Source organism: Budorcas taxicolor, chromosome 2, assembly GCF_023091745.1.
Source record: "Budorcas taxicolor isolate Tak-1 chromosome 2, Takin1.1, whole genome shotgun sequence".
In the NCBI taxonomy this organism is placed as follows: Eukaryota; Metazoa; Chordata; class Mammalia; order Artiodactyla; family Bovidae; genus Budorcas; species Budorcas taxicolor.
The window spans coordinates 5,208,146-5,351,743 of record NC_068911.1 but is presented as its reverse complement, the minus strand read 5'-3'; the positions used below and the strand labels follow the sequence as shown (position 1 = coordinate 5,351,743).

At 48.3% G+C, this 143,598-nt stretch overlaps 1 protein-coding gene across 1 annotated transcript; it reads left to right on the top strand.

The window, feature by feature from the left end:
• Positions 1-79,373: 79,373 nt before the first annotated feature.
• On the top strand, positions 79,374-143,306 carry BAIAP2L1 (BAR/IMD domain containing adaptor protein 2 like 1). Its single transcript, XM_052635802.1, has 14 exons — positions 79,374-79,481; positions 95,788-95,863; positions 101,336-101,422; positions 124,271-124,332; positions 124,425-124,496; positions 125,015-125,152; positions 125,794-125,946; positions 128,091-128,258; positions 129,166-129,313; positions 132,355-132,562; positions 133,287-133,361; positions 134,709-134,889; positions 142,526-142,563; positions 143,093-143,306. Exons 1-14 carry the CDS (start codon positions 79,374-79,376, stop codon positions 143,166-143,168), a joined length of 1,590 nt encoding a protein of 529 aa, XP_052491762.1. The 3' UTR covers positions 143,169-143,306.
• Positions 143,307-143,598: the final 292 nt, after the last annotated feature.

The following is a 143,598-nucleotide window of genomic DNA, read 5'->3' as shown; positions in this document are numbered from 1 at the left end:
CAACAGATACATCTAGGGAGATGGGACACAATAAAGCGCATGGCGGTCAGATCTCTCCAGTCCCTCTGGCAGATCCCCCAGGCACACGGGTCCCACTCTGGGCACAGTTCCAGGGGCAGGGGAGGGCAGCACCCCCAGAACCACACAGGCAGTGTGGAGGGGCGGCCACGCCACACCCACCTCCACTCCCTGGCCCCCACCCTGGAAAGGGTTAACGCAGGCAAGTAGATCCATCCGTAGGCCAGCCTCACCCTGGGAGCCTAGGAAGGGCCATGGTGGGGGCCAGGAGCAACGCAGAAGACGGGAGGGGCTGGAGGGAAGGAGGCCACAGGCCGGGGAGCCGGACAGGGGGCCTCTCTCTCCAGGAAGCTGCGCATTGAGCAAGCATCCAAGGCACACGTCTGTTCACGAGGGCCGCGAAGCACTGGTGCTCACCCACGAGGCCAGCCAGCACTGCGTGCTCGAGGCCGGCCCTGGCCAGGAGAACGTTATACAACAACGGAAACGCTCTGTATCTGTGCTGCCCGATACTGCGGCTGCTGAGGACTCAAATGTGGTTGATTTGACTGCATTTTGACATTGATTTTAATATAATGAGCCGCTTGTGGCTGGTGACCGGCATTGTAGCACTAGCCCCCTGGCTCCTCCATCCCCTCTCGTGCTGTGTACAAACTACAGCCTAGCATTATAAAGGATTTTTTTGGCTGCTCTGGGTCTTCCTCGCGGCACGCGGGCCTCCTCTCGCTGCAGGGATCAGGGGCCACTCTCTGGCTGTGTACGGGCTCCTCACTGTGGTGGCGTCTCACAGGCTCACAGGCTCTAGGAAGCGTGGACGTAAGGAGTTGTGGCGCACAGGCTTAGTTGTCCCTTGGCACGTGAGTTTTTTTCAGATTGGAGATTGAACCAGTGTCCCCTGCATTGCAAGGCGGATTCTTAACCATCAGATCTCCAGGGAAGCCTACAGCCTAGCATTTTAATCTCAGCCTTCAACACCCAGACGCAGAGCAGTGACCTGGACCCAGCGGGCCACGGGACCTTCGGATGGGGGCAGAGAGGTGTGGGCACTCACTGAAATCCACCTCCCTCCCCAACCATCAGGATGGATGGAGACAAGGAGCCTTCCCTGAGGAGCCATCCAAAGTACAACAGGCCATCAGCTTTGCTGACTGAGGCTCCAGGATCCAAAGATCCAGGAACACAGGCCTCCCCTTCTAGGGCTACAGCGCTGGGTCCCTGCTACTCTGAAACCAGACTAGAATTCACAGCCAAGTGCAGCGGCTGCACAGAGGGCAGCCCAGGGCTGCATCAGTAATGGGTGAGCCGCACTGCGTGCTCTGAGAGGCCTCTCCCCACTCCAGGGTCCTGGAATGCTGAGGGAGGCTCCCCTCCTCAGCCAGGGCAGAGTTGGGCCAGGGCAGAAGCGAGAGGGCTGATCGGGGGAGGCTTACTCCCAGCCCTGGCATAGGCCTCTGTTTTCCAGGGGCGGCCAGCAGAAGGGCCTCCCCTACCTTCCCTATCGGCTGCATCAGGGGTGTGGGATTCAAGAGCCCTATGACTGACCCCGATGATGGCTTCCTGCCCCCTGGAAGGTACAGGCCAGTCAGAGCCATCCAAATCCCTGATGGGGACAGCAGAGAGTCCAGGAATGTGGGATTGCGGGTTGGGCGGGGCGGGGGGATGGTGCCCAGGCTGGGGGCCAGGAGGGAGAGAGTCCTTGGTGGGAGCTGAGACTCACCACTCCGCCACTCACCTTTACTAGGAGTGGTGGTGGGAGGAGGCTTGTACCGTCTTCGGTTAGAGAGCCTGTGGTCCAGAGAGGACAGTCTGAGAAGCACCAGAACATTTCAGCTGCATCTCAGAGCAGACCTGAGCCCCCAGATCCAGGAAGCACCCACCTGGGGATAGCAGTGAGGCAGGGCAGGCATTTTGCCCCCTCAAAATTCCCACATGGAAGCCCTAGCCCCCAGTGTGACTGTGTTTGGAGACAGGGCCTTTGGGGGGGTGATTCGGGTGAAGTGAAGTCACAAGGTGAGTCCCTGGCCCGACAGGAATGGTGTCTTTATGTGACGGAGTCCAAGCACACACGGCTCACCCACACGGAAGGCCAGTAGATGGAGAGATGAGTGGTTGAGGCAAGGAGAATGGCTTTATTCAGAAGGCCAGCAGGCTGAGAAGATGATGGACTAGTGTCCCAAAGGACCATCTCATTCAAGTTAGGACTCAGGCTTCTTCTATACTAAAAGGAGAAGGGGTGTGACTGGTTGTTGCAAAGTTCTTGGTGTTGGAATTTTTGTTCTTACAGCTGCCCGTGTAGGTCAGGTCACAATGTCTTATAAACCTCCAGCAAGACAAATGTTCTATTCTGCAACTGTGACAAAATTTATTTGGCAGCCTCAGGTCTTAGTTGTGGCACGTGGGATCCTTCAGTTGGAGCACTCGGGCTTAGCTGCATCTTGGCATGCGGGATCTTAGTTCCCTGAACCCACATCCTCTTCATCGAAGGGCAGATTCTCAACCGCTCGACCACAGGGAAGTCCCATGTGTTCTTCATCTTTTTATCTCTGTATGAATGGGAAAGTGTTCTAGCGTTAAATGTCAGAGTCTTGAGAATGAACTATCCTATATATTTCAGGCCACAGGCAGCATTCCCAGCTTGTAGCAAAAGGTTAACGTGAAAGAAACAGATCCGATGTGGAGTCTGATTTGTTCTTCCCTGTTACACACTTATAGGGCTTTCCCAGTGACTCAGCAGGTAAAGAATCTGCCTGCAGTGCGGGAGATACAAGTTCGATCCCTGGTCCGGGAAGATCCCCTGGAGGAGGGCATGGAAACCCACTCCAGTATTCTTGCCTGGAGAATCCCCATGGACAGAGGAGCCTGGCAGGCTACAGTCCATAGGGTCACACAGAATCGGACATGACTGAGGCAACTTAGCACACGCACATGTTACAATTATAAATAGTCTCTCTCTCTCTCAGCACAGAGAACAGGCTGTGTGAGGCCACGGCAAGAAGGCTGCTGTCTGCAAGCTCTAAAGAGAGGCCTCAACAGGAACCCACCCTGCAGACAACATGCTCTCAGACTCCCAGACTCCAGGACGGTGAGTAAATACGTTTCTGTCGCTTCCACCTCATCTGCGGTGTTGTTGTCAAATCCAGCCCTTTTGTGGGTGAAAGGGGTAGACCTGCTGGAGAATTCTGAGAGGGCAGGGGGGCTTGGGTGCATAACCTCCCACTCCTGCAGTTGCCAGGTGAGGGTGGCTCTCGGGAGGCGACAGTGCCCTACCTGTGGACAGCTTTGGGGAAAGCCGTCAGGCAGGGAGGTGCGGATGCTGGCAGCTGGCTCTCAGGCCGGAGTCCATTGAGAAGTACGTCCTGGGGGGTCTGCGCAGACTCCAGGAAAACGTGCCGCTGGCAGCCTCGTGGACTTGGGAGTCAGGAGAGAATCGTACCATACCAACAGCCCGGCTGAGAGAGTCTGTGAGGGAGCTGAGCAGGGTTACTGGGTGGTGATGCGTAGCATCTGCCAATTCCTATGACAGATGTGCTTCCACTAAGGACCATTAGAAGCTGCCAAAAGGCTGGAGCAAACCGTTGTCCAAGTTTTCTTAGATTTTGTACATGTCTGTTTGACATCTATTAATCATGGGCCCAGATTAACTGATTGGTTACAACTTGGTCTAGCTTCTGCATGCAGGCAAAAATCATATGACAAATTTTCTAACAATCCCAAGTCCAGACCCCCAACATTTCTCTAACTCTTACCCACGGAGCCAATACTTTCTCTGCCTTAAATCACCAGACCACCCGATAGCTCAGACCCTAGAATGCCACTCTTATTCCAACCAGCCAGTCCTGGGCTGTTCCCTTGCCCCGCCTCTTCCCCCCCACCCCCATCCCTGACCCCAGGATTGCAGATAAAGGAGTCAGTCTGGGCTGTCCCCCGCCTCCTGACTCTGGTGCTTCCCCTCCCGGCCCTGTGTGGCCGTGTGCCTGTTTCCAGGGGAACCGTGAGCAACAATAAAGTTCCTTCAATGGCATTCTCCTCTCCCTGCGGTCACTCAGTCACCTTTATAATTTAAGAGCCGGACACAAGTCACAGACCCCGGGGGAAGGCGAGGTCCCAGAAGCCAAAAAAGAAAAGGCCGTTCAGAAAGGCGGTCACGGCCGTGCGTGCTGGCTGCTGCCAGGAGCCCAGCGAGGTGACCAGCGGCGCCATTCGTTCTGGACACCCAGCGCTCAGAGGTGACTCCGTCGTGCACGATCTCACGGGGGCAGCCGACGGCGGCTGTGCAGAGGGACAGATACGGCGAGGGCAGCAAGCTGATTGACAGTCTGTGCTCTGACCTGGAGCCCAGAGACGGGGCAAAGCTGGGAGGAGAAGGGAGGTCAGGGCAGGCTTGTGTAAGCTGGGAGCTGCTCTCGCACCTTTGCTGGCTGGCAGGAAGGGCCTGCGGGGGCGGGGTGGGGGCGCGGTGAGCTTGCAGGTGCCCGTCGGCGTCTTCCCACGCTGGCGAGCCTATGATCCCCTGAAGACCATGAATAAATTATTAAAGACCCACATCGATCCACAGAGCTGAGGCCCATTTTATTTCTGACTTGTGGCTTTTCCAGTGGTTGCTCTGAATGGATATTAAGAAGGCAACCCCTCAGTTCAGTTCAGTTCAGTTGCTCAGTCGTGTCCGACTCTTTACAACCCCATGAATCACAGCACGCCAGGACTCCCTGTCCATCACCAACTCCCGGAGTTCACTCAGACTCACGTCCATCAAATCAGTGATGCCATCCAGCCATCTCATCCTCGGTCGTCCCCTTCTCCTCCTGTCCCCAATCCCTCCCAGCATCAGAGTCTTTTCCAATGGTCAACTCTTCGCATGAGGTGGCCAAAGTACTGGAGTTTCAGCTTTAGCATCATTCCTTCCAAAGAAATCCCAGGGTTGATCTCCTTCAGAATGGACTGGTTGGATCTCCTTGCAGTCCAAGGGACTCTCAAGAGTCTTCTCCAACACCACAGTTCAAAAGCATCAGTTCTTCGGTGCTCAGCCTTCTTCACAGTCCAACTCTCACATCCATCCTCTGGACCCTAGTAAAAAAAATAGCAGCCTCCCTGCACTCGTGAAACTCTTGAAACCCATCTCCCAAAGTCCTTTTCCAGCTGATGGCTCTCCTCACCCTGACTGTGGCCTATGTGCAGAGAAGGGTGGGGCGGCAGCCTGTGCCCACCGCTGCCCTAATTCTGGGGGCGGGGGGTGGAAGGGGACCTCGTTGGGGGAGGGCAGAGGGACAGTCTGTAACAGCCGGAGACCCTTTGTCTTGAGGAAATTCAGATGCTTTTGACAAGAGGCTTTTTTCTCTTTTCTCCTGGAGTGTGTCTTCAAGAAGGCTTCTTTTCAAAAGACCAAGGCACGTCTGAGGCATTCTCTTTCCCTCAGCACTACAAGGCCATAAATTTCCCTCTCTCCGCTGCTCTCCTGCTCTGTAAATTACAGCAGCTCCTCGGCCATTTATTATTCATCATTATTACAGTGACACATCCAGCCGTCTAATTCATTGTCTCCCAGCGCTGACTTCACCTCCTTCCTTAAACGCCCACCCGGCTGGAACTTCTTCCGACAAACTCGCGGCCCCACTCGGGCGTTATCTTCCCCCAAACAGGCATAATCGTTTCAGAACTTTATCAGCGATCTCATAAAAGAGCCCTTCAGAAATTATCAGAGCCTCGATGGATCACCGATCACTTAACACTTAGGGAGGACAAATGAGGACTCGGTGTAACTGCCTGTTCTTGCCATACCGCTGAGGAAATTCAAGGCGCTGCCTCCGCAGTCACGCGGGGACCAGCGGAGGCGTGGAACACGTGCCCAGCCTTCTGAGTGACCCCACTCACTGCCACACCCTCAGGCTGTCTGGGAGGGTGGAGGATGAAGCCTGCATCCTGGATCCCACGGGCAGGCTGGGGAGGGCTGTGTGTTCTCCGACCCTCTCATCATTGGTTCCCACCCACGTGATGCCTCCTACTCAACACCCAGAGGGACCCCTCCTGTGGACCCCAAACTTCACCCCCTTTAAAGCCTGCCTACCCTACTTCTGTTCCTTTTAGGCACCTGCCTCTGCTCACTGATCTAAACAACACTGTCCTGTCGAATATTCTGCAGGGATGGAGGGTGATATTCTCTCTTTGCACCATCCAATATGGCAGCCACTGGCCACGTGAGGCTCCGGAGCACTGGCCATGTGTCTTGTGCAATCAAGAACTGCATATATTTTTAATCTTATTTAATTTTAAGTTAACGTTAAAGAGCCACAAGCGGGCAGGGATGACCAGTTGGAGAGGCAGATCTGGGGAGGGGTTGGGGGAAGGGTTGGGCTTATCTACTCATCCAGCGTATCCCTTCCTGGAAAACAGTCCTGTTAACACTTGCCAAGTTCCTGTCCACGTGTGGGTGCTGTGCTGGGCATGTTCTACGTGTTGTCTCACTTCACTGTCATGACAACCAGGTGAGGTAAGGACCATTACTGTCCATCCCATTTTACAGACTGTAAGACTGAAGCACAGGGAAGGTAAATCAAGTGGCTAAGAAGGGATTCGGAGGTTGGCAGTCCAGGAGAGAGTCTAAGGGGCCGTGGGCAGGCTTTCCCGACCGCACAGGGCCCGTATGATAGGCTGGGCTCCCGGGCTGTCCCGTCTCGCCACGTCTCCTGAAGGTGTTGCCAGGCTGCCCAGTGACCTTCCTGGTTAGGGGCGCTGCTGCCGGCCCTCCCTCTGGGTAACGAAGCCGGACACCCCTCCCCCCTAGGACAGCACAGTCAGCCTCAGCTGGAGCTCCTGCCTCACGCCCTCTCATCTGAGCCTCGAACAAGAGGAAATGTTGTCTCGGAAGGGATTTAGGTTGGACCTGAAGGCTGCTTTCCCAAGTGCTAGAATGAGCTCCAAGACAGACTGCAGAAGCACCATCTCTGAAGAATCTCAAAAGCAGGTCTGGGATCATTAGGACATGGCTCTGTCCAGAGGCAAGAGCAGTGGCCCCTTGGCGCCCATAACTTTTCCTGTGGAAATTGTTATCCTTCATTAAAATCACTCTGTGTATTACTTGGGGGAAAGGCAGTATAACACTTAGGAAGATTGAAAGAAATAAATCCAGGACTAATGTGGTGCCTTCTGTTATAGACTGCTCCTCCCAGGATTCCCCTCTTCTTTGCTGAACCTTGGTTTCCAGTTGTCTTCTCAGGAACATCTGTTCCTTCCTCCCAATACTACCTTTGTCTTCCCTGAGCTGGTACCAGCCTCTCTGAGGCTTACAGGAAGAAGCCTTTCCAGCAAATGGAACTGTTTGGACAGAACTAATGGTCTGTCCTTCCTGCGTCAGCCAGAACGTTCTGTTCCTGGGTCCTGGACTCCCCTCCCCTCCCTTTCCTGATAAGCTGCTCCATCACTAAACAGAAGAAAACTTCCATCGCCTTCATCATCTCTTCCAACTTACTGAGGGGATGCAGGGTGTCCCTAGGCAACCAGGTGTTCAGCTCTCTCTCTCCCCAGCCCAGGAGGTCACCAGCACACCAGTCTAGAGGCATCTTTCTTTTTCTTATCAGTTCCTTTCCCTTTTTGCTGTTTAACCACTGCTTCTTTTTTCATTTTTTAAACTTTTTATTAAAGTATAATAATTATACTCTGGTAATCAGTGCCTAGGTCAAGAAATAGAACATCTCCAGCACCCCGAAAAGTTTCTTGCATTTCCCTTCCCGGTCCCTACTCTTTGGAGGACCCAAGGGTGTTTCTGACTTCTGAATAGCTTTGCGCTTCGTCTGAGCGGAATCATACTTAGTACTCTTCTGTGTCTGGCTTCTTCCCTCAGCATTACATCTGTGAGATTTATCCATGCTCGTCGTGTGCTGGTAGATTTCTCATATTGCCATACAGTATTTCCTTGTGTGAATCTACCACAATTTTCCATTCTGCTGCTGCTGGCCAAGTGGGTAGTTTCCAGTTTGAGGCTTTATGAAAAGTGCTGCTGGGAGCACTAAAATGCATGTCTTTTGGTGGACCTCAGGACACTTTTGCACCTACCTAAATGACTGCCACTTTCATTCCTCTAAGATAGGGTTATTGTAGCTTCTTCCTTGATCTTGCCAACTGGATGAAAAGCAGAGATCCATCATTTGTGGCCAGATCACACAGATTCCCACTCTGTACGGATGTACCAAGTGTATCCTCTGTGTTTCTCTATAAATATTGTCTATAAACTCATCTGAACTTCCTCTCAGGCCCGCTTGTAGCTGGAGGAAGGGGAAGGGAGAGGAAAAAAAACAAAATTTAGTCCAGCAAACACAGCATCCTTCCATAATCTAAATAGTCCCTTTAATCTCTTCAGGGTTTCCCTGCCCGCCAGTCCCTCCAAAAGTCCCCCGAGTCCTTCCAGGTTGCTAACGTGGCCAGCAGGTGGTTTCATGACCTTGTAGCACTAGCAGGAGGGGGCCCTGGCCTCCATCTCATCCTCGGATGAACATTGGCTGGTCTCCTGAAAACCGGCTACATAATTCTCAGGGCTCAGAGCCTCTTCCCTGGCGGTGCAGAGGTTAAAGTGTCTGCCTGCAATGTGGGAGACCTGGGTTCTATCCCTGGGTCGGGAAGATCCCCTGGAGAAGGAAATGGCAACCCACTCCACTATTCTTGCCTGGAGAATCCCATGGACGGAGGAGCTTGGTGGCTACAGTCCACGGGTCACAAAGAGTCGAACACGACTGAGCGACTTCACTTTCACTTTCTTTCAGAGCCAAAGGAAAATTTTGTTTTGTTCAAAAATTGCTAAGAATTTCAAGACGGTGGCAGCAGAGCATTACACCAAGCACGTGTCCTTCTGTGTGCAGGCCCGGTGGACTGCACAGGCCACACGCCTACAAGCTGACCCTGCCCCCAGGGTCTGTGTGCAGACCTGCCTCTTGCTAGAGGCTATCGCTAGGTGAAGGGGTGGGGGAGCTCTGCACAGGCCACACTCCCACAAGCTGGCCTTGCCCCAGGGTCTGTGTGCAGACTTGCCTCTTGCTAGAGGCTATCTCTGGGTGGAGGGGTCAGGGAGCTCTGTTCTCCTGGAGTCTGTTCAGAACTGCAGTTGACCTGACCGTTCTTGCTTCTGGGAGGGGTGCTGGACCCCACCCCCCACCAGGGCAGAGGAGGTTGGTCCTACCACGTCCACCTATCCCTGCCCACAGGTCCCAACCCCAGGTCAAACCAGAAGTCCAGCTTTCTCATCCCTCTCAAAAGGATGTATTTCTGGTCCCACCCACGTCATGTGGAAACAGGGGCACCTGGAAGAGGGGGACTCAGGGCTTCCCTCTTCTACCAGCTGGGGCAGGGTGGTCTGACAGGCCACTCCCCCAACTCAGGTCCTGAAAAGAAACTGAAACAGAAGCCTCTGTGTAATGCCCTACCCGTGTGCACTTCCAGCCCAGGTAGAGGCATGTGTGACACAGCTCAGCTCCCTGTGCCCACATCCCTCCTCCTGCACAAGACACGGAGCCGGGAGGGCAGGTTTCCCTGATCCGGGCCACCAGGCCTGCTTCTGACCTACTGAAAGGGGAGCTGCAGTAACTTCCAGAATGCTTACCTCTCTCAACCTAATCTGTATCTCGCTGCAGACTTGAAAATCCTATTTCCTACATCAAAAACTAATATGAACTGTCTTCCTGCTTGCAGGGCCGCTGTAATCAGCTCCCAAGAGACTGAAATGGCTTTGTGCTTGCATCCCAGGAGTCCCGAAAGGTCAGCAGACTGATCTCACCAAGTCAAGGGCCAGAAGGAGAGAGGGCGTGGCTCCGTGGCACACACACGATATGGAGACGGCCCTGCCTATACGGGGTCCCTGCGCTGGAGGAAGGATGGGAGATGCAGAAGCTTCCCCTTTTCAGGTCGGATCTGGGAGAGAAACGGGTGTGAATTTAGCAAAGATGAGTGGAGAAGAGCAGGTGCAAGAAAAGGAGGGACCCTCACAGGGTGAGGTGTGGGCAGGCACCCACCCTGTCTTAAAGAGGCAGCCACCGGCTCCAGCTCACTTCTGTTGCATGGGAGATGCCTGCCCATGAAGGTTTTTATGGATTTTTATGTTTTTAATGTTGACAAGTTATTCCAATTTTTTTTTAATCATAAAACTGTGTGGGTACATCAGGTAGGAACCAAGCAAAGCATGTTTTCTGGTTGAATTTAGCCATGAAAAGAACAGAAAGGCAGCTTCCCTGTGGCTCAGTGGTAAAGAATCTGCCTGCCAATTCAGGAGACACAGGTTCGATCCCTGGCCTGGGAGGATCCCACAGGCTGCACAGCAACTGAGCCTGCGCGCTGCAACTCCTGAGCCTGTGCTCAGAGCCCGGGCGCTGCAGCCACTGAGCCTGTGCCCCTGGAGCCTGTGCTCTGCAACAAGGGGGGCCACTGCAACTAGGGAGTCGCCCCCACTTGCTGCAGCTACAGAAAAAGCCCGAGCAGCAAGTAAGACCCAGCACAGCCAAAATAAATAGATATTTTAAAAATTAAATTGAAAAAGAACAGAAGGAAGACTGGATTCTGGCAATTGGGGCCTGGGGTGAGCCAGCAGGGCAGGTCTTGAAGGATCATAATTGTATTCCGGGAGAGGTGTATTCTCACACTGGGAAACCATGCCTTGGTCTTAAACAAGGCATGTGCACCTTCAGCTCTTCTCTTGAAGAGACCTTGCAGGCTGATACATGGAGCTTGGGTTGGCAGGAGAGAGAGCCCTGGAGAAGGCCAGCTAGGAGGAGCAGTGAGCAAGAAGAGGTAGAAGGCAGCACTGAAGGGACTCTGACAGTCATTAAATAAGCCCGAGGTGTATTCCCTGGCAGAGGGCAAAACTATACAGTAAAATCAATGCCAGAATTGACAGGGATGTGGCTCAATGAGAACTCTCACTCATGGCCAGTGGGAATGTACAATGTATGCCTACCTTAGAGAACAATCGGACCGTTTCCTTAGAAAGTTAAGGATATACCTGCCATATAACCCAAAAGAAATGAAATCATGTCCACACAAAGACTCATACACCTGTCCACAGCAGCTTTATTCAAACTAGCCAAAAGCTGGAAACGATGAAAATGTCTATCAACGGGTGAATGGATAAGGAAATTTTGGTATATCCATTCAATGGAATACTACTCAGCAAGAAAAAAGGAACAGACTATTGATACAGAACAGTGTGAATGAGTCTCAAATCACTAAACTAAGGTGGAAAAAATTCATACTGTATGACCTTATATAAAATTCTTTAAAAATGCAAAGTAATCAAAAGATGGATAAGTGATTGCCTGCGGATAGGGAAGGGAGAGGATGAATTACAGAAGAGCAGGAGGAAATCTTGAGGAGAGCAGGACAGAAATTTTTATCTTTTTATTTTTAAAGATTTTTTTATGTGGACAATTTTTTTAAGCCTTTATTGAGTTTGTTGCAATATTGCTTCTGTTTTATATTTTTGGTTTTTTGGCCCTAAGACATGTGGGATCTTAGCTCCCCAATCAGGGAATGAACCTGAACACCCTGCATTGGAAGATGATGTCTTAACCACTGGACCACCAGGGAAGTCCCCCCGGAAATTTTTATCTTGATGGGGATATATATACCTATGTCAAAACAGATCAAAACGCCTGCTTTAATTATGTGGGCTTTTGCATACTTGTGGCTCAGCTGGTAAAGAATCTGCCTGCAATGCGGGAGACCTGGGTTTGATCCCTGGGTTGGGAAGATCCTCTGGAGAAGGAAAAGGCTGCCCACTGTAGTATTCTGGCCTGGAGAATTCCATGGACTGTATAGCCCATGGGGTCGCAAAGAGTCGGACACGACTGAGCAACTTTCATTTTACGTACTTCCAGTTATACCCAAATAAAATTGAAAAAACATCAACTCAAGGAACTGGAACGAAACCTTCCTAGAGGGGCTTCCTGATGGTAAAGAACCCACGCCTCCCAATGCAAGTGCAGTCCCTGGCCTGGGAAGATCCCACATGCCTCAAAGCAACTGCGTCTACGCACCACAGCTACTGGGCCTGTGCTTTAGAGCCAGCGAACCACAACTGCTGCAGCCCACGTGCCCTAAAGCCCACGCTCTGCAACAAGAGAGGCCACCACAATGAGGAGCCTGCCCGCCGCAACTGCAGGATAGCCCCTTCTCGCCATGAGAGGAAAGCCCATGCGCAACAAAGCCCAAGCGCAACCAAAAATAAAACTAACAAAAAGAGCCATTCCTAGAAGGAGAGCCCCACCTCCACAGCTCTTCATTTCCATATCTGTTAACCCAACTCTAATTTTAGATAGAAACAAGGAGGGGGGGCAAAAAAGACACCCAAGTGAGACATCACTTTATAAGGTGTTGAAAATACATTGAACACTGAGATGTTACCATAATAAATGAATAATTTCAGGTCTGTCTTGCCACATATTTTAAAATATTTAAAATTAGCAAGTGCAAAGAAAACTAACATGAAGGCAATAATCTTAATGAACATATCCTATTAGGGTCTAATGAGCCGCTTTTTTTAATTGGATTTTATTTCGGTAACTTTTGTTTCCAAGTCTTCTTAGAGGAGCTTTCACATTGCATATTTTTAAGTACAATTTGAAGAGAATAAGTTAGTTTCAAACTTTCTATGACGATATGACCATCAATACTGACTCGACCTTGGGTAAATTGCTCTCTATACTTCAGTTTTCATATTGTTCTTCAGGAATTCTGGGGTATTTTATCCTTTGTTTTCTTTCTCTTGGGTGTTTTTTCTTTGACAGAGGCAGTGCAGAGTCCAGGAATGACAGGTGACTGGTCTTCCAATCTGAAGCCAGGCATTTGTCACGCTCTCCCTGGTTCTCTTTCCCTGGCTCTCCTGGAGCAGGGAACAGAGAGTGGTGTCTGCTCGCGGGTCCCTACTGCTTCCCCCGGCTGATCGGTGCACACAAGTCCTCTCACTGCCTCAGATGTGGGCTTATCTTCTGCGAGAACTCCAAAATTACAATTCACTGCTGAACAACCATCAGCAGGAGAATGTTGGATCCCACCATCCCATGTCCAAGGGCAAAGGAGAAGCCACAGCAAGACGGTAGGAGGGGCGAAATCATGTTTAGAATCAAACCCCATACCCGCCATAGACGCTTGGCAGGCTCAAACAAACCTTGTGTGCACCAGGAGACCCTACCGAGGCTGAGCCAGACCTGCCTGTGAGTATCTGAGTGCCTCCTGCAGAGGCACGGATCAGCAGCGGGCTGCTGCAGGGGCAGGCGTTCTGGGCACAGCAGACCCGGGTGTGGCAGAAGCCCTCTTGGAGGAGGTCACCATCAGCCCCACCACAGAGCCACCAGAACCTCCACAGGACTGGGGAAACAGACTCTTGGCGGGCACAAACAAAGCCTTGTGTGCACCAGGACCCAGGAGAAAGGAGCAGTGACCCCACAGGAGACCCACCCAGACTTGCCTGTGAGTGTCCAGGAGTCTCCGGCAGAGGCGCAGGTCGGCGGTGGCCTGCGGCTGGGTCAGGGGCACTGAGTGTGCCAGTGCGTGCACAGGGCCTTTTGAAGGAGGCCCCCATTGTCTTCATCACCTCCACCACAGTTTGGTCTCAGGTCAAACAACAGGGAGGGCACACAGCCCCACCCATCAGCAGAAAATTGGATTAAAGATTTACTGAGCATGGCCCCGCCCATCAGAACAAGACCCAGTTTCCGTCTCAGTCAGTCTCTCCCATCAGGAAGCTTCCATTAGCATCTTATCCTTAGCCACCAAAGGGCAGACAGAATGAAAACCACAACGACAGAAAACTAATCAGACTGAGCACAAAGACCAAACCTGGTCTAACTCAATGAAACTATGAGCCATGCCGTGTGGGGCCACCCAAGATGGACGTGTCATGGTGGAGACTTCTGACAAAACATGGTCCACTGGAGAAGGGAATAGCAAACCACTTCAGTATCCTTGCCTTGAGAACCCCCATGAACAGTATCAGTTCAGTTCAGTCGCTCAGTCGTGTCCGACTCTTTGCGACCCCATGAATTGCAGCACGCCAGGCCTCCCTGTCCAGCACCAACTCCCGGAGTTCACTCAGACTCACGTCCATCAAGTACGTGATGCCATCCAGCCATCTCATCCTCAGTCATCCCCTTCTCCTCCTGCCCCCAATCCCTCCCAGCATCAGAGTCTTTTCCAATGAGTCAACTCTTCGCATGAGGTGGTCAAAGTACTGGAGTTTCAGCTTTAGCATCATTCCTTCCAAAGAAATCCCAGGGCTGATCTTCAGAATGGACTGGTTGGATCTCCTTGCAGTCCAAGGGACTCTCAAGAGTCTTCTCCAACACCACAGTTCAAAAGCATCAATTCTTTGGCACTCAGCCTTCTTCACAGTCCAACTCTCACGTCCATACATGACCACAGGAAAAACCATAGCCTTGACTAGACGGACCTTAGTCGGCAGAGTAATGTCTCTTCTTTTGAATATGCTATCTAGGTTGGTCATAACTTTTCTTCCAAGGAGTAAGCATCTTTTAATTTCATGGCTGCAATCACCATCTGCAGTGATTTTGGAGCCCCAAAAAATAAAGTCTGACACTGTTTCCAGTGTTTCCCCATCTATTTCCCATGAAGTGATGGGACCCGATGCTATGATCTTTGTTTTCTGAATGTTGAGCTTTAGGCCAACTTTTTCACTCTCCTCTTTCACTTTCATCAAGAAGCTTTTTAGTTCCTCTTCACTTTCTGCCATAAGGGTGGTGTCATCCGCATATCTGAGGTTATTGATATTTCTCCCGGCAATCTTGATTCCAGCTTGTGTTTCTTCCAGTCCAGCATTTCTCATGATGTACTCTGCATATAAGTTAAATTAGCAGGGTGACAATATACAGCCTTGACGTACTCCTTTTCCTATTTGGAACCAGTCTGTTGTTCCATGTCCAGTTCTAACTGCTGCTTCCTGACCTGCATACAGATTTCTCAAGAGCAGGTCAAGTGGTCTGGTATTCCCATCTCTTTCGGAATTTTCCAAGTTTCTTGTGATCCATACAGTCAAAGGATTTGGCATAGTCCATAAAGCAGAAATAGATGTTTTTCTGGAACTCTCTTGCTTTTTCCATGATCTAGCGGATGTTGGGAATTTGATCTCTGGTTCCTCTGCCTTTTCTAAAACCAGCTTGAACATCAGGAAGTTCACGGTTCACGTATTGCTGAAGCCTGGCTTGGAGAATTTTGAGCATTACTTTACTAGCGTGTGAGATGAGTGCAATTGTGCGTTAGTTTGAGCATTCTTTGGCATCGCCTTTCTTTGGGATTGGAATGAAAACTGACCTTTTCCAGTCCTGTGGCCACTACTGAGTTTTCCATATTTGCTGGCATATTGAGTGCAGCACTTTCACAGCATCATCTTTCAGGATTTGAAAGAGCTCAACTGGAATTCCATCACCTCCACTAGATTTGTTCATAGCGATGCTTTCCAAGGCCCACTTGACTTCACTTTCCAGGATGTCTGGCTCTAGATTAGTGATCACACCATCATGATTATCTGGGTCGTGGAGATCTTTTTTGTACAGTTCTTCCATGTATTCTTGCCACCTCTTCTTACTATCTTCTGCTTCTGTTAGGTCCATACCATTTCTGTCCTTTATCGAGCCCATCTTTGCATGACATGTTCCCTTGGTATCTCTAATTTTCTTGAAGAGATCTCTAGTCTTTCCCATTCTGTTCTTTTCCTCTATTTCTTTGCATTGATCGCTGAAGAAGGCTTTCTTATCTCTTCTTGCTATTCTCTGGAACTCTGCATTCAGATGCTTATATCTTTCCTTTTCTCCTTTGCTTTTTGCCTCTCTTCTTTTCACAGCTATTTGTAAGGCCTCCCCAGACAGCCGTTTTGCTTTTTTTGCATTTCTTTTCCATGGGGATGGTCTTGATCCCTGTCTCCTGTACAATGTCATGAACCTCATTCCATAGTTCATCAGGCACTCTATCTATCAGATCTAGGCCCTTAAATCTATTTCTCACTTCCACTGTATAATCATAAGGGATTTGATTTAGGTCATACCTGAATGCTCTAGCGGTTTTCCCTACTTTCTTCAATTTGAGTCTGAATTTGGTAATAAGGAGTTCATGACCTGAGCCACAGTCAGCTCCTGGTCTTGTTTTTGCTGACTGTATAGAGCTTCTCCATCTCTGGCTGCAAAGAATATAATCAATCTGATTTCGGTGTTGACCATCTGGTGATGTCCATGTGTAGAGTCTTCTCTTGTGTTGTTGGAAGAGGGTGTTTGCTATGACCAGTGCATTTTCTTGGCAAAACTCTATTAGCCTTTGCCCTGCTTCATTCCGTATTCCAAGGCCAAATTTGCCTGTTACTCCAGGTGTTTCTTGACTTCCTACTTTTGCATTGCAGTCCCCTATAATGGAAAGGACATCTTTTTTGGGTGTTAGTTCTAGAAGCTTTTATAGGTCTTCATAGAACCGTTCAACTTCAGCTTCTTCAGCGTTACTGGTTGGGGCATAGACTTGGATAACTGTGATATTGAATGGTTTGCCTTGGAAATGAACAGAGATCATTCTGTCATTTTTGAGATTGCATCCAAGTACTGCATTTTGGACTCTTTTGTTGACCATGATGGCTACTCCATTTCTTCTGAGGGATTCCTGCCTGCAGTAGTAGATATAATGGTCATCTGAGTTAAATTCACCCATTCCAGTCCATTTTAGTTCGCTGATTCCTAGAATGTCGACGTTCACTCTTGCCATCTCTTGTTTGACCACTTCCAATTTGCTTTGATTCATGGACCTGACATTCCAGGTTCCTATGCAATATTGCTCTTTACAGGATCAGACCTTGCTTCTATCACCAGTCACATCCACAGCTGGGTATTGTTTTTGCTTTGGCTCCATCCCTTCATTCTTTCTGGAGTTATTTCTCCACTGATCTCCAGTAGCATATTGGGCACCTACTGACCTGGGGAGTTCCTCTTTCAGTATCCTATCATTTTGCCTTTTCCTACTGTTGATGGGATTCTCAAGGCAAGAATACTGAAGTGGTTTGCCATTCCCTTCTCCAGTGGACCACATTCTGTCAGACCTCTCCACCATGACCCATCCATCTTGGGTTGCCCCGCAGGCATGGCTTGGTTTCATTGATTTAGACAAGGCTGTGGTCCTAGTGTGATTAGACTGACTAGTTTTCTGTGAGTATGGTTTCATTGTGTCTGCCCTCTGATGCCCTCTTGCAACACCTACCATCTTACTTGGGTTTTTCTTACCTTGGGCATGGGGTATCTCTTCACGGCTGCTCCAGCAAAGCACAGCCACTGTTCCTTACCTTAGACGAGGGGTATCTCCTTACCACTGCCCTTCCTGACCTTCAATGTGGGATAGCTCCTCTAGGCCCTCCTACGCCCGTGCAGCCACCGCTCCTCGTATGAAGAGGCAAAAAGATATGACACTGAAAGATGAACTCCCCAGGTTAGTAGGTGCCCAATATGTTACTGGAGAAGAATGGAGAAATAACTCCAGAAAGTATGAAAAGAGAGCCAAAGCAAAAACACGCCCAGTTGTGGATGTAACTAGTGATGGAAATAAAGTCTGATGCTGTAAAGAACAATATTGCATAGGAACCTGGAATGCTAAGTCCATGAACTGCAAATTGGAAGTGGTCAAACAGGAGACGGCAAGAGTGAACATCGACATTTTAGGAATCAGTGAACTAAAATGGATTAGAATGGGTGAATTTAATTCAGATGACCATTATATCTACTCTGTGGGCAAGAATCCCTTAGAAGAAATGGAGTAGCCCTCATAGTCAACAAAAGAGTCTGAAATGCAGTTCTTGGGTGCAGTCTCAAAAATGACAGAATGATCTCTGTTCATTTCCAAGGCAAACCATTCAATATCACAGTAATCCAAGTCTATGCCCCAACCAGTAATGCTGAAGAAGCTGAAGTTGAACGGTTCTATGAAGACCTATAAAAGCTTCTAGAACTAACACCCAAAAAAGATGTCCTTTTCATTATAGGGGACTGGAATGCAAAAGTAGGAAGTCAAGAGATACCTGGAGTAACAGGCAAATTTGGCCTTGGAGTACAAAATGAAGCGGGGTAAAGGCTAATAGGGTTCTGCCAAGAGAACACGCTGGTCATAGCTAACACCCTCTTCCAGCAACACGAGAGAAGACTCTACACATGAACATCACCAATGGTCAATACCAAAATCAGACTGATTATATTCTTTGCAGTCAAAGATGGAGAAGCTCTATATAGTCAGCAAGACTAGGAACTGACTGCAGCTCAGATCATGAACTCTGTAAGCCATGATCTTTCCAGTAGTCATGTATGGATGTGAACTGGAGCATAAAGGAAGCTGAGCGCCGAAGAATTGATGCTTTTGAACTGTGGTGTTGGAGAAGACTCTTGAGAGTCCCTTGGACTGCAAGGAGATCCAAACAGTCCATCCTAAAGGAAATCAGTCCTGAATATTCATTGGAAGGACTGATGCTGAAGCTGAAACTCCAATACTTTGGCCACCTGATGTGAAGAACTGACTCATTGGAAAAGATCCTGATGCTGGGAAAGATTGAAGGCGGAAGGAGAAGGGGACAACAGAGGGTGAGATGGTTGGATGGCATCACCAACTCGATGGACATGAGTTTGAACAACCTCCAGGGCTTGGTGATGGACAGGGAGGCCTGGCATGCTGCAGTTCATGGGGTCACAAAGAATCGGACACGACTGAGTGACTGACCTGAACTGATGACGATGTGACCACAGGACAGGGACTTGGAAGTTTGCCAAGTCTTAGGAAGATTCCCAGTCCTGTTTCTTGTTTATTCTGAGGCCTTCGGCGGTCCCTGCCCCTGTCAGAGCCTCAGTTTCCCCATTTGTAACACAGAGGTAATGATCGCTCCCCACAAGGTGGCACAGCACGCTATCGAGTCTGAACATGGATACCCTCCCCATAGAGGGTAACTGGTAACCATTAGACTTTATGTGCATGCTCAGTCGTTCAGTTGTGACCAACTCTTTGGGATTTCCTAAGCAAGAATACCAGAGTGGGTTGCCATTTTCGCCTCCAGGGTATCTTTCCAACCCAGGGATCAAACCCATGCATCCATTGCCTTCTGCATTGCAAGAGGATTCTTTACCCACTGAGTCATCAGGGAAGCCCCAGATACTCTCCTAAAACTGCTGTCTCCCAAAAGGATATTTAAAGAGAGAAAACTGTAACGCTCATGCCCTTCATTGCAGTCTGAACTCTGATCCTACAATGAATGAGCTGGACACTTCTGGATGCATCATAAACCGTTCTCGAAATAATCCCCCTTTTCCTTCCTCACCTGCCAGACAGCCGAGCTGCAACCTCATGAAATACGGGGGAAGTTCTCTTTTATGGCCATCCATTCATCTGCAGGCTCCTTGGCGTGCCAGTCCCTCCAAGTTATTTTATTATTTCCAGGAAACTGTAACAGAGCCTTTTTATACACCTTCTGTTGTCATAGGAGGCATCGCACATAAAGCATGCCAACCGAATATGACGAAGTCATCTTTCATTTGGTTTACTGTTTCCTTGAGACAGCCGCTCCCTGGGTCTGGTCAGCTGGCTGCTTTGATGGTGTTACTAGAAACAGCTTTTCAAATAAAGGAGACCTGGAGAATATGGGAGCTCTATTTTTGGTCAGTACAGCCCAGGGTCTGGGGTGGAACGGAGCTCCTCTCCGTGGGGGTCTGGTGGGCCCCCCCACAGGCCAGCAGCTGTTCCCGGGTGCGGTCAGGGCGCCTGACTTGGCCTGGGAGCTAATAAGCACAGAGGCATCTGTGCTGGTCTCTGCCCCCTTCCCTCTGTGTGCCTTCCCTTACTGAGGTCTCAGTCCAGGACCCCAATTCTCTGTTCAAGCCCAAGGCCGCCTCCCTGCTTTCCCTTTACATCTCCTGGTTCCAAAGAGGCGGACCTCAGTTTCCCAGTCTTTAAAACGGGGATAGCGACAATGCCAGCGTGATTCTCTCTTTTTTTTTTTTTTTGCCTTTTGTCTTTTAGTAAGGATGCAATCAGCCGGTGGCCGGAACACGGTTGGCAGATTACCGAGAGGGGAGCGGCTGTCATTAACATTCCTCCTGCCCCCAGCCGGGGGGGAGCGCGGGGGGGGGGGGGGCGGGGGGGGGCTTGACATCAGCAGGAGGCGTCTGCAGACTGCCTCCCGCAGAAGCGCTCCTCCGGGGAGCCGCCTGGGCCCCAGAACGCTGAGAAAAGCCTCCACCAACTCAGGAGTGCCTGGCTTCCCCGAGGCATCTCCTGCTTCCTGAAGAGACGCCCCCGAACCCCACAAAGTTCTGAAAAGTGATTTCGGTCTCATTAATTCTGGAAACAAACAGCAGAGGGAGGAGGAAGATGAGCAGAATTAAAGGACAAGACGGAGGGGAACCCGAGGTACCTGAGGTTTTGGGGGAGGCGCTGCGACTCCACAGTCCCGCAGTCTGGGCCAGCCTGGTAGAGGGTGCGAAAGAGGCGGGGCCCCGGGCGTGGTCCAGGCGGGCAGGGGCGGGGCAGGACCCACGGGGGCGTGCGCGGGTCAGCGGTAAGGGGAGGATGCAGAGGGCACAGGGGCGGGACAGGGTCCAGCTGGGACTAGATCTTCTAGGATGACTGAGCTGTCCAGAAAAAGAACATGTCAGATGGAGGCAACAGCATATCCAAGGGGAAAGGGTTTAACTGTGTCCGCAAATGTCATACTTTGCAGTCCTGACCCCCAGCACCTCAGAATGTGCCCATAGGTGGAAACAGGGTCCTTGCGTATGTAATTAGTTAAGATGAGGTCATCATGACCTGTGTCCTCATATGGGGACAATGAGGAGCCAGGGGCAGTCACTCCAAGAGATGCCACGTGCAGGCACCAGAAGAAGATGGCCATCCACAAGCCCAGGAGAGAGGCCTGGAGCAGATCCTCGCTGCGCTGGGATGGAACCAACCCTGCGCACACCTTGATCTTGGTCTTTGGCCTCCAGATCTGGGAGACAATAAATGAATATTGTTTAACCCCCCCCCCCACCCTCCCATCTGTGGTACTTTGTTACAGAGACCTGAAAGTGTGGGGCCTGGGGGGAGAGCAGACAATTTGCAGCAAAAGAGGAAGCAGGAATGGGGGCAGACGAGGAGGGAGCAGGAATGGGGGCAGATGAGGCTAGGGAGAAGGAGGGGGCCTCAGAGTTCCACGTTCGAGAGTTTGGGGCTTATCTTTGGTCGGTGGGGAGGCATGGGGGTCTTCAAGCTGGGAAGGAAGGTGGTCAGTTTAGAAAAGCACCCTGGCGGCTTCCCTAGCAGCCCAGTGGTTAGCACTCTGCACTGCCGCTCCAGGGGACACAGCTTTGATCCCCGTCAGGGAATTAAGAGCCCACATGCCGCGTGCTGCAGCCAAAAAGTAAAAGAAAGGACATCTATGCTGGCTGCAGAGTGGAAAAGGCTGTCTTGGCCATGTGGGAAAGAGATGGAGTTCACGGGCAAGGGGTGGAGAGAAGGGAGCAGCTCCAGAATTCAGGCATCCTTGTCAACAGGACTCCGCGGGGCCCAGCAGGGGGTGAGAGATGTGTCGCTTTGCTCTGGCTGACTTAACAAAGACCACAGACTGGGCAGTTTCAATAACAGACATAATTTTCTCCCAGGTCCCGGAGGCTGAAAGTCCAAGATCAAGGTGTCAACAGGGTCGGTTTCTTCCGAGGCCTCTCTCCTCCGCTTGTAGACAGCCACCATCCCCCTGTGCCTACACGTGGTCTTCCCTCTCTGTGTATCTGTGTCCTAATCTCCTCTTCTTAATAGGACATGAGTCCTGTTGGGCTAGGACGCACCCATATGACTTCATCTTAATATTTTTTCAACTCACGCGCACATTTATCGAGCTCACATGAAATGGGACACAGTTAAGAAATGACCCTCCCCTCATCTGTGTACAACTCCCCGCTCTTTCTCCCTAGCGGTTACATCCTGTTGCACTAGCTTTCCACAAACATGCAATCTTCTAGAATGGAGATGTCTGGGCAGTAGCTCAGAACTTTCTCAGAAGCAGCGGGCAGCAAAGTGGTGTCAGGACCAGCGGAGAGTTTGCTTCATTTGAAGTGTACCCAGAGACAGACCCGTGGCTTCCTGTGCAGGGCCTGGCCTGGGCCAGGCTGGCACTCTGGTCATGGGCTCCCTGGAATAAACAACACTGATATCTGCATGACCTCCACTCACAAAGTGTAAATGGGATGGTAGTCCCTAGCAGCTTCTTCCCCTAAACCGGGGGTGGCTAACATCACATCGGTAGAGAATTCGAAATCCTCTGTGTGCTCTCCAAACATGCAGGTACGGGTGCCTCTGGGTGTGGCATGAGGTGGCACAGCCAGGACAAACAGGGCAGAGAAGACCAGGGTCTCCCTGAGTGGGCATGGTGCCAGCGGAAAGCACAGACGGCTCTGGAAGGTGGACAGGGAGGCCAGCCCTGGGGTGTGCTGGGTGAGCCTCCTGCGGGGCACGCACAGAACCCTCAGCTCCGGGACCCCAGAAGCAGCATTCCCAGGTGGCCATCAACCTCACTGTAACATGGCCGCCTCTTGAAAGGCACTGTCTCCAAACAGAGCCTCAGTATGAGGTGCTGGGGTGGGGCCTCCCACAAATGAATGGGGGGGAAGGTACACAGTTCAGCCTGTAACTGAGGGGTGCCCACGTTTCTGAGGCAGTTTTCACTTTCACCCACGACTCATACACACTACCATCTATAAAACAGATAGGCAATAAGAACCTGCTGTATAGCACAGGGGCCTCTACTTAAAACTGTCACGGCCTATATGGGAAAAGAATCTAGAGAAGAGTGGCTGTGTGTGTGAGTGGTTCACTTTGCGGCACACCTGGAACTAACACAGCATTATAATAAATCAACTACAGTACACTCCAATACAAAATTTAGGAAGGTACAGTGCACAGGAACCCACCTGCCAGTGCAGCAGACCCAGGCTCGCTCCCAGGTCTGGGAAGATTCCACTTGCCGTGCAGCAGCTCAGCCTGTGCACCATGACCACTCAGCCCACCCGCTGCAACTACCGAAGCCCCTGCGCCCAGGGCCGGTGCTCCGCAGCGAGAGAGACCACGGCTCTAAAGAGCCAGGCATCGCCATGAAGAGCAGCCCCCGCTCACTGCACCTGGAGGAAGCCCGCGGGGAGCAACATAGGCCCCAGCACAATCAAAACCAAAATGAATAAATAAATACATTGTTTTAAAAAGAAAAAAACCCACGCTTCAGTATGACAAATCAGAGAGAGAGCCCAGACCCAGCCAGCTGCTCCCCAAGTTTGTCCCTCGCAAGGTGGCCATTTCCTTTGGGAATTCATTCCTGTCTGGGTGCACAGCCTTCTCCAGCAGGCTCAAAGTCTAATTTCCATTCCTTTGAGTGATATTTATGGCTCTGCACCAGACGTGATTCTGTGAGCACTGTGAAATGGCCCCATCTCTCTTGGGGGTGAGCTGGCATGAACCAAGTTCAAAGAAAGTGATAAATAAAAGCCACAATGTCAATTTAGTGAATTGCTTTGAGAAATACAGCTGTGGGCTATGTGGGTTGACAGACCAGTGCCCTCTCTCTCTCTCGGGCAGGAAAGCCAGGCGACCATCAGCCGGACACTCTGGATGGACAGACTTTTTCCACACCCTACACTCTCCTGTCTAGCAGGCAGACCTCTGGGAGGCTGACTGTGATGTCACAGATTCTCTGGATTAGTCCAGAACACAGAGAGTGAGGTAAGCCTGGGGGTTAGTTGGGACTCTGGGTCTAGGCCACCGGAGGCTCCGTCTCCCAGGCCAGGGGTCAGCCTTGGCAGACAACCCGGATGCCGGAGCCAAGACGCCCCCTGCCTGGCCCCAGCCAGACAGCTCTGCCCTCCTCCAGGCCCCAGCTCACCAGCCCCTGCTCTTTACGTGATCTTTCTCTGAGTAGGATGTGATTCAATTGGTCAGATTTCCATCGACTGAAATTGCAAACCCGAGAACCTGGCCGCCTCTGGGCAACCGCTCCCAAATCCCAGAGCACAGTTCTAGGTCTTTCCAAACCCTCCTGCCCCTCGTTTCCTTACAGACCTTGGATCCCATCACAGGCATATACCAGCCAAGGCAGAGAGCTGACTTTTCTAGGCAGCCTCATTTCCAGGGGCAGATGAAGCCCCAGATGTCAAGACCTCTCCTTTGCTTGGGCCCCTGGGAGAGCTGAAGATGCTGGGAGTCACAGAGTATCCTGAGTGGGGAGAGAAGTCAGCTTGGAACCAGCAAGCATGTCTCTGAAATCACTAAAGGCCCTGCAGGAAGAGACCTGGATTCCCAGGGCCCCGGCTCCTTGTGTGATTTCCTTTCTCGCTCTAAACCAACATTTACTTTCATACCTCAATACATGGTGTGCTTCTCCTTCCTGAGAATCCCTCAGTGGTCTGAGCTTCAGGCCTCCCAGACCTTAGGTCCACTCCTGCTGGTTTCTCTCTTGAGTCCTCATCTACAGGGGGCGGGGGCGGGGGCGCCCCCTGAGACAGGTAGCTCCATGCCTTCCAGGAAGTGGGTTGTGATGAGTCAGAGAAAGAGCCGGGGTCTTGCAGCCTAGGAGCCTGCAGTGTGTAAAGGATGCTGGATCTGAGCCCTGCTCCCACCCCAGGCCCTCCCCCAGGGGACCCACAGCAGGTGGGAATACCCACTTGGCTGGTCTAGCCTCCTGCTTCCTTCACTTCATGGAAGGGAGAGACTAAATCTCTCAGTAACATGTTTTCATGTTCCTTTCCAGGGACACATTTTTCAGCTTTGGTTAGAAAAAAAAAAACAAGGAAACTTTGAAAATTCCCTTAGAAGTTAAATCATGCACTTTGGTGCCTCCCCCTCTGAATCAAAAACGTATTTTTGCAACCGACAGAAGCATCAGACATCTTCCCTCCATCATCTGTCTGTCTGGCTCACACGATTTTCAGGACAGGCGCTCACAGGGCGGAATTTATGTCTCTGTGTGTTTTAACGAGCCCCATGCGCCGGGTTTGATCCGGGAGTTGCCGCGCGGCTCCGCATCTGTCATTAGCCTGGCCGCTCGTCCTCTCCTCACCTGTGGCGCGTCCGCCCCCTCCCTGCCGCTTTGTTTTGCCACCCGTAGGTTCCCTCCCCGCCAGCCAGTCCATCTGGGACTGTTCAAGCGCCAAGTCCTCCGTCCACTAAAGTCTGTCCACGCAGACGACCGCTGCGGGAGGGGCGGGAGCCAGCTCTGGACGCTGCCCGCTTCACCTCCCCCGACCCCCGGCCTCCAGCGTTCCCCCTTTCGGGTCCGCACCACCCCCTCCCCCACAGCTGGAGTCCCTGACCCGAATGCACGCCGCCCAGCCCTCTCTGTGAAGAGCTGCCGCCTGCGCATGCAGACACCAGCTCTCATGCGTGATTCGCGGGGGGCACTTGGCCTGGAAGTGGGCGCCCAGGGAGCAGATCATGAGCCCACAGAAGCGCTTTGGTTCAGGGAACGTTCTTTCCCTGACGCACATCTGTGCTGCCTGGAAGTGCATTAAAGAGAATCCGATGAGCTGCTGCTTCTAAAATAGGTTCTGAATGTGTAAAGTGCCCAGGGAGGGTGGAGAGTGATGCCAGCTGATGAGGTGCTGGGGCTTCTTTCCGGCTTTGTCCTTCAGGCACAAAGCATTGTGTGCCAAGAGTGGCCCTCCTGGGTGACTGTGGGGGGGGGGGGGGCGGGTGGGTGGGAGCTGGGGAGAGGCAGGCCTGTCTCAGCAAGGGCGGGGCCCCCAAGGCCTGAGAGCCTCAGCGTTCCCATCTCTCACCAACCAATGCTCCTCCGGCTCTGTGGCTGTTTTGGGAACAGGAATGGGGTCTCTTATCCTGGCCTAACTAGGAGAGCCTTCGCCTACAGCCTTCACGAGAGACCCAGGCTGGGCAAAGCAGCCAAGAGACCCGACAACCTGGCTGGTCCTAGCTCCACCACCCAGCCGCTGGGGGCCCTGGGCAAATCACCCAACCTGGAATTGGGAAAAGTGTGCCCTCCTGACTGGAAACCACCCCCCAGGTGGTATCCCACTGATTTCTGATCTGCTTTTCTCTGTGCAAACCACATACTACAGGGTATTCAGAGAGACTGCTTGTCCTGGGGACCAGGCCTACAGAGCTGCTAGCCGAGGAGCTCTGAATCAAGAAGGCATGTAAGGCCAGGACTTGGGCCCAAGGCACATGCATTAATCACATGGTACGTGGCTTCCAGTGGTAAGTGACTGAAATCCCAAGCCAAGCTGTCTTGCAAACAGAGGGGACATACAGGTGAGAGAAGGCTTCAGGTGTAGCTGAATCCAGGTATAGAAACCATGTCGTCAAAGCTCACTGCTGTGGCAGCCCGTGACTATACTTTCCTCTCTGCTGGCTTCATTCTCAGGCAGGCCTGGTCCACACAGTACCTTCGTGGCCTTGCCAGCCGGGTGGAAGATGGTCCCTCTTGTCCACCGGCTCAGCTGAAGTCTCAGGGCTAGTCACTGTGACCAGGAAGATGGACTGTATTATAAGCTTGGGGATGAAGGCTGTCATCATTATCCAAGCCACGGGAAATAGGGGTAGGGGGAGGACCCCTAGAGGAAACTTGGGGTCGTCGGAGGTCTAGGGACAGCATCCTGGGAAGGAAAATACACCACCAGGCCCGTCCCGCCTCTGTTCTTTGCTGTTTAGACAGATGGAGCCAACAGTTCATGGTTTGGGGTTGGTTCTTCCTGGTGGTCAGGTTAGACGAGTTGGAGTTTGAGCCTGAGCTGCCAAGAGTGTAAGTTTGCCCAGTGGGCGAGGAGGGAAGAGGATTGCAAGCCGCAGTGTAAATATGATCATTTGTGTGAAGTATCTAAAGTAAGGGGGGTTGTGGAGGGCTGAGACACTGATGCTGTTTAACGGGGACAGTTTAGTTGTGCAAGAAGAAAAGGGCCAGGAGATGGATGGGGTGACGGTTGCACCACAGTGTAGACGTACTTAATGCCTCTGAACTGTACCCTTAAAGATGGTCAAGATGGTAGATTCTATGTTATGTGTATTTTACCCAAATTTTTAAAAACTGGGATGAAGGATGAAAGAAGCCAGGGTCTGTCCCCGCCCCCCGCACGCCTCCTTTTCCGCCACCTCTCTGGCTCCGGATGCTCAGTTCCCTCCTCCTGGCCCTGGCCACGACTCCACCTTCCACCGCACAGCTCCAGATGTGGGCTCCAGTAAAGCCGCTTCCTCCCCAGCCTCTCCAGCCCCGGGGCTGCTCGCAGCTTCCTGTGTTGTTAATCCCTGAGTCGCCTTATTTTACCTTTTAGCTTCTGTACTCTCTTGTCAACTGAGTAACTAACAAGTTCACTCTTTGTTAAAAAAAAAAAATACCCAGGAGGTTTCTCTTTTCCTCACTGGGGTTGTCTGTGACACCCCCTAGAGAATGGCTCACGTGCCTGGGGGGGCCGGGTTGGAGGGGGGCATGGGGCATCCCAGTGGCAACTCCAGCAATCCCGACTGGCTGGGGTGCACTGGGGGCCCAGGAAGTCTGGATGTTTTCTGCCTCTGGGGCAGCCTGCTCAACCAAGAATCAAACTCTAGGCCAGTCTGGAGTCTCAAGTCCCCAGCAAGTGGGAACACACGAGGCAGACACTCCATGGGTGCAAAGGAGAAATCAAAGAGAATTCACAAGCACCCTTCGGACAGTGGTTCTGTAAGTAGCTGCAGTGTTTCATTATTTAATCCTTCTTGCGGCAGACGCTCTTCAAGGCTGAACTGGGCCCTCCACCCTCGCCCCCACCCTGGCCCTCTTGTGCCCTGGGCTGGCTGTGGGGACTCCATGGGAGATTGTCCATGACCCCTCAAACCCTCCGACTTCTCCTCAGATTGGCCCTGGTTCAAGATCTGCAATCCTGAGTTCCTCTCCCTCCTGTCTCCAGGGTCACCTACACTGTCCTCCAGGGAACAGCCCTTCTGCAAAGCCAGGAGAGCAGGGGGAAAAAAACCTGCCCCACTCACCAGGTGAGCCATGGCCTGGCTGAATCCTGATGCTTCTTGTTGACAGTCACCAGCCTGCCTCCCGGACACAGACAGACAGCCGGCAAATAGGGGACCTGCAGGCCGGACCAATCAGAGAGGCAGAGAGCAAAGGTAAGAACCCCCACCCCACCCTTCCCCTGCAAGGGGAGTGAGGCAAGTGAAGCACTGAGAGGGAGCCATATCCAGGGTCAGGGCAGGGCAGACCCGAGTTCCGCTCTGGCTCTGCCCGTGTGTTGGTACAGACCAGACTCCCCACACAGGCCCAGCTGGCATCAATAGCGGGGTCGTCAGAGAAAGTTAGGCAGAGAGCCGGGAACCCCCTCTGATTTCAGAACTCTTAGAGTCCTGATACCCCTCTCTGGTCTCCAACTGTGCTTTTATTCTTTGAACAAAAGAATTACAAGTTGCCTGGAGACAGAAACCATTTGCCCTTGGAAATACAATACCCTAACCTCGCTTATGCAGCAGCACTGTTCTCTGCTTGGGGCTCTAGCTGGTTTTAGGGTGGGACGGACGGTGGAGGGGCAAGCCTGCCCTGGGCCCCGTCCAGCCCTCTGCTCCAGCCCAGAGCATCCTGGTCTCTACTTAGAGCCTTTGCTGGGACTGAGAAGGCAGAAGAGAACTGTCATCTTGTCCCTGGGCTTAACCCATTAGTCCTTGCTCAGGTCATCTCTTTAGACCGTAAATAAAGGATTCGGCTTCTTCCTGAAGAGCTGAGGACAACAGAAAGAGAGAAGGATGTCCAGCAGATCCTTCAGAGTAGAGGGGGCAGTGGCCTTGGAGCTCCTGTGCTTGGGGACAGTCTCAGGAGTTTATAAATGTTCTGTCTTCCCGTTGAGATAACCTCACTCCCAGCCCAGCTCTGCTGTGATAACGCAGACAGTGGGCCTCTTCTGATTCCCTTGATCTGTCTACCGATTGATAGACATTTAGAGGATGTAATGGGTCGGCTGGTGTCCCCACAAAGTTCATCTCCACCAAGCACCTGAGAAGGCGACCTCATTTGGAAGCAGGGTCTTTGCAGATGTCATTATTGGGCTTCCCTGGTGGCTCAGCTGGTAAAGAATCTGCCTGCAAGGTGGGAGACCTGGGTTCAATCCCTGGGTTGGAAAGATCCCCTGGAGAAGGGAAAGGCTACCCAGTCCAGTGTTCTGGCCTGGAGAACTCATGTATAGTCCATGGGGTCACAAAGAGCCAGACACGACTGAGCGACTTTCACTTTGCTTATTAAGGTTAGAGTTGAGATCAGCTGAATCACAGGAGGCGCCAGTCCAGGGAGAGTGTCCTTACAAGAGTGACTGTCCACCCTGCAGACAGGCGGCCTCGCTTCCAGGCCAGGAGCACGTCAACGTTGGACCACACAGGCCTTCGTCCACCTGTTCCCTTCTGGGCCCGTGAGGACCAGGATATCCCTAAGCCCATCCTCCTGCTCTTGGTAGACTGTGCCCCGAGCGCACCCCAAGTGGCAGCCAACAGTGTACCCCGGCCTAGCAGTCAGCAAACTGACACATCCCAGAAGACCTCAGGATAGGGCAAGGTTGTCAGCCGCCAGCATCCTTTCCAAGTCTTCACCAACTGAATACCTCTTAAAGCAAGGCTGAGAATTACTCTGCAGCCCTTCACTTCACGAAGCATTTAGACTTCCTTGTTTTAATGAATTTATATGAAAATCTGGTCCTCCAAATCTGTGCACCCGCCTAAAAATAGTAATTCCGATCTCAGTGTGTTTTTCACAGTGTCGCCCCTTTGACACTAGCGATATTCTAAGCTTCACGAATCCCTTTAGTAACATGACATTCAACAGTTAGGTGGGATGTGTGGAACCCACCGCCTCGCCTGACACAAAATCAGCTCGTGAGAGATTTTTCTTGTTAAGAGAGGTGCAGTAAGGTGTGGTGTTCTCTTGTCTCTGCAGTTAGCACAGCACATTTCTGACTCTAACCGCCTGGAGCTAGCAGAGACTTCACAGGTTCAAGGGCAGGGTCCCCAGCAAGACTGCCCCCACTTCAGACACCAGCCACACCCACAATTCTGCCCACAAATCTGGAAGGTTTTCCCAACCCCCATCAGTCTCAACAGTTTGCTAGTAAGGGCTGTCCTTCTGGTTTTTGTTGTTGGTTAGTTGCTAAGTGACCCCATGAACAGTAGCCCTCTAGGCTCCTCTGTCCATGGGATTTCCCAGGCAAGAGTACTGGAGTGGGCTGCCACTTCCTTCTTCAGGGGATCTTCCCAACCCAGGGATCAAACCCATGTCTCCTGCATTGCCAGGCAGATTCTTTTACCGCCAGGGATGCCCATCCTTCTGGTTACAGTTTTATTATACAGGGTGCAGGTCAAGACCAGCCAAATGAAGAGGCCCCGGGGCGAGGTTCTGGGAGGGTCTTCTGCACCCTCTCGCCATAAAATCTGAATGTGTCAGCCTCTTGCATACCCATGGATTCAATTAGGAAGCTCCACCAAGGTCAGGGGCCAGAGCTTTTATCGGAGTTTCATTGTAAGTATGACTAGTTGAGTCACTGGCCACGTGATTGAACTCACTCTCCAACCCTCCTCCCAAAGTGCGGGCTGTGCCTGGCTCCATTCTTGCTACTGAAACAAAATACAGACTATATATATAAACTGTAAGTCTACATTTTGTTATAGACTGGGTGGCTGCAACAACAGTCTATAACACCATACACTGGGTGGCTCAGAAACAACAAACATTTACTTCTCACAGTTCTGGAGACTAGAAAGTGTGGGATCATGTCACCAGGCGATTCAGTGTCTGCTGAAAGCTCACTTCCTGGTTCACAGATGGCCATCTTTTCACGGTGTCCTCATGTGGCCAGGGAGCCAAGGACGCTCCCTGGGGCCTCTTTTATAAGGGTGCAGTTCCATTCACGAGACCTCTACCCTCCTGATCTGATCACCTCCCAAAGGGCCCATCTCCTAATACCATCAGGTTAGGGGTTAGAATTTCAACATGTGAATTTGAGGGAAACACAAACATTCAGATCGAAACATGTTGACATCACCTGGCTCAAGGACCCAGCCTGCTAGTCATAGGGTTGGTCTCTGTGGCGTGGCCACCCCCATCGTAAACCTAGGTGTGACCCTAGGAGCCCCTGAGAAATAACAGGCACTTCTATCATTCAGGAAGTTCCCAAGGTTTCCAAGCTCCCTGCCAGGAACCAGTCATATCCTTTATTACACAGAGCTCAGATCTTGAGTGATTATTTTAATAGGAGGTACAATTGAACACAACACCTGAGTTCTCAAATTCTGATGGCCACTCTCCAAATGCATCCAAATGAAGGACTTCCCTGGCCGTCAGGTGGTTAAGGCTCTGCCTTCCAGTGCAGGGGCTACATTTCTATGGTTGGTTGGGGAGCTAATCCCGCACGCCTCTCAGCCAGAACAGCAAAACATAACACAAAAGCAATGTAACAAATTTGATAAAGACTTTAAAAAATGGTCCGCAGCAAAAAAAAAAAAAAAAAACCTTTTTAAAACTTAAAAAAAGTATCTAAATTAATCCCATCATCCTACCTCGCAGCACATTCCAAGAAACAAACTATCAAAAGATATTCTGACCTTTGCTTGTGACCCTCAAAGAATGTCACACACGAATGCATCTTCATTTACCCTTTCCTGTGTTTCGACTTCAATCCCTTATCCCCAAGAGCTGTCCTGGCTCCTCTGAAAGTGTGGAAAGTGTTAGTCGCTCAGTCGTGTCTGTCTCTTTGCAACCGGGTTCCTTTGTCCATGGGATTCTCCAGGCAAGAATACTGAAGTGGGCTGCCATTTCCTCCTCCAGGGGATCTTCCTGACCCTGGGATCGAACCTGGGTCTCCTGCATCGGAGGCGGATTTTTTTTTTTTTTTTTTTTTTTACCATCCAAGCCACCAGGGAAGCTCCTCTGTCCACGCCTTACTCCAAGAATTCCACCCTAGCCTAGGCCCCAGTAGCTCTGTGTTTCCTCCCCTCCCCCAGGAAATAAACGAGCTATCAAAGACCATGCCTCTAATTTCATGAATGAAAGGAAGAAAGCAGCCGTGGTTATCTAATGTGTCCACTTGAGTGGCTGAGGAGATCCCCAGATTAAACACTCCTCCTGGGTGTTCCTGGATGAGATAGCACTTGGATTCCGTCCAGCCGATGGTCCTCCCCAGCACAGACGGGCCTCATCCAGTCCATTGAGGCCTGAACAGAACAAAAGACGGAGGGAGGAGGGAGCCCCCCTTTTCAGTATGAATTTCCAAGGTTGAACCAAAAGGGCTGCTGCTGAGCTCTTGACTCCTAAGAACCAGACATCCCCTCCTCCCACACCGCCTCCCCAGGCCCTCTGGATTTCAGGAGCAATTTGTCCAAATTCCTGTTTCTAACCACCTCTGTTTCCTGAATGTCTCAGCAACCCTGTCGCCCACTACTTGGAATGGAGAGGAGAGTACGTGTGTCTGCCAGGCCTGATCATGACCCATAGTCTTCAGATGGAAGGTGATGCTTCTAGACGTTCCCAGGTCACTCTCAACTGACCTCACCTGCGGACAGGTGCAGTGAAGGGCACCCCACCCTGCCCAGGGACCTCCTCACTGACATGCCCAATCCTTGGTTTTCCAGCAATGTTTGCCTTGGGAAGAGGTCGACACACAGAGCCCCTGTCTGGGAAGCCGTGGTACGGAGGAAGAATGGTAAGTTCCAGTCCGGCCTCCAGGACACACTGGGTGATCTTGGATGTGTTCCTGGACTTGCGGAGCCATCTCTCTGCCCACACACTGGGGGCAAGAGGGACTCCTTTGCTCAGGCGCCACGCAAGCTACGTGAGAACCCCAGACATCACCCGCGCAGCAGAGGGGACGCCACTGGGCGCCCTTCCCTGCTCTGGCCTTTTAAAATTCCTTTATTTATTAACTTATCTTTGGCTGTGCTGGGCCCTTGCTGCTGCTTTCGGGCTCTCCTCTAGCTACGGCGAGCGGGGGCTCCCCTCGGCTGCTGGGGACAGGCTTCTCACTGCAGGAGCTCCGCTGGTTGCAGGGCAGAGGGTCGAGGGCACGCGGGCTGCAATACTGTGGCACATGGGCTCAGCTGCCCCAAGGCATGTGGGATCTTTCCGGACCACGGGTTGATCCTGTGTCCCCTGCATTGGCAGGTGGATTCCTAACTGCTGGACCACCAGGAAAGTCCTCTACCTCTTGCTTTTTCTTCAAGAAGTCTTTCTCAAGGCAGACTCCACGCCCCGCCCCCCACCAGAGTGTCAGCTTGTAGAGCCACGGACAGCCCTCCAAGCCCAGGGTCCCAGTGGGGTGAGCCCAGCCCTCTGTCAATGGTGACCATGTTCCCACCCACAGCTCAGGCCAAGGCAGCAGAGATAAACCCCTACACCTGTCTTTAGGGGGTGAAGGGAGCATGGTGAAAGGGTCCCCAGTCCCCCTGGTTTCCTGGATCTTACAAGCCATCCTTGTTGCTTAACTGCCAAACAAGGGAGGAGAAACAAAGAATGCTTCTTCTCTTATCCCCAGCTTCTCAGAGCCTCGTGCTGGGCAGTCTGTGTGGAAACAGACCCTGTGGCCCACCCTGCCAGGATCAATTTGACAGAGCCCCATGGAGTGTGAGAAACCAGTAAGACCCGTTCAACTTGAAAGCTAGTCTTGTTCAACTGTGTCCATTTTTTCCCCAAGAAATTTCACACCTTGACACAAATGAGAAGATCTTAAGAAAGAATAATTTAACGTTAGGTAGCATTTCCAACCACGATCAGGTTGAGGAAATGTTCCCTCTTCTCTGTGGCCAGTGGCCTCCTGAGATACACGAAAGAAAGCCCACTCCCCCAGAAGGGTGTCCCTCCCACGACAGTAAAGCCCCAGCCTGGCTCATCTCGCAACAGCCTCGTACATCTGATGGTGAAGGCAGGTCAACAAGAACGATACCTGAGCTGCAATCTAGCTGGTATCACCTGGGTGGCTCAGAAGGTAAAGAATCTGCCTGTGATACAGGAGACCCAGCTTCAATCCCTGGGTTGAGAAGATCCTCTGCAGAAGGGAATGGCAACCCACTCCAGTATTCTTGGAGAATTCCGTGGACAGAGGAGCCTGGCGGGCTACCTTCCATGGGGTCTCAAAGAGTCAGACATGACTGAGCAACTGACACACACTTGGCATACAGTGGATGCCTAATAAATGTTGGATGGGTGGATGGATGGATAAACAAATGAGTTATTCAACAGTCCCATCACAAGCCAACATTCATTAAAACCTTGCCATAACTATCTAGACACGGAAGAGTTGTTTATGGAAAAGCAAGAACTGAATTTGCAAACCCTCCTGTTGGCTTCACAATAATTCATGCTCATCTGCGTCTAATAAAATATGGAAGCAATTTTACAGGAACATTTTGTGGTTTAGCGATTCATTTAACTATTTCCTCCGGGGGCAAGTCGTATATTCTCATCCAGATGTGTGGGGAATTCCGTGAATAAATCTGCAAATATCAAGATGAGGTGCTCACCACCCCCACCTCAAGCAGCCCGAACCTGGCTAAAGGGGGCATAAAAGTGGGGACTGACTGAAGTCGTTCTGGCCCCTGCTCCCAGTCATGGTCCCCAGACTCCCCATGTCTGACCCCCTGCTGCGGGGACCTGAACCAGCTAAAGGGACTGAGCGCCTGAGTCACTTTCTTCATGGAACTTTCCTCCACCAACTCCATGCCTGGCGCTTGGCAGGGCCTCGGAGAGATGAGATCTTCTCCACTCCATGAGCCCCACCTCGAGAACAGCAAGAGGGACACTCAGGAACCACAGCTGTCACCACTGTCCCCACGGACCCCCCCTTCAGCTGCACCCCAGCTCCTTGCAGATTTAAGAGCAGATGAATACGAATGAGCAGCACCTGCCCGGAGCTGCCTGGCGTTCCCTCCTCCTCCTGATTTTCTGGGTCACTGATTTTTAATTAAACTTCTAATTTTGAGGTAGTTGTAGATTCTTGCACAGTTAAGAAATGTTACAGAAAGATCCCTAAGTCCCCTATATTCAGTGCTTTCTCCCCTGCCCCCCATCCCCCATGGTAATAGCTTGCAAAACGGCAGTACAGTATTGAGTCACCTTTTTTTTTCAAGTGTTATCTTTCTTTTTTTCCCCCAAATTGCCATTCCGATACTCGTATTTTGATGTTTTATCTGTTTACTTGTCTCTGGCTGTGCCGGGCTGCGGCGTGGGGGCTTTTCTCGAGTTGCGGTGAATGGGGCTGCTCCCCATGTGCAGGGCTCGGGCCGCTCGTGGCGGTGGCTTCCCTCGCTGCGGAGCACGGGCTCCAGGGCACGCGGGCTGCGGTAGCTGTGGCTCACGAGCTCTAGAGCGCAGGCTCAGTGGTTGCGGTGCATGGGCTTTGCTGTCCTGAGGCATGTCTGTTTCCTAATGTGTGGTAAGAAGTGTGAAAGTGAAAGTCACTCAGTCGTGTCCGACTCTTTGCGACCCCACGGACTATACAGTCCATGGAATTCTCCAGGCCAGAATACTGGAGTGGGTAGCCTTTCCCTTCTCCAGGGGATCTTCCCAACCCAGAGATCGAACCCAGGTCTCCCACCTCGCAGGCAGATTCTTTACCACCTCAGCCACCAGGGAAGCCTGATAAGAAGTATATTTTCACCAAATGGAGACTCTTGGCCCCCCTTTCCCGCTCCCAAACCTGCTGGACCTCACCAACCAATGTCTTCCCTTTTGATAAAGGGCACAGTGTACACAGCCCCAAACTCAAGGTTTCTCTCCCTCTTCCTTAAAATTTTCCACTTTTTCTTTTTTGGCCAGGGAAGTCCTGAACCCACCCACTTTTCACTCTCCACCCGAGTGACCCTGCCATCAGCCACCGTCAGTACTCTTCAGCAGAACCAGCTACAGAATTTTCAGGGCCCAGTGAAAAATGAACGTACAGAGCCCCGCGTTCAAAACCAATTAAGAATTTCAATAAGGCGGCAGCACAGCATCACACCCAGCTCAGGGCGCTGAGCCCACACCCGCAGGGCACCCCCTGCCCTTCAGCCAGAGACCACCAGAAGCACTGCTGTGGACGAACCAGGTTGGCCTGGTTCCTGATTCGACGCGGCAAGGCTGAACACAGCCTGGGAACATGGGGCATCTCAGTCAGGGCCCATCACGCCACAGGACTTGGGCTTCTGGTGTGTCATCTGGGGGAGGGTCCGGGGAAGCAAGGCTTCACCCTGGATTGGGCGCTGTCAGGAGTCAGGGTGATGCTCTGATTGGGCATCTCAATAATTCTTATCTAGACTGTGAGACGGATGGGGAGAAGCTGGACGTGTGATTGCTTAAAACAGAGATAGAGTCACATTAGCTGGGATGGGGGGTGTTTGATTGATTTTGCAGTTTGGATGGTGTCCATGTTTTGTCTGTTTCGGACGTGATTTTGGAAGGGTCTGGCTGCCGTCTCGACCCATCATGGTCACAGAGGGGCCTCATCTGAGGTTGGTGATCCATGAGATTGTTTATGTCCAACAGGAAAATGCTTTCTCTCCTGCTCACCCATCACCCCTGGTCATGCTGCCTGCAAGAGCCACCCCCCTCCCCCCCAATAACTTGTCTCCCCAACTTTGTGCTCTTTTCCACACAGCAGCCAGCACGACCCTGTTAAATCAGAAGTCAGGTCGTATAGCTCCCCTCTGCATAGACGTCCAGTGGCCTCTGAGTGAATTGAATTGTGTCCAAGTCCTTCCCAGGTGGCTCAGTGGTAAAGAATCTGCCTGACAAATGCAGAAGACGCAGGTTCAAACCCTGGGTCGGAAAATCCCCTGGAGGAGGAGATGGCTACCCACTCCAGTATTCTTGCCAGGATAATTCCATGGACAGAGGAGCCTGGTGGGTTGCAGTCCACAGGGCTGCAAAGAGTTAGACATGCCTGAGCACACACACACACCCCCAACCCTGGGCATCTGTGAACGTTAACTTAGTTGGAAATAGGGTCTTGCAAATGTACTTAAGTTAAAGACCTCAAGACCCTATCACATTGGATTTAGATTGTAACTCCAATGATTAGTGCCCTTATACAAAGAAGACACAGAGACACACACACACAGACCAGGTGAAGATGGGGACTGGAAGGAGGCACCCACAGCCAAGGAACACCTGGGCCCATCTTCAGAAGCTAGAATAGGCAGAGGAAGACCCCCTACTGGATTCTGCAGAGACTGTGGCCAATATCCTGATTTGGGACTTCTGGCCTCCACAACTATGAGAGAACACGTTCCTGTCTTAAATCACCAAGTTTGTGCTACTTTGTGGCTACAGCCCGAAGAAATGAATTGTCGTTGTTTAGTCTAAATCGTGTCCGACTCTTTTGCGACCCCATAGACTGTAGCCCGCCAGGCTCCTCTGTCCGTGGGATTTCCCAGGCAAGAATACTGGAGTGGGTTGCCATTTCCTTCTCCAGGGGATCTTCCCGACCCAGAGGACTGACCTCAAGTCACCTGCATTGACAGGGGGAGTCTTTCCTGCTGAACCACCAGCGAAGCCAAGGAAGTGAGTCCAGTCTCCTATTGCAGTTAGAAAAAACCCCGATCCCTTCCAAGGAGCAACAGCCCCCGCGGAACCTGCTTCTCTCAACCTCTTTCACACATAACTCCCCCCAGTGCCCGCTGGGCCTCAGCCATATCTGCCTGACTTTTCCCCGTCGCACCAGCTCTTGGAATGTGCTGTGCCCACTGCCTGGAATCCAACGCCCTGAGCTTTGCGCAGCTGGTCACGCTCATCATTTTGGTCTCCATGCAGATGCCCCCTCCTCTGGAAGGCCTCCCTTCCTCCTTGGTTAAAATAATGCTCCACCACCTGCTACTTGCCCTCTGCCCTCTTGCTGATTTCATCTCCTCCTGCCGCTGCGGTCCTGTCGCTTATCGGCTCACCTGCCTATCGTCGGTCCCCATCCCCGACGTGAAGGCTGCATGGGGTCAGGGACATCCCTGGTCTCCCAGCTTCTTTACTGAGCAAACACACAGACCGTGTTTACTGTATGCCAGGCAGTCAGCCAAATGCTTTACAAACATTACCTCATTTAACCATTACCAGATGAGGAAACTGAGGCACAAAGAGTTTAACTAACTTGCCCAGGGTCACACAGCTTGTCAGTGGTGGAGGCGCCCAGAGTCGGTGAGCCTAAACCCTCTGCTCGACCCCGAAGGCTTCAGACAGCATCTGCCGGGCGAGTGGGTGTCCCGTGAAGTGAGCACCAGCGGCATCCCAGGTGGGAGGGGGGATCCATGTCAGGACCTCATCCACCGCTCCCACCAGGGGTCAGGGGTGAGTGTGGGAGAGAAGCACAGCTATGAGGGGGGTTCTGGAGCAGCTCCGAGCCCCCGGCACCCTGGATGTGGGCTGCCCCCAGGGCGTCAGTCTCCCTCTGTCCCCACGGCCCCTTCACCCCGATCTCTGCTAAGTGCCCTCTGCCCACCTCTCTGCCCACCTGGGCCCTGCGCTCCTGGGGGAGGAGGGTCTGGTGGTCACCAGCAGGTCCTGCCTCGGGCTGCTCTGAACCCTCTGACCCCCGCTGCCGGTGACCCAGCCCAGTGCTCCCTGGAGCTGCCCCAACCCCCAGGCCCCTGTGGGTCATCCAGACCCGGAGCTGCAGCCCACCTTCCTTCAGCCACAGCGCCTGGGGTTGCCAGTCTGGGGGCGGGGGTGTCGGCTTCTCTGTGCTCAGGCACTTTCTGGCATGTTTTCTGTGATATTATCACTTCGGTGCATCGGTCAACACTCTTAGGAAGCAGAAAGGAAGTGGGCGGATGGAGAAACACATTTCGTCAAAAAGGAAAGGGAGCCGTCGAGGGAAGCATTGTCAGAAAGGAGGACGCGAGACCCTCCGGAAAGAAGGTGGAGGTGGGCACGGCTGGACGTGGGTGAGACAGGAAGCTCCGCGTGCACCCCAAGCAAGCCGGGGTCCTGGCGAGAAGAGAAACTGCCCCCCCAGGCCCCGGCCGGTGCCTGCAGGCCCTCAGCAACCCTTCCGGCTGGAGGCCTTGAGGTCAGCCCGTTTATGATTCAGTGGTGAGTTTTTATTTTCAGGTAAAAAAAAAAAAAAGAAGAACTCTCTGGTTCTTTCAGCAACTCATTTTTCTCAGCATTTCTCTTGGGCCCTCGAAGGCTGTAAACAGAGTTTATGGCTGCCGTGGTTTCCTTTAAGGTCTTAGGAGCTTCTGTTTCCTGCTGGTGTGAGGTGGAGTGGAAAGCAAGCTCTCGGCCGAGCTGTCTCTGTCTCCAGGGGCACCAGAGGAGGCAATTCCACTGTAACCGGAGGCCTTTTCAGATAAAGGACTCTACCCGCCTGGTCTAGGAAAACCGCGACAGAAATCCCAACCTGCTTCTACTAGATTGAAAGAAGTATTCTCCACATCTCCTAAGCAGCATCCTCCACAGTCAGGATCCAAGCGAGAGAGATCTGATTCCGGAAACTTCCCTGGATTTAAGCCACAGTTCTCTACCTCTCTTAAAATTATATCCTTTGAATATGTTGCACTTCATGATTTATATAACAGGGTTTTTTTTGTTTGTTTTTTAAAGATTTTTTTTTCTTTGATGTGGACCGTTTTCAAAGTCTTCATTGAATTTGTTACAATCTTGTTGACAATCTAGACAGAATATTAAAAAGCAGACATCACTTGGCTGACAAACGTCTGTCTAGTCAAAGCTATGGTTTTTGCAGTAGTCATGTACAGATGTGAGAGCTGGACCATAAAAAAGGCTGAGCCCCGAAGGATTGATGCTTTCTAATTGTAGTGCTGGAGAACTCTTGGACTGCAGGGAGATCAAACCAGTCAATCCGAAAGGAAATCAACCCTGAATACTCATTGGAAGGATTGACGCTGAAGCTGAAGCTCCAGTACTTTGATCACCTGATGCAAAGAGCCGACACAGTGGAAAAGATCCTGATGCTGGGAGAGATTGAGGACGGGAGAAGAGGGTGACAGAGGATGAGATGGTGAGATACTCAATGGACATGAATTTGAGCAAACTCTGGAAGTTAGGGAAGGACAGAGGAGCCTGGCACGCTGTAGCCCATGGGGTTGCCAAGAGTCAGACCTGACTTAGCAACTGAACAACAGCAATCTTGTTTCTGTTTTATGTTCTGGTTTTATGATGCCTCTGGCCTTGAGGCATCTTAGCTCCCTGACCAGGGATTGAACCTGCACCACCTGTCTTGGAAGGCAAAGTCCTTATTAAGCAGTTTTGCAAACATATTTTCACCTGGCTTTTTCGTGTCTTCTGGGGCGAAAGCTCACTCAGGAAGCTCTCCTGACTTGACCCCAGCCCCCATCTGTGAGCCAGGGAGGAGGGGTCAGAGTCCAGGGCCAGTTTGGAGCCCTTTCGCTAGTGGGAAGGTCACTGTCATCTAAGGGCTCACACGTCCCCAGGACTTGCCTCTCTCCTTTGCCCTGTGATGCCGATGAACCTAGGGAGCATTGAGACTCAGCGATGGGACCCAGCCAACACTCCTCCTTGGCCCCGTCCTCCTCCTCCCACTTGGATGTAACAGGCAGAGCACAGGGCCAGCCACTCCCTCTTCTCTCATGAGGCAGCCAGGCACTCAGTCGGGCCCGCTGGCTCTCAGGCTCAGGGATCGACGTGGTCTGTCTTGCTTCCTGGCTGTCTCCGGTTGCATCTTCTGGGGCTGGGGGGATGTGGACAATTGGTCTTTTGTCCCAAATCCTTGCAAAGCAGCCCACCACTTGGGTCATTAGGCCCAGAGGGGATGGCCAGGTCCTGCCATAGCACCTGTGAGGCCTGGAACCCAGGGTGGAGGTGAGTTTGACCCCAGCCTCAGAAGCAGTTTCTTCCATGGGGTCTGTGTAGGCAGCATTTGGCCTCATAGGGGAAGAAGAACCCCAAAATGTGGGTGCCCCACCTTGGCCTGGCCTGATTTTCCACCATGAGCCACCACAAGGCTGGCTATTCATGGTCAGCCCATTAGAAAGGATTTAAAATAATAATAATATTACCATTGGTGGCTACAAATTATTACTAAATAAACTGCTATGTAAATAAACCCTGGGAAACATCTTAAATTTCAGCTTAAGAAAAACCAAACATTTCTGCTTTCTGATTCTATTAGAATCCCAGCAAAGCATGCTGTGTGCTTTCCAATGCAAAGCTGTGCTAGACCGTAGGTTGAGAGGAACAGTTCCTAGAAGGTTCTAGAAGGACCCACTTGGTCCATACCCAGAAGTCTTCCTATGCAGCCGCTCGAGGTACCCAGGCTCGGCACCCAGAGGTCCCTCATCATCTGTGTCTGCTCCTTTTAAAAGAGCATCTTGTCTTTCTCAGCAGGTAGGAAGGAGATTTCCGTGATGGTTAATTATATGTATCAACTTCACTGGATCACAGGGTGTGTGTGATATATATATATATATATATATAGGTTCTGTTTTTCTGGAGAACCTTAATTAATACAGTTTCCTTTTTGTCCCTAAAAACATCTCTTTTTTAAGAGGTTATTTTTCTCTCCTTCCCCCTCAGCTCATCATCCCTATTCTGTAAATACTACAGGATGAGAAGCAACTAATTCACCTGCAAGAAACAGGAGATCAGACTTCTGCCTTCTTTTTTAAAAAAACTTATTGAAGTACAGTTGATTTACAAGGTTGTATTAATTTCTGCTGTGCAACAAAGTGACTCAGTTATACATATATATATATATATATAATCTTTTTCATATTCTTTTCCACTGTGGTTTTTCACAGGATATTGATACTGCGCGCTACAGCAGGACCTTGGTTTTTTTTTTAATTCATTCTATGTATAACAGTTTGCATTTGCTCACCCCAAACTCCCACTCTGTCCCTCCCCTGCCGCCTTGGCAACTTGCCTTCTTTTTCAACTGCAAGTTTCTGTAGAGGGAACCTTTTGAGCTTTGTACAAAAGTGAGAGCGATTTTCCAAATTCCTGATTCACTCCGTGAAAAGGTGGGATGTGTGTCCCACCCACGGCCATGAACATGGAAGTTCTTACCTGCAAACTGGCGTCTGCGTAAACGACATTCTCACGAGAACGTCTAATCCGGGGGTACTTCTGCATAAAAGGAGAGCAACCCTCCCGCATCCTCACAGGGGCCAAGGGGACAGGTCTGCCTTCGGTGAGGGCCCCTCCACCGTGACCCGTCCCTGGCTCCTCGGCTGACCCTCGCTCCGCCTCTGGGGCCCCGTCCCCTCCTGCCGCCTTTGGCAGGTCATGGGCAATGGGGTGGCCCCACCAGGCCCTCGAGAGCCCCCTGACCGTGTGTGTCTCTTTCCAACTCCTCGCTCACCCCAGTAGCTCTGGAATCAGTCACTTTGCAGACAGGAGGGATCAGGACTCCCCCAGGCCTCCCAGTCCCAGCTCACTGTTGTCGTCGGGACTCCTGGCCTTAAGAGACCAGCCCCTCAGGCCCCCTCATGTCCCAGGCAGGAGGGCCAATACCGTCCCCCAAGGTGTCCCTAACGCGCACGGCACACACAGTGTGTGCAGCTCCTCAAGGCTGGGCCAGCCAGACCCCAGGAGCTTGAGGGCCAGACAGGGTCCTAAGTGTCACTGGGAACGGGAACATGCCAGCGGGTGGTGCATACTGCAGCCTTCTTGTTTTCCAATGGTTGGGACCTCAGTTAGGGCCCCAGCAAGGAGTGGCCTCTCGGCTTTTACCAACAGACACGTGTTTCTGAGGGGCTATGCAGCCCAGGAGAGTGTGGATCTATGGGCTGCACCCGGGTCTGGACTGCGTAGGGGAGACTGGAGCCAGAGGCACAGGTGAGGTCACCTTGCTGGGTTAGGTGTAGGGGGTTCAGCCGAGAGGGCCGAGGGTACCCCACTCTCCAGCCCACCGCCCACATCGGCACTTGTCTCCCTGCGTCTGTCATCCCCACGTCCCGCTTCCACATATACCCACTCTGACGGGTACCACACGCACACCTGAATTCACACGTGTTCTGAAACGCCTGCGTTGTTTTGGGTGCAGGTGTTTTAATGGACACAAATACAAGCCCTGTGGGCCCCACGGTGTTCCTGTTTCCAGGCAGCTCCTGGCTTTAAAAACGCTGCTGTGGGTCCATCTAACCTGTTACCCCCACGCCCCCAACACCGGCTGGTGGGCAATATTCTGTGGGGTTTCTGGTCGCCTGCCCTGCCCCCTCCCCAAGCGAGGACACAGGGGCCTCCGCCTCCCCAGGCGCAGTGATGGTGGAGAGCATCCGAGGGCGTGCCCTCTACACACCTGTGAGGACCGTCCCAGGGCAGCGAGCATCACCAGAGTGCCAGGAGCTCTGGCTGCATTATCTCAGGTATGTCCTCTGTGGACACAGGGGTGTCCATTTCCTCACCTGCCGGGGTAGGGGCAGGGAATATCTGGACCAGGCGGGGGCGGGGGTGGGCGGATGAGGACCTGCCTGGCTGGGAGAGCTTTGAGATGCTGTTCTGCGTCAGAGTTCATTCATTCCAGGAAGACAACCCGAGAGGGACACGCGCGGACCGAAGACCACGGCCACCCGAAAGACTGTGCGCTGAGGCGAGGCCCCCGCACGCCCGACCTTAGCCAGGCGGCAAGTCGAAAACCTCAGTGCCATTTGGGTCCCCAGCTCTCGGGCCAGTTCTCCACCCTCTAGAGAAAACTTCCTGCTAATTAGAAAACAGGGATCCAGTAAGAGTGACAAGCTTGAGCAGCGAGAAGGGGTGGGCCCCGGAGCTGGGGGCAGCTGGCTTCCGGGAGGAGAAGGCGCGATCAGCGGGCAGACGGTGGGAGGATGGTCGCAGAGCTCCGCGCTGGCTCCCGGTTTCCTGGTGAAGGCGGAGACGTGGGTGTCGCTCAGCCGCAGCGGGGACGCAGGTGGGACCGCGGGCAGCCCACCCGCGAGAGAGCAGGAGGGGTGAAGTCGCGGCAGAGGGTAGGGGAGCACGCCTGCCGGTGTGTGTCAGCCACGCTGGGGTCTGCCCAGGGGCGGGGCCAAGGGCAGGAGCGAGGGGAGGGAGGGGCGGCGAGTAAGGCCGGGAGCCATTCCCTGAGACCAGGCGAGCTCTGGATGAGGCTGGGGCGGGGGGCGGCGCTAGAGCCAGGGGAGGTGGGGGTGCTCGGGGCTCTTTTCCAGATGAAGTCCGGGGTCCCGGATGTGAGCACAGGAAGGGGGCGCTGGGTGGGAGTGTTGGAAAGGTCACTGGAGGTGAGGCAAGCAAGGCCGCGAGAGACCAGGGGGTCAAGATGGTCCGTCCACGTGGGTCAGGGACACGAAGACAGCAGGAGGAGGAAACTGAGCCAGCAGCCTGCTTCCTCAGTGAAGGGGCTGACCAGCAGGTGGACAGAAGGCCACACGGCTGTTTTGAATGAGAAGGACGAGAAACGCCTTGGAGGCAGAAAGGATCCTGAGCCCTTCGGGGTTCTGCACTGCCAGGGTGTGAGGGGAGGAGAAATAGCACCCAGGGGAGGGCCCAGGGGAGACGGCGAGCCAGGAGAACAGGAGAACGTCCCCGGAAGAGGTGACACTCGAGGGGGCTTTGCTGGCCACGGATCCCACGGTGCCATCGGTCAAGTTGGAGGACAAGGGGAGCGGGGAGGTGTGTTGAGTCAGCGAGCGTGCCGATCTGGAAGGAGCGTCCATGGCCCGCAGGCTCAGTCCCCTGGGAGCGATGGGTTAACAGGGGAAGCAAGGCATGGTGGGAGCAGCCCTGTAATCCCCTCGGGGGACACAGAGACGCTCTCCCAGCGGTGTTCCAATAGTGCGAGCGCTTCCGAATCTGCTGGGATGACAGCTCCCCCTGGTGGTGGAAGCAAGTAGACGCTCTGCAGAGAGGGCCCCGGTCCTGTGCCCAGAGAACAGGGCGCAGCCGCGTCGCCCCCATGCCCGCAGCTGAAAGGCGGGGCAGTTCTGACAGCAGTGACGCCCAGGTGCACCACCTACGCCTTTCACATTCTCATTACCTGTTGGAAGATTCCAGCCCAGTAAATTCATTGTCAGGCATAAAAAACCCAACAATCTCCCCGTGTGTCACCGCTTCCCCAGAATGTCCACGTGATCCACTTAAAAACTGCTACCTGGTAGGTAAAACTGATTCACTTTGCTCAACGCCTGAAACTAACATAACGCTGTCAATCAGCTATACTCAAAAAATTTTTAAACTGCTACCTTGGACAAAGAAACGTACGTTGCTCCAATGGGAGAAGTTTTAGCTTAGGAAGGATACTGATTTAATCAATTTGAGCATAAAACACCAGCATCGGGATTTTCCCTCCCACATTTTATGATAAAAATTGTCAAACTTAATGAATAATTGAAAGAACTTTGCAGTGAATACCCATATAGCCACAATCTGGATTCTCCAACTCACATTTTATTATACTCTTTTTGTCCACATACCTGTTCAGCCAGCCATTTCTCTGTCCAGTCAGCAGGCCATCTTATATTTTGATATATTTCAGAATGAATTGGGACGTCACTGCATTTTACCCCTCAACACTTCAGCATGTAAACTATTAACTGGAGTCCAATATTTGTTTCAGCCCTTTTGTTTTTCTTTTGGGGTAAAACATTCAGACAATAAAACGTGCAAATCTTCAGCATACCACTTAATACATTTTTGACAAATACATACACCTTTGACCCATATTCCCATTGAGACAGAATGTCACCATCAACCCAGAAAGTTCCCTCCTGTCCCTCCCCAGCCAATTGCCCCTCCCATCTCCCCCAGATAACCACTCTTTTGATTGTTCCCATTACAGATTTGTTTTTTGCCTGTTCCTGACCTTAACATAAACAGAATGATAAAGTACAGTCACCCCCTTGGTATCAGAGGGGGATTCTAGGACCCTGGAGGATTCTAAAATCCAAGGGTGTTCAAATCCCTTATATGAAATGGTGTAGTATTTGCATAAAACCTAGGCCCACCCTCCCGCAAACTTTAAATCATCTTTAAATTACTTATAATACTGTGTTGTTGTTTAGTCTCTCAGTCATGTCTGACTCTTTCCGACCCCGTGGACTGTAGCCCGCCAGGCTCCTCTGTCCATGGGGATCCTCCAGGCAAGAACACTGGAGTGGGTTGCCATTTCCTCCTCCAGGGGATCTTCCCCACTCAGGGATCAAATCCACGGCTCCTGTGTTGCAGGTAGACTCTTTACCCCTGAGCCACCAGGGAAGCCCCTTGTAATACCTAATACAGTGTAAATGTCATGTAAATAGTTGTAAAGATTATGTAAATAGTTGTAAATACTATGTAAATCCGGGGTCGATTGGATACAGATGTGGAACCCATGGATACGGAGGGCTGACTGTATAGCAGCCTCTGGTGTATGGCAACACATTTGAGAAGCTGCTTAGATGTTTCTAATGTACCTGGTCTGGGGTGGGAACCTTTGCTCAGGACCAGGCATTTCCTCATGTTATGGATGAGGAAACGGAGTCTGTGAGCATTTTGACATTGGGGCACAGCTAGCTGGGGCTTCCCAGGTAGCGCTCGTGGTAAAGAACCCACCTGCTAATGCAGGAGATAGATGTGGGTTCAATCCTGGGGTCAGGAAGATCCCCTAGGGAAGGAAATGGCGACCCACTCCAGTATTCTGGCCTGGAGAATCCCATGGGCAGAGGAGCCTGGCGGGCTACAATCCATGGGGTTGCATAGAGTCGGACACGATTGAAATGACTGAGCATGCATACAGACACAGCTAGTCGGTTTCAAAACTGGTTCTCCTTGCTGATGGTCTTCTGTTGACTGAACAATGGGGCTTCTAGAACAGTGGTCTTCAAACACCAGCATCCACTGGGATCCCCTTGCAGGACTGGGGTGGTGTCCAACAGTGTACATCTCTCACAAGCGCCCAGGGGCTAACTGATGCTGACAGTCCAAGGGCCACAGTTGAGACCCATGGCTCTAAAAATCAGGTTTAAAAGTCACTATTGGAAACCCATGATGTCATTCCTACAGCTGGCCCCAGTGGGTGAGCAGCGTAACAGGGAGACCCCGAGGGGGATTAGATGTCGGTGGTGACAGCATTGGAGCGGGGTGTACTCATCCCAGCTGGCTGTCTTTTTTTAAGATCCCTTATTAATTTATTTACTTGGGGCTGCACAAAGCTCTGTCTAGTTGCAGAGAGCAGGGTCACTCTTCGTCGTGGTGGTGGGCTTCTCCTGGCGGTGGCTTCTCTTGTTGCGGAGCGCAGGCCCTAGGCACAGGGCTCAGTACTTATGCCGCGTGGGGTCAGTGGCCCCGGGGCAGGTGGGATATCCCCGGACCAGGGATGGAACCAGTGTCTCCTGCATTAGCAGACAGATTCTTATCCACAGTACCACCAGGGAAGTCCGCAGCTGACTTTCTTAAGATCTTTCTCAAAGATTATACCCAGGAATCACTCTCTAGGACTAAACCCCTCACGCACTTTATGCGTGGCATGGGGTGAAAGAGGTGCTTTTAGGGGAACACACCGAACCATGTTTTCATTTAATACTTACGAATTGATTTTAATGTGCATTAAGCAAACAGCAAACCCATGAATTCATACCCACTACATATTACTTAGATCATTTCCTCTCTAAATAAGTTTTTTAAAGGGATTGATTTGAAGAACCAATATTGATGGGCTTATAAGACAGGTGTTGTAGGTATGTGGCAAAGTGAAGGCTAACTGAGCTCTGTGAAACATGCTTCAGTAATTCCAGAGAAAGTGTAAGCTGTGAAGTCTCACAAAACGGCATGTCCTCTGTGGAAGACTCATTCCTTTTCCTGCAATCTTTAAATCCTCATCCTAAAAGGGCTCCCAGGTGGTTCCGTGGTAAAGAGTCCACCAGCCAATGAAAGAGACGCAGATTCTGATCCCTGGGTCAGCAGGTCCCCCTGGAGATGGAAATGGCAACCTTCTCCAGTATTCCAGCCTGGGAAATTCCATGGACAGAGGAGCCTGGTGGGCTACGGTCCTTGGGCTTGCAAAAGAGTTGGATGAGGCTGACCACATACAAAACATCAGAACAACTCCAGTTATTTTGCATTTGTATTCTGTGATTTATTTTACATGCTGTTCTCAGTATCTTACAATAGCTTGCTTTCTTTAAGATATGTGAATTTACGTATTTTCTGCAATTGAAAGTGTGATTTTTATAATTCATTTCAGGACTAGGATTCTTTTTCCTTGAGGAACACAGTTTCAATTTTACAGTGAAAGTCAGCTGGAATACAAGACTGCATATAGGAAATTAGAGACAAATTTTCAATATCTATTTCATTTATAAATGAGTTGCATTGTTATTAAAAAGCAACGCTATTCAATTGCATTCCTTTCTTTATTTTACACTCCATCTCATTCCATATAGATTTGAGGCAACTCTAGCAAGAACACACGATAAAGTTAAAATTGTAAAAACTAACCCTGGGAATTAAAAGTAAGAGGCCCAGGGGAGGAAAAGTAAAAAAGAAATACGCAAACTTCACAGGCCCAAGTGGGTAATAAAGTCGAGTTTCACATTTGGCTTTGAGATCCCTGGTAGCTGGAGAGAAAAGAGACAATCTTTTCATGATCTTTGTTTTGGGGAAAGAAATGCACATCAGTTCCTCAAGGAAAGCGGAGCTTCTCCCGGGACTTAGCAAAAGACGGAATTTATCAGAATGCAGGAGCATTGCATGACATAATGGACCATGTCCTGAAACAGAGAGAACAGAACAACCTCCCCGACACCGTCAGAGTGAGAGTGTCAGTCACTCAGTCGTGTGCAACCCTATGGACTGCAGCCCGCCAGGCTCCTCTGTCCTTGGGATTCTCCATGCAAAAGTACTGGAGTGGGCTGCCATTCCCTTCTCCACGTGATCTTCCCGACCCAGGGATCAAACCTGGGTCTCCCACATTGCAGGGAGATTCTTTACTGTCTGAGCTACCTGGGAGCCCGACACCATCAAGGGTAACAGTAAACTCATCATGTCGTTTTCCCTAATTCTCTTCTAAAGCCCTTAGAATCGACCCTGGCTATAAAGCTTCACGTCAGAGTTTCTCTTTATAACCAGCCTAAGATGGTGCTAGTGGTAAAGAACCCGCCTGTCAATGCAGGAGACATGAGATGCGGGTTTGATCCCTGGATCAGGAAGATCCCCTGGAAGAGGGCACGGCAACCCACTCCAGCATTCTTGCCCGGAGAATCCCACGGACAGAGGAGCCTGACAGGCTATAGTCCATAGGGTTGCAAAGAGTCAGACACGACTGAAGCGACCAGCATGCCTGCATACGATCATTGAAGAAAAAATCCAAGTGAATTTGAGATAGGGGTCCAGTAACATTTCCTTACCGGTGTATCTCCCTCCCTCCCGCTCCTGCTCCCCCATCGCCACTTCATCCTTTCTGTTCCTCTCCCCTCCTGCTTTCTGACTTTTCTAATAGACATCTGAAACTCAGCACGGACCCAGCTCCTGATCTTCCCCCGGAAGTGTCCCATCGGTACCTCCCCTCCCTCAGCCGGTAGCCATCCCATCCTCCTATTTGCTGAGGCAAAAAGCCCTCCCTCCGACCCCTCATGCTGTCCATCAGGAAATCTCACAGTTCCGTCTTCAAAACATATCCAGGATCTGACCCTCTGACCACTTCTTGCCACCTCTGCTCTCGCCACCCCACGTGAGCCACCAACAGCTGTCACCTGAAATATGCATAGCCCCTTCCTAGGCCCCTCATCTCCATCCTGCCCCCCAGGACTACTCCCCATAGTCTCAGCACAGATGCCAGGCTGGATCCTTTGAAATCGTCGGTTCTATCATGTTGGGTGTGGGCTCAAGCCCCTATGATGGCTCCCTGTTTCACTCAAAGAACATGGCAAGGTCCTTCGTGGCCATAAGGCTCCCCCTGAGAAGGCCCTGTTACTTCTCGGACCCCACCCCACACTTTTCTCCAATCATATCACCCTTTGCTGTTTCTCAAACCACCAAACCGCTCCAGCCTTTACCCTGGCTCTTCCCCCTGGCTGTCCCAGGAACAGCCTGGGACACATTTTTTCTTCCCAGATACCTGCAAGGTTCACTTCCTTTTCAAACATCTCTTTCTCAATGAAGCCTCCTAACCTGATTGCCCTATTTTAAGTTCCACTTAAAAGGGGCTGCAGGGGACTTCCCTGGTGGCCTGATGGTTAAGAATCCACGTTTCTATGTTGAGGGTTCAGGTTCAACCACTTGTTAGGGAACTAAGATCCCACATGCTGTCCAGTACAGGCCCCCCCTCAATTAATTGATTTTTTTAAAAAAAGTTTACTTGCCTTCTGCTTCCAATACAACTTATCATGCTCAGCTGTTTATTTTCCCTGTGGTTCTAATCTCCTCCTGGCAATCTTTATAATTTCATCATGTGATTTACATACTTATTATTGCATCAATCAGAATAGACTGGGTTATGTTACAGTAACAAAGACCCTCAAAAGTTCAGAGACTTAAAGAAACAAATCTTGTCTGTCCTGCTCTAGAGTCTCAGGGACCTAGTACACAGCCTCCATCTGAAATGTGTCCAATTTCTACATCAGAGGGGAGGGAAAGCTCTGGGCAGGGCGAGGGGGAAGGAGGGGGTCTCACATCAGCAACTAGTGCTCTGGCCCAGAAGCAACATCACGTTTCACAATTCATTGGCAAACCGGCCGCGTGGTCTCACTCAACCACGAGACCAGGCAGCAGAATCTAACCATGTGCCCAGAAGAGGGAGAACGAGGGCTGTTTAGAGCGGGGGCCCCCGGCCTCCAGGGCCTAACGCCTGATGAGCTGAGATGGAGCTGATGTAACAGGAACAGAAATAAAGTGCACAGTAAGTGTAAGGCCCTTGAATCATCCCCAAACCTTCCCCTCTGTCCGTGGAAAAACTGCCTTCCACAAAACCCTTCCCTGGTGCCAAAAAGGTTGGGGTGATTTATTGACAGCACTATTAACCACTACGACTTTGCCTCTTTTTATCAGTTGTTCCACACCGTCCTGCCTCCCGCCCCAGAATGTCAGCTTCACAAAGACATGTATCTCTAGCACCTGGAACAGTGGTTTTCACGTAGGAGGTGCTTAATGAATATTTCTCGAAGGAATGGATGGATTATATGGTTAGATGCTATCTGAAACAGAGTGTATAACTATAAATCCCACATCACATGCATATGCTGCAAACATGCAGGCAAAGGGTTCTTAATCTATGCCTGGCCCTGTTCTGGAAGCCCATGAGATTCATTTCAAATTTTTTCCAAGGAAGGATCCTATGGCTTTCACCAGGTGGTCCAGAAAGAAGGGGTTTGGGGTATGTCAGGTACAAAGCCAGACCCCAGGGCCAATGTTAGTATGTTAAAGGCAGCAGGTGGGTCACCTTACCTCTCTGAGCCTGTCTCCTCTGTGCTTTGGGCCCGCAGTGGGGATCAGCTGACCAGGTGGTCTCCACACTGGCCAGCAATTCACAAAAAAGCTGGGCCCTGGGGGGAGGGGTGGAGGGGGCACCACGCTCACCCGCGCGGTCAGTGCGCCATCTAGTGGACAGAGTGGGCAGTAACGGCCGCTGGCACACACCTGGCCCTCCTGGGTCCCAGGAGCCAGAGGGCGCTGGGGAATGTTCGATGATGAGATGCTTGTGCTCAGGAGTGCCCGACTCTTTGCGACCCCGTGGACTGCAGCCCACCTGTCTCCTCTGTCCATGGGATTTTCTGGCAGGAATACATAAGAAGGTTCATCTATGCAAATCGTAGAGGAAGACAGACCTTCTGACTTTCCCTGCAGGGCAGGCTGAAACTCCAGGACTGGGAAGCCTGGGGCAATCATCTCCTCTATCTCTCTGATTCATGGGCAGCAATGGGAGATCATGCAGGAAGAACAGGACTGGACGAGTGAGGCAAAGGAGGCAGCTGACTTATCATCCACCTGAAGGGAGCACCAAGTGACTCAGTGATTGCAATATCTTAATGCAGCATTTTAGAAAATCAAAATTATTGCAAAAAAAAAATCTATGATGAACAAATTAGGAAATCCTCAAATAAAGACAGAATCTGTTCTCCTGATCTTTCCATCTGCCTCGGGCTCCAGGAGGGCTCACAGGGCATGTGACGAGTTCTGTGCCTCACCAGTCCAGCCCCGAGGAGAGCCCTGGAGCTGACCCAGGGGCACCGGTCACATCAGTCAGGGGCCGGGCAGGACCAGAGCCTGGGGTCCAGAAGCAGGTTGTCACCAAGAATTCCATGGCCCTGAGGAAAACGGCAAACTCCAGTCCCAGCTATGACTCCTTAAACCCGGGGGGAGAAGACCGGCTCAGGCATGTTCTCTGTAGTGATGGAGTGCGGGCACTGGGCTGGGAACCCGGGCTGGGAACCTGCCCTGCCCTCAAGGGGTCATCATCTTTGAGCTGAGATCCATATGGACAGGAACGAGGGATTAGGGGATTCTCTGGTTGGACTTCAAAGAAAAATAGTGATGCCGGGGGAGACTAGAGCTCAGCTTCAGAGCAGTGAATCAGCTGAAACAGGCCTGGCTGCTCCTGGGTGTCCTTTCCCCACACAGCCAAGGATGTGACTTCCTGCCTCTTGATTCCTGAGCAAAGTGACAGGACACCTCCTGAGGATGTCTCCCACCCTGAGATGCTGGGGTCCCTCCACAGACATGTCATTGCACCAAGTTGACAGCCAGGGCTCGTCCACGGAAGCCCAGCTGGGGTGGTGGCGTTTATCTCCAAGGCAAACAGAGCCACCCCCATTATCCATGACTGGCTGTGTTTACTGATGACGTCACATCCATCATGGGCTTCCTGGTGGTGACTCAAGGGTGAGCTGCTGGTCAGGATGAGTCTTGCTGGGACCCACCCAAACAAGCAAGCATCTGGAGTCACCCAACCGGAGTGAGACCCTACAGGTGAGACACGGCTGCTAATGTAAGGAAGGTCAGCGAAGGGGCATCTCAGAACATCCACCCCTCACTCAGCACTTCGTGGCAGCCTCTGTCCATGCCCTGTGTATAAAACTCATAGTGTCTCATTCCCCTGTCTCAAATGAGAGAGAGAAAAAAAAAAGGCTCACAGTGGGGAAGTGTCCTGCCCAAAGACACAGCCAGCAGGTTACAGTAGGGTTTGCTCACTCGCTGATAGCAGAGGCAGCCAAATCTGGCCTGGAGAAATAATTTCAAAAGGCAGGGAGGTATTCCACAGAGAGGCGGGCAAACCAGGTTGGAACAAATCCATCCGGGAACTGAGATCTCTTACATGTGGGTTCAAATTCCAGCAGGCTCCCAGCTTCTTCCAAAGAAGGCTTCTCCAAACAGAGGCCCAGGAATGACTGCTTTCAGCCTGGTCGTCCAGCCGCTCTGTAGCTCATCCTTTTCTCTCCCATTACAAGTGCTAAAGGTCACTGACTCAGATGGGTGGGCCATCGAAAAACCTAATAAATCTACAAACGTTCACTCTGCTGAAGGTAATGATAACAATAATTAAACTTAAAATGTGTCTGTAGGGTAGTTGCACAACCTGTGAGGGGTGTGGAAATTCCACGTGATCCGACCAACCAGGCTCGGGGCCTGAAGGTGAAGGGAAAGAACAGGCCAGCAGGTCTCTCTGTTGACAGTGGAGCCAAAGCACTCTGGAGATCAAAGGCAGCCTGGCAGGGGAGGGGCGGGGAGAGGCGGCTGCAGCCCCAGCATGTGAACCCGTGACCTTCCTGCAGCCTGGGGGTGCCCGCAGTCCCCGGACAGGGCCACAGCCAGCCCCACACAGCTGCTTCTGACTCCTGCGTATTTCGAGGGGAAGCCTGGCCAGATAGCTGCCTCCCTGAAGAAATGCTGTGAAAGGGGGCCCTTGCTGCCCTGGGGGTCGTCTGCAGGACTGTCCACCCTCCTTCCAATCGATCAGGACCCGGAGGCCCAGGGACAGAATGTGACTTGCTCCAGATCACCCAGGGACTGTCATCACTAAACAGAAATGAAATTCACCAGGCCTGCCGTCCAACGCCCTTCCCACCATGTCAGGCACACTCTGTCCCCTTTCAAGGGCAGCAGGAGACTCCTGTCACCAAGCCACTGTGGGGACAGGGCCCAGGAGCCTAGGGGAGACCGCAGCCTGGAAACATCACAAGGCACCAATGCCGTTACTTTTCTCCAGCTGTATGGAGGAAGAATTCCACTGAGGCTACACCCAAGAGTTGACCTAAGAGCTCAACAGCTATCTCAGGTCAGCAGGAAAGGAAATACGCCCAAATATTTGGTCTGCTTAATATCAAAGGTCTGAATGACCTCATGAGCTCTGATACTTCGTTCCGAAGTCTCATCTCCTTTCATTTTTTGAAGAAAGCTGCTACTATAGGTCGGAGAAGGCAATGGCACCCCACCCCAGTACTCTTGCCTGGAAAATTCCATGGACAGAGGAGCCTGGTGGGCTGCAGTCCATGGGGTTGCTAGGAGTTGGACACGACTGAGCGACTTCACTTTGACTTTTCACTTTCATACACTGGAGAAAGAAATGGCAACCCACTCCAGTGTTCTTGCCTGGAGAATCCCAGGGACGGGGGAGCCTGGTGGGCTGCCGTCTATGGGGTCACACAGAGTCGGACACAACTGAAGCAACTTAGCAGCAGCAGCAGCTACTATAGGTGAAATCTTCCAAGAATGATGAACTCAATTACAGGCCTAGAGATGGATCTATTATTTTAGTTAATGCAGGAACACTTTCTACTCAGGGCCCCTGGGGACAGTGTCATTGTTTTCGTTTTTGTGGGAATGATAACTGACTCAAAAGCAAAGCAGGTGATTTGTCTCGACGAGGTTTATATTTGCCAACTTTGAAAAATGATTCAGAAATACATTCTTGGGGGAAAAAGTGAGTATAAAATTGTGTTTTTATTTAAGTAAAGTAAAAATGCTCTGGGAAAGTGGCCTAAGGATATAAACTCACAATAGGGGATTTTCCAAGAGAGTCCTAATTTTAATAACATTCTTCTCTTTGGTCTCCATAATCACGTTTTTATTTGACAGTTCATGGGTCTTTTTCATTGTATCTCCGAAATCTGCTCATTCTCCAGATGAAGCAATGTAAATTTAAAGTTTCCAGAAGCCCTTTTTCATCATTTGGATTTTTCATCTGAAGATACAGTGACTTCAACACAATGCCAAATCCTCCCAAATTTTAATGACAATACATACGTCACTTAGGAATGCTTTCTGCTGCAAAGAATAGAAAATCCAGTGCTTGCTGCTGGGTCCCGTTCACACTCTCTCCATCATTTGTTGATGTCACTCTTGTTTGCCACATTGAGCTTGCAAGACGGCAGCGCTGACGTCACACCTGCTTTCTGGGAAGTTATTGGGGCGCCAAGCAAGTGGCTTCCTAAACCCCCAACTGCTTTGTTTCTTCCCTCACCCCCAGTAGATCTTTGCTTACTTCATTTCTTCGGCCAGAACTGTGTCCCAGCTCCAGCCGGCATGGTAGAAAACTCGTCCTTGCGCGCCTGCTCGTTGCCTTCCCAAGGTTATAGCGACTGCGGGCTTTGTTTATTCATCTGTTTGACTGCGCTGAGGGTCAGCTGCCGCGTGTACCATCTAGTTCCCTGACCAGGGATGGAACTCAAGCCCCCTCCCTTGGGAGTGGGGGAATTTTAGCCGCTGGACCAGCAGGGACTTTGTGTGTGTGTGTGGGCTCAGTTGTATCCGACTCACTGCAGCCCCGTGGAATGTAGCCCGCCAGGCTCCTCTGTCTGTGGAATTTTCCAGGCAAGGATACAGGGGCGGGTTGCCATTTTCTGCTCCAAGGGATCTTCCCAACCCAGGGATGGAACTCAGGTCTCTTACATCTCCTGCACTGGCAGGTGGGTTCTTTACCACTAGCACCACCTGGGAAGCCCACCAGGGTCTTCAAATACCTCTAAATATTAATACAACAGAGAAAGCCTAGAATGCAAGCTTTTAATTGGTAAGTGCATCCTATGGAGAGTATTAAAATAGCAAAGCTCTTTCCACCATGAATCTGGGCCTCAGGTACTGCCTGACATCATAGCCAACGCATCCTAAAAGTTTTATAGTCGTGAGGTACTCAGGGGACATCACAAACCGGCTTACGTGGCACAGTCTGCCTTCAGGGCTCAGCAGGGTTTCCATTGATCTTCAAGCTTTCTTGTACTTCCTGGTCAATGTCGATAGGCTGGGGACATTTTTAACGAAACACATAAATTGCTACTCAAGGTCTTTGCTAAATTATTTATGGTTGTATGCATTTGCCTAATGGAAATTTTCACTTTGTGCTGAATTTCAAGATCCCCGGGGCTAATACTTCCCTTTTTAGTAAAAGGTTGCATTCTCTCATTGTTTATTGCTCTCATAGACCCATGGAAATTCAGAGTCAGAGCAGACGCTCCATGTAGACAGAGGGAAATGTTACAGAAGGTCTGGGTTGTTCTGGAAACAAATTACTGAAAATGACAGGGCCCAGCGCGGAAGGGGCCTGCATGGTGAGGTGGCACCTCGCAGGCGCATGGATACAAACACGGGTGTGTGGCAGGTGAGCATGCAGAAAAAGAAAAGTTCATCAGAGACAGGCTTCTGCTCTCCCTGAAAGAGAACTAAACGTTGAAAGACATCATCCTCGTAGAAAATAGTCTATTATATCACACCCCTCAGCGCCCCCTGCTGATCACATTGAGGAACTGCTTGACAATCCAGGTGTTCTTGGGGCTTCCCTGCATACTCGCTCAGTCGTGTCCGACTCTTTCGCAACCCCATAGACTGTAGCCCGCCAGGCTCTTCTGTCCATACAATTTCCTAGGCAAGAGTACTGGAGTGGGTTGCCAAGGACAGGAAAGGAAATGAGAATTGCTTATCTGGCTTCATAGACTTCTGTAAAAGCATCTCAGAGCATCTTTCTCCAAGCTTTCTCTCTCAGAAAAAGCCCTCGGTGAAGGTAAACTTGTTCTAGATTTTTTGCACTTGTTTAGTAAGGGGAAATATCGGGTACACAGGGCAACGCTTTATTAAGTCCGAAGAGGAAGTTTGCTGTTGTGGTCGATGTTTGGAATTTGCTAAACACAGAAAACAAATCTGCTTAGGAAAAGACAGTCTGGAACTTTCTCTGCTGATACTTTCCCATGGAAAAAAAATCAAGACAAGCAGAAGAAGACAGGCCAGGCAGATCCACGTCCACAGACTCGCCATTTGCCCGTGATGCCAACTCACGGTGGTGTCTTCAGGACAACAGACCACCGCATCCCTTTCTGCCCTGGGCCTTCTGCTCAGGTTATCTTGGCCTCTGGCAGCGTCTCTCTTTACACAGGCCAGCCGCACCTAGAGACATCTAGACATCTGGACAGAAGTTTAAAAAAAAAAAATCAGACAATTTTAAAACTAAAAGTAACTTGAAGACCAACTACCCTATATCAGAGGTGGAAATAAACAGGCCTAGAAGTGAAAACTGCCTTGCCGGGTCCCACACATGGACAGACAGACTGGTACAGAATCCTTCCTCCTCCCCCAGCCCTTATCTCTCCAGGAGCAGTCTCACAAGGAAACTACAAAGGTGCTTTTAGGTTTCCAGCTGACTGGACCACCCAGAATTTCTCCAGTCACAAATTCCTTAAAGGATAGATAAAAAGTAACAAGGATATACAATACATAGCTGAGTTTGCAAGAAAAGAGACACCAAAAACGCAAAAGGGAGGAAACCAAGCCCAGGGACAGAGGATATGGCCGCCCTTAGGGGTGTGACGTCTGGGAGCTGGAAATGCACCTGGATGTTTCAAATGTGAGGTGTTTTATCTGTACGCTTCCGTGCTAAGTTGCTTCAGTCGTATCTGACTTTTTGCAACCCCAAAAGGTTCCTTTGTCCATGGGATTCTCTACGCTAGAATACGGGAGTAGATTGCCATTTCCTCCTGCAGGCGATCTTCCCCACCCAGGGGTTGAACTTTTGTCTTCTGCATTGCAGGGGGATTCCTCACTGCTGAGCCACCGGGGAAGCCCATTTATCTGTATAAAGATTGTGCCAGAAGGAGAGCAGACGCTGAGACCCATTCGTACAGTGGGACCCTCCAAAGACCACATGTCAGTAACAGGGGCATTCGAAAATACTTATTGGCCCAGTAAGGAGGACAGAGGAGTGTTACTTAGTTGGGATCTTTTTAAATTGATAGTATTGATGAATATAGAATGAATATTCTTTCCTATGTATTCTGGTATGTGTGTCCTTGGCAGTGCCGGCTCTTATTAATAGCTGCAGCACATGGAATCTTTGGTCTTTGTTATGCACTGAGCCCGTATCTCCGAACCGACCGAGAGAGCAAGTCCACCACAGTAATGCAAAGGCAAGAAGGGAGTTTATTTCTAGTGCGCTAGGGCCCAAGTCTCTTCCAGCACAGTGGAATCCGACAAGAGCCCCGAACAAAGGAGTATGGCGGCTTATATACAGGCAGTTCTTTGTCTCAGTTACAGGAGTAGCTGGCGTTACATGATTGGCCAGGCAGGATGAGCGCATGTCCTGTCTTTCTCCGGTAAACATGACTAAGGTCCTAGAGCCCGTCGTTTGGTCCCTAACAGTCTTCACTGTGGCACACAGGGCTTTTAGTTGTGGCACGTGGGGTCTAGTTCCCAGGCCAGGGATCTAACCTGGACCCTTGGCATTGGCAGCACGGAGACTTGGCTACTGGACCACCGCGGAAGTGCCTTAAATGGGGTCTTAAGGAGAAAGAAATATCCTAAGAGAAATCAACAGCCCAGGCCTGTGACACTGGGCAGGTGCAGAGCCTGAATTTTACCTTCTTCAGTGGTGAGCTGCTTAGAGTGCCTAGTAGGAACACATACACACTTTTCCTGGAGGAGTACTTTACAACTCAGGCCACGTGGGCTTCTTAATGACAAAATAGACCATTATTGAAGATGACCCCTTAATAAAAAATCACCAAAATAGATAAGGAATTGGTGGAGTCTCAATTATAGACAATCAGCAGATACAACCGTGGCTGAATGAAACAGAAACCAAACCAAGCAAGAGTAAACAAACGAAAACCACACAGAACATCGGGTAGAGACTATAACGTAATACTGTAAATGATTAAGAGATGAAGGAACAGAAACCTAAGGAAATAACACTCTGCAAAAAAGCACTGAAAGATCTACGGCGAGAGATTGGATTAGTGATTTTTAAAACTCCCACAAAGCAAAGTTCAGACCTCAGTGGTTTCACTGGCAAATTCTACTAAACATTCAAAGAAAAAATAAATACCAATTCTTCATAAACTCTTCCAAAAAATAGAAGATGAGGGAGCACTTCCCAACTCCATCTATATGCTGGTATTACCGAACTCCGTCTAAGACATCAGAAGAAAACGATACACCAATATCCCCTCTGAATGCAGACAGAAGAGCCATCAACAAAATACTAGCGGACTGAATCCAGCAGCAGAAAAAAAGTGTTCCATAGCACGACTGAGCGGAGAACTTCCCAGGAATGCAAGGTGGATTCAACACGTAAAAACCAACCATTGTTGATTATTTCCCAGAATAAAGGTCAAAAGACACACGATCATCTCAATGGACACAGAAAAATCATTTGACAAAATCCAATGCCCTTTCATGAGAATAGCTTTCAACAGACTAGGAATAAAAGGGAATTTCCTCAATCTGAGAACTACTAGAGCTAAAGAACAAGTTCAACAATATAGTGAGTTATAACATCAAAAAACAAGAATCAATTACATTTCTATATACTTACAATGAATGGTCTGAAAATGAAAAAGCAATTCCATTTACAATAGCATCCAAAAGAAAATACTTAAGGAGTAAACTGAGCGAAGGAAGTAGACTTATACTCTGGAAGTCACAAAGCATTGTTTAAAGAAAAGAAGAAAAACCTAAATAAATGGTAGGACACTCCGTGTTCATGGATCAGAAAATGTAATGTGGTTAAGATAGTAATGCTTCCCAAACTGACTGATAGAATCAATAAAAATCCTTATTAAAATCCTCAATGCTTTTCCTGCATAAACTGTCAAGCAAATCCTAAAACTGATATGGAAGTACACAACACCCAGATAGGGCTTCCCTAGTGGTCTGTTGGTTGAGAATCCACCTGTCAATGCAGGCGCCACAGGTTCAATCCCTGGTCCAGGAAGATCCCACAGGCCACGGTGCAACTAAGCGGTGGTGCCACGACCACTGAGCCAGTGCTCTCGATCCTGAGAGCCACAGCTCCTGCAGCCCGTGCACCCAGAGCTCACGCGCCACCACAAGAGAAGCCACCACAATAAGAAGCCCGCGCACTGCGATGGAGAGTAGCCCCCGCTCGCCGCAGCCAGAGAAAGTCCGCTTGCAGCCACAAAGACCCAGCGCAGCCAAAAGTTAAATACATAAGCCTTTGAAAGAAAAAGACACCCAGAACAGCCAAAACCATCTTGAAAAAGATTTTAAAAAGCAAAGCATAGACAAAGTTAGAGGACTCACACTTCCTGATTTCAAAACTTACTACAAAGCTACAATAAGATAGTGTGGCAGTATAGTGGACAGTTCAGTTCAGTTCAGTTCAGTCGCTCAGTCATGTCCAACTCTTTGCAAGTAGTATAGAGCAATTGCACAGAACTGAAAGTCAAGACATAAACCCTTACCTTGGTGGCCAAGTGATTTTTTCACATGAGTGCCAAGACAATCCAGTGGGGGAAAGAGTCATCTTTTCAGCAAATGGTGCTAGAACAGCTGGACGTCCACAGGCTAAAGGATGAGGTTGGACCCTTTCGCTACACCTCAAAAATTAACTCAAAATGAACCCACAGACCTGAAACTATAAAACTCTTAGAAGAAAATATCGGGGTAAATCTTTGTGACCTTGGTTAGGCAATGGTTCCTTACATATGATACCATCATCAAAAGCAACAAAAGGACAAAATAGGTAAGTCTTAAAATTTTTTTGTGCTTCAAGGGACAATATCCAGGAAGCTAAAAGACAACCCACAGAATAGTGGAATATAACTGTAAATCCATATAGCTGACAAGGGACTTGTACCCAGGATATATAAAGAATGGTGACAACTCAGTAAGAAAACAAAATACATTCTGTTCGTGCCAATGCTTTGTTACCTATTGATAGCTGCTGAATCTAGAATCTGTATACTCCCTTCTAGACTTCAGACCCATGATTTGTTTTGCAGTGGTCTATTTTATTGTGTTTTTTTTAAACCGAAGAAAGCAAACCCCTGATGCACCTGATTTCTCACAAAATGAAGAGCATCTTGGCTTTTTCATAAATTCATCCTCCTAACATTTCTTGAGCAAAACTATGGGCCAGGGACTGGGCAGCCTGCAATGAACCAGTCAACAGTCAGCCTGCCCTTGGGACACTGAAGGGTGTCTTAAGTTCTTCAGATGGGTTGTGGGTGGGAAGAGACAATCAGCAAAAAGATGAACAAGAAAAAGATTAGCTAGTGTCTTCATTTCCCTTTGTTGTTCAGTTGCTCAGTCGTGTCCAACTCTTTGTGATCCTGTGGACTGCAGCATGCCAGGCTTCCCTGTCCTTCACCAACTCCCAGAGTTTGCTCAAATTCATGTCCTCGGAGTAGATAATGCCATCCAACCATCTCATCCTAGGTCACAACCTTCTCCTCCTGCCTTCAATCTTTTCCAGCATCAGAGTCTTTTCCAATGAGTCAACTCTTCACATCAGGTGGCCGAAATATTGGACCTTCAACTTCGGTATCAGTCCTTCCCATGTATATTCAGGGTTGGTTTCCTTTAGGATTGACTGGTTTGCAGTCCAGGGGACTCTCAAGAGTGTTCTCCAGCACCACAGTTTGGAAACATCAGTTCTTCAGTGCTCAGCCTTCTTTACGGTCCAACTCTCACGTCCATCCATGACTACTAGCTATTGTAACAAATTACTACAAATTCAGTGGCCTAAACCTCACACAGTTATTCTCCTGTAGTTCTGGGCAGATGTCTGAAAAGTCTCGGCTGAAATCAAGATGTCAGCAGGACTATTGCCTTCTGGCCCTAGTTCCTCTAAAGGGAGAACCCACATACTTGCCTTTTCCAACTTCTAGTGGCCTCCTGTGTTTCTCGGCTTGTAGCCTCTTCGTCCCTCTTTAAAGTACATCACTCCAGTCTCTGACATCACATTTCCTCCTCCTCCAGCTTCTCCTGTGTCCCTCCTGTAAGGAATTTTGTGATGCTAACTGGTCCATCCAGAAATCCCAAACAATCCCCTCCTCTCCAACTCCTTACCTTGATCACATTTGCAGAGTCCCATTTGTCATATAAAGTAGCACTGACCCATTCCTCCGAGGATTAGGGCTTGGACATCCTGGGGAATCTTTATTTTAGCCTACTGTAGCGAGCGATAGGGTTTCCCCCGTGGCTTGCACTAAGTCGCTTCAGTAGTGTCTGACTCTTTGTGAGTCCACGGAGTGTAGCCTGCCAGGCTCCTCTGGACAGAGGAGATTTTCTAGGTAAGCATCCTGGAGTTGCCATTTCCTTCTCCAGGGGATCTTCCTGACCCAGGGATGGAACCCGCTTCTCCTGCATTGGCGGGTGGGTTCTTTACCAGTAGCACCACCTGGGAAGCCCCGTGGCTCAGTGGTAAAGAATCCACCTGCAGTGTAGGAGGTGCAGAAGGCACAGGTTCGACCCCTGGGTGGGGAAGATCCCCTGGAAGAGGGCATGGCAACCTACTCCAGTATTCTTGCCTAGAGAATCCCAAGGACAGAGGAGCCTGGCGGGCTACAGTCCACAGGCTTGCACAGAGTCGGACACGACTGGAGCAGCTTGGCACAGCATGTGGCACAGCCAGCTGGTGGTGAGCACTATTAGAATGAAAATAGAATGCTATGTTAGAGATGGCTTGGAATACTACTTCCGGTCAAGGAAGGTCCCTCTAAGCTGAGCTTCACATTTCCAGGAAATACTGTAGTGGGGAGAACATTCTAGACAGAGGAAACACCAAGTGAAAAACTCTACAGCAGGGGTCTGTCCTTTCACTGCAAACAACAGGGTTCAATCTCTGGTTGGGGAACTAAGGGGAAAAAAAAAAAAAACTAAGGAAAAAATTCTACAGCAGAATAGATTTGGAATAGGGGATGAGTCAGCGTTGTTTGCATTGGAAAGGTAAGGGAATTTTCAAGTCACATTTGCTTTTTCAAAATAAGAACACTTAAAGCCCCATCCCCTCTCTTGGTCTTTATCACATATGTGTGTGTGTGTGTGTTTGTTCTTTCTTGCATTTTTTATTTTTAATTGAGGATAAATGCTTTACAATGCTGTGTTGTTTTCTGTCACACATCAGCATGAGTCAGCCACAGGTATACATATGCCCCTCCCTCTTGAACCTCCCTGCCACCCCCCCACCCCATCCCATCCCTCTAGGTTGTCGCAGAATGTTGGGTTGAGCTCCCTGCATCATACAGCAAATTCTCTTGGTCTTTAAACGGGCATTTGCCCCAAACTGCTGTTATTGGCAGGGACCTCTTTGGTCACAAAACACAGTACATCCTCGTGGATGCCCCAGAGCGCTCACCAAGCCAGACAGCCCATGGGCAGGCTGTAAGCTCAGCCACAGGAAGTTCAGAAGAAGGCAGACACCCCAACACAAGAGCCTGTTTGGAGTGTGGCTTCAGAATCTCATTGATACTGTCACTAGCAATTGCATCTTGCAACTTTCACTAACGTAAACAGGATTTTTGGTTATTTAAACTCAGATAGGAGCTAAGAGCGGAGAAGGCAATGGCATCCCACTCCAGTACTCTGGCCTGGAAAATCCCATAGACGGAGGAGCCTGGTAGGCTGCAGTCCATGGGGTTGCACAGAGTCGGACGTGATTGAAGTGACTTAGCAGCAGCAGGAGCGGGAGCTAAGAGAGGAAACCTTGGTTGTCTGCCCCTTGGGAGGTATGGAGCTGATTTCCAGTGAGGCCAGGCCTGCTCTTCAGGCCTGGGTTCTGGGCAATTGGAGAGCAGCTACGGTGCTTTCTCAGCAGTTACAATCGGCTTCTCACCTTCTCCTGTGTCATCCCTTTCCATTGATTCACTTCACTTCACACTGAGCATCATTAAACCTCAGAACAGCTAAGACTGCGGGTTTTCAAGTTTGCATGAAACCAACACACACACCTGAAGAGCCTAACACATGTGGATTTTTGAGGGCGTTCTCGTCTTTTTAGACTTACAGCACATTTGACTGTACTACAGCTTTTATTGCAGTCCTCCTTAAATTCTACTTCCTGCACTTGTTTTAAGGTCTTGAGTCAAGGCCAGTACACTTTGTACTTCACTATGGCCCTCAGCAGGGCGCCTGGCACAGAGCAGATAATCAATACTCATTTGTTCTTGGGGACTCAGCGGCACCAGTCCTAATATTGATACAGACCAATAGCTGACCATTCTCTAAGACTTCTAACGGAGCAACCAGGAAATTATTTCCATACGGGAGATTTCGTTAATATAGATATCTGTTAGAAGGTCTGCCTACACTTGTGAACTTGGCCCTTCGATCAGATTCCAGTCTCAACAAACTGGGCCATCTGAGATGTGCTGGTTTTAAAGCAGTTTGTTAATTGCTATCTCTTCCTGGCTGAGCTGTGGGGTGTTAAAGGTTAAGCCTCTGCTCTCTTTCTGACTCCTCAGTTGACTGCCTGGCAGCAGAGGGTGAAATGATCCCATTCATCAGAAGGCCTGGAGGGAGGTTCTAACACAAAAGGTGACCGTCCTGCAAAGTTAAGGAAGAGATTTTCAAGTTTAAATGAAAGCTGACAGACATCCTTGAAGAGCCCAATATGAAAAACTGATAATGGTAAGGTCATCAGTTCACTCAATATGGCAAATAAGACCCACCGGGCAAATTTTATGAGTCAGATGCTAAAAACCTGTTAAGGAGAGGTAGCTGCTTCCACTGCCCGAAACCTAAGGGCTCCAACACCCAAGGATCCATTACCTTTTGGTTCTCAATCACAGTACACTTTATAGCTTGCAAAACACGATAACCTTGTCCCGGAATCCAAGTGGTTGATTCTGTCCTAAATCTAGCTGCATCTCATGCTTTTATATCCCCATCTAGGCCAACACAGGGCTTTCTTTGTGTATGTTTCCCAGTGAATTTTATAACAGGAGCAGTTTAGAAGCTTCGTAATAGCCCATAAAAGATAAAGATGAAATTGCACCCAGATAGAAGTTTTTTAGATACAGGATAAGATCTCCTGCTCTGGCTGGGTGAGTATCTCAGATACCAAGCAGTGTTTCAGGCTGGGAGAAGCCTGTTCTGGGTCCTCAGGCTGGGGTTGAGGTGGAGATAGAACAGGGAGTTTCAGGAGCCACCCTAAGGAAGAGCATTACCTCCACTATACCTGCGTTCACTGCTGCTGATGCTAAGTCACTTTAGTCGTGTCTGACTCTGTGTGACCCCATAGACAGCAGCCCACCAGGCTCCCCCGTCCCTGGGATTCTCCAGGCAAGAACACTGGAGTGGGTTGCCATTTCCTTCTCCAATGCATGAAAGTGAAAAGTGAAAGGGAAGTCGCTCAGTCGTGTCCGACTCTTCGAGACCCCGTGGACCGCAGCCTACCAGGCTCCTCTGTCCATGGGATTTTCCAGGCAAGAGTACTGGAGTGGGGTGCCATCGCCTTCTCCGACCTGCGTTCACTATGGGCTTCTAAATCTTGTAACGATCTTGTGACTAGCACGGTTATATTGCACTGAATTAAAAGCCCTTCTTAAATCTAAGTTTGAAAACGTACTGCCATTTCTGTAACCAGGCATTTATTGATTTTCTTCACATTATCAGGAACTTCCAAAAAGGGTTGCAAGAGGCTGCCTCTTTCCCCCACCTATGAGAGCCTTTGTCCCGAGGTCCCTCAGCTCTCTGAGGTCGGGGATACGAGAGGGCAGGAAGGGGTCAAGCAGGGAAACGAGTACAACTGGGGGACACAGCCCCCGCGGAGAACGTGGGCGTCAGGGCCCCTGTCGCCAGCACTGCGAGGGGCACTAGAGAGCTCTAGGACCACAGAGGGGTGACCGCCTACGGTGCGGGCTGAAAGCAGAACAGCGTCGCGAGCCGGCCAGGGACCCCTCACGCGATCGGGCTCCCAGCTTTCCAGCGCCTCAGGTGGAGACGCCCCGCCCACTTGGCGCGGCGCGCCTCCGCCCCGCCCACACGGGCCTCACTGCCCCGCCCACCACGGCTCGGCCCGCCTCCGCCCCACCGCCCTGCCCGCCTCAGGTGGGGCCGCCCCGCCCGCCCGGCCGCCCCGCCTCGCGGCCGCCCCGCCCACCCTGCCCGCCTCAGGTGGGGCCGCGGGGCCCGCCCTGCCCGCTCGGCCGAGTCTGGCCGAGTGAGTCTCCTCAGTTCCTCGCCGGCGGCCGCGGCGGTAGCGCTTCGAGTTTTGACGTTTTGGCCGCCGGGTCGCTCGACTTGCACTTCCCGGCGGACGGCTGTGGAGGCAGCCGACGCTTGAGGGCCCCTCAGCCGCGCCCCGGCGCTCCACAGCCGCCCAGGGTCGGGCGGCCACGAGGCCCGGCCGCGTCCTCCCCCGTTCGCCCGCCCGGCGGCTGCAGCCATGTCGCGGGGGCCGGAGGAGGTGAACCGGCTCACCGAGAGCACCTACCGGGTAAGCGGGCCCGCGACCCTGCGGGCGCCCGGGTTCGAGGGCGGGAGATGCGGGGACTGGGGAGTGGGGGGCCCGGGGTTCCGGGGGCGAAGAGGCCGGGACAGTGGGGGCGTCGGGGTTTGAGGGCGGAAGACTGGGGCTCCAGGGCTCGAGGCTGGGGGTGCGGGGAGAGGTCCGGAGCCCTGGGGAGCCGGGGTTCGGGGTTCGAGGCCGGGGAAGCGGGAAGCCCCGCCGGCGGCCGGCAGTCCTCGCCCGGGGGAACGGTCGGGATCCTTTACCTTCGAGGTGAGGAGGGGACTTGACGCGAGAATGTCCTCCCCTCCCCCTCCTTTCTTTACCCGGTCCCCTCCCCTCCCTCCCGGCGCAGGAGACGCCCGGCAAATTACACATTTCACAACCGAACGTCTTCGGGGCGGGAGGGTCCTGTGTCGCCCTTGGGGCGCGTCCTCCCCCAATCTTCCCCTCGGGGTCGGTGGCCTCGCCGGCGCGGCTGCGGCGCCTGAGCTCTCGGAGAGCCGAGCTTGAGTTTCCTCCGAGAATGTAAAGGGGGAAACTCCCAGGTAATCAGCCAGCGCCAGGTGAGCGGGGCTCGGCCCTGGCGCCTGCGGGGGCGCCCACGGCCCCAGGACTTCACTGGGAAGGTTTGAGACTCGCTCCCCCCGAGACCCCACCTCACGCAGCTTTACGTTCAATTTGGCTTTCAGATACCGATTATTTGGGGGAGATTAATGGGAGTCTAAGAACGTCCGAGGTTTGAATAAAGTTGGCCCAACCTTAAGCAATGCGTTGATGGTCGTTCTCTTAACTTGCACTTATTACGAGAGAATGTTTCCAGAAACAAAGATTTAGGATTAGTGGCCAGTTTAGTAAGTTTAAGTACGTATAAATGAATTCCAGTTTGAAATAAGATATGTTTAATCATCTGCTATTAATAGAACACAAAACAACTTTTGTTTTAATTCGGCTTAGGCTCATGGAACCCAAGTTCTCCAAATGCATTTGTAGCCATTTTTAAGACCCACAGTTGGGTCATTTGTATAGATTACTTTTTTTTTTTAAACCTAAAATTTAGTTTCTAGATTTACAATTGAATTTGCAAGTGAATTCCTGAAAGAGTTTATTGACTTTTGTTGGGTAAGAATAAAAGCATGAAAATAGGTTCATAATCCTTTGTTCAAAAGACTGGTTCCCTTTGTCTGAATACACAAATTCTGTCACATGTGGGCTATACTGCATTCACACTAAACACAGTAGATACAGTTGTCATAGCATTCTCAGTAAGCTCAGTAAGTAACTGTGACCAAAATCTGGTCCTTATTCATGTTTCCTTAGAAGAGGGCAGGTTTTACCTTTCTGTTGAGATTGTTTAGATGATCCTGAAGATGGTGGGGGTAGGAATGTATGAGCTGTTGACTGTGTTAATATCACGTTGTTACTCTTCAACTTGGGAGTTGTGGCTACTCTGATGACTGTCAATTAAGGACAGTAAAACTACGTTATTGAGGAATGGAGATCATTGCTAATTTGAGTAGAATTGCACACACACACACCCCAGCCCCGGTGCCTCCAAGAACAGGCTGCTATATCTTTCCAATCTGAGATGAGATATGACTCAGGCATCTAATCCTAAAGTCACTCTTCTCTGCTTTTTCCCCCAGTTCTTCACTGTCACTTTCAGTGGTGACTCAGCAGAGGGGCTGTGCTCAAGTGAATTACAATCCCACAGATATCAATTTTGCATTACCCAAAGAACTGAGGCAGGAGGAAAAAGGTGTGGATTTCATAGTTTGGGTTATGTGTGTTTATCGACACTGTTGTTTAGTTGCTAAGTTTTGTTCAACTCTTTGTGACCCCATGGACTGTAGCCCACAGGCTCCTCTGTCCATAGGATTCCCCAGGCAAGAATACTGAAATGGGTTGCCATTTCCTTCTCCATAAAACATTGGAAATCATTTTCGTATTTTGAAAGGCTGTGATACCCTGACCATCAGAGACCTGTACTTTTGCTTTCCATTCCCAGGTGTCATAAAACATACTAAAAGCTCACAGATGTTTATTGACTGACTTTAATCACCATTTCCTCATTAATGTTTTAGGGTCAGGTTTAGGTTGGGATGGTGGGATAATAATTTACAGCCCCAGACAGCAAGTTTATATATAATCTATTAAGTGAATGCCACTAGCTCATGCTTTGACTATGATAGAAATGCACAGTGAAATTTCACAGATCTGATTGAAAGCCCAGCATCTTTTCACCACCTCCTCTTCAGGTTCTTCCTCCCCCAACCCCCTCAAAACCAAACCTGAAAACAATTCAAGTTTAATATGGTAAGAGTCTCCCAGCAGTGTGGATGAACCTGGAAGAGAGATCTCCTTGATGTTACCTAGCAAGTCAGAATGTTTTACTAATAGAAATGCAGCCTAACCAGGTGCATTTACAAAAGCTGCCTGCAAATGAGATCTTATGACTCATATGGGTTTTGATATTTTTTAATACTCAAATTTCTCTAACTTTGAAATAAAGGAATAAATTCTTTAGAGAAAAAGGGGGATTATGAAGTAGTGTGATCCTCTCTATGCAGTATCAAATATCTTTAAATATTTATTTAAACATTTGCTGAGTTTTTTTCAGTGTGTACTTAGACAAATGGTTACCAGAGAGCCATACTAAATCCCAGGAGGATGTGTGTTTTACGACTTTATGAGCAAATGGCATGATAGTAGGCCCCAAAATGTCAGGTAGTGTCACTGTTGCTAATTAGAATTAAGCCAAAGATCCCTCCCCACACTTCAGCCTATACGACACCCATAATTTCCCTCAGCAGTTTGCTTGTGATTTTGCATGGGTTTTCTGATGAGTGCATGCTTTAGTGGTACAAGGAAGAAGTAAAGTTTAAAAAAAAAAACAACCCTTAATTAAAAGTAACCACACACACAGAGAAGTAACCACAACCTTGCTGGAAGTTAGACCTGTTGGTCTGAGGAAGTTAAGGAGGGCTGGATGTGATGTCACCCCTGCATTAATCTTGCTGAAGCAGCAGTGATGGGGGAAGGGACACAGAGGTCTTTGTTTAAATGTCACCTCCTCCGAGTCCCACTCAGACAGCTTTAAAATTGAAGACAGCCCCATCCGTCTCCCAGCGACCCCACACTCACACCTGTAGTGCTCACTACCTTAGCATATATTGTTGTTCAGTTGCTAAGCCTTGTCTGACTCTTTTGTGACCCCATGGACCGTAGGCCACCAGGCTCCTCTGTCCACGGGATTTCCCAGGCAAGAATCCTAGAGTGGGTAGCCATTTCCTTCTCCAGGTCATCTTTCTGACCCAGGGATCAAACCCGAGTCTCCTGCATTGGCAGACAGATTCTTTCCCACTGAGCCCCCAGGGAAACCCTTAGCATATAATATATATTTATTTATCATGTATGTTTATCTCTACTCCAGCTTAAATGTGAGCTCCCAATGGAAAGAAGCTTTGTCTCTGAGCACCTAGCACACAGTTCCTGGCACCTAACAGGTGTACATATTTGATGACGAAATGAGCCTTTAATTAATTTAGTAAGCTCCTGTCCTGTGCCAGGCTCCCCTCTCCCTCCCTTGACACTTCATAGAGCATTTGTTTCATTCTAGTTACACATCAGCCCTCAAGGTGGGCCTGTTTATTTACTGTTGAGACAGTGAGGCCCAAAGTCTGAGATATCAGTGCCCACAGGCCAGTTCCCCTGCCAGCCTCCATCCCCATTCCTTGGTGTAGGAATTTAGTTTGTGGTAGCCAGCAAACGCGCAAACCAATTACATTTTCATACTTTGGTGCCTAAGGTGTCACCCAAAGTTTGTTATTGTTAACTGATCATCATCAGCATGTTGTGAACAAACCTTCAAGTTAGAAAATGAGAGACTTTCATTCTTTCACTGGGTAAAGCAAGCAGTCTACACCTGTGTGCTCAGTTTTGCTTGTGTAATGGTGGTTTATTTTCTCAGCTTGGGTTTAAGTGGGGATGTTTCAGTGAAAGTCCTGCTTGGTTGGCTTCCAGTGTGGCCTGTGGCATATAGGTCTAGGCTTTGAAGCTGGTGGCTCAGACAGTAAAGAATCTGCCTTCAATTCAGGAGACCCAGGTTCGATCCCTGGGTCGGAAAGATCCCCTGGAGAAGGAAATAGCTACCCACTCCAGTATTCTTGCCTGGAGAATCCCATGGACCAGAGCCTGGTGGGCTCTGGTCCATGGGGTCGCGAAGTTGGACACAACTGAGCAACTAACACTTTCACTTTTTTTTGGGGGGGGGGGAGCTTTTGGTCAATGTTTATGTTTATTGCTGTTGCTTGTTGGCTACTTGATATTTTCATCTGTTCCCATAACACTGCTTTCTTCAGGTATGCTGAAGATAAAATAGCATCTGCAGAAGCTCAGACAATTTGGGCTCCATGATGACTAAAAAAGGGAATTGTAAGAATCAGGTGCCAGGTAGCAGAAAGGGTTGCCAGGTATCAAATATTAAACTGCACAGCCCAGTGTTATAACATCTTGTCTGGTAACACAAAGCCAAATAATGAGTGTCTTTTCCTGTCATAACATCTTTTCTTGATTGGAAAGAGGTTTTAGAACTATGATAACATTACTATGAGGACAGAGCAGCATCCTTTATTAACAAGGCTGGGGCCACTCAAACTTGTGACACCATTCACAAGTTTCAGGTTGCCTCTGACTTTGCATGTGTGACGTTATTCCAGGCTCGGGCGTCAATTCCTACCCTGCGCTTCTGTCGTAATGAACTGCAGGGAGACCTGCCGGGGAAACTGATGAGTGTGCAGTTGAAACTGTGTGGATTGTTTTTCCCTCAGAATTCCACACAGCTATTTATTCTGCAGTTCAACGTGAAACTCATTATAGAAGCAACACAAATATTTGTTGAACTTGCCTGTTAACATTTGCAAATACATTTTTATTTCTAAAACTTTTATTTTTACTGAAATACAGTTAAAGATTTACAGTGTGTTAATTTCTACTGTATAGCAGTGATTCAGTTATATGTATATGTACATTATTTTTTAAGATCCTTTTCCATTATGGTTCACAGGATATTGAACATAGTCCCCCATGCTATACAGTAGGACCTTGTTGTTTAGTAGGACCTAAAACTTTTTATTGAACTTTAATCTACATACTGAAAGGTTTGCTTAGGCCTTTATAGCTCACTAAATTGTCACAAATTGAACCCACATGTGTAACCAGCACCCAGATCAAGAAGTAGACCGTGACCAGGCCCGGAAGCCCCTCTCACGCCCCCTTCCAGGCACTGTACCCACTCCAGGATAGCTACTCTCCTAACTTATGGCAGCACAGGCTAGTTTGGCTTAGCTTGTCTGCCTCATTTCACTCAATATGGTTTTTGGATCCATCCATCCATATCGCAGCAGTAGTTGCCATTAGTTTTTCTTTCACTGTGTAGTATTACAAGGTGTGACTGTATCACAGTCTGTTCTTTGAGGGGCGTTTGGATTGTTTTCAGACAACTCAAGGATATTATGAATAGTATGAGTCTGGTGGGCATAGGCCCTCATTTCTCTTGGGTGTCTACACAGAGGAGTGGAGTTCCCGGATTATCAGGTATTTAAATATTTATTCAGCTTTGGCAGAAACTGCTAAGCTGTCTGCCAAAGTGGTTGCATCCGTTTACATTCCCACCAGAAGTGTGTGAGAGTTCCAGTTGGTTGCTCTACAACCTCACCAACAGTTGATATTTTCCTTCCTTTTCATTTTGGCGGCTCTGATGGGTGTATGCAAAAGTTAAAAAAAAAAATAAATTCAAGGTGAAACAGTTTGCCCCAGGCTTGTTGGTTGGAGGTCTGTAACCACAGCAGGAATGCCATCTCCCTGGGGGATTCGAAGACAGATTCAAAGACAGAATAGAGACATAGGGATCAGATGCCCGAGAGAGGCATCAGTGGTAGTGTTCAGTAGAATAAAAAATAAATTTCAGTTTATTGGACTCTCAGACTCTCATAGGTGAACACATCAAAAGGTTTTCTTATGGGCTCAGGCCCGTGGCGCCAGCAGGATGGACAAGTGTTGCAGTCTTCATGCTGCCAGGAAGCTCCGTAGTCACTAACAAGACCAGAAGTGGTATCATAAACAGTACAAGAAAGCCCATTTGGGCACAGCCCTGAAGGCCAGCCCTTTTGGTGGCACTTCTCATGCCAAGGGAATTGTGCTCGAAAAAGTAGTAGTTGAAGCCAAGCAGCCAGATTCTTCCATCAAGAAGTGTGTCAGGGTTCAGCTAATCAAGAATGGCCAAAAAAAATCACTGCTTTTGTACCCAGTGATGGTTGCTTGAATTTTATTGAGGAAAATGATGAAGTTCTGATTGCTGGATTTGGTTGCAAATATCATGTTGGTGACATTTCTGGAGTCCTCTTTAACGTTGTCAAAGTAGCCAGCGTCTCACTTTTGCCTTTATACAAAGGCAAGAAGGCAAGACCAAGATCATAAATTTTGATGACGAAAGCACGGTAGTAATAAGTTCTCATATACCAAAAAAAAAAAGGTTTTTGTGTGTAAGAGGTTTAGGGGGCATAGATGAACCATAATTAAATGAATTAGACTGCTGGGGGTGTAGAGTTATTTGAACTTTCTAGTTAATTGAGTATTAAGGAGAGTTATGCTCAGACGGTAAAGCGTCTGCTTGCAGTGCGGGAGACCCGGGTTCGATTCCTGGGTTGGGAAGATCCCTGGAGAAGGAAATGCCAATCCACTCCAGCACTCTTGCCTGGAAACTCCCATGGACGGAGGAGCCTGATAGGCTACAGTCCATGGGGTCGCAAAGAGTCGGACACAACTGAGCGACTTCACTTTCACTTTCATGATCAACCTAGACAGCACATTAAAAAGCAGAGACATTACTTTGCCAACAAAAGTCCGTCTAGTCAAGGCTATGGTTTTTTCAGTAGTCCTGTATGGATGTGAGAGTTGGACTGTAAAGAAAGCTGAACACCAAAGAATTGATGCTTTTGAACTGTGGTGTTGGAGAAGACTCTTGAGAGTCCCTTGGACTGCAAGGAGATCCAACCAGTCCATCCTAAAGGAGATCAGTCCTGGGTGTGCATTGGAAGGACTGATGTTGAAGCTGAAACTCCAGTACTTTGGCCACCTCATGTGTAGAGCTGACTCATTTGAAAAGACCCTGATGTTGGGAAAGATTGAGGGCAGGAGGAGAAGGGGATGACAGAGGATGAGATGGTTGGATGGCATCACCGACTCAATGGACATGGGTTTGGGTAAACTCTGGTAGTTGGTGATGGACAGGGAGGCCTGATGTGCTGCGGTTCATGGGGTCGCAAAGAGTCGGACATGACTGAGTGACTGAACCAAACTGAATTGAACTTTTCCTTTCTGTGTGACTTTTCTTAAAAACATACTTTACTGTTACAGGCACAATAGACTAGTTTTTAAAAGCATTTCAGTGAGTTACAGTTAAATCAAGAGGCTTCAAGACTAGTACTTTTTTCTAAAGGAAATGTTATTTTTAATTTGGGTCTTCTCCACACTTAGATTGTTCATGCTTGAGAACAAGTCCCCCAGATTATACATCTCTGCATTTCCCACAGTTTCCCATGTTTTATTTATTTGTGTGTGCTGGTTTTAATCTTAGAGGCTCTTGAAAACTGATATTTTTATATATAGAAATAATATAGAAAATATAGGAAAAAACTATATTTTACTGAGACCAGAGAATTTCCAAAATTTCTGTGGATATTTACACTGAAAGTAAAAGTTACCCAGAATCCCGCACTACTAACTCGTACTGTCACTCTTTCAGATATTTTTCAGTGCATCTTTCCATGTCAGTCAGTATTGTGTGCTTCACCTTTTGGAGGACTCTCCATTCTTCGTCAGAATTTATTCATCCACCCGCCTCTTTTTGGACGATAGGTCGTTGCCAGTACCTTGCTATTAAAGTACTGCTGTGTATTTAGTTCTTTGGCCCATTTTTTGATTGGGTCATTTATTTTTCTGGAATTGAGCTGCATAAGTTGCTTGTATATTTTTGAGATTAGTTGTTTGTCAGTTGCTTCATTTGCTATTATTTTCTCCCATTCAGAAGGCTGTCTTTTTACCTTGCTTATATTTTCCTTTGTTGTGCAGAAGCTTTTAATTTTAATTAGATCCCATTTGTTTATTTTTGCTTTTATTTCCAGAATTCTGGGAGGTGGATCATAGAGGATCCTGCTGTGATTTATGTCTGAGAGTGTTTTGCCTATGTTCTCCTCTAGGAGTTTTATAGTTTCTGGTCTTACATTTAGATCTTTAATCCATTTTGAGTTTATTTTTGTGTGCGGTGTTAGAAAGTGATCTAGTTTCATTCTTTTACAAGTGGTTGACCAGTTTTCCCAGCACCACTTGTTAAAGAGATTGTCTTTACTCCATTGTATATTCTTGCCTCCTTTGTCAAAGATAAGGTGTCCATAGGTGTGTGGATTTATCTCTGGGCTTTCTATTTTGTTCCATTGACATTTCTCCAAAGAAGACATACGGATGGCTAACAAACACATGAAAAGATGCTCAACATCACTCATTATCAGAGAAATGCAAATCAAAACCACAATGAGGTACCACTTCACACCAGTTAGAATGGCTGCAATCCAAAAATCTGCAAGCAATAAATGCTGGAGAGGGTGTGGAGAAAAGGGAACCCTCCTACACTGTTGGTGGGAATGCAAACTAGTACAGCCACTATGGAGAACAGTGTGGAGATTCCTTAAAAAATTGCAAATAGAACTCCCTTATGACCCAGCAATCCCACTGCTGGGCATACACACCGAGGAAACCAGAAATGAAAGAGACACATGTACCCCAATGTTCATCGCAGCACTGTTTATAATAGCCAGGATATGGAAACAACCTAGATGTCCATCAGCAGATGAATGGATAAGAAAGCTGTGGTACATATACACAATGGAGTATTACTCAGCCATTAAAAAGAATTCATTTGAATCAGTTCTGATGAGATGGATGGAACTGGAGCCGATTATACAAAGTGAAGTAAGCCAGAAAGAAAAACACCAATACTGTATACTAACACATATATATGGAATTTAGAAAGATGGCAATGACGACCCTGTATGCAAGACAGGAAAAAAGACACAGCTGTGTATAACGGACTTTTGGACTCAGAGGGAGAGGGAGAGGGTGGGATGATTTGGGAGAATGGCATTCTATCATGTATACTATCATGTAAGAATTGAATCGCCAGTCTATGTCTGATGCAGGATACAGCATGCTTGGGGCTGGTGCATGGGGATGACCCACAGAGATGTTATGGGGAGGGAGGTGGGAGGGGGGTTCATGTTTGGGAACACATGTAAGAATTAAAGATTTTAAAATTAAAAAAATAAACTATAAAAAATAAAAATAAAAAAATAAAAGTACTGCTGTGAACACCATTGTAGGTGAAACTTACACAAATCTGGGATCTTTTCCTTAAGCTAAATCCCCTGCAGGAGTTCCCGGGGAGGGGTAGTCAACATATTTGCTATACATTACAAAACACCCTCCAGGAAACACACCCCAGGCCGTGCTGTAATCTGATTGTGTGAGAATGTACTTTTCCTGAACCTCAACCAATTAAGTAGATGTTTTAAAATGGCTTCCTTTATATATATATATCATATATATAGATATGATATGTATATATCCCATAGGGAGTTTTTTAAAAAAATAGTAAAACATGTATAAAACCTATAACAGGGTAGTTTGTGGACATTGGCTGGGAAAACACCCGAGATTTCATGTCTGGCAGTCGGGTGTAATTTCCCCTATAAACTTTGTACTTGATACGTCTGCAGTAATTATGGCTCTGCAGCCCTTGAGGCCTGTATACTTTTGTTCTTAACTTTCCTCAGCCTTGATTTTATCATTCTCTTTACGTTTTCCAGACATTGAGTCTGTCTTTCTGGTTTATCATTATTTTAAGGACTGTGTTCTGGTTATAACTCAAATCTTTGTGGATAAAGGTGAGACTTGTGGAAATGAGATGAAATGTGGTTTCTCTCTCCTTCGAAAGTAAATGAAAAATATCACGAGAATGTGTTCCCCATCCAGGGAGCAAACTTTTTTTTTTTTTTAAAAAAAAGCACTCCTCGGAGATGTAAGGGATTGCTCATAGCCTTCCAGAGCTATGTGCTGAGAAGGAACAGCTGGTGAGTGAGGGTGCCCTTGGGTTTGTTGCTTAAAATGGTTTTATTTGTGTGGTTCTTTGGAGGTTAAAAGTCCCTAAACAGTAGTAATTCCTTCACTAAAATACGAAAGGATAGCTATGGTTAACTCTAGGTTAGAGAAAGAGGGGCTTTTATGTCTGTCTTACACTCTGCCTTCTGGAGTGTTTATATTTTATGTCAGTGGATTATGTTTATAATATTTAAGCTAAAAAAAAACCCTAGAAATTGATAAATCTACTCCATATTAATGGATAAAAAATTTTAAAAACTAACCTAAAATGTGTCACTTCCTCTCTTTTGCAAACTTTCTAAGGGTAAACCTAATTTTGAATCTTACCATTTTCTCTTAATTTTTCCTTATGGGGGGCACATGTTTAACTTTTAGTAACCTGAAACTATGAATGCAGCGGAAGAAAAATTCAACAACTAGAAAAATTCTAGTTCTTACATCTTTTCAAACTCTTATCCCTGATGTTGCAAGCAAGCAGCTGATCCCCTTCAGGGCGCAGCTGTATCCGTGAACAGTACAAATGCAGGAAGAAGATGTGTGCCAGTAAGAAAAGGTACAAAAGTGGGATTAACAACCTGCCAGCGTTAGAAGAGATAGAAGTTCAGATGATAACATAGTGCCTGTAATAAACAGGTGAAAGACTGGGGCTGGAGGTCAGGACAGGTCTCAGCTAATGAGTCCAGCTACAAGCCACCCCTGGGTGCTTCCTTTCCATCTTCTGGACAGAGTGGCCCCTCCTGCGTCACAGGGAGGGAAGCCCCTGTCTGAGGGGAGAGGGGGACCAGAGACCACCCTGGCCACCTGTTGGATGCAGATGCCTGAGGCCTAAGCTAGCCAATCCCTTTCTGGCCACAGAAGTTCAAAGGATGGAAGAAAATCAGGAAAATCACAATGATAATTCTTTATATTTAAGTGCTACAATTAAAAAACAATTAAAACTTTAATGGTTTTAATGGACCAAATGGTTTATTTTTTCCATGGCTTCATCTTACACTTGGAGTGCCAGACACAACCATGTCTGACGGTACAGTCTATTTCTAAATGCACAGACACTTTAAACATACAAAATACTCGTTCTTACATGACATTCAGTCCCACTGTTGCGCCGCTAAGACTGACAGCTTCTTCAGCAAGCCGACCCATCTTTTGTTACCCCAGAGTCCTGTATGTACTCGATGATGTATTCCTCCGTTTGACCTTGCCTTCAGTTTTCACCCACCTCATATGATTGTTGTGTCGATTATATGGATACAAAAGTTGTTAGGACAGTGTGTTAACTGCGAGCAGTAGTATTTTTTGTTTGCTAGCCCATAGCCGGAGAAGGCAATGGCACCCCACTGCCTGGAAAGTCCCATGGACAGAGGAGCCTGGTGGGCTACAGTCCATGGGGTTGCTAAGAGTTGGACACGACTGAGCGACTTCACTTTCACTTTTTGCTTTCATGCACTGGAGAAGAACCCACTCCAGTGTTCTTGCCTGGAGAATCCCCGCACAGAGTCGGACACGACTGAATCGACTTAGCAGCAGCAGCCCATAGCCACCCTACATGAGTTGATTTTCATCTGTCTTGTTTACTGCTTATCCTCAGCATCTAGCAGAGTGACCAACACATAAGTGGATAAAAGAATAGTGTTAATGGCACAAATTTTTCTCTTGGTCAATGAGCTCTACACTCCTTGAGGATTTTTTGAAATCTCTCATTGTGCTGATGGCACAGTAAGAACTTAAAAATATTTGTTGGGTAAACACAGAAGCTGTGTACTCATCACACAGTTGAAACGAAACCCTCACCTGCTCCGTGGTGGGTGGAACTGCAGTTGCACTGACAATCCCAGCTACCATGTTCCAAGCGACTGTTAGGGATGCGCCAGCTTCCCGCCTACATTCATTCCTTCAGCAGCTCTCTTCTTGTGCACCAGGCTGTGCCAAGCACAGAGGTCACCCATGGGAACCACCCTGGGGAAGAAACAGAGCCTGTGCTGCTCTGAGTTTATAGTTTATGACAGGACAGCAGTGCCCTTCCCTTGCGCCTCAGCCTGCGCAGGGTCATCAGTTCCGCCTCCTCGCGCCTTCTGCACTTGCAGTCCTGGAGGTGGCCTACTTTAACCAGTTCTGTTCTTCGGACTTGTTTACTTTGTCCTAGTTTGGGAGAAAGGAGGAAAAGAGGGATGTATGAGCAAGTTAAGTTCAAGAGGAGTTCCTTAGGTAGTTTGTAAGCAGTCTTTGTAAAGTTGGCTGTATGGGAGGAGTAGGTGAGAAACAAAACATAGCAAAAGTTTCAGAAGTTTTGATTCCCCTTACCAGCAACAGAACTATATTTAAAACAAGCAAGCTATTTTTACATTATTTTGAGTTTTTGAACTATATTTCTGATTGCAAGGGCTTGGATTTTAATGCAAAGCAGAATGACCCGTCTCATGGGCTCTGATTGAGGGACGTTTGTTAGAATTGTTCCAGGTATCATGTAAGAGTGGTGTTTGGAAAGAACTAATGAACTAAAAAAGGAATATCACTGGATATTTGAAATCAGTAATTTACCACTGACCATTGAACAACACGGGTTTGAATTTTCTCACGTTCACTTATACTTGGATTTTTCTCAGTAGTAAAATCAGTAATGCTGTATTGATGGAATCTGTGGATATAGAGGGCCGACTGTGCTCACATTTTCAACCATTGAGCGAACGGGTGCCCCTAACCCTCTCATTGTTCAGGAGTCAACTGGACTTTGGTCTGGTAAAGTTCCTGTTGCTCGTTACATATCAATACCTGGGGACTTTCTGAACAAACACAACTTAGCACACAAGACATTCTTCCTGTAGTTTCATTGCTTTTAACTCCATGACACACCTTTTTAAATTAATAACTGGGCAGACAGGAACACTTATGGTCTAGCGCACCCTATAGCCTGCAAAGTATGTGTCTGTTGACAGCTATTTTAAACCTAGTAATTAATCAGTCACTGTTTCCTTAATAAATACCATCTATCTTGGTAAAGTCATATACTTATAAGTGGTATTCAAGTTATATTAAAGATATTTGCATTTCTTATTTTTACTATGTCAATCTAGATTGCCTGGGTATTTTTTTCATACCCATCTCCCTTAGACTCTGCATTTTCAAGGTCTAAGGGAGCTCTTCCTTCAATCACCTTTGGGTCCTGTATGTCGAGCGTAGGGCCAGGCTCACTGTATGTGGGTCGTAAGGACTGAACAAGGCTATTGTTGTTTCACAGGCCCAAACATGAGGACTTTACAAAGTTGTGTATGTGTTAAGTCGCTCCAGTTCTGTCCAGCTCTTTGTGACCCCATGGACTGTAGCCCAACGCTCCTCTATCCGTGGGGTTCTCCAGGCAAGAATACTGGCGTGTGTTGCCATTTCCTCCTCCAGGGGCTCTTTCCGACCCAGGGATCAAACCCACATCTCTTATGTCTCCTGCTTTGGCAAGCAGGTTCATTACCACTAGCATCACTTGGAAAGCCCCTGAAAGTGTGTCAGTCGTTCAGCTATGTCCAGTCTTTGCCACCGCGTGTACTGTAGCCTGTCAGGCCCTCTGTCAGTAGGATTTCCCAGGCAAAGTGAAGTGACCCATAAGTCCACATTATCTAGTATCTGTCTGTCATTGCCATGATAGATTGATCTCCCCCCTGCCCCCCCCCCCCCCCCCCCCACCACATGAGTACCAGAAAAGAAGGCGATCTCCAGATTCTGACTGAAAGTTATGTAGTAGTTGTCCTGGCACTGTGGCTATAGGAAGGATTATTTCCCTTCCTTCAAATAAGAACATGGACCTCTAGGAACCAAGCAAAAATGGGTACTAGTATTATCATAGCTGGAATTTCAAGAATTCTTTTTTAACTTCTGACGCTCAGGTATTACTTCCTTTGAAGTTAAAGGTCCAAAAGTTGCTTAAATTCTGGTGCGGTGTCCCTGGATCCCCTTGCTGATAGAAGCCAGTATGGGCCAGGCATTGCTTCCACGTCCGATAACACTGGCAGTTGGCAAGCTGGGATTGCTTGCTCTCGGTGCTGCCCTGAAATTCATGCAGCTGTATGGAGTCACAGTACTGGCTGGACCTTGGACCCAGTATAATCATCTACACTTAAAACCACAAGGAAAAGTGGTTTCAGATGATTCCACTCACAGACAGATGTGAAACTTCTGTCTGGTAAAGTAAAATGAAACTTCATAGTGTTCAATAGGGTTCAGGCTGTTGGTTTTTTTTCCCAAATTATGTTACCAGAGGATCGTGAACACTGATTGCCTATAACATGATTCTCCCTCCACGATTTTCTTAAAAGAACAACCATGGAAACCTAGTGCAGCAGTTTACTGGGCGGGATAGCCCTGGGACATCATTTTCTTGACAGGTTTGATTTTGTCCAAAAGATTTGAACAGTTACAGAACACACTTCTTTCTCACCTCAGTGTATTGGGACCTTTTTATTCTGCTTAATTGTGCTTGGCTTCAGAGCAGTTTTGGTGGCCTCAAGGAGTAGAGAAGGTGTTTTGTTACAGAACTCTGTGTCTTTAAACAATGAAATAAAAGATCCTGGAGATGGGACTGCTTCTAGGTAACGAACCTTAAAGAGGGAGCAGTACATACCTTTGGTTCAGATCACTCTGCTTCTCATCACTTGATTGGTTCTTAAGGAGGTTAGGACCTACCAGGTTCTCAGAACTCTCTCAGAATGTTCTAGGAGAGGCTAAGCCCAGAGAGCTGGCCCTGTGCTTTACTAACCACTGGCCCAGTGGCTTCTTGGGAAGAGGCCATGTGGCGGGGGCGGAGCCTGGGACCCTTGGCACCTCATGGCATCATTTCTAGCATGCCTTTTCCCCTCTGAATGAAGGACCAGCTTGGCAGAAACAATTATCTATAAGCCAAAGCCTGGTTATGGATGAAGAAAGGAAGGGAAAAAGGAAGGCAAAACAATGTTTAAGTCAGTTTCTGAAGCGGGGTTGTGGGGGTCCTCTCCTAGGAAACTGTCCTTCAAGAGGGGCACAATAAGGATGTTTTTTGCCTGGAGAAGCTTTGCCAACCTCCTTCCTCAATTGTAGCTGGAGAGACAACCGCTAATCCAGCAGGAGATTCATCTCCAAATGGCTGGGTTTTCTTTTTCTGCTAATGGATCGGATTGATTGAGTGGCGGAAGTTGCTGCTAAAGCTACATGGGCTTAAGTGCTCTTCAGACCAGGAGCATCGTTCCGTCTGGTCCTGGACCAGTGTTCACAGAAGACAGTAGATAGCCTGCGTCTGAGCACATCCGACTTTTCAGTGGGCAGCAGGCTAGTCAGAAATCACAGCTCTGTAGCCTTGATGAAGGTTACAGTCTTCCCAGGTGTAAGGACAAAAGTCTTCCCAGGTTGCTCAGTGGTAAAGAATCGCCTGCCGGTGTAGGAGATGAAGGAAATGTGAGTTCAATCCCTGGGTCAGGAAAGATCCTCTGGAGAAGGAAATGGCAACCCACTCCAGTATTCTTGCCTGAAAAATTCCATAGACAGAGAAGGCAAGTGGGCTACAGTCCACGGGCTCACAAAGAATCGGACAGAACCGAGTGATTAAGCGTGCACATACACTCTGAGCAGCCTGGGATGTTGAGAAGAGGTGTCAAGGATTTTTTGTTGTTACTGTCTGTTTTTTGTGTTTTTTTTTTTTTTAAACATCTTTATTGCAGTGTAACTTATAAACTATAAAATTAACTCATTTTAAATGTACAATTCAATAAATTTTTAGTAAATTTACAGAATTGTGCAGTTATTACCACAAGCCAATTTACAACATTTCCGTCATCCCACAAAGGTCCTATGTACCCATTTGCTGTCATTTCTCATTCTCAACCCCAGCCCCGGGCAATCACTAATATATTTTCTTTGTCTTTTCTAGATATTTCATAGGAATGGAATCATACAAAAATAGGTATTCTTTTGTGACCAGCTTCTTTCACTTTTGGATAATGGAGTTTATCCATGTTGTACTTTACTCACTTTTTATGGCATTTTTATTCCATTTATGGATGTATCATGTACTCTTGCCTAGAAAATCCCATGGACAGAGGAGCCTGGTAGGCTGCGGTCCACGGGGTCGCTAAGAGTCAGACACGACTGAGTCACTTCACTTTCTTTTTTCCCTTTCATGCATTGGAGAAGGCAATGGCAGCCCACTCCAGCACTATTGCCTGGAGAATCCCAGGGACAGCAGAGCCTGGTGGGCTGCCGTCTATGGGTTCGCACAGAGTTGGACACGACTGAAGCGACTTAGCAGCAGCATGTTTCTTCACCTGTTCACCAGTTAATGGACATTTGAATTGTTGCCAGCAAGATATTTTTTAAAGAACTATATTATCACCTAAATATTTTTAAAGTAATTTAAATGTCAACTTGGAGAAATGTAGAGTTGGGAAGCAAAATTCACAAGGAAAGAATGGCATTTATAGGCTTTGTAAGCCTGTTATGGGGCTTCCCTGGTGGCTCAGTGATAAAGAATCCACCTACCAATCAATGCAGGAGACATGGGTTCAATCCCTGGATTAGGAAGATCCCCTGGAGGAGGAAATGGCAACCCACTCAAGTATTCTTGCCTGGGAAGTCCCATAGACAGAAGCCTGATGGACTCCAGTCAGATGAGACTTAGTGACTAAACAACAGCAAAGCTTGTTATGACTTAGTAGGTAAAGGGCAGAGTCTTGCAGCTTCCATGAGCCTCAGGTTGGGTTAATGAAGCCACGAGCAGTGCATTCCCTCCCTCTGGGGATCCTGGCTGTGGCTGATCAGCCCGCCTAGTCGTTGAGTCTGTGTGCCCATCAGATGAGCTGAAGGCACTGCGTGCAGCTGGTTCATCCAGGAGCACGCACAGCTCTTCAGTTCAGTACATCATTCTAAAAGAATTCAAGAACTGCCACTGTGAGCACATTGGGCATTAGACGGCTCAAGCCTGCGCTTGGTGCTGGAAGTGCAGTGATCCTTGACCTTAATTCATTTCCTTAGTTTTTACTAGGGAGACAGAGTACACAGGTGGTATCCTGTGAGGTAGAGGAAAGCCTTTTGAGGAAAGAGAAGCAAGAAACAGACCTGGAAAGAGGAGGAGGAGGAAGGTCGAGGAAGCATCTCTGAGACCGAGGTGGCCGGGTGTCCAGGAGAAAAGCCTGCAGGCCAGAGAGCAGGATCCTCGCGTTGGCCTGTTGAGAGCACAGCCCAGAGGCCACTATGTCTGGAGCACAGCGATCGGGGTGGGGAGGGGTGGCGGCAGCCCTCGATTGGGGGCTATAGCCGTGCTCTCGGTGCCTGGTCCTACCCTGTGGTGGAAAGGACAGAAGTCACTGTTGACTTTCCTCCTTGGTAGACTCGGGCTCTGTGTGTTCTCTATGCTTAGTCATGTCTGACCCTTTGCGACCCCATGGACTGTAGCCCTCCAGGCTCCTATGTCCGTGGGGATTCTCCAGGCAAGAATACTAGAGTGGGTTGCCATTCCCTTCTCCAGGGGATCAAACCCAGGGATTCCAACCCAGGGATCAAACCCAGGTCTCCTGCATTGCAGGTGGATTCTTTACCAGCTGAGCCACCAGGGAACTACCTGTATCTCTCTTCCCCTGCTTAGATAGTTCAGTCCTGGGTCCTTTTTTAATGCTGAAAAGGGAAACAGTTTATGGTACTTAAACAGTACTCTTCACCTATCAGGCAAAAAAGTGTGATAACACCAAGTGTTGGTGATCGTGGCAGCATAGTGTGGTGGTTGTTGGAACACAGAGTGCTGCAGCCACTTTGGAGAAAGTGTTTGACAATATCAAACAAAAATGAAAAATCTATCATGTACTCTGTGCCCCAGCGATTCTGTTTCTTGGTAAATTCTTCCCTGTGTGCACAGACATGGACAGCTTCTTGCCAAACAGTTGGTATTAGCAGTAGCTTGTAAGCCCTCTAAATGTCACTTAGATGAGGAAGTCAAAAAATTGGCTTATGTGGTTGTGGGGGTCTGGAAAATCTGAAATTACAGGGTAAGCCAGCAGCTGGAAGTCCATGAGCAGAATGTCTTCTTCCTCAGGGAAACCTCAGTTTTATTCTTAAAGCCTTTCAATGGATTGAGTGAAGCCCACTCAGATTATGGAGGATAATCTCCTAAAGGCTACTGGTTGGTAACCACATCTTCAGAAGTCCTGCACAGCAACACCTAAATTAGTATTCAGTTGACTAACTAGGTACGGTAGCAGACACACAAAATTAGCCATCACAAAGGGATACAGAAAGAAGTTAAATAGGAATAAACTCAGTTAACACATATCAAGGTTAACAGGTCTCTGAAGTATAACATTGAATTTTAAAAAAAGCAAGATGTGACAGTAAAATTTATTATATGATACTATTTATTTAATTAAATGCTCAAGCAAAATTACCAATCCTGACTAAATAAATGTGTGTATAAAATGAGTTAGAAAGTTTCCAGTCAAGTATTGGTTCCCTGTGGGGATGAAAAAAAGATATAAGACTTGAATGGGGTGGTTAAAACACCTTGTGGTTTTTGCCATGTAGTTCTGTAACGTTTTAATTCCTTTTCAACAAATGAAATCAACATGACAGTGTTAACCGTTCGTTATTAATTCCCCGAAGGACTACAGGTAGTTGGAGAATCTTCTTTTTCTCCCCTACGCCTTCCCTTTTTTTAAGGAAAGGAAAAGGAGAAAGTCAGAAATATTTGTTTGTCTGGGTAGAACTTGTCCATATTGTATAGCTATTAAAAGACTAATTATACTCATCTAACATCAACATTCAGAAAACTAAGATCATGGCATCTGGTCCCATCACTTCATGGGAAATAGATGGGGAAACAGTGTCAGACTTTATTTTGGGGGGCTCCAAAATCACTGCAGATGGTGACTGCAGCCATGAAATTAAAAGACGCTTACTCCTTGGAAGGAAAGTTATGACCAACCTAGATAGCATATTACAAAGCAGAGACATTACTTGGCCAACAAAGGTCCGTCTAGTCAAGGCTATGTTCTTTCCAGTAGTCATATGTGCATGTGAGAGTTGGACTGTGGAGAAAGCTGAGCGCCAAAGAATTGATGCTTTTGAACTGTGGTGTTGGAGAAGACTCTTGAGAGTCCCTTGGACTGCAAGGAGATCCAACCAGTCCATTTTAAAGGAGATCAGTCCCAGGTGTTCTTTGGAAGGAATGATGCTAAAGCTGAAGCTCCAATACTTTGGCCACCTCACGCAAAGAGCTGACTCATTGGAAAAGACTCTGATGCTGGGAGGGATTGGGGGCAGGAGGAAAAGGGAACGACAGAGGATGAGATGGCTGAATGGCATCACCGACTCGATGGACATGAGTTTTGGTGAACTCTGGGAGTTGGTGATGCACAGGGAGGCCTGGCCTGCTGCAATTCATGGGGTCGCAAAGACGACTGAGCGACTGAACTGAACTGAACATCAAGAGGAGTTTCCCTGGTGGCTCAGCAGTAAAAGAATCTGCCTACCAATGCAGGAGGTGTGGGTTCTATCCCGGGTTGGGAAGATCTCCTGGAGAAGGAAATGGCAACCCACCCAGTATTCTTGCCTGGGAAATCCCATGGGCAGGGGAGCCTGGTGGGCTACAGTTCATGAGGTTGCAAAGAGTTGGACATGACATAGCGACTAAACAACAGCAACAAATCAGGGGTAAGGTTACTAGAAACCTTCCCCAAAGAAAATATTGTAGAAACTTGCATAATTTCTTACCCTAAAATAGTGATCTTTGTCATAAAAGCATTTTTATCTCACTTTATTGCATAATCCTCCTCAAAGAACTTATCTGGAGGCCTGAGGGGTGAGTGCAAAGGTTAGTGCCCGGGTCTGACGCTACCTGTTGGACCTTCAGGAAGGTTTTTGTATTTCACATCTCAAATTTTCATGTCTCATCTGCAAAATGGGGGTGATAACTGTTGCATTGTTAGGGTCTGAAGAGAGAACCCAAGTGAGGTGCCAGGCCTAGAGCCTGAAACATAGACTCTGGAGCATCAAAATGCATTTCAGAAAGAAAAAAGGAATCGAGTTTCCAACTGGATAGAGCAGATAATAATTACACCTCCAGTTTTCTTGGTACCGCTTCTGGAGGTTTTTGTACTCGTGGTCTCTCTCACCCTGACATAACACTTTGAGGCAGGAGAGCCCAGATCATTTGTTTTCACCTTACTGAGAGGAAGCGGTGGTGCCTGGAGACTTCTAAGTAAATAGGAGTGCTCATCCCTCTGAAGAGAAGACTAATAACTTCCGAGCTCCTGTCTTGCGACATTAGTTGCTGTAGTTGACTCAGGGCACTAGGAGTCAGGTGCCCTGAAGAGCGCACAGTAAGTGTTCCATAAATGTTAGTTATTATTCCATGGAATGCTCATACCCCTCATGAGGTAAAAATGAGTTTTTGCCATCTTACAGAGGAGACGGGCTCAGCAAGGATAGATGTGATTTGCCCAAGGATTCGAGGCCATGGGGTTTTTATGCCATGTTCCCCACCCCTCGTGTTTCTGGCTATTGGGATGGCATGTTACATAGTATCTGTTGGTGTTCACTTGCTAAGCCGTGTCTGACTCTTTGCAACCCTGTGGACTGCAGTATACCAGGCTTCCCTGTCCTCCACTATCTCCTGGAGTTTGCTCAAATTCGTGTCCATTGAGTCTGTAATGCTACCTAACCATCTCATCCTCTGCCACCCCCTCTTCTGCCTTCAATTTTTCCCAGCATCAGGGTCTTTTCCAATGAGTCAGCTCTTCCCATCAGGTGGCCAATGTATTGAAGCTTCAGCTTCAGCAACCGTCCTTCCAATGAGGATTCAGGGTTGATTTTCTTTAGGATTGACTGATTTGATCTTCTTGCTGTCCAAGGGACTCTCTAGAGTCTTCTCCAGCATCACAATTTGAGAGCATCAGTTCTTCGGCACTCAGATGATGCTAATTGATCTGTAATACAAGTTGATAGCTGGTAGCCTGGACAGATCTTACAGACTGTTCACATTTGACTGGTAGGAAGCATTTTTGTGTATTTATATCTTTGAATATGAGTACTTTTGTTCTAACTTAATAGTTCAAACAAAAACATCTCTTGTCTAATTTTCTTGGCTTCTGCTCCCCATTCAAGGTGGGCATGAACACATGGCTCTTCAGACCATCAGTTAGTCCACAGGTATCCACCCTTTTGCTAGATTTACTCACCATTACTTTCCCTAAGGGCTCCCCAAGGTGGCTCAGTGGTAAAGAACCCATCTGCCAATGCAGGAGATGAGGGTTTGATCCCTGGGTCGGAAAGAGCCCCTGGAGAAAGAAATGGCAACCCACTCCAGTATTGTTGCCTGGGAAATCCCATGGACAGAAGAGCCTGGGAGGCTACAGTCCATTGGGTCACAAAAGAGTTGGACACGACTTAGCAACTAAACAGCAACAGCTTTCTCTAAAGGCAGGGGATGTAATCACATACTGATGATGTCAGTCTAGAAACTGCAGCTTCCAACAACACCTGGAAGAAGGAAGTGAGATTTTCTATTAATACAAATGACTTCTAGCTAGAAGTAATCTCAGTTAGCCCTGTTGTTGTTCAGTCACTCAGTCGTTTGTCTGACTCTTTGCGACCCCATGCCCTGCAGCACGTCAGGCTTCTCTCTCCTTCACCATCTCCTAGAGCTTGCTCAGACTCGTGTCCGTTGAGTCAGTGATGCCATCCAACCATCTCATCCTCTGTCATCCCCTTCTCCTGCCTTCAATCATCCCCAGGATCAGCATCTTTTCTAATGAGTCAGCTCTTCACATCAGGTGGCCAAAGTATTGGAGCTTCAGCTTCAGCATCCGTCCTTCCAATGAATATTCAGGATTGATGTCCTTTAGGATTGATTGGTTTGATCTTGCAGTCCAAGGGACTCTTAAGAGTCTTCTCCAACACCACAGTTCAAAAGCATCAATTCTTCAGTGCTCAGCCTTCTTTATGGTCCATCTCTTACATCCATACGTGACTGGAAACTATAGTTAGCCCTTATGAACAAGTATTTTTGTCACATGAAATTAAAGGGTGCCTTATTTAAGATTTGTGACATTGCTAGATTAATTCACATGAGATTATTTAAAATAAAATATCAAAAATTTCAAAGATACATACAGTACCTGAATCAAATTATAAAAAAACCCATATTAGAGATTCTTAAATCACTTTTAAAGCTTATTCTAGTGTAACTATAACCCACACTTTTCAACTGAGAAAAGTTTTCAACAGCTGAAATATCAAATAATTTGTCCTTGGTCTTGTAGAGAATTGACAAAAGAAATGAAGAGAGAAACTACTGCTTAGGAATTTGAGATCAGCTCAGTTTAACTATCTGTCTCATCATATTTGTATTTATGCTTTATAAATACCCTGTAGTTTCATACTGGTAAAGGTAATAATTTTCAATAATGAAAGAAAAATCTAAATGGTGAGAAAGTTAAAGCCATCATAAGATTGTGTAATACCTTTTAAAATTATGATCTGTAACTATGCACGAGGCAGAGGAATTGTATGAGCTAAACAGAGCAACTAGAAATCTGGTGGGATGTGCCTGTAGGTTTGCAGTGGCCTTTTCCTCAGCCGTCTGGCGACTAGCCAGGGACAGATCCCCGAGGACCCGGCGCTCTTGTGACAGGACCAGCCCTCTTCACTACGAGGTGCAGCGCAGGTACGGCAGAGCCATCTTTTTTCACCTAGAAGATCCATGTTCTTCCCTGGATGGAGAGGAAACTCATTTTGGTTCAGACTGTTTTGACACATTATCCCCCTCGCTGAGCAGTAACGTTGGAATACATCCTAGGCTTTTATTATTGATGGTAACAAAATAGTGATTCTTGGCCCAATAATGCCTTTTATAATGTATTTTGTTTTTATACTTGGAATCTTAAGCCTTTTATTCTTAGTGCCAAACTTAAAATGACTTTGTTCATTACTGCTCTTGATTCTAAATTTGAGTCTCTAAACAATTCAGTTCTTGGCGAGCCTTGACACAGCATGGCCTTTGACCCAACTACTGCCCTACCCCCTGAGAATTTAGGACCCGTCCAATTCACAAGGACATCCATTGCTATGATAAAAATTTTGCAAATTGTGAATTTTGACAGCCACACTGCATTTCTGTTTCTGAGTTTAAAAATACACGTACTTCAGCTGAAATAGCTAGATTAATGGCCAACAGCCAGTGGAGAAGTGGATTTTCCACTATTCAAAGAGGCTAGAATTTCCAGGGGAACCATTTCTGTAGCAAAACCTAAAATAAAGAATTGAAGTATATGTTGATCTTCCAAGCTTAAAAATTACTGTATTGTTTTCTCTGAAGTAAATGGTGGTCCCTTGTCTTAGTTGAACTTTTTCCAGTTGAATCATTTGGATAGTGGTTTATGCTTGGTATTAACTTTGGAAGTTCTCATGAATTCATTGTTTTTGAAATTTTAAGAGAGGAATTATATGTAAACAGTCCAAGAATTCTATCAAGAAATCAAATTCTATTTTCCCATTATTTGAGTAAAGCTGATGGCTGGATGGCGTCACTGACTCGATGGACGTGAGTCTGAGTGAACTCCAGGCGTTGGTGATGGACAGGGAGGCCTGGCGTGCTGCGATTCATGGGGTCGCAAAGAGTCAGACACGACTGAGCGACTGGACTGAACTGAGAATAATCTTAGGAAAGAACACAGAGCTTAGCGTCTTGCTGCTTTTCTGCTAGAAGGCAGGTTGCTCTGTATTGGTGTCCTTGCACATATTACCTAGACTCAGGCACGTGGGATTATAGTAAGAATTTTAAATGATGTTTCAAAACAGTTTTATCTTTTTGTTGGAAAGCAACCATTTTCTAAAGAAGTTATTAAAAATTTTAAAACTGAAATCTCATACATTGCCTATGGGAATGTAAAACAGTACAGCCAACTCTGGAAAACAGCTTGGCAGTTTGCTATGAAGTTAAACATCCACCTGCTGTGTGACGCAGCAGTTAACTACCAGGTGTTTATTCTAGAGATAGGGACACTCATGTTCACACACGAGTTTGTACGTGATTGTCCATATCAGGTTTATTTGTAATTGCTGAAAACTGAAAACGACCCAGATGGTTGACGGTGCAATGGATAGACTATGATACATCCATACCCTGGACCACTGACAGAAGAGAAAGGAATAAGCTGTTGATACACCCAGCAACTTGGGGGGTTCTTAAGGACATTGTGCTGAGTGGAAAAATCAGTTTCTAAAGGCCACATACTGTACAACTCCACCTATATTACATCCTCACAGTGACAAAATTATGATGATTGAGATCAGCGGTTGCCAGGGGTCAGGGTGGTTGGGCTATAAAGGGGTAGCATCCTGGAGACCTTTGTGTTACTGGAAGAGTTCTGTACCATAATTGTGGTGACGGTTATACAAATCTATACGTGTGATATAATTTCATAGAAACAAGGCACACACCCTGCAAATTAGAGGTATAACAACTGGTAAATCCAAATAAGGTGTGTAGTTTAACTGTGTTGTACCAATGTTGGTTTCCTGGTTTAGATGATGTACTTTGGCCATCTAAGTTCCCATGGGCAGAAGCATACATGGGACCTTTTATACAGTTTTTATAACTACTTGTGCGCCTTAAGCTATTTCAAAATTAAAAACTTAAAAGAATTGAGGAAAGATGATAAAAATAGCAGCTATGGTGACAGGTCCCCATGATCAGGCACTAAGACTGACTGGCTTGCCAGGGGACTGGTGAGAGGTCAGCCTCGGCTCTGGGGCTTCATGGCTTCTGGCAGTGAATGAGGCTCAGCTGACTGGCTCCAGCAAGACAAGCTGAGTGGACTTCCAGTTAAGCGTGGCCCATTGACCTCATATGTTTTTCTTCTCTTCCGAGAGTACATTAAAATGATGGCAAAGGAACTTAAACCCCCTGTAAATCCATAGTGTAGACACCTGAGAAAGGAAATATCTATTGACTAAAAGCCTAAAGAAATTTGGGGTGATAGAGATGGACAGAGGTGTGATAACTGCCTTACCCTGAAGAGAGGAGCGCCGCAGAGAACTGAGCCCTTCACCCCAGAGAGCCGCCTAGGCTGCTGAGCAGGCCCCGCAGGAGGAGGGAGCCGCAGGGCCAGGACAGGCGTGACTCAGGCGGCTCGCCTCCAGGCCCCCTGCCTGCCCCAGCCGCCACTGTCACAGCTGCTCCCTCTGCCTGGCAGCCGAGGTGCAGTCTCAGTCCCCAGCCGAGGGACTGAAACTCAGAAGTCAGCACAGTGAGCTGTGGGATACCCAACCGCCTTCCAGACCTGGGAAAGCCGACTCCCTGGTGACTGCCATTCCCCCCCACCCTCAAGGGATAGGAAGTTAGAAGTTTCTCTGGAGAGACCCAGTGGCCCTTGGTTACTGTCTCTTGTCTAGTTTCTTTACAGCTGACTTGCTGTCCAGTTGTTTAGAATGAAGCTGCCTAGTCAGTAGCCACCCTGAATGCACGTGCACACACTTCCAGCCAGCGTTTTAGGGCTTGATTCCTAAATACAAACTGATAGTCAAGGATCACCAGACATTTGAGGAATGCCTCCAACATGAAAGACAGTTAGATACCAAACAGTGGGGGACTGGCAGATAATACCCTTCAAATTACAGTTTACTCAGATAAGAGATGATACCACATCCATAAAACAAGAACAGGATGCCTTTTAAAAGGAATAATCAAAAAACTTGAAAGAGCCCAAAAATATATCAAAAGTTTTAAAAACAGAAGAGTTGGAAAGTAAAGTTGAGGCTATCTGTCAGAGACAGAACAAAAAAACGAAGAATCAGAGGAAAAGGGTAAGATGATTAGAGAATAAATCCAGGTTATATAAAATCCTTCTCAGAGTTCCAGAGAATGAAGAGATGAGAATCAAACAGGAATGTTTTTCAGACCTGAAGCATGTGATTTTCTCTATGGATAGGGTCTGCTTGAGTGCCAGTAAAGTAAATTTAAAAATACCCACAGTGAGACAGACCACTGTAGTTTCAGAACACAGGAATAAAGAGAAGGGTTCTAGGAATAAGCCCCTTCCCCTGCGCCATCTCATTTAAAAAAAAAAAAAGTCATATACAAATGACAGCTGACTTCTCAGTAGCAAAACTGGATATTATCACATATATATGGAATTTAGAAAGATGGTAACGATAACCCTGTATGCGAGACAGCAAAAGAGACACAGATGTACAGAACAGACTTTTTGATTCTGTGGGAGAGGGAGAGGGTGGGATGATTTGGGAGAATGGCATTGAAACATGTATAATATCATATAAGAAATGAATTGCCAGTCTAGGTTCGATGCAGGATACAGGATGCTTGGGGCTGGTGCACTGGGATAACCCAGAGGGATGGTATGGGGAGGGAGGTGGGAGGGGGGTTCAGGAGTGAGAACTTATGTACACCCGTGGCGGATTCATGTTGATGTATGGCAAAACCAATACAGTATTGTAAAGTAAAAAATAAATAAATAAAAAATAAAATAAAGACAGTGGAGGGCTTCCCTGGTGACTCAGTAGTAAGGAGTCCTCCTTATCCAGCAGGCCTCTCCCTTGCCTCAGAGCAACTAAGCTGGTGCGCCACAGCTGCTGAGCCTGTGCTCCCGAGCCCAGGAGCCTCGGCTACTGGCACGCCCTAGAGCCTGTGCTTGCTGCAGCTAGAGAAAAGCCTGTGCAGCAACAAAGACCCAGCACAGCTGAAAACAAATAAAATTATTTAAAAGAAATAAAGACAATAATATATAAGGAGCAGTATCTTTTAAATCCTGAGGGAAAATCACTTTCAACCTGAAATACTCTGCCCAGCGAAATACCAATCAAACATCAAGGTGAATATGATTTCAGACACATGGGGACTTACACCTACCTCCTATGTCATTTCTCAGATCATTCTTATAGAATGACCTCCAGCAAATCGGGATGAATGAAGAAAGAGGAAGATGTGGAACCCAGCTAATGAGACTCTCTCACATGGAGGACCAAAAAGGGACAGTGAGGGCAACAGCGTGGCAGGAAACGGTCATGCTGGGCTGAGCAGGAGGACAGAGAGTCCTTGGGGACGTTCTGGGAGAAAAAAAAAAATTGAAGATTAACTGACAACTTCGGCTTGAAAAATGTCAGTAGGCTTCTGTTAGATTTCATGGAGTGTGAGGAAGATGCATGGAAAAATCTAAGGAAGCATTAGAATGAGACTTGTTAATCTCAGGAGAAACAAAAAGGTGTAGCAAGAAAGGAAGCACAATTCTTGGTGCATTCTTTGCATTGTAGTGACCAGTATTTACAAAGTTTAATAAATATTGACTATTGATTTGCCAGGAAACTGCTGTTATGTAGAAAAGACTGGGAACAAGGAAAGTAGAGTTATTTACCATAGCAGAAGGCCAGTGATTATTGTTCAAAGTCAAGAAGTCAAGAATATTAATCAAAACGATGGCAGTAAATACAGAAGAGCACTTTCAGTGGAGCTGTTACATGGGAGTAAGGCCAGGGAGGGGGAAGGGTTGAGGCAGGGATTATTTTCCATGATAAGCCTCTATCAGTGTCTAATAAAATGCATCTAATAAAATAAAAGTTGATAAATAAACTTTTAATAATATTAAATAAAAGTTATAATGTTTTTAAATAAAGAACAGTTATAATAAAAGTTATTATGTTCTTTCTCCCCCACAACATGTAATGGAGAACCTCTTTATCCCCAAGAATACATGCGTCATGTTTTCACCCCTGTGAAAGTTGTGTGGTTTTTTTATTCTTTGTTGCTTGGGCCTCTACAAACAAGGTACACATTTTGGTGGAGGCAGGCAGTAAAGAGGATTTGACTGGCCTACCTGGAAAGATTAATATTGTGAAGCTTATTGTTTGTAGGTGGGACAAATATATTCAGTCAGCAAATATATTCAGAGCCTCATAGGAATGATTTCTTGTCTGTAAGATCAGATTTAGGATAGCATTTTTAATGTTCTAAATAGTTGCCTGTCTTACACTTGTCATAGCACTTCTCTCTCTGTTTATGACCTTCTCTTGATGTGGAAATTACGCTTTTAAAAATGAAATCCGTGACATCTGCAGAGATGAGAGCATCATGAAGCCCAGAATGGGAAACCACATCTCCACCTCCACTGCTGTGAGCACCGGGCCTGGTGCCTACTCCACAAATACGTAACGAATGAACTGATGGCCGGGAGAAAATGCCAGTGCCCACCTACAAAGAACGTTCCCGGCTGTCCTGTGTCCTTGAGCCATCCACACCCATCCCCCTCCTAGTAATTAGGCAGAGTAAAAACAGCTCTTAGAAATGTCTGTTCTATTGCTCAAATTCCTGTCCATTGAGTCAGTGATGCTATCTAACCACCTCATCCTATGCCACCCTCTTCTCCTCCCGCCTTCAATCTTTCCCAGCACCAAGGTCTTTTCCAGTGAGTTGCCTCTTCGCATCAGGTGAGGTGGCCAAAGTATTGGAGCTTCAACTTAAGCATCAGTCCTTACAACGAATATTCAGGCTTGATTTCCTTTAGGACTGACTGGTTTGATCTCCTTGCAGTCCAAGGGACTCTCAAGAGTCTTCTCCAACACCACAGTTTGAAAGCATCAATTGTTTGGCACTCAGCCTTCTTAATGGACCAAAAATCTTTATTGATAGCCAAAACACTGTCCGTATACTTAAGTTCCTGTCATGCACCCGTGTTTCCTATTACTAGTGTGATGGCCATTAACTTACCTAAACCCAAAAGGAGCACTGGCTTCTGAACTGACAGCCCCCTGCAGGGTGTGCTTTGTGGGGACTGTATGTCTGCTGCAGACTCCATTCACAGTCCATTCTAGGCAGCTCCGGGGCAGGCGTGGCCAGGGTCACGTGGCCGTACCAGTTCCCTCAGTCAGGATGGATGTGCTCTTTCCTGCTTTTGAATCAGCATCCATGACTTTGTGGACGGTACCACTGGGCACACATGGGGATCCTCGGCTATGCAGATGACAACCTCTAAAGGTTACTTGGTCTAGTGGTCACTTATTTTCTTAATTTGGTTTTTTGTTTGCTTTTCAGAATGTAATGGAACAGTTCAATCCTGGGCTACGAAATTTAATAAACCTAGGGAAAAATTATGAAAAAGCTGTTAATGGTAAGTGTCTGTTTTCTAAATTTATAAATATAGAGGGCATACAAAAGCCACTCATTAAATATTTTACTTAATTATTTTTAAATACTTGCTACTTAATTTCTAAAATATCTTTAAATTGGTACCGTTTATAATTAATCTACAGAACTTTTCAATGGTAGGATATTAGTTTATTTGAAATGACTGAATTGAATAATAGACTACTATAAGTGGCATATCTTAAATATCAGATTTTGCTTTTTGAAACTGCTTAATCTTTTATATCATTAAAATATAAACATGGTTTCTACTTTATAAACCAGATTCTTTGTAAACCAATATATTAAAAAGGTAGTTAAAATGTTAGGATCCTAAAGCATAGGAATTACTCTCCTTTTTATTTATATAGAAGAATTTCTGTATCTTTGAGTGTATCATTGGTGGGGGGGCAATGTATCACTTTTGCTAGTAATATGAGAAATAGATGTTTAGCCTGAGTAGAAAAACATCTAAATTAAAAGTTGAACTTAGATTCTCATTTAAAATGGACTCAAGCATTAGCTTTCGTCTCTCTGTGAACTAGAGTCAGTTGCTGGTTTGAACAGATTTCGTTTGAGGAAGGTGATGTGCGTCTACACGTGCATTCCCCTCCCCAAGGCGGGTGTTGTCAGTGATCACCTTGAAAATAATCATCAAATTCTAACACGGTCAGAACCATTCTCCATATGTAGCACGTGTCACCCTCCGCCAAACATTCAGATCCCAGTTTTACCGTCTGCCCTGATTCACTAGGACCAAACTAGAAAGTTTAGTTTCCAACAGTTTGAGATTTGAAGAAGCCTTCAGGTCAAGCTCTGTGTCTCTTCTTCCCGTCTTGCTTCTGTCCTTCACAATACCCCCACCTCCAGCTGCTCCCTGGTGATGTTTTGAAAATAAACCTGCGCCCTCACACCCTCAGCCTGAGCATGTGCCAGGAAAGGGGAGGTGCTGGCAAGACTTGGGACGTTGGATGACAGGCGCTTTGCTGTTGCAGTCGCTGCCCCCATAAACTGCTTGTTGACTTTCCTCTGGATGTTGGTGCTCTCGGCTGGTGTCCAGTGTCAGGAAGTGCAGCAGGCCTGGCCTTTTCCTCCCTCACGCCCCCGGCAGTACGGACAACTTCTGTGGGTGCCCCCTCCCTCTTTTAACAAGCTGGAGCCTTGTTTTGCAAGCTGATTCTCCCCTGATGAGGGGGTGGGGGCCTTCCCTGGTGGCTCAGAAGGTAAAGAATCCACATGTAATGCTAGAGACTCCGGTGTGATCCCTAAGTCAGGAAGATCCCCTGGAGAAGGGAATGGCTACCCACTCCGGTATTTTTGCCTGGAGAATTCCAGGGACAGAAGAGCCTGGCAGGCTACAGTCCATGGGGTCACAAAGCGTTGAACATGACTGAGCGACTAACACTTTTACTTTTTTCTCCCCTGATGATCACCCAGTCACAAGAACACAAAGTTGTCGCCTTATCCATCACCATGAAGGAGAGCAGTCTGACCTGCAATTGTTTTTTTCCTTTCTAGCATGAGCTGCCTCTCTGAGACAGAGATTTATAAAGTGACGCAGTGAACAGCCCACAGCTTAGCCTCCTGCTAACAGGACTTCTCCCCAGAGGCCTCTTATCACTTTAATACCTCCTGAGGCCTATTTTGCACTTCATAAGGTGTTTCCAGAATTTCTGCAGGCCATCTGTTTTTAGCTGAAGCCACTGAGAAACTTCAATAAAACATGTCAAGTCCTTGGTAAGAATCTGTAGTACAGTCAGTGATGCCACGTGTGCAGTCAGGCAGCAGGCACTGCTCATGAAGAGCACAATCAGGGGGTCTGAGCAGGAAGTCAGGAGAAGAGCAGGCAGGAGGCGTGCGGGAGCTGAGCGGGCTGACAGGTGGCAGCAGGCAGCCGCTGCTGTCTCGTGCTCCAGACAGAAGAGACAGCCTGCAAGCCGAGCCCCGGGGTCCACACTCGCATGGGTGCAGGAGTAGCAAACTTAAGGTGGAATGAGGTCCCGTTATTAGCGTATTTGGATGCAGCATCGGTTACCTGTTGCTGTGTAACACGCTGCCCCTGAGTTTGATGGCTTCAGATGACAATAGTTCGCTATTTCCAATGGTCCTGTAAAAGCAGTACAGTTGCCTGTATGCCCGAGACTCTGCACTGCAGTCAGAATCAGCTGGGGCCAGGGCTGGGCTCACCTGCTTTCTCAGGCCTGGCTGGCTGTCCCAAGAGTACAAGCCCCGTGGGAGTTATGCCTGCTTCTACCCCATTGGCCAAAGCAAGTCACATGACCAAACCACTCCTCTGTGTCCTAGACAACACCACCAGCTGGGAGGTATGATTCATTGAAGGCCACAGTTGTAAAAATCCACGATGAACTCTGTGGAGTGAGACAGGCTCCCCCTGGGCAGTGGGAGGCCACTGAAGCTTTTTGAGCAGAACTATAACTTAGTGAAAACATATTTTAAGGAAAATTTTTCTGGTGGAAGTGTGTAGTTTAGGTTGATGAAATAGCTGGTCAGCCACTAAATGAAAACTAATAAGCTTCATTCCTTAAAACAGTAGCTGGTATAAAATCTCTAATATATTCACAAGAGGAAGCACGATTATGAAAATACCAGTTTCTTTTTTTTCTGGATAAATAATTTTTACATTAACACAGCTTTATCATAAAAGCAGGATATTTTACTAGACTAAGAAGGTTTAATAGTTTTAAATATAAGTCAACAGTGAAACTGGAAAAATTTGAAACTGTTGAAATTGAAAAAATTTCAATGTAGTTTGTGGATACAGACCAAAAATTTTGTTTGTGTTGTGTAATCCTGTATTACCCTTCTCCTGCTAATTTGCTTTTCAGCTTATCAGTACCTCACAATTTAAAATCTTCCCACTAAAATATTACATATATTAACTTGACAGCTTACTGGCTATAAGCCTTGTTTTTAGGTGGAGTCACCTCTTTTTCAGTGCTAGCTGAGACCAAAGAGTCAAAAAGCACCATGATTTGAACTGAGGAAGTGACCACGCCAGCTGGCCTTGCGTGCACTGCCTCTGTTTCTTCACTGACCTTGGGTCTGGCCCAGAATGTCTCTGCTCTGCTCCCCTTCATGAAACAGGGTGGTAACATCAGCACCCTGTGATGCCGTCTAGTAGATGAATCAACTTTAGTAGCGATTTGGAGAGTCTACCTAAATGCTATTTGTTGTTGCCCTTTTTTTGATAATTATGCTTTATGGTTATCCTCAGTTCAGTTCAGTCGCTCAGTCGTGTCCAGCTCCCCGCGACCCCATGGACTGCAGCACGCCAGACTTCCCTGTCCATCACCAACTTCCAGAGTTTACTCAAACTCACGTCCATTGAGACGGTGATGCCACCCAACCATCTCATCCTCTGTTGTCCCCTTCTCCTCCTGCCCTCAATCTTTCCCCACCTCAGGGTCTTTTCAAATGAGTCTGTTCCTCACATCAGGTGGCCCAAGTATTGGAGTTTCAGCTTTTCAGCATCAGTCCTTCCAATGAATATTCAGGACTGATCTCCTTTAGGAGGGACTGGTTGGATCTCCTTGCAGTCCAAGGGACTCTCAAGAGTCTTCTCCAACACCACAGTTCAAAAGCATCAATTCTTCGGCCCTCAGCTTTCTTTATAGTCCAACACTCACATCCACACATGACTACTGGAAAAATCATAGCTTTGACTAGATGGACCTTTGTTGGCAAAGTAATATCTCTGCTTTTTAATATGCTGTCTCGGTTCGTCATAACTTTTCTTCCAAGGAGCCAGCGTCTTTTAATTTCATGGCTACAGTCACCATCTGCAGTGATTTTGGAGTCCCCCAAAATTAAGTCTGTCTGTTGTTTCCTTTGTTTTCCCATCTATTTGCCATGAAGTGATGGGACCAGATGCCATGGTCTTCGTTTTCTGAATGTTGAGTTTTAAGCCAACTTTTTCACTCTCCTCTTTCACTTTCATCAAGAGGCTCTTTAGTCCTTTGCTTTCTGCCATCCTCAGTCTTATGAAATAATACTGTGGTAGACCATTACAGTAATACTGTCGGACACGACTGAGTGACTTCCCTTTCACTTTTCACTTTCATGCATTGGAGAAGGAAATGGCAACCCACTCCAGTGTTCTTGCCTGGAAAATCCCAGAGACTGAGGAGCCTGGTGGGCTGCTGTCTGTGGGGTTGCACAGAGTCAGACATGACTGACACAACTTAGCAGCAGCAGCAGCAGCATCTTCAACGAGACTTGTAGGTTAATTAAGTCTATGACCTCTTCCACCTTTTTTCAACTTGAAATATCTTTTAAAATCCATCTTTGAAAACAATTCCTGCTCTACACTGGGGCAGAGTGGCTGGTGTGGCCTCAGATTTTCTTCTCAGTGAGAGGAGATTGCTTAGGGCTCTTTTATCTCCAAAATCCTGTAATCTCCAAGGCTCCCAGGCAAAGTGAGGTCTGTGTAAGAAGCCAGCCTTTGAGCAAGATAAAATATTTTCTCCAAAGTCACACTAAATAGCCTAGGTCTTATTGAAAATCTTGCTTACTGCATACCGTCAGTCTCCTGAAACCCAGCCTGCTGTAAAGTAAGAGAAGAGATTGGTATTAGCAGCTTCGACTAGTTTGTCCAGTACACATGCTCTTATGGCGTTTTTAGATTAACATCCTTTGTTTCCGAAAAGAAACTAACTTGCCCAACAAGGTCATGTTAGTTCGTTGGAAGTAATAGTGGGATTCAAACCCAGATTTGTCTTGCTTCTGACATGCTCTCCAACCACCGCCCACCCCCCCAAAAAAAGGAAAGAAAAAGTAAACCAAATCAAAAGCAGATTTCTATACCTTATAATGTAGTTTTCAGACTCTGTTTTAAAGGAGAAATGTGATTTTTAAGATAAGTTTTCCTGTCTCTGCCAAAAAGGAGGGGAAAGAAAAGCAGAGCGTTCGGTTATTTTTCAGGTAATTGCGTTGTTTTTTGAAATGATAATGTATTTCAGATTTCATACACTTTTCTCCTGGCAACAATATGGTAGTTGCTTGTGCCTTAGATTATCTGTTTCAACAGGAAAAGGTAAAATTGCCGTCAAAGGCCCCGGTGCCTAGGCTACCCCATACAAGCCCCTCCAGCTAACAGTGTTGCAGGCTTGTGTTGCTGTAAGTGACCAGCTGGCTGGAGTGGACATGTCCCAGCCTTGAGCCTGTGTTAGGAACACAACCGCTCTGGGACTGGCGTCAAGAGCAGCTCCTCTGGGCCTCCAGCCCCTGCAGCTGAAGGTTCCCAGGGCTGGTCAGAGGCAAGGGTGCCCTGGGTGCTGTCCGGTGTGGGGGTCCGCCACCCAGCACAGCTCTCGAGCACCACCCCTGCCCTCTCAGCCACACTCGCCTTGGCCACAAGGGACTCAGGTGTTTGGAAGGAAACCTGTATCGCTTCCTCCTTTCTGTGTATAAGTGACTGTGTGCCACCTTCCCTCTCTAGCTATGATCCTGGCAGGAAGAGCCTACTACGATGGAGTGGCCAAGATTGGGGAGATTGCCACCGGGTCCCCCGTGTCAACAGAGCTGGGTGAGCTAACCGTCCATTACCTGTCCACCTAACTTGAGCCGCGGTTCCTGGGCTGCCGTCCTGCGAACCCGGAGAAGAGCACATGGGGAAGTGGCACAAATCCAGAGTAGAAAGGGGGCACTCGGGTTCCTTCGCCTCTGCGGTGATGGACTTCTCTGCGGTCTGTCCACGGTGGAGGCTTAGATGAGGGCAGGCCACTGAGAACTGCGCTTCTGCCCCTGAGGTTTGGGCCCCAGGTACCCCCTGAAGCATGAAGCCCGGGAGCCTTGACCTAGATTCCTAACTGGAGGGGTGAGCACCGGGCCTCCCGCCACTGGCAGAGCGTTTCCTGTGAGTCACCCCGCAGAGTCCGGCTCCTTTACGCTCTGCTCTTGGCCGTCGCTGCTTCCCCAGTCGCCCTGGGTTGTGATTTTTCCGGCTTTGCTGGTATGAATGGATCCCCTGTGCACTCGCGGAGGGTGCGGGCAGCCACACCCGGGCGCGCCGAGGCTTCTCCGTACAAAGCTCGCTCACTGTGCCGTCTCCAGAGCCTCACATAGAAGCATCATTTTAAAAACTTGTTGAACACATCTTACTTGACAAAGGGTAACATTTCAGACTTACAGTATGTGTCAGAATTTGAAGGGTTCAGAAAACCAGAGGAAAGGATTGGTACAGTGTGTGTACTTCCTTTTTAAAGAAAAGTATGTCCCTCTCCAGTTAAAAAGTGGACCGGGAAGCAGAGGAGGGGCAAAGGAGCATGTGTTTAAGGTTCAGATAATGGGTTTCTGTGCTAAGTGTCTTGAGGGTTTTTTAGATACAGTGTTTTTCCAAGATCGCTTGGAAAGCTCTTAACTGACCCATAAAAGCCACGGAACAAGTTCGAGGTGTGGTGACGGTTCTGGGGTTGGAGGCTGGGCTGCTGGGTAAGGCAGTGGATCTGGGCCCTTGTTAACATTCTCTGACACCTTTTGTACTTAAAGAGTTCATAGTCTTGAAACCTGTAGCCAAAAGCTAAGCCTGAAGTGATGCTAAATGAGTAAGCCAGTACTGCGATATGTAATAGAATCGGTTACATGCAGAAAATTTTCAAAACCCTGAGTTGTCTTCTGTTGGTGCCATAACTTCTGCATGCTCTGGCAAGATCTGATTTCTGGTAACCCCGTTCAAAGTGGATGAATTTAATAAAATACACAGTGTCAAAAAAATTACATGCTGTTATGTGGACAGAAGCAGTGAAACTTAGGATGTTTGTGGGATGATTGGACTGATTATAGGGTTCCAAAAATAGAACTTAATTAAAAAGAAACATCCTATTTGTGTCAGGCATCAGGCAAAAAAATGCCTGATCCTTAGGTTAAAACATATGGTGCTTTGACTCACCGTCATTCAGTGTGCCTTTTTAATGTTTTATGGTTCTTGCCACTGTTTGAATAAGACTTCTGTTCCACACCTTACTTGATTCAGCTGTGAGTTCATACTGTTGAATCAACTGTTTCCACAGCAACCGTGTTGTTATAAACATAGTCTTAAAACTTCAGCTTCAGTGAGGAAAGCATTCGTGCGTATGTGTTTCATTCAGAGGGGATGGAAATTACTTGCTGTGTTTCATTTCTGTTCCAAGTTGTCCTTTTCATGTATATTCACTGTATCATATACTTAATTTTCTACTGACAGCCATCCCATGAGAAAGTTCTGTCCTGGAGTTGGTTTTGGAGGCCTGACATGTTCTGCTTTTGATTCACTTCGTTTATCTTGTTGTTAAAGTTTAGACTAAAATACTCTGCTTCTGTTTAAATTCCTGTATGGAAGAGAAGAGGACAATTCATAGGAAAAAGAGAAAGACCTGAAGTAGATTGTGTCTTTCTTGTTTTTCAAGAAGATTCTCTTGTCTGGTTTCTGACCTTGTGGTATTGGTGTTAAGACCTGCAGGGGAGTGTGCCCGGACCACACAGCAGGTGGTCTGACTTGAGAATCTGGGCTCCTCACCTCCGCACTTGACTGCACGTCCCTGAGGCCAAGGGAAAGGAAAGAGGTAGCCAGTCAGGTCGCTGAAGAGGAAGAAAATGGAACCCGCTCAGTCGGGACCTCTTCGAGAAGGAGATGACCAGGAATCGTTGGTGTCCGAGCATCCAAAGCCTGGGGAGGGGCGGCCCGGGTGCTGTTTCGAGCTCATGGTCTAGGGGCCCACCCAGGAACACCAGGTGTCATGGGTCGAGGAAGATGGAAACACGAGAAGTGTTCAGACATAACGTTTGGCTTCTTAGGCCTGTTGCTTAACTTTTGGACTGAGTTTCAGGTAGAAACTCAGATCTTGGTAGGTGCGTGCTGTGAGCACGTTGCCTCGTCTCATCCTCGGGAGTCCGAGCGGTGGACATGACCTCCTAGGTCTACCTCCGAGGGCGGGTGCTCAGCCCGCGTTTCCTCGGGGAGCCCATAGACTAGAAGAGCCAGCGTGGTGGTCATGGCCTCTGCTCGGGCTGAGATAACCTCCGCGGGCAGCCACGTGCGCTGCTGCCAAGCAAGGCGGCAGGGGCTGTGAGGTCGTGACCTCTAGGCGAGCGTGGTGGGCAGCCCAGGTGCCGCCCAGGAACGACCCTGTGAGCAGGCCAGGAGGCCGGCCAGGTCTTCCTTTCCCGTGGGGTGCCCATCGCCTGAGAGAGGCTCAGTGAGGCTCGCATCGCTACAGCGCCGCTGCCAGCCTGCACTGCCTCAGGCCCCCTCCTGAGTGGGGCAGGACTGAGGGAGCGGTTCATTCTGGGTGGCGGGGAGACGGGGGAGAGTGTGTTCTGAAGTCTCCTAGACCAGAAAGATGCCTCTCTCGTCACTTCATACGCTCACAAGTGTTTGAGAACTCAAAAATCTGTGCCGCTTGTTTTCATCAGCATTATTCTCTTCCATGAAGTGGGTGATATATTCATAAGAATAGACATTTTGCCTTGATTATCCTTGGTTACTCCTGAACAGATTTTTTCAATTCTCTCTATTGTATCTTCATTTTCTATTTCATTATCTCTACTCTTACCCTTAATTTCTTCCTTGTACCATCTTTGGGATTACTCTACTGTTCTTTTCTAATTTCTGAAATGATACATTTAACTCATTAATTTTAAATATAAGCAAGACCACAAGATGGCCATACAAGTTAAAACTATGCAAAGCCATCTTAATCAGTGGGAGAAATTATGATTGTCCTGTGACCTTTAAAAATGTTTGTCAGAAACACTAAAAACTCTCTTACTGTCAGTTATAAATGTATAAAGAAATGGAAAATTGACTTGGAACTTTAAAAATTTCTGTTAGCACTGTTTTGTAGGTGTTTTTGGAAGTTCTTACACATTTTTATCCATGCATTTTCAGATACGGTGTTTTCAAAAGGCCTACTGTCTATGGCATTTAGATTTTTTCAAGTCAGTTCTGTTGTTTTCAATTTCATTCTGTCTCATTACTATCCAAATTAATTTTATTATATTTTTATAATTGTTTTACTGAGATCTAATTAATACATAGTACAGTTCACCCATTAAAGTAATATAGTTTAGTGATTTTTAGTATATTCACAAAGTTTTAAATTATCAGCAGAGTCAACTTCAGAATATTTTTCTCACTCCAAAACGAAATCTCATACCCATTAGCAGTCACTTCCCATTCACCTCCAGCTCCAGCCATATTTAACCATTAATATATTTTGTCTATTATAGGTATGGTTTTGCTAAACATTTCATATAAATGGAATATTGTATAGATCTACCACATTTAATTTTATCAGTTGATGGACATTTGGGTTTCTTCTCCCTCTTAGCTACTAAAAATACTGCTACTATGAACATTTGTGTACAAATTTTGTGTTTACCTACATTTTTCCATCTCTTGGGTATACAGTTAGGAGTGGAATTGCTGGTTCATATCGTAACTCTAAATATAACCCTTTGAGGAACTGCCAGATTGTTTTTCAAATGGAATGCACCGTTATACATTCCACCAGACTTCCCAGATAGCACTAGTGGTAAAGAATCTGCCTGCCAATGCAGGAGACACGATAGATAGGGTTCAATCCCTGGCTCGGGAAGATTCACTGGAGTAGGAAATAGCAACCTACTCCAGTATTCTTGCCTGGAAAATTCCATAAACAGGTGGAGCCTGGAGAGCTTCAGTCCTTGGGGCCACAAAGAGTTGGACATGCTAGAGCACCTGAGCACATACATTCTACCAGCCGTGTATGAGGGGCCCAGTTTCTGTACATCTTTGCCAACGCTTGTTACTGTCTGTCTGTTTGGTTTGTTGGTTTTTATTACAGCCGTCCTAGGAAGTATGAAGTACTGCCGCATTTGGACTTTTTTTGATTCACATTTCCTTAGTAGTTAATGATATCAAGCATCTTTTCACATTCTTACTGGCCATTTCATATCTTTGGAGAAAGGTCTGTTCAGATCTTTGCCCATTTTTAATTGGGTTATTTGTCTTTTAGTTACTGCATTTGCTGATCAACTTTTAAAAAAAGCTTTGTTTTCTGTTTTGATCCTTTTTATTATCTGTAGTTTGGGGTTCTTGACAGTCTAATTCTGCTGATGCTTTGTAGTGCCTCTTGATTATCATTCATGAGAAAGTCTTTCTGGAAGGGTTTTTTTTTGTCATCTCATTGTTCTCTTGCATATTGGGGTCGCCTATGGAGGTATAAAAGTTTTGTCATTGAAAGTCACCAAGAAATGAAAAGTAGAAATGCCAAGTAATAGTGGAGCTTCTCTGATTTAAATTATGTTTACTTCTTAGAAAATAAAAATAGTTGATATAATAGAACTTACCATTTGATAAAACTCTTGTAAGATATTTAGAACTTGCAAAGCAATAGAAATGCTCCTTTATTTTCTATCATATTCATACAAAGGTATTCTGCCAATTTTGTGGGGAAGTGACTCAGACTTTATAGAAAATACTTTAAATATCTAAAAGTTATAAGCTATTCTAATTGTCTAAAACTTAAGAAATAACAGGAGGTTTTAATTTTCTATAGGTTAGTTATATATCCTTTTCCCAAGGAAGTCATTCCTGATGGTTTTCTTTCGAAACTTAAAGGTCCCTTATGAATAAAGTCTGTTCTCCTATTGTAGAAAATATTGAGAAAATGTGTCATTACTTTTTCTCAACTGTAATTGAAACTGATAGAAAAATATTTTAATGATTCAAGAGAAATGCCACATTTTAATCATTTTTGTGCTAAATGCTCTCATCACTTGAAGATTCTAATAAGAATTAGCATATATTTTGAAATTGCCTTCAAATTCGTTTTACTGAAGCCTCACCTTTCATCAGTCGTACCTTAACTTAGCAAACTAGAGCCAAGGGGTGGCCAGCACCGATAGGTAACTGAGATGTGAGTGGGACCCGGCCGTGCCCACTTGTTCGTAGTTGTCTGCAGCTGCTGTCAGGGTGCAGAGGATTTTGGCCGCTGAGACCTGAACTGTTCGTGGCCTGGCCCCTGGCAGGCCTTATCTGACAGTGGAAGGCCTGTAGGGCCATCCCGTTGCTTAAGTCAAGACCAGCGACCATGTGAGGCGTTCGATATCCTTCTCTCCAAAGAAAGAGCAGCTCCTTAACCACCTGGGTTTAGGACTGCACTTTCTGGGATTGTTCCTACAGACTGCTGCTAAGTGCTGGGGTTTCACACACATCACAGCACAGTCCCAGGAACCACAGCGGGCAAACAGCTCAGGGGCAAAACTGCCTTGCCGGGTCAGGAGGGAGGAACGAACAAACAAACGCAAAGCCAAAGACCAGAGCTCTGCAGCCAGGATTTGGCAGGTAAAATATTTTAATCCACTGTGTTTGTCAAAGAGTCAGTCATATGAATAATGTTCATGTGACTCAGGTCGTCAGGGCGTGTACCTGGAGCTGTGCACATAAATCTTTATCGCAGGTACACACTTCCACTCCAGGAACAGTGCTCCTTTAAAACAGGAAACTGAAGTTTGTCTGAAACTTCCAGTTTTGTCCTTAAACCAAATGACGTTTATGTTTTAAAACTTAGAAAATATGGAAAAGGTTGGAAAGGGAAAACAGAAATGGTCAGGGGAAAATATTTTGGCAAAATATTCAAAAGAAACTTTGAATCCGTTTTTTCATCTTTAAACCATAGAAAAATAAAGCTTGTTCTCATTTATTTCTCAAGGAATAAAAGGAAACTGCTTTGGGGAGCTGACAGATTTCCTGTGAGGTGTAAGAACCTCAAGGTTACATCTATTTAGACTATGTTACTTTGTTCCAATTCAGCCAGCTATTACATTATTTTGAAGCATCTATTAAATTGTTTAGGCCAATTTCCTAAATTGAGCGCAAAACAGATTTTATCTCTTGAGCATCAGGGAACCTAGACAATCATAGGTTTGCTTTTGTTACTGATATGCAGTTTAAAAAAATGTTTATTACTCGTTTGTCTTGTTGACACTCAAAATCCAACCTGACGGTCTTGGATCTTAAAAATAAGAGCAGGGGGTGGGAAACCTAAAATATTTTTAAAGAAATGTTGTTTATTCAGAGAAGTATCTCAGATTCCTAAAATTTAGGTAAAATAGAATTAATACCAGAGGCAATGAGAAAGCTAAGTTGAGCCAAAGCAGTTGTTATTGATCAAAACCATTTATCTTTTAGTTGCATGTAAGGCTCACTGTAAAGAGATTAAACTCTTTCCCACAAAAATAGGAAAGAGTTAATAAGGAATTTATTTTATTTGCTTAACTTTGTGCCTGCCAAATGCATATGAACTCCTTTGCTCACTGTGATAATTCTCTAAAGCAGGTGCTATTATTGTTTTCATTTTACAGATGAGGATACTGGTATTCAAAGAGAGTTAGATAACTTGCCGAAGTCCCTCATCTGGTTAATGGCAGGTTAATTGGAGCCCAGGAAGTCTGCCAGCAGTGCAGCCTATTACGCTGATGTAATTTTCTATGTGTCGAAAAGAGGAGCTTTTTCTGACGTGATTAATTTTATGGTGTCAGATCATCCTGTCCATTATAGTTCAAATAAAAGGTTGTGTAAAATAGTAAAGCATCATACAATCTGAAACTGATTCTTCATGCAGGAAGTCTGTATTTTGTGTTTTTCATCAGATATAATCAAGGCTTTGTATTTCATAGTAGAAACACTTATTACATGACCATTTATTCCAACTTTGTAAATGACTTACCATTTCAATTTTCAAGTGGCAATTGTTCCTCTTTTGAAGCAAAAAAGGTCTAACTATGGAGAAAGATGGGCTTACAATTTGTGAATATATAATTTATAACATCTATATAAACACATACCACGGAAGTCCATATATCATCTAGGCACACTGGTATGCTCAGTCGCTTCAGTCATGTCCAAATCTTTGTGACCCCATGGACTGCAGCCCACCGGGCTTCTCTTTTCATGGGATTTTCCAGGCAAGAATACTGGAATGGGATGCCATGCCCTCCTCCAGGGGATCTTCCCGATTGAACCTGCGTCTTCTGTATTGCAGGTGGGGTCTTTACGCTGAGCCACCTGGGAAGCCCCCAGGCATATTGATATAAGTATATATAAATTCCTAAAACTGTGAGAAGGTGTTCTGTATTGTAAATTGTACCTTTCTACAGAGAGGTTATAAGAAAGATATTTCTTCTCCCAGCTTTGAAGTAACAGTATGTGCAGTGATGTATTATAATTAGCAAAAATACAGGTATGAAGCTTCCCTGGCGGCTCAGACGGTAAAGCGTCTGCCTGCAGTAAAGCGTCTGCCTGCAGTGCGGGAGACCCAGGTTCAGTCCCTGGGTCGGGAAGATCCCCTGGAGAAGGAAATGGCACCCCACTGCAGTACTCTTGCCTGGAGAATCCCATGGACCAGAGCCTGGTAGGCTACACTCCATGGGGTCACAAGAGTCGGACACGACTGAGCGACTTCGCTTTCACTTTTCACAGGTATGAAAGGGCTTCCCCGGTGGCTCAGCGGGAAAGAATCCACCTGCCATGCAGGAGATGCGGGTTCAGTCCCTGAGTCAGGAAGATCCCCTGGAGAAGGAAATGCTGCCGGAGAGCAGCGGGTTGGGGGCACCGCCATCGTCAGGTCTCCGCGAGGTGGGGCGGCCCTCAGGGCGCTGCCCCGTGACCGCCTTGTCCCTTTGACGAGAGCCGCCTGCGCCCGCTCCCAAACCCTCGCAGGCGGCTTACTCTATTCGTGGCGCTATGCTCGGCCTGAAATTAGGAGGCAGAAACAAAAACACGAAGTGCTAACGCAGAAAGAGGAGGCGGAGGGACTTTACGCCAAGAAGAGTGGCTTTGGTCAGAGGCTCCAGACACACACAGGGTGTGGCCGCTGTGACCGGCTGAGGGGAGGACCACAGGGGTCAAGGGAGAGGGTCGCACCCGCGACCGGAGTGGTCGGAATCGCGGTGTGGGTGCGGCCTGCCCTGACGCTGCCGGACGCCTGTTCTCAAGCACACTGGGGGCGCTGTGGGGGTCGTGGGCGGTTCCTTGTGAGCCCAGGAGGGGTTCTGAATGTTTCTGGTCTTCAGCCATTTGGAAGTAAACGCACTTCCTCAGGTACTCTTTCCTAGTCTGAATGACTTAACAGATTATTAAAAGTAAGGAGGCCAGTGCAAATCAACTATCCCTCAATTTTTTTTTAAAAAGGAAGAATGCCAAGGAGCACATGAAAAGATGCTCAGCATCATTAGCCATTAGGGATCTGCACGTCATAACCACAGTGAGGTACCACTCCGCACCCTACAGCGGCTGTAATTAAAGAGATGCCAGCATGTGTTGGTAGAGAAAGGAGAACTCTTGCGCTTTGGTTGGAGCAGGGATGGGGATGTGAAATGGAGCAGCTGCATTGGAAAAGAGTTTATCAGTTCCTCAAAACAGGAACTTATGACCCAGCAACTCCACCTCTTAAAGGTCTTATGCCCACACAGAACTTTCACGTTATTCCCAGCAGGCACAAGGTGGAAACCACCCAAACGCCTAGTGGCTGATTAATAGATAAAATACTGTGTATCCACACTATGGAATGTCACTCACACATAAAAAAGAATGAAGTCTTGATGCTCGCTAAAACATGGATGGAGCTTGAAAACATCCCAAGTGACAGAAACCAGATTAAAAGGCCACATATTTAAGATTCCACTCATTCAAAAATTCGAATCAGCAAGTCCTTAAGAGAAAAAGCAGATTGGTAGTTGCTGGGGGTTGAGGGAGGGGACAGGGGGAGTGACTGCTTAATAGGTACAGGGTTTCCTTTTCAGGTGATGAAACGTTTATGAACTGAATAATTGATGGTTGTACGACATTGTGAATGTACTTAATGTCACCATTGGTGAATTTAGGTTATGTGTATTCTGTTGCCAAGAAACATAAGTATGCCGCTTCTGTTAAGCCTTCAGTATATGGGGTGCCCTAACTAAGTCACACTAAAAATAATATAATAGACATTGTAATAATTTGAGAGGCTAGTTGTGCACATTTCCCAGCCCTCTGTGAAGGGTTTTAGTTGGCCCCACCCAATTCAGAATGAATAACACGGTAAATGAATTTTGAGGTGCACACTTTGAGTTGTAAAATGAGTGAGTCATTGGGATGTAATGTACAGCAAGATGACTGTAGTCAATAATATCATCATGTATATTTGAAAGTTGCCAAGAGAGTAAAACTTCTTGGCACATAGGATTTGTTGGTAGCACTGTGTGACAGCAGAGGGCAACTAGACTTCTCGTGGCGATCGTTCTGCAGCGAATGCAAACGCTGCGTCATCATGCTGTACACCTGGAACTAATGCAGTGTGACACGTCAGCTACACCTCAATAGAGAAGGCCTTTTATGAATTTTGTTGGCATTAATGGAAACACAAAATTCAGAAGTCTCACTGAATTCTCACAGCAGTCCTCTGAGGTGGGAGGTATCGTTCCCACTTTTTATAAACAAGAAAATGAGAACTTAGGTTAAATAATCTCACACGGCTAGTTAGTAGTGAAGCTGGGGTTTAAATTTCAATTGGTTGATTCCCTGGTGAACGAAGTGTTTCCTATAGACTTCAAGTCTCAGATTTAAGGCCTCTCAGTTTCGTGACATCTTTAAAAACTCTGTTGGTAATTTTGAATTTGGAATTTTGTACTCCTTAAAGCAGATCCGACAAAAGTTGGATTTCTACGCAGAAAACGAATTACAAAAGTAGTCTTTAAAACCTGGAAGCCTGGGTGTGCAACAGAAGATGTGCACATATTGTTCCTGAAATCCAGTGGAAGGAAGTCCCCGGAAGCCAGCACTTGGCATTTTCTATGTATTTGGCTGCCCCAGGTCTTAGTTGCAGCATGTAAACTCTTAGCTGTGGCATGTGGGATCTAGTTCCCTGACCAGGGATGGAACCCTGGCCACCTGCACTGGGAGCTCAGAGTCCTGGCCACTGGACCACCGGGGAAGTCCCCGGAAGCCAGCATTGTGCGCAGTGTAGAAAATGGCCTTGGCACAAGTCCTTCTGTGAAAACCTGCTAAGGAGCTGTGAACAGCTGTGCTTACAGTAATGTCTCAGAGGATTCTGAGGCTGGGTATCCTGATGGTAGTCCAGTGGTGTCTGCCCCAGGGAAAGTCCAGAGGGGGAGGGAACAGCAGCTACTGCAGGTGTGCCACCTCTGCCCCCACAGCGAGGCAAGGATGAGAGAAGTAGGCTCCAGGATGAGCTTGGAAATGTTTATTGATGGACTGAATGAGTATATCAGATAAGGGTGTTGGGCTCCTCCCTTCTGACTCTATGAATCAGATTTCTCTAGGCTTTCTTGAAACCATGACTGTCGTTTACAAGCTTAGTAAACTTGATCCCCACTTTCAGGATATCTGCAGCTTAGTATGGGAGATTATGAGAATACACACACAGGTAGCTTTAACACAGGACCAAGGGCCAAGAGTGAAAGGTACAAAGCTATAGGATTCCATGGGAGGGGGTGATCTTATCTGCGGGTGGAGGAGGTGCTGAGTCAGGGGGTGCTGCAATTCCATGGTCAGCCCAGAGACGGAAGGGGGTGTATTCTACTGGAGGGAGCAGAGGGGCGGGATGAGTTCAGCCTGCCTGGATTCAGGGCTCGTGGAGAGGATCATGGGAGATTTTGGATATATAGGTTAGAGTTATTATTTTGAGTGATAGGCTACAGGTTCTGTGTTTCTATGTCTCATTTCAAATTGAAACAAGAGCATTATTAGGACTGAAAGGTTTCTGCATGATGAAAAGCTGAGTGATGTTTTAGGAGCATAAGTTCAAAGATTAAAAATTATGAGATGACTAAAGAGGCAAACTAAACGACATGGTTTTACAACTAAAAACTGGACTCTTGATGTCCAGAATAGGTCTGTTCTGGAAGATCCCCTGGAGAAGGAAATGGCAACCCACTCCAGTACTCTGCCTGGAGAATCCCATGGAGGGAGGAGCCTGGTGGGCTACAGTCCATAGGGTCACAAAGAGTCAGACACGACTGAGCGACTTCACTTTCACTTTCATATTCAGTTCAGCGAGCGTTCAATTGATAGGCGTTGTTCTGGTCACTTAGGGATAAATCAACAGGTAAAGGTCCCTGCTCTCGGGAACTTGCATTCTAGTGGGTGGTAAACAGGTCTGATTTGCCAGGTGGTAATAAGGTGAGGGCCCGATGAGTGATGGAAAAGAGGGATGGTATGTAGCCAGTTTGGGCAGGGGGTCAAGGAGGTACTGGCAAGAGGGAGAGCGGCAGGCAGATGTCCAGGGAGAGTAGTGCCTTGAAGGCTGGAGTGCAGCGTTCCCGAAGCCTTGTGAGCTTGGGTCACAGTTTGGAAGCCAGTCTGTAGAGGTGCAGTGAGGGCTGGAGAGAGAGGGGCTGAGGGCTAGAGAGGGGCTTCCAGGGGTGGGACACATCCCGTGGGGCCTTGTGGGTCACGGTAAGAACTGTTGTCTTTTAACCTGAGGTGGGTGGGGAGCTTCTAGAGATTTTGAACCCCAGAATGAAAAGGTTTGACTTAGACTTTAAAAGGCTCTCTCTGGCTTCTGCCCAAAGAGACCGTAGAGGGTGGGAACAGGGAGACGGGGCGGGAGGCTGTGGCGCCGGTGCAAGCGAGCAGGAATGCCGGGCGGGGCCGGGCATTGGCCGCCAGGTGTGGGGGCCAGGGGTGTAGGGGTCAGGGTGGCTTTCAGAGGCCTCAGGCTTGGATGTCTGCTGGACCCAGTGGAAGTGTGAGTCCAGAGCCCCCTGTGTGAACGTGTAGTTCTCCAGCCCTGTGGACAAGACGAGCCCGTTCGCTCCCCCAGGGTCACTGAGACCGGACAGTGTGCCCCGTGGCTTCCCTCGGCTGGAAGGAAGCCAGCAGTTGTGAGCATCACAGCGTGCCAGATGCTTCACTTCTGTGTCCTCGTCTGAGTCTCGCCGGGTTCTGTCAGGGGCTGTTTGTTTACACGTCCACCTCACAGACGGTCCGGGGAGGCAGGGAGGAGCCCTCCCCACCCCTGGAAAGCCTCACAGCCCCAGGAACTTGCCAGTGGGGACCCTTTCCAGAGCGCCCTTCTCCAGTGTGAGTTGGGCTGCAGGCGTGGGGTCCCTGCCATTTGCGGTGGGTCATCATCTTTTGATGGCTCCTTTCCTAAAGCACTTTTTGTTTCGAAAAGTTCAGGTGCCAGAAGCAGGCTGGCCGCTGACCACTCTGTTTGACTGGCCACTTGGGCCCGTGTGTGTTTGGGCCACAACAGGTGCGGGAGGCCGGTTGTCACCTGTTGCCTTGGGGAGGCAGTCCTGCCACTTTAGCTTTACTTCCTACACAACCGACACGTTGAGCTGAAATGGCTTCAAGCCACCAGGCCAGCCCTCCCCAGTGTGTCCGTGCCTCTCTGATGGCAGCCACACACTGCCCCCACCAACCCAGGCAGCTGTTCCAATTAAAAAAAGCCCTAATAATTAAAGCGTCCCAGCAGATGCTGGGAGACTTGCCTTTCCCTGTATTTCACACGTGCTGGGCATCATTCTGTCCTTGGGGCCCAGTAGGAAAATCCAGGTCCTTTCTCATGCTTGAGTGAGGATGCAAGGGGGTCAAGAGCGCAGGCTTGGGGTCAGACATGAGTCCAGATTCCAGCCCCACCGCCTTTAGGACTTGTGTCATTTGGGGGAAAGTCCTCCAAGGCCTCCGTCTGAGCTCCCGCCTCCGCTCAGTGGGTAACAGAGCTACTTCCTCTGAGGTGGTGAGGACTGAGCGAGGCCATTTCTGTGAGGCAGCCTGCACGTGCTGCCCCTGTGAGTGTCAGAGATGTCCTGTCCCCTCTGAGCTGGAAAAGGTAAAGAACGCTGAACTGTGAGAGCACCAAGTTACTCTGCTTGTTCTTGCTCTGTGTTCCCGTTGTCCCTGTGGAGTAAGAGAGAGAATGAAATGGATCCTGGATTTTGTGGAGTCTCCCTTAAATTCACATCATAATAGAACTAACCAGCATGTAGCGGGGGTGTGTGGGTTTAGATTCATGGCTTTCCCCTGGGAGCAGAAGCTTTGTTTTATTTCGTGTTTTTAAACTTGCCTAATTAGAGCTAGTTGCTTTAAACCGAAACAACTGTAGTCTTTTGAAAAAATTCACTCAAAAATTTTAAGATGGTTTTTATCTATTAATACTGAATCGAAACTGTTTCTCAGTGACTTTTCTATGTGTTGTCCTCATCGTTGTGTTTTGGGGTCCTGTTTTAATTTAAATAATTTAAATTTTTCAGGTGTAGCATTTTTAATGTTTAAATGAAAATGCCTACAGTTCATTAGTGACTCTGTAAAAATAACCTGTTGTCACCTCCATTCATTATCACTAATGAGCTTGCTTTCATTTTTATTGGCTTCAAAATGGTTCTTTTAGCCTTAATCTACTAAGCGATGAAAAAGGAAAATGAATAATTAATGTTAATGCACCTCACGTGACATAACTAATCTTTTAATGCTGTATTTTGCCCCCACATGTAAGAAGACAACTGCTTGCAATCTGAATATGGATGCAAAACTGATCAATTATCTGATACATAATATATACACTTGAATAAATTAACATTGTTCCTTTAACTAAAATAAGAGAAGTGCATTAACATCCAACTTTTACTATCTTCATTACAAACCCTATACTTTGTTTAGCTTGATAGCACTTATTTACAGCAGGTAGGCCAAATTCTTTTAATTGCTAATCAACAATGAAGTAGAAAATAAACATTCAGTTTGCTTCCTGAACCAATCTATTGACAGAATTATCACCTAAACCCCAAATCTCCACCCTACTTAAAATAATACTTAGTCAAAATCTTCTGAATGGACATTTTTACTAGGTATTACCTTAGGTATTGTAAGACTAGATCTCTGATATTGTAGGACTGCATTTGCTCTGCACCTACCTGAAAAGACTTGATTCTAAAATATCCAGAAGGGTTTCTAATGATAATTCCGATTGAGAGTTAAGTCCTGTTGTTAGAATAATTTGTTGATGTTCAGTCACTAAGTTGAGTCTGACTTTGCGACCCTGTGGGCTGCAGCACACCAGGCTCCTCTGTCTTCCACTATCTCCCAAGTTTGTTCCAGTTCATGTCCATTGAGTCAGTGATGCTATCTCACCAGCTGTTGTCCCCTTCTCCTCCTGCCTTCAGTCTTTCCCAGCATCAGGGTCTTTTCCAATCAGTCGGCTCTTCGCATCAGGTGGCCAAAGTATTGGAGCTTCAGCATCAGTCCTTCCAATGAATATTCAGAGTTGGTTTCCTTTAGGTTTAACTGGTTTGATCTCCTTGCTGTCCAAGGGATTCTGAAGAATCTTATCCAGCACCACAATTCAAAAGCATCAATTCTTCAGCGCTCAGCCTTCTCTGTGCTAGGATAATAGTAATATTTTATCTTTAAAAGCATTCTTACATAAGCATGTCAGTCCTATGGGGTTTATTAGTTTTCATTTATTCTTTCTTCAGAGCTTATTCAGAAAAATGTCTCTTAAAAAAGAAAAAATGTTTTAATGTTTCTTTTTCTAGCACCTCCTTAATCCACTTCTCTTTTACTGCCACACTTCCCAAACAAGTAGTTTATACCAGCTTCTCCCTCCCTCCATCATCTCTCCCTCCCTCTCTCAATCTTTACCAGAAGTCAGGAAGCTGGAAGGTGTCAAATACTAAGTGTCTAGTATGTGTCTTGCTCTTGGTATGTCTCCCTTGTTAGGATACTTAATCCTCACAACTCGGGTTGCCAGGGGTCCGGCACTGAACCCACGGAGTCTGGGATTGTAGCTTCTTGCTTGGCAAACTGAAAATTTTATAAACAAAAAAGTCTCGTTTTCTTTTTTTTTTTAATTATCTTGTTTGTGGCTCAGGAGCCTCTGAGACTGGATCTCAGTGTTACTAAATCTTGGTGATAAGAAACCAAAGATGCCAGGAATTTGCTCCCGGAGGCCCTGTGGGTAGAAACAGCTCCAGGCGATAGCCGGCTCTGCTGAGGCTGCAGATGAATGCCCAGTGCCCAGAGGTTAGGGCCTAGGCATGTGGATTCCACCAAAGTCCTTTTTCCTGTAGGCATTTCTGTAACCAGTATGCGTATAGCAATAGAATCAAACACTACAGATGCCACCTTCTGAGGGGTCCAGCTTTCACTGGTTTTCTTCTCTTGCCGTCACTGAACTTCCATGCTTTACTGCAGTCAGCCTTCCATTCATTGATTCAGTGTATTCAGTAACGACCAGACCCTTAAGGCCTGTGTGTTCCTGGCAGGCACCTGGGTTGGGGGAGGGGCACACAGGTAAGGGAATCGGGAGACCCTCTTCTCTTCCATGTGTAACTGCCAGAAGCTTCAGGCGCTGCGTGTGTGCTCCTCCCAGCGAGGGGCTGGTTCCTAATCACTGCAGGGCCCACGTGACTGCTGCGGATTTATTTTTACTTAATAGACTTTATTTTTTAGAGTGCTTTTAGGTTTACAGAGAACTGCCAAGACCGCAGAGTCACCACCCTGCTCTCTCCCCTGCTCGCTGTTCCCTCTGTTTGTAAATCTTGCACAGGCGTGGTGCTACTGCTGCTGCTAAGTCGCTTCAGTTGTGTCCAACTCTGTGCGACCCCATAGACGGCAGCCCATAGGCTCCCCCGTCCCTGGGATTCTCCAGGCAAGAACACTGGAGTGGGGCGCCATCGCCTTCTCCAGTGCATGAAAGTGAAAAGGGAAAGTGAAGTCGCTCAGTCGTGTCTGACTCCTAGCGACCCCATGGACTGCTGCCCACCAGGCTCCTCCGTCCATGGGATTCTCCAGGCAAGAGTGCTGGAGTGGGGCGCCATCGCCTTCTCCGACCGGCATGGTGCATTTGTCAAGAATGATGGACCAAACCTGGCACGTGATGGAGCCTGGCAAGCTCCATGAGCTTGACAAATACATAAAGTGTACTCCTACCGACCTGTGGCAGTCACTGACCCTTTTTTTTTTTCCATCAATGTTTCTATAGTTGTGCCTTTTCCAGAATGTCATTTAGCTGGAATTGCATATTAGGCAGCCTTTTCAGACTGGCTTCTTTCACTAAGCAACATATATTTAAAATTCCTCCATCTTTTTGTGGTTTAACAGCTGGTTTCTTTTTAATCCCTGAAGAACATTCAGTTGTACACACGTGCCACAGTTTGTTTATCCACTGAGTTGGGCTGTTTCCAGGTTTAGACAGTATGAATAAAGCTGCTTTAGGTATTCATATACAGGTTTTTCCACAGACGTAATATTTCTAGGCATTTGAGTAGACACCTAGGAGTACAATATAGAATAAGACTAGTTTTGAATAATTTGAATATAAGAATAGTTCGAATAAATTGAGTAAGACTGTTTACCTGGGTAAGAAACTGCCTAAGTGTCTTGAAGCTGCAGGAAGATTCTGCGTTTCTGCCCGTTGTGAATGAGCGTTCCTCTTGCTCCACAACGGCATTTGGTGTTGTCAGTATTTTGGATTACAACCATTCTGATAGGTGTGTGCTGGTATCTTGTTTTAATTTGTAAGTTCCCATATGACATGGAGAGCATCTTGTCATATGCTTATTTGCCATCTGTATAACTTACATTTTAATTGAGCTGTTTTTGTTATGTTTGAGCTTTAAGTGGTCTTTATATTATTTGGGATACAAGTCCTCTACCAGATATGTGTGTTGCGGATATTTCCTCCCAGTCTGTGAACTTATCTTTTAATTCTACTAACAGTATTTTTTGCGGACCAGAGTTTGTGATTTTAATGAAGTCCAGCTTGCCAGTTTTTTTTCTTTCACGGATCATGCTTTTGGCGTGATAGCTAAAAACTCAGTGTTAAACCCAAGTCATGGGAATTTTCTCTGGCTTTATCTTCTTAAAGTTGGCATTTTACATTTATGTGTGTGCTCCATCTTGAGTTGCTTTTTATGAAAAATGTAAGGTCAGGCTCTAGATTCGTTACTCTGCAAGTGGGTATCTAGTTGTTTAGCACCCTTTGCTGAAAGGACTGCCCTTTCTCCATTATTTTTGTCGCCCTCGTTGTCTTTGGGTTGCTTTCGAAAATCCTCCTAAATGGAGTGTCAGTTATAACCCACTGTTATTATCCTGGAGTCCTGTTGATGGGTGACGTGGTAAAGTATTGGAGAGGAGGAGCATCCTTTATAATCCCATGTTTAAATCTCCATTTTGATTGTTTTGTGGTGTATTACTGGTTTTTAGTGGGCCACAGTATGGGGGTCATGACCTTCCGAAGAGTTTCTCAGGCTTTTTTCCCTCTCCTTACTTGAGACAGGAAAGCGAGAGGGGCTGCAGGTAGCTAATTGCCCTTCCCCAGATCAGATAAGGCTTAGAAAAGTGTTTCCCTGGAGGGCTAGCCTTCCTTACTCAGAACAGAGCAAGAACAGGATAACTCTGAGCAAATTTCAAAACACTTTCCCCTCCCCACCACCAAAAGCCCCAGAGGAATTTTCTCCATTCCTTACAATGCAAACCTGGTTGGGGGGGGTGGGGAGCCTCCTAGAGGTGAAACTCCTGAGAAGCGAGCCCGTGTTGTTTTCACTCTCCACACGGAGCCTCCAGTGATTCCTCATTTACCCCTTGCGTTCCTGGCAGCCGTGGCTCCAGCATCAGTTTCTGCTCCCTGTAAACTGATTTTCCACGTCGTTCTAATGCTCTGATGAATCTGAGAGTTCTTTTGCAGTGTGTTTAGCTTGTTTTTTGCTGTGAGTAAGGGAGTGACAACTTCGAAGCTTTTTACGCACTGGAGCAGACGTCAGAAGCGCCCTTACAGTTGGTTCTAACCAACAGCAGTCAGGTATGCCTGTGCTCATAATGGATGGATCCTGATGGAGTCCCTTTAACTACAGTATTGTGAAAGGCTGTGAGGTGGAGAAAAGTGGAGTGTATTCTGTTGGATGGAAGGAGATTGAAAATTTTCCTTTGGGGACCCTGGGAATGAAGGAGGCAGTCGATGAGAGAGGAGATGAGCTTAGAAGAGTTTGGTGTCTGTTTCTCTCATTCTGTAATTCTTAAGGGTTCTTCCAGAGCATTTAAGAGATATATATACATATACACACACACGTGTATATATATAATGTATAAGGCTTACCAGGTGGCGCCAATGCTAAAGAATCTGCTGCTGATGCAGGAGACAGAAGAGACAGCGGTTCAATCCCTGGGTCAGGAAGATCCCCTGAAGGAGGAAATGGCAACCCACTCCAGTATTCTTGCCTGGAAAATTCCATGGACAGAGGAGCCTGGTGGACTACAGTCCATGGGTCACCAAGAGTCAGACACAGCCAAGCACACACGCCATATTTGTATAAGGAGCAAAAAATAATAAAACATGGTGACTAATTACAAGTTGACAGCCTCGTACATGGACTTTATTTCAGGAAGATGAGTGCTCACCCAGAAAATGGCTTGTTGAGTCGGGGGGTTCTGTTGGCGTATGTCATGCATTATGGGGCTCACTTGCTCCTTCTGCCTGGGCACGCACACCTTACCAGCCAGCATTTCTCTTCAGTGCTCAGGATAGAATCACACCCACCCAAGCCTGTGAAGAGCGTGTTCTGGTTACCACCCGCTCACTCCTTTGGCATCGTGCCTGTCTGCACGTTGTTCATTTGCACAATTTCCATACTGACAGAGAGAGGAGCCCCTCCATCTACCTGCACCCAGGGAATTGGGCGGACAGCGCTGAGAGATGTTCTGAGACGCTGGCAGGTTGGGTCACCCGTTGCTGGTCACTAATGACGGGCTCTGTGCTGCCTCAGTGTTGATGACCCTAAGTGCGCATCTGTTTGTTTTTTAACATCTCCCACCTGTGTATAATTTGCTTTTACTTTCATTGTATTTTTTCTGCATCACATTAGGTATTTGGAAAACTCTCAGGAAAAGTATAGCCTTTTTACTGTAACTTTTTTTAAAAATCACTTTTCCTTTAATTCATACGGTATAACTTTAGGCCCATCGTGGGTTGGCTTCCACCTTGTCATTTTATTGTCCGATTCCACTTGAAGTCACGTGGAGGAAATAGTGTGTGACTCAGTCATTGCTCTGTACTCTCCAGAAATAACAGATGTTGTGTGTATCCATGATCAAATACAAACGCGAAATAACACTTAGGCCTACAAGTTCTGTGTCCCTGAAGTCTGCTAGTAGTTTCCCTCTGGCCCCTCTAAACTTACGCCATGAACTGATGATTAGTTATCTAGTTGAAAATATATTAATAGTGCCATGACTAACCCACGTTTCAGATGAAAACCTTGTGTTCATACAGATAATACTTTTCAAAATTTTGTTTTTTAACTTTTAAAGTCCATACTGCCTATTGGTTAAACCTGTGTATCTTCATACAGTATTGTCCAAAGTGTTAGATCTGTTCATGGTTCCTAGAATTAGAGTGATACCACCAAGAGCTATTATTTGTATGAATTTTAGAGAAAAAAATTGATGGAAGACCTTGATTTTTTAGTTGTCTCAACGTCATGATTTTGAAAAATAGGTATATATTTCAGTTCCTTTAATACTACCATTTAAGAATATAATTTATTCAGACTAGGTCACATTACTTACTATGAGTTTCTTCCCAAAATATTGACTCAAAACCTAAAAGGGACAAAAAGGATATGATTGATCCCGTACATACGGCGCTGTAGTTCCTGGGACCAACATGTAGATTCCTGTTTGGGCGTTTACTTAGTTCTGCTCCACTGGATTCTAGGCTATGCTTTCTCAACTGCTCTTTCTTTTTTCAAAACAATTTTTTTCTTCCAAAATGTAATTTATGAAAAAGTAGTTTACGGAGCTAAGAGTAAAACGTGTGTGATTCCACATCTCAGACATAAAGTAACGCTAGCTTTATTAAGAGTAAACTTCTGTAGATTGAACATAAAGGCTTTTTTCATTTTCTGTTCCAAGATACTCTTTGGGCAGCTTGCACAATCACAGGAAAGATGTTTTTTAATCCTTTTTATGCCTGAGGACTCAGAAGTTGCTGCTCTGAGGTCGGCATTTAAATTCCACCAACAGTGAGGGACTTAGCAGGGGTAGGGTTAGGCGTTCCGTTCCTGCCCGCAGAGTGAATGGTCTGTTTCACTGGGCCCTTCATCAGGCTCTGCAGTGGGGAGGGGGCGCGGGCGGCCGGGGCTCTCAGGTCAGGCCCAGCACCCGCTTCAGCGGTGCTGGTGTTCTCACAAGCCCAGACTTATGGCAGCATGTGTGTTGGAGGTCGATGTTATATAAGATTGTAGAAATTTAAAAATAAGTAAATAAAAGATTGTAGAAATAAAGTTCTTGACAACATGAAAAAAAAAATTGTGAACACTTTCCTCCTAGCCTGAATCATTCTGACTGATTTAAGCAAAATTATTTTAAGTAGATCTGATTTGCTCGGAATAGGGTGCTTGCTTTTCAAATAATTGGTTTTTGTTGTTGTTTATTATTCATCTCCAACCGGGAGTTATTTATGGGTTTAAAATAGATGTGAAGTTTATTAATATTTCACCTCATTATTTCAATACATGAAACGACATTAATGTAATTATATTCTTGGTCAGATAAAGGCTTCCTTTGTGAAGAGCTCTGGTTTGTGTATTTGTTTCATGTTGAGCTTTAGGAGAACTGAATCACAGGATAAATGGAGTCAGGATCACTGAAGATGTACAGTGGGTGCCTCGATACCCTGGCAGGGGCCCTCACTCTCATGATTATCCAGCGAGCAGTTCCTGGAATCACATGGTGCCTAGGGGCTTCCGTACCTCTAACTTATTAACCCGGTTATATCTTCCCAGGAGATTCTCTGTCCCCACCACCCACCATGGTCATTTTCAGCAACACCATTCATGGTGGGCTTCAGGCTGAGGAGTTGGTTTATCTGGGACACCATGGGAGGGAGTGACATTTTACATGTAGAATTGGAGAGCCCCCTGGCACCTGGGAGGAAGAAGATCCAGAAAAGAACGGGCTGGGAGTCATGAGGAACGAGAGCTAGAAAGAGGAGGGCAGCTCCTCCGAGGTCCAGCTGGCAGGTTGACACATGTGGGGTGGGCGGGGCATCTGGGGAGACTCCCCCACCTCTGCTGGAGCGGGTCATCTAGTGAACACAGACGTCCCGTGTCATCCCCACGGGCCGCCTCTGCTGGGCAGGGGAGGGCTGGCACGTTCGTCACCCAAGGAAACAGGATGAATCAGGGCACAGTTCCACCCCCAAGCTGGCCCAAGCGATGGCACCAGGGAGTGAGTCTTTGTCCATGAGTGTGACACATGGGTGGGGCGTCAGCCCCTAGGACTGGCCGGCTGGCTGCCCGGAGCTGGGGTCAGAGAAGACGGTGAGTGCACTGGTAGGCATGCTGAACACGAGGTACCCAAGAGGATGGCAGGTGGGCGTGTCCAGGACGGGCTGAATTTCTGAGTCTGAAGATGAGGAAGAGCCTAGGCTGGCCCTCCTGGAGTCAGGTGTTCTCAGGTGTCCCCAGAGCTGGGCACAGTAGAGTCCTTCGCACAGAGGTGCTCGCCGAAGCCTGAGTCCAGTCCGCAGCCTTTCCCTCTTTCCCCGCGCCTGCCGCAGTCACCGTCTTCATTCTGCCTCCTCAACAGCCGCTCAGTTTTGCCCAAAGAGCTCCTTTTCACCTGCCCACTGAACTGAAGGATGGTTCCCCTGGCACATTGTGTGGTTGGTATGACTTGGTGGTGGTCCAGGTGACGCTGTTGCTCCCAGTTCTTGGATATCAGACCCATCTGGTTCCTGTAGAGACCTCCGTTGGCAGAGGGAGGCTCTTGTTCCCTTCTAGAAGCCGGGAGGCAGCACTCTGCTACACACTGCAAGAGATGCGCCTGGAGCATCTAGCTGCTTTTTGGAGCAACAACTCCTTTGTCCTGGAATGTGTAGCCCCAGGAGACAGAACAAGGTCCCTGCTGCGGTTTCCCAGTTTTTTGTTTTGTTTTGTTTTTTTTAGATTTTCCAGAGCGATAGCAGAACTAATATAAGAAAAAGAAAATAACCTTTATCTTTTATGCCTGACAAATAATCAGATTACCCAGGGGATTAGATCAGAAATGAGTCATTTGTTCCTATAATTAGTTACTATAATGACCAAGATAATCTTTTGTAAGAGAATTTAACAATTAAACCGGATAAGTAGGATTCAGGTTAGGAAATGGGTAAATAGCAAGAGGACAAGGGGAGTTTGAAGACAGAGCCGGCGGGTGTTGTGGGGTGTTGTGTTGTTGTGAGCTGTGCCCGTCGGGTGTCCACCCCTCCTGTTGGGCCACAGCCAGTGTTCCCAGTGCCCCAGGGCCTGGTGCCCACCTGCCCTGGGAGCAGCTGCGGACTAGACTTCAGCCACCATTTACTTCCCCTCGTATCTTTACAACACACCGCACCATGGCTTTTCGTCCTAACATCCCTGATTTTGTTCACAGGCCATGTTCTCATAGAGATTTCGAGTATCCACAAGAAACTCAACGAGAGTCTTGATGAAAATGTATGTGAACAGTTTTTCTATTTACCAAATATACTTATTTTATTTTGCTTCAAGTCTCAAACCTGGTCTCAATTTTTCACTTGTGTTCACAGTTCAAAAAATTCCATAAGGAGATTATCTATGAGCTGGAGAAGAAGACAGAGCTTGATGTAAAATATATGAATGTGAGTACCAGATTTTGCTTCACCTGCCTTGGGAGAAGGCAATGGCACCCCACTCCAGTACTCTTGCCTGGAAAATCCCATGGACGGAGGAGCCTGATAGGCTGCAGTCCATGGGGTCGCTAAGAGTCGGATACGACTGAGCGACTTCACTTTCATTTTTCACTTTCATGCTCTGGAGAAGGAAATGGCAACCCACTCCAGTATTCTTGCCTGGAGAATCCCAGGAACGGGGGAGTCTGGTGGGCTGCCGTCTCTGGGGTTGCACAGAGTTGGACACGACTGAAGCGACTTAGCAGCAGCAGCAGCAGCCTTGGGTGGAGGGTGCCCGGGGTGGGGAGCCTAGTTTTCAGGGAGGCTGTGCTCACCTGATGGCTGAGCCTAAGGAGAGCTTCCCCACAGTTGAGTTGGCGGCAGCAGCGAATAAGAAGGCCGCAATACCCCGTTAAAACACAGCCAGAGTAGCTGCCTGCCAGTTTGCCTGGTGCTTCAGTAAAACAGGTGCAACGTTTACCTTACAGGCGACTCTCAAAAGATACCAAGCAGAACACAGGCATAGATTAGATTCTCTGGAGAAATCGCAAGCTGAATTGAAGAAGATAAGAAGGAAAAGTCAAGGAGGACGAAATCCATTCAAATATGAATGCAAAGAGATTGAGGTAAACTTTGCAGCACTGTGTTACTTTATTTTGGGGCGGATGGTTTATACAGTTAATGGGAGGCATGCTCATCTCAGTCAGCCTATACTTTATCCATCAGATGTGCTGCTGCTGAAAGTCAAAAATAAACATTTTGACTTGGTGGGAGCTGAAGGCCGCGGAGTTCCCCAGAGTTAAGAATAATTAGTCAAGAGCACTAGTGTTTTCTCCTGACTTCGGGAGAGTGATAAGCATTGTGTCCCCATTTTACAGATGGGAAAAGTGAGGCTTTGGTTAACTCACATGGTTGGCACTTGTAAATGTGATTTGATCTTGAACTTTCTGGTTCCAAAACCCATTATTTTCCAGTGAAACATGATCCTGTCCCTGGAGTAAAAGTAATATTTTATGCAAATTGCCAAGTGGAATGTAGGGCCTTTGGCAACCTCTCTCCAGGCATGGATCAGGGACCTTAATGAGAATGTTGATAAGTGCTCAGATCAGGTTAGGGCTCTGTTGGTCTGTCTAATGTTTATCTGCCCTCAGCATTCACTCCATTATCAAAATAAATCAGCTGTAAAGATAGCAGGAGATAAGTGTCAGGCTGAGTAGCTGTTTGGTTCCTCATGTCATACTTGTATAATTATTATTTATTTTCCTAGTATGTAGAAACCATTACTTCTCGCCAGAATGAAATCCAGAAATTTATTGCAGATGGTTGCAAAGAAGCCCTGCTTGAAGAGAAAAGGCGCTTCTGCTTTCTGGTCGACAAGCACTGCAGCTTTTCAAGTCAGATACACCATTACCACATGCAGGTGGGCGCAAGAGCAAACGTTTCCCTCACATTTAAACGCCCTCGACGTGCTTCACCTTCTGTAGGTGCCCCAGTAGAAAGCAAGGGGCTCATTTTGCCAAGGAAAGTATTCTAAGGAAATCATTTTTGACCAACTTGAATGAGTAAGCTTTTAGAAATGTAGATGAAATGGTCAAATGTTTGCTTATCATGTTGAATTTAGTAACACCCATTCATATTTAATCAGTGGCTGAGAAGTGGCACTTTTTCCCCTTTTCTCACCCATGACCCAGCCTCTCTCAGACTTTCCCTGATGCATCTTCAGCGTCAGTGCCTTCACCAGAACCACTGGGGGAGTCCCGCCAGCCCGCACCCCACCTGGGTGGTCTGAAAGGCTCACCGGGGGGCCCATGCAGATGGTGTTGCTGGAAATCCTGCCCTAGGCCACAGACCCCGTCCCAGCTTGAGGACAGCTGGACGGGGGCCCTTCACTCTCCTCAGGGTGCATGTGTTCCTGGCGCCATCAGCCCCGTGCCTAGCATTGTCGCCCTCCTTCAGCACGCACAGTTTGAGGTTACCCTTCCAGGAGTCATCACAAACTTTGTCCTAATTTCCTTCCCTCTTTTTTTTTTTTAAATATATAAAACTATGGACTCTATTGGGCTTCTGTAAGCATCCAAAACTAGCAGTGACTGAGGTCAAATATTCACTGTTATTCATGATGAAGTAATCTAGAGAGCACTGCATCATGTGAGAAGCGTTCTAAAAGCTTGAATATAGGGCTGCTTCCTTTTTGGGGGAACCTGGCCTTGTATGCATGCATATATCATAGGTTACATACTCCATAAACTTGAAGGAATATTCAGATACCAAATCTAAATACCCATGATCTCCAATTGTCACAGAAAAGAAAAACAAACCTGCTGCATTCTATGATGACATCTGTCCCCAGCACTTCTGTAGTAGCTTTGGCATTGTTTCCATGGTGAGGGTGTCCGCCGGTGGGGGCCGGAAGCAACCTTGAAGCTCTCTGTGATGACACCCCGCCTCCCCCAGCGATGGGGCAACTTGGTCTATTTCCAGAGAGCTCTGGCAGTTGACAGAGTCTTCCGCACACTGCACCTTGGGTCCCAGTTATGTTTGTCCGCGTGACGCAAGCCAGATTCCCTTCTTTCTCTACCAGAAGTCTCTCTGGTGCCTTCCCTGGCCCCAGCGCTTTCAGTGGCTCCTTGGACACAGCAGCAAAGGCCATTGGTCCCTGGCATGTCCAGGCCACAGGCAAGGGACAGGGGTGGGGCGAGAGGCAGGGTTTAGGATTCATATCGGCACCCCCAGACCACGCCTGATGAACACAGAGTCTAGATGAAAACAGTACAATTGTTACGAAAATAGTTTCACAAAAGGTGCTCTACTTCCCTTTTCCAACTAAATTGCTGCCTAGAAAGTGGGGTCTCATAAGGGCTCCCAGGAATCCGGGAGTCCAGTCAGAGGAAGAGCCAGGGTGTGGGAGGCAGGACAGACACCTCTGCCTCTGGGGCTGGGCGGTCTCAGTGCTGTCTTTCTGAGTCTCTGCCGCCCAGCTGCTGCCTGCCCAAGGCCCCTGCCGGCCTGTGGTCAGGACTTCCACTCAGCACTGCGCTGACCCCAGAGAACCACCACGCTCCGCCTCTGGTCCCCCCGTCTCGTAGAGCACCTTCTCAGGACAGATCTGAGTCACCCCTCCAGTGCACCAGGCCTCTTTCTCCGGGGTTAAGTCCACTCCTGGTCCTCTTGCTCCCTCAGAGGCGCTTCTCATGGAAGGGGTGGGAGGAAGACACAGGGGTCGGCAGCTCTCGGGCCCCTGAGAAACACGGGGGTTAACACAGATTGTTCCACCTTCCGTCTTAGTTCTGAACTTCTGAACCATCATCAATCCTTGTACTAGCCTGAACTTGACCCACACGGAGGGAGATGGGAAATCCCTTTACAACAGGAGCCTACGTGCTCCTCAGCAAGCAAGACACAGCAGATCCTCACAGCTGCCTCGGCTACTGCCTGAATTCAGCTCCTCGCTCCTACACTTCGGTGGTGAGCCAGGAGTCTGAGTAGTGGCAGTTACCATCTGTGTCAGTCCTTCTAACAGTACACGCTTGTCTGTCTTTGGTTTCGTTTCTCTTGAATTTATAGTCTGCAGAACTGATCAATTCCAAACTGCCTCGGTGGCAAGAAACCTGTGGTGATGTCACCAAAGTGCCAGAGAAAATCATGAATATGATTGAAGAAATTAAGACCCCGGTCTCCACCCCGATGTCCGGAACGCCTCTGCCTTCACCCATGATCGAGAGAAGCAGCATGGTAAGAGCTGGTCGTCACCTCAAGGTTTCAGCCAGATTTGCACAACAGAGCAAGGCCGCCTTTGTCAGTGGAAAGCACGGGCCACCCGTATCACTTCCAGGGCCTACCTTTCCTCACTGTGACTTCACCCTTCCAGCAGCGCAAACACCAGACGTGGCCCCTCTCTCTCCCCGAGGCCGGGCCTGTCCCCAGACACACGCTGTTGCCTGCCACTTCTCCCCCCGCCCAGTGCCAACCGCTGTCCCTACAGAGATGCCCTTGACAGTCTGGCCCGTAACACAGCAGGCAGGGTGATCCTGGCTGGATTGCAAAGGCCAGAACCTCAACAAGCAGCGGAATGTTAGCGACAGAGGATTCTGAAAACTTTCAGGGAGGGGAAAATGGATTACTTATTACAAAGAAAAGAGAATCCCAATGAAACCAGACTTCTTTTTAGAAAACTAGGTGTCAGAAAGTAATGGACTAATGCACTCAAAATTCTGTGGGAAAATACTTTTAAATGGAGAAGCTCGAGCCAAGCAGCATTTAAAAGGGAGCCTCGAAACCCCCAGAGACAGAAAGTAGATGAGTGCTGTTCAAAGGCTGGGGAAATGGGGAGTAACTGCTTTAAAAAGCGAGGGGACTTCCCTGGGAGGCCAGTGGGTAAGACTCTGCACTTCCACTGCAGGGGCCGAGGGTCCACTCCCTGGTCAGGGAACTAAGATGCACAGGGCAGCCAAAATAAATAAATAGACAAAAGAAGGGGGTATTCTTAACATAATTAAAAATGCGGCATTGCCCTGCCAACAAGAGAATTTGGGGAAGAAAATGGAATTTAAAGCATGTAATGCAAAACAGCCCTGGGGCTCGATCTCTAATGCCATTGCTGTGTTATACTCGGATTAAACTAATAAGGAATTTTTTACAGGTTGGGCAAGATTGTGACAGCCTTTCTAAATACCCACCAAAGATCCCCGCAGCCCCTTCAGCCAGAGCCTTGACCAGCCCTTTGATCGATCTGTTTAAGAACCCAGCCACAGTCTCACAGGACTCAGAAAGAAAAAATAATTTAACAGGTGAGCTGTTTAGTTGAATTTCCTTTAAAATACCTTTAAATTTCTTAAATATTTAGGTAAGTGTGCCTTGAGATCTACATCCATAGAGTCACAAAGAGTCGGCCATGACTGAAGCAACTTAGCACACATGCACATCGTGAGCTAGAAGTAAATACGTGTGTGTGGTAGCACTGGCTCCACGCTGGCTCAGGGGAACTCACACCTCCAGACAGGATCCAGGTGGATTCTAAAACTGTAAGACATGTTGCGTCAACAGATACGACTTCTGTATGCTGATGGATGTTTCCACAGAGTAAACATACTATTCAAAGGTATCACATTTTCAATCCATGCAATAAAACAGAGCCTCAGGCTGTGTTCCACATCTACTGGCAGCTGAGATAAAATCTCCTCTTTCCAATGAAACAATGAAACTTGACAGAAATTCACATATCACAGTTGTGGTTCCTGGTCTCACCAGTAGGCTTCGATTGAATTATACTCAGTGTTTTTCATCATCTCTAACAGAGCATGTCAAAATTCTCCAAGCCAGGCTTCAGCAATACATGAACCATGAACTTTCAGATGTTCAAGCTGGTTTTAGAAAAGGCAGAGGAACCAGAGATCAAATTGCCAACATCCGCTGGATCATGGAAAAAGCAAGAGAGTTCCAGAAAAACATCTATTTCTGCTTTATTGACTATGCCAAAGCCTTTGACTGTGTGGATCACAATAAACTGTGGAAAATTCTGAAGGAGATGGGAATACCAGACCACCTGACCTGCCTCTTGAGAAACCTGTATGGAGGTCAGGAAGCAACAGTTAGAACTGGACATGGAACAACAGACTGATTCCAAATAGGAAAAGGAGTATGTCAAGGCTGTATATTGTCACCCTGCTTATTTAACTTCTATGCAGAGTACATCATGAGAAACGCTGGGCTGGAAGAAGCACAGGCTGGAATCAAGATCGCCGGGAGAAATATCAATAACTCAGATATGTGGATGACACCACCCTTATGGCAGAAAGTGAAGAGGAACCTTCAAAAGCCTCTTGATGAAAGTGAAAGAGGAGAGCGAAAAAGTTGGCTTAAAGCTCAACATTCAGAAAATGAAGATCATGGTATCCGGTCCCATCACTTCATGGCAGATAGATGGGGAAACAGTGGAAACAGTGTCAGACTTTATTTTTGGGGCTCTAAAATCACTGCAGTTGGTGATTGCAGCCATGAAATTAAAAGACGCTTACTCCTTGGAAGGAAAGTTATGACCAACCTAGATAGCATATTAAAACACAGAGACATTACTTTGCCAACAAAGGTCCGTCTAGTCAAGGCTATGGTTTTTCCAGTGGTCATGTATGGATGTGAGAGTTGGACTGTGGAGAAAGCTGAGTGCCAAAGAATTGATGCTTTTGAACTGTGGTGTTGGAGAAGACTCTTGAGAGTCCCTTGGACTGCAAGGAGATCCAACCAGTCCATTCTGAAGGAGATCAGCCCTGGGATTTCATTGGAAGGACTGATGCTGAAGCTGAAACTCTAGTACTTTGGCCACCTCATGCGAAGAGTTGACTCATTGGAAAAGACTCTGATGCTGGGAGGGATTGGGGGCAGGAGGGGAAGGGCATGACAGAGGATGAGATGGCTGGATGGCATCACGGACTCGATGGACGTGAGTTTGGGTGGACTCCAGGAATTGGTGATGGACAGGGAGGCCTGGCGTGCTGCAATTCATGGGGTCGCAAAGAGTCGGACACGACTGAGCAACTGAACTGACTGAACAAAGCATCCATGCTTTCTGGAAACTTCAGTTTCAACTGTTAACGTTTCTTAACCCAGCTGACATGCTCTGAATAAATCAGGAACACATCTTATCTGCAGGCATTTCTGATGGCTTCAGCCAGGCTCCACTCTAGCCTGCAGAACCTTTGGTGTCCAGGACCTCAAGACTGTGGTGGCACTGGGCGTGTGGGGGTCTCACAGGCCCTTTGGGGGAGAAGGTCATGGCAGTCACACAGGGCTCTGCTAGCGAGTGTCCACAGGCTGTCCAGTGCGTGCAGCTGTTGGGGAAGAGATGAGACTTTCAGAACGTCAGCTGCAAAGATGACACTGTAGTCACTCACCTTTGAGTTCTGTATATATAACACAAGGTGAAAGCATACAGCACTGTGTGCAGCCCGGTCATTCACATGATTTTTTGGTTCTTGTTGGAAAAGTTAAATGAAAATCACTGGATTCGGTGCAACCTTGATAATGAGAGTAGACGGCATGTCAAGCAGAGAACAGAGTAGTGTCAAAAATTTCTGAGGACGATGCAGAAAGAGATTCTGCAGTTTTATAGTAAATAGTAGGCTAGTAAAATTTGAGTGGAAAAAAAGGTATCTGGAAAAAAACGTTTCCATTCCATTTTTTTGCGGGCGTTGGGGTGGGCTGGTGAAGACCAGCCTGCGTTTGAGCTGAGACCTGACAGCGCAGCGAAGGCTGTGAAGTCGGGCCGCCCATATCGGGCTCATCTGGTTCCCGGCTCTGCCTGGGCGCCAAGGGCGGGGTTGGTACGTGGGGTGAGGGGGGCGAGGTCAGCACGTCCTGCCCCACTCGCAGGTGAGCGGCCACACTGTCCCCAGTGTCCTCCTCTCTTGTGGCACAGGCCCTGGGCGGTTTGGTCTGACTGAGCTGGTGCCTGACAGCGCTTCCGCGAGCTGTGGTGGGTGAGCGGGGCGGGGAGAGGCACGGGCCGGGTGGCGTGGAGCACTGGCCTCTATGGGCCGTCCCGAGGGACTCCATGCAGGTGAGGCTGGGCCACACGGCTTTATCCTCTTGGTCTGAAGAGCCTTCAGCCACAGGGCTCCTCCTCCAAGAGGCCTCGGGCCAGGCTTAGGCACCGTCCCTGTCTGTTGCTGTCTGTCCAGCCACAGGTGGAAGTGTGGGGATAGAACCAATTGGCATCTCAGTGGAATGAGTGTGGCGGTGATATGGGGTGGCCGGGTTTCTGGAGTCGGCGCCTTTGAACTCGCCCAGTCATCCTTCTTGGAAAAGTCATCGCTGCCCTGCTCACTTCCGACAGGTTCTTCCGTTGACCCCAATTTGCCTCGATCGGTTTCCGTGGCCTCTGGACTGAACATGGTGAAAAAGCAGAAAGTGAAAACCATCTTTCCGCACACGGCCGGCACTAACCAGACCTTGCTTGGCTTCGCGCAGGGAGACGTCATCACGCTGCTCATCTCCGAGGAGAAGGACGGCTGGCTGTACGGGGAGCACGATAGCACCAAAATGTGGGTCCCGGGCTGGGTTGTCCACACCCCGAGGGCTCCCGTCGAGGCCGTCCTTGAGGGCAGATGAGTGCCTCCGCCCCAGCAAGGTCACACTTTAGTGACAGTTGTAGCCTAGTTAGCTGCCATTAGTCTATCCGCATTGTTCCCAAGCTGTTTTCTGTATGTGTGTGCATATAGAGATAAGTTTTTAAAAAATTTTGGCCACACTGCATGGCACATGGGATCTTAGTTCCCTAACCAGGACCTGAGCCTCTACCCCCTGCACTGAAGCATGGAGTCTTGGCCACTGGGCCACCAGGGAAGTCCTATAAATTGGATGCACCAATAGGAGTCACCTCTGAAAGTAAAGGCACTCGTTTGTATGTGACTTCAGATTTCTCAGGATAACACTCTATGTGAGATCTGGCACATGAGTAGTGTGAATGCCAGTGTCCTCATTCCAACTGTGTGTGCACAAGCCTTCCTAGAAGGTTAAATTGAGTTTCTGTGTAGATTATTCAGGTACTAAGTTTAAGCCAAAATGGAAACAAAAGACACAAAGGGGATCCAAATAGAAATGACGTGTATGTAAGACGCCTCTGATGGGACGGAATGCAAGTGGCCCAGCCTACCCCCCCACCCCTGGCCCCGAGCAGTCCCCAGGCCGTTCCAGACATGTCTGTGGCCTGCGTGTCCGCCACCAGCACCCCAGCAAGGTTGTATTCCCCCCGCTTTCCGCCTGCAGGAGGGGCTGGTTCCCATCGTCCTACACGAAGCTGCTGGAGAACGAGGAGGAAGCCGCAAGCGAGCTGGCGCCAAGGTAGGAGCGCCTGCGGCTCGGCCAGCAGGGCCCGCGGGACCCCGGGTCCCCAGGCGCATGTGGGTGGATCTAGACAAGCGTCAGAGCCCGCGGTGACACCACGGCCGGGCTGGCAGGTGCTGCTCCACGTCTGTTCCTTCCCAATTGCCTGTGGTCCTGGCGCTATACCCTCCGCTGGGAAGAGACGCCCCCTTCCTGGCCCACAGCCCCTCCCAGTCCCGCTGCCCCACAGTGAAGTCCCAGGCCACGCACTGGGCCTGTCTGCGCTAGTGAACACATGCCCTGGAACATTCTCCCACGCTTGCCCTCTTCTCTCTTTCCCTCGCCAGCCACCCATCTTCAGTCCCCTCTCAGGCCTTTCCTCCGCCCTCTGCTCAGACACAGGGTCCTCGAGACCTGCCCTCGTCCTTTTTCCTTCTCGTGCTCCCTGAGCCACCGTGTCTGCTCCTGTAGCTCGAGTCACATTGAGGGGCTTCACTCAGCACCTCTGTGTCCCACCCAGGAATGACTGGCACTGCCGCTCAGGAGCTGGCCGCTTGCACTGACCAGGTCATTTCTTTCTCACACAACCGTGCGAGGTGGGGTCCTGGTTGAAAATTGAGGAAACGGGCACAGGGAGCCAGAAGTGATGGAGCCAGGACGAGACTAATGTAGGCAGGTCTCTCCCAGCCAAAACAGGAAGACCTCTGTGTGGGTTAGCTGGCTGTCCCGCGGGTCCTCAGAAACACGTCCCAATGGAACATGGCATCATCTTGACCACAAACCGCCTCGGCCACAGTGTCTGCCATGTCAGAACAACCCCCCGACCCATCCTGCTGTCCCCGGGACCGCAGACACTGCCCCAAGTCCTTCCATGACCCTTGCTCACGGCCAGCTGTGTCTCTGTCCCTTCTAACACAGCTCGGCTGCCATTGGCCAAGAAACAAGACTGAGTGTCTTTAGGGTGTTGAAACTCGAGTGCTTTCGCTGTATTTTCTGCTTAAACTGGATCAAGAGTCAGCCCCTAATGGAGCTAGTTTTCTCTCCTTTTGTCAAGTCTTTTAAAGAATCTCTTTAGAGTGTACATGTGCAAGCCAGCAGAAACACTGGCACTCCAGGACTGTTGCCTGGGAAATCCCTTGCACAGAGGAGTCTGGCAGGTATACAGTCCACGGGGTCACACACAGTGGAACGCGACTTAGCGACTAAACAGCCAGTCAAGAAGCACTGCAGTGCTGTGTGTGCTAATCTCCTCCCGCCCCACCGCTTGGCTCTCTAATCCAAGCGGTTCCTGCAGGAGGAGACGCAGGATGCCTGGGGTGCGGGGGCAGGTCTCTTCTAACCCGTGTCCTGCATTCCCGTCGCTAGCTTGGCGCCTGTCCGCAGCGTGAGTACCACGAACTTGGCAGAGAAGAGCACCGTCGTGATCCCCCCGCCGGACTACCTGGAGTGTCTGTCCATGGGAGCAGCCACCGCTGAGAAAGGAGACATCTCCCAGAAGGCTTCTAACCATAACGCCCCAGCGCCCAAACCAGAAAGCACACCTCCTGTGAGTAGGGCCCCGATCTGCCGGGCAGGTTCTGGGGTGCAGGGCCCCTTTCCCTCTGAGCAGGAAGGGGGTGACCCTAGGGCAGGGCACGCACTTGCTCCCAGGACCTGCAGATTCCGTCTGTCACGCAGCCTTTCAGCCACCTTAACTTCTGTGGTCCTCTTTGTTTTTATTTCATCTGTAAATGATGGCTGGCACCCATGAGGTCCACCATTTCCCAGACTGTGTCTGGTTTCAAGCTCTTCCTTTTTTTGATTATGTCTGCAATCCTTTCGTCCGGTAATCACCTTTCTCTGCACTTTCTTCAGTTTTCATATTGTTTTCTGGAGGAAGACTGAAGGTCCACAGTAGTGATCTAATCACCACACCTTCAGGAACTGTGCTGTGTAAGCCTGGGACTGGGACAGAGGCCGTGAGTCACTTCATCATCCCAGAGACAGTGACTTTGTCTTTGAGCCAGGCCCGGTGGGCTCTGGAGGAGCCGAGATAAACAGCCCGGCTCTGGCTCTGCTGGAGCTTAGGCTCTAGTGATAAGATAAGCAGCAGACAGTGAGAGACAAAAATGTCAGAGCTGGGAGCTCCGTTAGGGAATGGAGCCAGGTGCCATGAGGACAGGGGGTGTGGCAACAACTTGGATGGAGGTCAGGGGTCAGTTTTCCTGGGATGCTGACTCAGTGATGAGGTGGGCTGTGTCCACAGCTGTGGAAGCATCTGGAAGGCAGAGGCGGCCCGGTGCCCCGACTGGCCCCGCCAAAAGCTCTGGGGTGATTCCTGGGGAGCGCTGCCTGCTGAGGCCACCTCCACAGCCAGAGACGTCATCCTGAGGCGGGTGCGACCCTCGAGAGCAGGAGCCAAGGGAGGCACCTCCCAGAAGGGAAGAGCCAGAAGTTTACAGCTCCTGGCGGGGTGTACTCGGCAGGAGTCTAGAGGGGGTTCTTGTCCTCTTTCCCACAGCATAGATTATACAGCAGAGAAGGTGGAGAGGATGGAGGAAAAGGGGGTGACTGAGAAGGAAGGGGCTGGCCCGCCAGGAGCAGGGACGCGGGTACCCTGTGCCAGAGGGCAGCATGGGGAGGGGGTCGTGGCCGATATCTGCTATCTCAGCACCACGGGAAAGGTCGCCCTCAGGGCGGGCAGAGTGGCGCTGAGCGGGTTTGAAAGAAGAACCTGTGCCGTAGCTGTTCTCAGAGGGAGACGTGAGCGTGCTCCGGAGACGAGGGCACATAGGCGGCTGGTACTGCAATAAGCCCGGGCCGCTTCGCCTGCTGCTGCTTCGTCGTGGGTTTGTTCTTTCTGTGGTGCTTGCAGCAGCCAGGCACCCCACGGGGTGCCACCACCCCCAGGGGCCTCTGTTCGCCTCTGAGCGGTGCCGGGCGGAGTCAGTTACAGGGAATGAGGCTCTGAAAGATGGGCCCTGGGTACGGGGGGACTATGCCTGCCTCCTCGCAGGCTGCAGTGTGGGTGTGGGTCTGGAAACGCCGTTTTAGAATCTCATTCAGAAACATCTTTGGCATCTCTCCCTAGATAAGCACACTGCGCGACCCCTTGTTTCCACTGTTATCACTGCAAATCACTCCAGCTTTCTAACTCCAGAAATTACTTTCAGGATAGGGAGCGTTCCCATTTTGTTGGTGAGAGATGTCAAAACTGGAGACGCTGCTTAAAAGGGCAGATCAGAAATGCTGTTTCATTAAAGGGCCTGGTATATTTTAAAACAATACTCAAAACTATTTGGAAATGATCTTAAGGCACTTCTAAAAGCATAAAAATTCCTTTTGCTAAAAAAAAAAATCACCTTACAGTTTGCATGTCACAAAACTCAGGATCCAGGCGCACAGGCGTGGGCCTGCTGGTCTGCAGTGTCTTCTTCTACATTTGTCAGCTTTTTTTATGGAAAAATTCATACCACGTGGAAGTGGAAAGACTAATCTATTGATTTGTTCCCCCAGATAAATATATAATTCATTTATAATTCTTGTTTCATCTCCTCCCTACACATTCCCAGATCAGCAAAGCCAATTCCAGACTTCGTATTATTTCATCTGTAAATATGTTAAAGGTCCTCTTTTCTCACAAAACCAACTATCGTATTGTTTAAAATTGACATTAACTCCTGGATATCATCACCTGGTCACTTCAAATTTCTGATTGTCTCATTCTGATTGTCTCTTGATGGTATTGTTGTTTGAATCTGGGCCCAGGCCAGCTCCCCACACCATCGCTGGTGACCTGGCCAAGTCCCATGACTCGTCTTTCGTACCTAGAGATCTCCCCCAACTCTCTTCCTGTGTCATCTCTATGTAGAAAACCCAGTTACTAGTGCTAGAGGGTGTCCCCAGTCTGGATTTTGCTGGTTACGTCCACATGGTGTCCTTCATTGAGTTCCCCTTTGTCCCTTATTTCCAGCCTGGGGTCAGAATCTGCCGTTGCTTGTTGGCTGGCTTTGTGTGGTGGGAGCATTTCATGTGTGGTGGGGGCCAGTCCGCCTGCGGGCCAGTCTGGTGGATTCCTTCCGTGATGGCGACCATTGCCGATGATGACCACCCAGCTCTGTGACTCGGTAACGGTTGCACAACCAGACCTCAGGTGTAACGGGTTAGCTTCCAGACCATCTCAATAAAGAAAGTCACATGAGCTTTCAGGTTCCCAGTGCCTGTGAGAGTTACGTTTACATACACTGCAGTCTATTGGGTGTGCGATAGCACTGTGTCTAAAAAAGCAATGTATATACCTTAATTTCAAAATACCTTATTGATAAAAAATGCCAATTAGCTGAGTGTTCAGTGAATCGTACTAGTGACACTGAAGACCACTAATCAGTGATCACTATGCCTATGATAACCTGAAATATTGCAATGTGTGACACAGAGACATGAATTGAGCAAATGCCATTGGAAAAATGATGCCAATAGACTTGCTACAAGCCTTCCGTTTGTAAGGAGGAAAAAAAAAAAAACAGTATCTGTGAAGCACAGTCAAGTGCAATAAAATGAGGTCTGCCTGTATACTGCCTTTTAAGGTAAAAGAATCTTGCCCTAAAATCATAGCTAACACTGGAATTATAAATGAAAACACATTTTAGCTAACAGCACTGAATTCAGAAAACATGTTTTAACTTTCAGTGTTTTTACCCCGTGGATGAAGCTCAATGAAGAAGGCATCGGTGTGGTTCTCACCACACTGAATGGACAGAGTGAAAAAAATCCTGGCTTTAGATGTCGGCACAGTCCGCGATGATATTCGTTATTAAGCATTTGGCAGTTTAAATGCTCTCTAACTTTATTTTTAAACCTCCCTGTTGGCTGGATCATAACAGACTGTCAGGCCCAGGAGGCTGTCTTGAAAAGCACGAGGACCAGCTGGGGAGCCTTGTACACTGCGCCCACCTTTCTGTTCCTTCACTTCCTTGAGCAGCAGAGCCTTAAGCACGTCTCTCTCCCGAGGCCCAGGGTGGCCTGTGGCCGCCTCCCACCGTGGCAGGTCCTCGTGGAAGCTGCTGCCCTCCCACCAGGACCGGGTGTGCGGCCTAAGCTCACACCCTGGGCTCCCGTCTGTGCAGTCCTGGCGGCCCCCAGGCAGAAGCCCGCTCCCCACCGTGTCCTGGCGCCCTCGAGTCAGTAACTTAAGGTCTCCCAACAAAGCCTGAAACCCGATGTCTTCACTGGTGAATCCTGTGAAACGTTCAAAGAAGAATGAATGCCAGACCTGCTCCAACTGTCCTTGCAGGTGAAGAGGAGAGAACTCCTAACTCATTGTGTGAGGCCAGCGCGGCCCTGGCACTCGGGTCAGGCCCCCTTATTTCTGTCTCACAGGCCGGAAGGCTTTTTTCAATCTTTGATTTTATTATGATTAGTGGCCTTTAATTTTTGATTTCTTGGAAGAACATTTAACAGCCCTACCTATCTAATGAAAATGCCCTCCTCGTGTGAGTTCCCACGGTGATTAGTTGTTGCTGGTTTTGCAAATGTCAGAGTAATGAGTGTTGATGAACACTTTCCCTCATGATAAGGGAAACCTTCCATGAAAAGGGAACAGGCATAGAGTTGATACCTACAGCGAGGTCGCAGTGACGTTAGCAGCGAACATTTCCATGGCATCAGACTCCGCTGACCGACTGAAACCTTTGGTAAACACGGTCACCTGGCGCACGAAGAGGGCCTGCAGGTCCCGCCGGCCTCGTCCAGGGCGCGTTCCCTGACGAGCCGATTACAGTCCAGGCCTGCACCAGGCTCCAGGGAGACAAAACCGACCTGGGAGTCCAGTCCAGGGAGTGGTGATGAAGGGGCCGTGGAGGAAGTGTGGGGGCAGGAGGCGGGAGGGCTCCAGCTCCAGGGTGGGGCATCCAAAGTGGCTTCCTAGGGGCAAGCACATGAGCTGAGTCCTGGAGGAAGAGCTCTGAGGAAAGCCAAGGCCTTGCAGGCGGCAGCACAGGCTCTGGTGACTGGGTGGCAGCTGATTCCTATTCCATTTCCATCGCTTCGTCTCGGGAAGTAATGTTTCACGATCCTCTGCAAACTGCCGGAGATGAATCTGCACCTCTGTCACAGCCTTGGACACCGCTGCCTCTGCCCGCCCTGTCCTGTCTGAGACGAGCTCCTGCATCTCATCGGTACCAGGTCAAAGCAGCAGTCAAGCTGCAGGGCGGACAGGTAACCGGTGCTGCCCCCAAGAGAGCCCCTCAGGGCAGGTGCAGACGCCTGTTTTTCACTGGGTCCTGGTGGCCTCTTGCAAAGACAGGAGGCACAGAGTCGAGACATCTGTGAGTCAGTAAACCACCCAGAGAGTTGATGGGTCAGACAGAAATGTTCCAGAACCAGGCGGGTCAGACAGAAATGTTCCAGAACCAGGCAGGCCAGCAGAGTGGCCACTGGACACTGGGGCTGCTGAGCACTTGAGAAGTGGAGAATACAAAGAAGGAACCGAGGCTTGGATTTTAAATTCGTGTTTTAATTAGTCACATGGCGAGCAACCACCATATGGGACCGCCAGGTAGAGCTCACCTGAAAGAGAACAAGATTCCATTTAGAAACCGATCTGGAAGGTGATGGTCAAGGAGCAGGTCCCACGACAGGCCCGTCCAGGAGCCCTGAGGGCCGGAGCCTCAGCCCTGGGATTCCGTATCTCAGAGGTTCTCACGCCCGGCGGGGCTGGTAATTCCTCTTCCTTAAGCTGTTTACAGCAGCTGATAACGCTGCAGAAAACCAGGTTCTATTTCAGCCAAACACGGGGGTCCAGGGAAGCTGGCACAGCAGCTCGACGCGGGTATGTGTAGATTTTGCATTCACACAACCACCGAGCACTGTCAGTTACCGCAGTTTTGTTTGAACACCGGAATGCTTAGGGTACCCCTGGGGGCTGCCTCCCAGCGGCCGTGTCCTGGCTGCCGTGAACACTGGGGTGCGTGCAGCTCTTTGAATTACATTCTTATCTGGACATATGCTCAGGGGTGCAATTGCTGGGTCAGAGGGCAAGTCTGTTTTCAGTTTTTAAGGACCCTCCACACTGTTCTCCACAGTGACTACACCATTTTACATCCCCACCAACAGTGGAGGTAGGCTCCCCTTTCCTCACACCCTCTCCAGCGTTTGTCAATGACTGTTGTAGCCGGCTGGAGGGTTGCACCTCGTCGCAGCTTGGATTTGCGTTTCTCTAGTAATTAGTGATGTTGAGCACCTTTCCATGTGCGTGTTGGCCATCTGTGTGTCTTCTCTGGAGAAGTGTCTGTTGGATAAGCCTTCTGTCCACCTGTGGATTGAGTTGCTTTTGTTATTGCATTGTACAAGCTGACTGGGTCAGTGGCTCAGACAGTAAAGAAAACACCTGCAATGCAGGAGACCTGGGTTCGATCCCTTGATCAGGAAGATCCCCTGGAGAAGGAAATGGCTACCCACTCCAGAATTCCTGCCCCGAAAATTCCATGGACAGAGAAGCCTGGCAGCCTTTAGTCCATGGGGTCGCAAAGAGTTGGACACGACTGAGCGGTTAACACTTTCACTTGTATGAGCTATTTGTACATTTTGGAAAGCAAGCTTTTGTTGGCAGAATCGTTTGCAAAGACTTTCTCCCAGACCGTAGGTTGTCTTTCCGTTTTGTTGATGGTTTCCTTCACTGTGCAAAAAGCGTGTAAGTTGAACTAGGTCCCATTTGTTTTGTTTTTGCTTTTCCTTCTATTGCCTTGGGAGCCTGAGCTAAGAGAGCAATGCTGCTTTTTATGTGATATACGATTTTTATGTCAGAGATGCCTTGCCTGACAGCCCTCATTAGGACAGGGTGCTCCGGGCGGGTGTCTTGGTGCCTGCGTGCGTGTGCTGCTTGTGCCAACTGGAGCGGGCTCGAGGGGGCATGGGACGCGCACCAGGGCCAGTGGCTTCAGGCGGCCTGTTAAGAGTCATTTTCCCCTCCTTCCTCACGGCACGGGCTGTTACTTCCTGCCACTTCCCCACCAGGGCTGGACTTGGATGCATCTCCTTCACCGTCTTTGTTTCTCTCGAGTGTCGTGTCCCCAGATGACACAGCTCGTGAGACCCCGACCGAGCTTGGTTCACAGTTCAGTCGAGCTCCAAGGTTTCTGCCTCGAGGGCAGCAGGGGTGCCGACATTCAGCAAGCAGGGCCTTCTCTAAGATGAGGGCACAGGCGGGGGGGGACAGTGTCCTGCCCTGGGGACAGGCAGGAGGGGGGTTTCCGCTACCTGCCCTGCGGAGGCCGCGTCCAGGGAGGAAGGCTCAGCAGGAAGGTGGCTTCCCAGGTGGGAGGACACACCCACCACCCCTGAGCCACAGCCGGGACTCGGCCTCCCCCGGGTGCCCTGAGCACACGTGGGGCTGCACAGTGGGCATCAGGGAATGTCTGTAGAATCGTAAATGAGCCCTCCATCCCCCGTAACACAGGAACAGCCTACGCCAAGGCCTGCTGAGTGCGCCCTGTGGGGTCAGGCCTGGGGTCATGCTGACAAGTGGGGCAGCTGCTCTGGGCTTCCCCCCGAAAGGGAGACAGGGAATCGGGGTGCCAGGCTGACTGCCCTAGCGGTGGGGTTCCCCCTTGGAATGAGGTGGCTGGCCCCGGGTCTAGGCCACGGTGTCCAGAGGCCCAGGCCTGCAGGCACAGGTCTGAAGCAGCCCTGGGCCCCAGTCCCCCTGTGCCTTGAGGGTCTGTACATCCGGCACCACGTAGAGCCGCCCCCAGGGAGCGCCTGTCACACGGCGTGACACTGCCCCCTCCTGGGCAGCCAGCTCCGACAGCGAGCCTGTACGGCAGCAGCCGGAGCAGAGGTCTGGGGGTTGAGGACACGCCCTCACCTGGCCCCTGGCCACGCCAGGGCTCGGGCGATGGCAGTTGGCACCAGTCTGTGGGCACCAAAACCAACAAGGGTTCCTTTTGCCTTTCTGCTCCTCACGGCATCCGTCAGGACCAAGCTCCCGGAAGCCACCCTCAACCGCCGGCTCTCACCTAGACCAGGCGAGCAGCAGCGCCCAGCGCCTCCCGTTCTGGCCCCGATTCCTCAGGGGGAGTGTAGATGTCTCCTCCCCAGTGAATGGAGACGGGGCAGCTCTCTGCGCTGCTTTCAACAGCGCCGAGGGCTTCAGATGCCTGTACCCTCAAGTCTTACTGAACACGTCCTCTTTCTCTTTCCCACAGAACAATGCAAATGGGTTTGCAAAGCCTCCTTTCCTCAGGTAAGTTAACTCCCTCCCCAAGGGCCTCTCCCCCCAGCTCAGCCCAGGAGGCCTGGGCTCGCGACCTTAGTTCCCGACGAGGGACTGAACTTGGGCCCTTGGCAGTGAAAGTGCTGAGTCCTAACCACCCCAACCGCTAGGGAAGTACCCACCTCTGACAGAGGGGCACCCTCCTCTCTGTGGTCCTGCGTAGGGTGCAGGGGAGGGTCGTGGTGGGAGAGCCTTCCAAGACGGGCTCTCCCTTTGGATCAAGGCAGAAGTCAACCCCATCCAGCGCCCGACCCCCAGCTGCAGAGGAGCCCACAGGCCTGAGGCCTCGGGATCAGTCCGCTCCGAGTCCAAAACAAAACAATTAGTGCTTGTAACAGGTGGCGTGAAGAGAACCATCCCAGAGCGGAACTTTATAATGTTCAGGAAACGCCTGAAATTTATAGAAGTGTATGTTACAGAGCAAGGGTAATCACTGGCTGTTTTCAGATCAAATCCCTGTCTTGGAGTATTTCTGCCAACATTTTTTTCTCCCCTGCAGTGGAGAGAACCCCTTTGCTACTGTGAAACTCCGCCCGACAGTGACAAATGACCGCTCAGCACCAATCATCCGATGAGAAGGCGGCCCACAGCATTCTCCTGGTTCCTCGTTGGGCCCCATTCGGGAACAATAGGTTTGTGTGTGACAAGCGCCATCCAGTTGTCAAACTTCACCAGAGGGCGTCTGATTTTACCTGTATTCTACTTGAGCAAATCAGCACATTTTCTAAGTTAACAGAGTTGGATTTACACATTTCTTTAAGATAAATCATACTTTAGTTACAACTCAATCATTTAAAAGTTTTTTCCTATTCTGTTCAAAAATAGTAAATTTGGTTCCAATCCTTATTGTATCACTTTTTAATATTCTGATTATTTTTTAATAGCAAGAGTAAAGGATAGTGGATGCTTTTGTGACTGGCTTTCTGCACCCAAATGCAAATGAGATCAGTTTTGTAAAGCATGTGTTCTTAAATAGCACTGTGTACAAAGAAAATACTATATAAA

What these genes read in the sequence shown, in the direction of transcription:
- BAIAP2L1 (XM_052635802.1), top strand. Translation starts at nt 79,374, where the DNA reads ATGGAATCTGTGGATATAGAGGGCCGACTGTGCTCACATTTTCAACCA. An exon ending in ATGAATGCAAAGAGATTGAG is followed by an intron (nt 125,153 to 125,793) that starts GTAAACTTTGCA and finishes TTATTTTCCTAG; the next exon opens with TATGTAGAAACCATTACTTC. An exon ending in GAGCACGATAGCACCAAAAT is followed by an intron (nt 132,563 to 133,286) that starts GTGGGTCCCGGG and finishes TTCCGCCTGCAG; the next exon opens with GAGGGGCTGGTTCCCATCGT.